The 122,157-nt window shown below is 31.7% G+C and overlaps 2 protein-coding genes and 1 non-coding gene across 9 annotated transcripts; 2 read left to right on the top strand and 1 right to left on the bottom strand.

Annotated features, from left to right (window-relative positions):
* Window positions 1-976: 976 nt before the first annotated feature.
* LOC148612597 (uncharacterized) lies at window positions 977-80,826 on the bottom strand. Of its 2 annotated transcripts, XM_088594136.1 has the most exons (31): window positions 80,596-80,826; window positions 68,425-69,006; window positions 58,029-58,157; window positions 56,482-56,577; window positions 52,037-52,150; window positions 50,630-50,769; window positions 48,502-48,715; window positions 47,661-47,838; window positions 46,747-46,879; window positions 45,618-45,771; window positions 43,904-44,242; window positions 40,395-40,709; window positions 39,261-39,398; window positions 38,635-38,830; window positions 36,579-36,696; window positions 36,175-36,358; window positions 34,324-35,376; window positions 33,191-33,875; window positions 31,958-32,070; window positions 29,895-30,720; window positions 24,376-24,478; window positions 22,563-22,625; window positions 21,969-22,116; window positions 20,150-20,263; window positions 19,046-19,168; window positions 17,844-18,065; window positions 11,031-11,147; window positions 8,129-8,359; window positions 7,146-7,288; window positions 6,514-6,607; window positions 977-5,017 (listed from the first exon to the last, which is right to left on the bottom strand). In XM_088594136.1, exons 1-31 carry the CDS (start codon window positions 80,654-80,656, stop codon window positions 4,878-4,880), a joined length of 7,266 nt encoding a protein of 2,421 aa, XP_088450262.1. In that variant the 5' UTR covers window positions 80,657-80,826; the 3' UTR covers window positions 977-4,877. The 2 variants fall into 2 exon arrangements, with proteins under 2 accessions (XP_088450262.1, XP_088450263.1); XM_088594137.1 differs by lacking the exons at window positions 68,425-69,006; window positions 80,596-80,826 and adding an exon at window positions 60,563-60,884.
* Window positions 80,827-83,125: 2,299 nt separating this feature from the next.
* On the top strand, window positions 83,126-120,986 carry LOC148612595 (mechanosensory protein 2-like). 6 transcript variants are annotated; one of them, XM_088594154.1, is made up of 8 exons: window positions 83,126-83,287; window positions 100,628-100,746; window positions 101,953-102,025; window positions 103,105-103,187; window positions 106,079-106,282; window positions 118,232-118,287; window positions 119,123-119,201; window positions 119,807-120,986. In XM_088594154.1, exons 1-8 carry the CDS (start codon window positions 83,224-83,226, stop codon window positions 120,029-120,031), a joined length of 903 nt encoding a protein of 300 aa, XP_088450280.1. In that variant the 5' UTR covers window positions 83,126-83,223; the 3' UTR covers window positions 120,032-120,986. The 6 variants fall into 6 exon arrangements, with proteins under 6 accessions (XP_088450280.1, XP_088450279.1, XP_088450281.1 ...); XM_088594153.1 differs by lacking the exon at window positions 83,126-83,287 and adding an exon at window positions 85,864-86,019; XM_088594155.1 differs by lacking the exon at window positions 83,126-83,287 and adding an exon at window positions 90,211-90,297.
* LOC148612596 (U6 spliceosomal RNA) lies at window positions 110,012-110,120 on the top strand. The gene has a single exon (XR_015924631.1). It is a non-coding gene; the product is annotated as a U6 spliceosomal RNA (small nuclear RNA).
* Window positions 120,987-122,157: the final 1,171 nt, after the last annotated feature.

Below are 122,157 nucleotides of genomic sequence, written 5' to 3'. Positions count from 1 at the left end.
AAAAATAATAACAAAACATAACAGACAGTAACAGATATCAGAAGACCTATGAGCAGTTCTTGATCCAAATTTTTATGCCTTGTTTACTTGTAACATTACATATAATGTGCATTCAATGCAAATTTAAATCTGAAAAAAAAATATGTCGTGATACAGTTTGTTAAAATATGTATAGGTCTTGCTTAAAATATTTGTCTACAAATAATACTGAACTGCTCCTTGTATCTTCAAGTTAGTCACAGAGATAGATCATTTGGTAATTTTCATCAGGATCCTATTGACAAGTAGGTCCAATTTCAAAAATGGTTAACACTTTAGAAATTTCATGAAATCAATGGAAAAACACTTATGGAGTAATGTAACCTATTTTGTGACGACTCAGATGGAGAAAAAATACAAAAGTAGAAACAATAATCATTGAAAACAAATAAAAAATACATTTTTATATAAGGGGTTTATATAGGTTTCGCCCTGTCTATCCATCTGTGAGTCGGAACTACTTTCTAAAATCAACTAATCAAATGAAACTATGGGATGTAATTTAACCACAAGGAGGTGTGCATACTGTCAGGAATGCTTTGGACAAAATCAAAATTGTAGAAGTGATAGTTTGTTGTTGAACCAAGGTGCTTTTCAGCAAAACTTGGTCTCATGTGTTATCCACAACTCCTCCTAAATGACTTCCAGGATTGTTATCAAACTTATAGGAGTGTTAGATTAATATGTTGGGATGTGCATATTGTCAGGAATATACGTTTGGGCAAATCTTGCAGAAATGACAGCTGTTTGAACATTTTTCAGCAAAACTTGGTCTGATGCATCTACTCAACGACTAGTAGGATTTAAATGAAACTTGATGGTATTTTAGATTACTGTCTAAATGGCTGTATCATTGGCTAATTTAGACAAAAATGCATGCACAAGCAATTAACCATTTCTATAAATAGCTCATTACCAGAGGATACAAATAACACTATTGTAGGTTGTTTCTTGTTTTATTTTTTCAATGACTAGGTCATTCAGTTAGCAGTACAAAAAAAAATAACAACTTTTCTGTATACATGGTAATATTACAATGATGTACTGATATGATAATATGATTCATAAATATTGCATAATTACTAAAAATAGACACAATAATATAAATACAGATGTCAATATCATGAATAAATTGGAAATATGACATCCCATTTCATTGAATAGTAGCAGCAATTTTTTTCAAAATGATGTATGCCCCTTAAATCTTTAATTTCTATTATTCATGCAAAAATTGTAAGAGACTGTGGTATATGCAGTGTTCCAGAAATAATTTTATTTAAATGGGCCATTTTCAGCATTATACTAGTATTAATATTCTAAGTAAAATCCTGTTACTTCAATGACCCATTTTCAGCTTCAATGTGGCATATTGCCCCTGCCTTTTCCTATCACAGATCTGTAGACTATACTTTTCTGTTTATTAATATGAGTGTAGATCCACATTAAATACGAGTACCATAAACATTTATGTACTTGTAAAGTCCGAAAACAACAGCTAGGTTACTGTCACAAAAGTTTTGCGTAGTTCAATGATATTTTGAAAAATTAATGATATTTCGAAAAAATATTCAACTACAAATATCAACAGGTAAGAAAAAGATGGATACTGAAATAAAAATTATTCCATCTGAGTACTTAAAAACGTAGCTGCTTTTAATTATCATCCTACACATAAATTTACATAAAAAAATTGATTTCCCCAAAATTTTGGGGACAATTTCTTTGACACTCTTATTGCATCACTGCATTACAATATTGACAAAACAAAAAAAGTGTATCTTTTAAGAAAATGTTCATGTAGAAACCAGGCAGATCCTATGACATGACTGTTAGAGTAATTTGTTTCCACCATCCTTATCTTTTCAATATTTAAAACTGATTATAAAAATGAATTTATTGCTGTACCGAAAGTGTATTACTTAGAATATATATTTTTTTAAAAGCTCCCTAACAAATCATCAAAATCGTAAGCAGATTAATCAGTTATTTCCATTAAATTTTTAATATTTTCTTAGTAATTTATTTCATTCTTACCATGTCAGTAACCTACAAAACAACAGTCATTTCCTTTTAGAAAACATGAATTTATGATAACTAATGCACAGATAAAACTTGGGAAATAAATTTTGCATGCACCATCTTCTGCCTGGGTCTTCCTTTTATATGCTCTTAATACTTCAAAATGTATGAAAAAATTGAAATGTTCTTTTGCTTCAGTTAATTTGTAGTAAAATGATTGTTAGAATAAAATGAATAAAAAAGTGATATGAAAAAAAGATCTTCTTAAATTGAAAAGAAAAATTCCAAATAAATGCGATAATATTCATATGGATGGAATTTACATGATATGATATGTATTTACAAACACTCAATAATATATAAAATATCTTTTCTATATACAATGCACAACCTTGTTGATGAGGAATGTTTGGCAAATTCTAGCCAACCAAATTCACTTATTCACAACTCACATAACCCAATCGACCAATCAAGCACTATACTTTTCAACCAATCAAACTTCACAATCATACATACAGTATTCATATACAACTAAAGTAATTACAATAAAAGTGTAAGAATTATTTTCAAAATCTATGATTTACTTAAACTTCTAATTAAAGAAAAAACAAAAAAAAAACAAAAAACAAAATCAGCATTTGAAATAACCAATCAGTTTCAACCATAATCACCACTATATAGCCTCCTTTTATATATATGTACTTCAAAATAAACATGTATGGTATTTTCTTTTTAAAAGAAACAGTATGTTCTGTGTTTTTAGGTAAATACCATCCAATGTGAAAAATCTAAGTTCATGTTATTAAAAATGTTGGCAACTTTCAAAGCTGTGTTTTTAACATATAAGTAATACAACTCCTCTTGTAAACAAGATTATGAGTATTTGATTGGAACATATTTTCTACGCTACAACTCTTTTATTATAAGGGCTTACGACCATCTTCTGGTAAGTTCGATTATATATATTTTTTAAATATAAAAAGAAATTCAAATAGTTCTTTTTTTTTTTAAACAAGTTGAACCTTATTTTTTAAAGATCCCTCCTATTCACAATTAACTTTAAAATGATAAAATTTCATTTTAATTGAACTTAAGCATATTTCAAAGCCTGTATTCAAAAATATTCCTTATTGCTAATATGACAGTAGCTTGATGGGTTCTTACAATGCATACTCACAAGTCTAAAAAATATCCCTGACTAAACATCAACAATTGCTGGAAACTACTCCTTATATGTATGTTGGTAATAACAAATCAATTAAAATTTTCAGAAAAAGAGGACAAGAATGATAATGTCTATGATTGACTAGCACTTAAGATTAGCTGCAATGCTGATTGGAGAGTTATCTCCCTTAGTGAAATATGTAAATATGCACATAAATTTGTTATCAGCTATTTTTAAACAAAAAGAAGATAATAATTTTCATTCATTTTCACAAATTGATTTTAAGAATAAGTCACTTTCATAAGTAGACAACAATTTTTTTTTTAATTGCAATATAAAAGAAAACCCATTTCTATAGCTGAGTTTTGTTTTCCACATTGAAATGTTAAAAAAGAGGTTATGAATATGTATAATAGATAATCAAGTAGATTAAAATCTTGGAATGTTGATCAATATTAGACATTTAAAATCAACCACCATTAAATAACAAAATCTCACGATTTCTATGATATGTTTTCTATTTTCAGAATGGAATGCATTTTGTCAACGCATATTAAATTCCTGTCAAACATATAGCCTTTAAATATTATTTTCCTCATTTTTTCTGTATGATCTGACAATGTAGACCACATGCATTAGAATATATGCCTCTAATGGCATGTAAAAAGACAATTTTGAATATCATACACAAAGTTCTGAATACGTAATAAAACTTATTTTTCACAACACCAGTAATTTGTTTTACATATCTCATTCAACTATGCAGTGGCTATATAAAAAAATGAAATGATTCCCTGTTACATTATTACATCCCATTTAAGTAGAATATTTAAGGACAAGCCAGAGATTTGACCCTCCATTGAAATTAAGAATATACATCTTCATTAGCTACTGATGAATACAAATGGCAAACATTATAAGTATTTAACAGACATAGGCACTGCTCATGTGAATGTAGCTTCAAGTGAAATTCATGTGAAAATCTCACATGAAATTAACATGGAGGCTCTAATCACATTAATTTCATGTGAAATCTGTCACAAATTTTATATGCTCAATGAGTTTGTCAAAATCATGTCAAAATCATATGAAATAGTTTTGTCTGTGTACACAATCTGAATTGATTATTCTCATACAATACTGAAATTGTTACCTTCAAAGGTTGAAGTACTATTAATTCACATCATTGCACTATTTTGCATAGAAAAATATATTTGTTAATAATTGATGTCTGACTGTACATATGGCACACATCAACATACTGAATCCTGATGCAGTGCTGTTCCAGGCTTTCAATAGTATCTGTTTTAACAATGTTCATCTGTTCTGGGATGTTTGAACAAGATTGTTATCAAATCTGCCATCCAAAGGAAGTTTCAGAAATGACTTAAACTCTTAGTGAAAATATGTGCTAACTATTGTAGGTTCACACGAATGATGGTTATCGAGAACCATAAACTGTTGTTCAGACTAATCTTCTTTATTAATTTTCTTGTCCATCCCAATAAGTGCCTGGAGAATTCACAGATAAGACTTTTCCATCTTATTTTATTATTTTTCAAACTCTATTTGGTATTTTGATCACAATTTTGATAACATATGCTATGTTTGATATTAAGACGAAGGCATAAGAACCAGTCTCTAAATATGTATTTCATATAAGCCTTTCCTCCGGTGGAGGCTTCAAAACTTGTCCAAGTTCTACCCGGGAACCAGTCACTTCCTGTCTACTGGGACTGTATGTTCCTCTTGTTGCACGCTTACTACGAGCACACATAACAAATACAATTATACCTGAAAAAACAAAACTTCAAATGTACACTTTTCTAATTAATCTAACTGTAAACTGGTCTTTTTGTCTAACAGAAATTGTTTACTGATTGAAAATATTTGATTTGACAATAAAGTATTCTTTACTTTTTCAAAAAGCTCATAGTGAAGATATATTTTCTTTTTCTTTTATTATCTTCAGATAAGTTTTTTGTCAGTTGTATTTTTTAAGTGAAATTCTATGTGGATAGTTTGTGTTCAAAGGGGAATAACTCAATTTAGAAGTAGAAACCACTCAGTTGATTGACTTACCAACTACTACTGCTATCAATATATAACTGTTACAACGGGACCATTAAGTGGATTGACTTACCAACTACTACTGTTATTAATATATAACTGTTACAATGGGACCATTAAGTGGATTGACTTACCAACTACTACTGTTATTAATATATAACTGTTACAATGGGACCATTAAGTGGATTGACTTACCAACTACTACTGCTGTTAATATAACTGTTACAACGGGACCATTAAGTGGATTGACTTACCAACTACTACTGTTATTAATATATAACTGTTACAATGGGACCATTAAGTGGATTGACTTACCAACTACTACTGTTATTAATATATAACTGTTACAATGGGACCATTAAGTGGATTGACTTACCAACTACTACTGTTATTAATATATAACTGTTACAATGGGATCATTAAGTGGATTGACTTACCAACTACTACTGTTATTAATATATAACTGTTACAATGGGACCATTAAGTGGATTGACTTACCAACTACTACTGTTATTAATATATAACTGTTACAATGGGACCATTAAGTGGATTGACTTACCAACTACTACTGCTGTTAATATAACTGCTACAATGGGACCATTAAGTGGATTGACTTACCAACTACTACTGCTATCAATATAACTGCTACAATGGGACCATTAAGTGGATTGACTTACCAACTACTACTGCTATTAGTATAACTGTTACAATGGGACCATTAAGTGGATTGACTTACCCACTACTACTGCTATTAGTATAACTGTTACAATGGGACCATTAAGTGGATTGACTTACCAACTACTACTGTTATTAATATATAACTGTTACAATGGGACCATTAAGTGGATTGACTTACCAACTACTACTGCTATCAATATAACTGTTACAACGGGACCATTAAGTGGATTGACTTACCAACTACTACTGTTATTAATATATAACTGTTACAATGGGACCATTAAGTGGATTGACTTACCCACTACTACTGTTATTAATATATAACTGTTACAATGGGACCATTAAGTGGATTGACTTACCAACTACTACTGTTATTAATATATAACTGTTACAATGGGACCATTAAGTGGATTGACTTACCCACTACTACTGCTATTAATATATAACTGTTACAATGGGACCATTAAGTGGATTGACTTACCAACTACTACTGTTATTAATATATAACTGTTACAATGGGACCATTAAGTGGATTGACTTACCCACTACTACTGCTATTAATATAACTGCTACAATGGGACCAACAATATACCACATAATGTCATCTTGATTATCTATCTTCGTGAAAAAAGGATCCTGGAAAAAAATAAAAATAAAACATAACCTTCTAGCAGTTTGATGATTAACTTCATGTATTTTACTATATTTACAGTTGACATTTAACAAAAATAATCTGACTTCAAAATTTTTTCATCTATTCAAATACAGTATACTAAAATAAGTAATGATGATAAATAATCCGACTTCAAAATTTTTTCATCTATTCAAATACAGTATACTAAAATAAGTAATGATGATAATGAACATCAATTAAGAATCAGATTGAATAAAAACCAACATGACAATAACGTGATATACAATTACTTAAAGCAACAGTAAAGCATAAACTATAGCCCTATAGCATTTTGTTCTACCCATCCCCCTTTTTTTTGAAAAGTCCAATTAATCTGAAACAAAAAATCAGAAATAGAGAAGAATCTAATCATAGTACAATGACAAACATTATGGTCAAAGATATTATTAAGACAATTAAATTGTTTTAAGTTATCATATGACAAATGGTCTAGATAGACAGACAGACAGACTTCAGAGGAGCATAATTAAGTGCTCTTACTTTTATATTACATTGCTTTCCTTCATACCCAGGGGTACAGATACATGTATAATCACCAGGTTTATTTATACAGCTTGTGAACTGTTGACAAATAGGAATGTCACATTCATTAATATCATCTGAACAAGTCTTGTTTGTGTAACCTGAAATACAAAGCAAAGCACATGTACAATTGTCAACTTTAAATTAGTACAGGGATAGCATTGGTTCAACTCCCTACACATTGTGATTCATAGTTCAACCTACTGGATATTGTGACTGATTCATAATCCAACCTAGTGGATATTATGACTGATTTTTAGTTCAACCTAGTGGATATTATGACTGATTCATAGTTCAACCTAGTGGATATTGTGACTGATTCATAGTTCAACCTAGTGGATATTGTGACTGATTATTGGTTAAACCTAGTGGATATTGTGACTGATTCATAGTTCAACCTACTGGATATTGTGACTGATTCATGGTTCAACCTAGTGGATATTGTGACTGATTCATAGTTCAACCTAGTGGATAATAACAACCCAATCAACAGAACTCTGTGTGCAATTCACAGTTTAACCAACTGAATACTGTGTCTGATCTAAGGGTGGCAGATAGGGTAAAAAAGACATCAAAATGAAATAAACAAGTTAATTAAGAAACATATTAAAATGCAAATCAAAGATCAATTACTCTAAATACAAACAATACTGGCATTAATTTTAAATTTTGTCCATTAATTTTGCAATGACGTGTTAATTTTGCATTTATGTCTGTTTGTTTTGTAAAAGAAACTAATGATCTTATTTTTAACTCTTTATCTTTAACTCAGTGTATATCATTATTGCTACAGTTATTCATACAATAAATTAAACCAAGATTATATGCTAATCATACACATATTCACTCATCTTGACTTCTTTATTTTAAAAAAACATAGCACCCAAAATATATTTACTGCACTATTATACTACAACGAATAAATTTCAGGCAAAGCCTACCTGTGGCATTACAATCACAGTAGAAATCGTTCACCTTGTCGCTACAAATACCCCCATTCTCACATGGATCTGGAGAACAGTCGTTGATATTAGTTGCACAATTTTTATCAGTATACCCTGCAGGACAGTTACAGATATAATCTCCTGGTATGTTTTTACAAGTACTAGAATGCTGACAATAATTCTGGAGACATTCATCTACATCTGTATCACAGATGTCTCCTGTCCAACCTATAAAAAAACGTTTTTTACACAGCCAAATGTGTTACACATGAAAATCATATGAAGTGCAATATCTGATTCCCATGTGATTGAAATATTTATCAGTTTACATATGAATTGTAAATGTTATGATTGAAATATGTATCATTTAACATGTGATTATCATGTGTGATATGATTTTATTCTCTATGATTTGGTTATTTTATCTCCTTTTCAGATGGCTATTTGTATTATCACACCATGGACAATATGATATAAACAAGTGATGAGAAAAAAAGCTCTTGCATTTGATTATCATTTATTGTGTATCATTTTCTATAAAACCTGATTGGTTTAAAGCAACACTGTGTCATTACTAATGTTGTTCTCCCGACGATATTGGTGGTGTCATAAACAGAGGATCGCTAGAATTTCTGCCATGACAAGTGCCCAATGTTAAGTGGCCAAAGTATTTTAAAAGAATAAAAGAGAATAAGGTTTAATAACTCATGAAAAGAATCCCCAAATATCAACTCTTTTTGTTTAATATCAACATCATAACAAATTTTCCGAGGCTCCTTTGTAACAATGTTGAAATGGTTATATTCAACTTTCACCTATTATGAAACCTATAAATATATGTCAGTTTACATATGACATAAGATAATCTTATTTTCACAAGCATTTGAAGATCATATGGTAGCAAGCCAATATACATATGAGAATCATAAATTATAATAATCATGTCACTATCACATGTTAACCATTGCATGATAATCATATGATTCTCATATAAATCAAAGAACATATATTTTTTTACTGTAAAGATCATCTTTTTTTTTGGTGATTTCAACATGATATATTAACTTCTTCAGGGTAGGAAACTCACTCAAATTCTAGCCAGTCCTGAATACAGTTTTTCAATATATTTACTATATGGCTATATAGATTTTTGCTAAAATTAGCCAGCCCTGCCAAAAAATAGCAAGTCTCCGGCTGGCGGGCAGGCTATTATTTCTAACTCTGCTTCTTTACTTTTCAATATAAATGCAAACATTTTAAGGTTACAATTTCCTTCAATAAACAATAGCAAATTCCAATAACAAGATTTTGTCTTTTTCTTTGTGATATAAACATTAAAAAATAAATTAAGGAGGTAGACCCGGTGTAAGGGATATTACTCTTGAAATCAGTGATATGTTTGTATCATATTCAATTTCACCAAAGCCTATCAAGCTTCCATTTGAAGCAGAATAAAATCAGTCCATGTTTCTTTGAAGCTTACATGGAATTGATGTAAATTGCTGAATACAAACGTTCCAATAATTTTTAAGAGTTGTGTCCCTTACCCTAGGTCTACCTCCTTAAACAAGGAAGGTCTTGGCAGGAATTATCTTGAGCATTAAATCATCCTTCTATGAATAAGGTTAGCTGGAATACTGGTGAAATATCAGTCTCAACTGTCATAACTCTTGTTCTGTGTAGATTATCTTGTCAAATTCATTAAACTTTTTGTCAGTCCGAATTTGGAAGAAAAGCACAAAATTTTGACACGCAAATAATAAACACTTATATCATAAGTAGATTGTCTCCATTCCTTGTTTTCATGTTTTGGCCATATATTTGTATTTTGATATCTCTGAATAGTCCTTCTATCTTAATGTGTTAGTACAATTTTCCAACATTGCCAATCAAAACTTTTTTTCATTTTACCTTAGAATTTAAAAAGAAAAACTAAATTGGGCATTTTAATGAAAACATTGTCTATAGCATTTCCTAACAAAAATGTTATTATTACTAAATCTTTGACTTTCTGGATAAAATTTCAATGTAATTCTAGTAAAACCAGAAATTTTTTGAAGTTTCACCGTGAAAGTATTATTCTTCGTGGGAAATCAATTTTTGTGGTTTTCTTGAATTTGATAAACCACGAAATTTGGTTCTCAACAAAACGGAAATTTCCAATACATTGTTAGATGGAGTTATCAAATCCACAAATTTAAGAATCTACGAAATAACATTTTTCCCTAAACCATGAAAATGTGTACCCATGAATAAAAGGACTTTCATAGTATCAATTTAATCTTATTTTAAATCTGGGTAAACCAAATACCTGTCTTAACCGTAAAAACAATCTACGGTGCAAAAGGGGTTTGGTTTAGACTAGTTTCAATGTTCTTAAGTAGCAGTCTCTGTGAGAATCATGCAAATTCTGTAATATGTGATACACCTCAAAAAGGCTACACATTTTTATCCTTGTTAATAAGTTGCCTTATAAGTTTATGTAATGAAACGTATAATTATCCATTCCAATCTACCTGCTCTTAGGAGATAACCCATATTGAAAATCCAATAGTTTCTATTGTGCTTTAGTGTCATTTACAGAGTTATCTCCCTTAATGTTGAATTCTACAGAACATTATATACAATTTTTATCTCCTAAGAGCATAGGTACATGAAAAGTCACAAATTAATTTCTGTTAGCTATAACATTTTAAACAAAATATAAAAAATAAAAATATGTAGGCTTTCCAACCATGAATTCCATTTTGCATGATTCTTACCTGGAGTACTATTTAAGTAATTTCAAAAGTTAAGAGGCCTTTAAAATTTTCAATGTCATGAAAATACAAAATAATTTCCTATCCCTCACTTCTTTTAAAATTGAAGGTCGTCAAAATACAGATAAAATGAAAATTACCAGTATGACATGAACAGTTATAATTGCCATTCACTTTATCCTCTTGGTAACATTGCTTAGTATTAGCTGGATTACAGGGTTTATCTGCACACGGTCCTTTCAACTCACACAGTTGCCCTGAAAAAAAGAAATATTCAAAATAAATAAAAGTAAAACTACAAAGAACAAGGCCCATTTTAAACAAAAATCATAGAAGCTGAACCAAATTTAGACCAATAAAGATGCACTCACACATCAAAAATGAGCTCAAACATGTGTCAATCAAAAAAAAAAGAAACGTGTGAAAGACTGATAGACAAACAAATTCAAATGCATAGTCCTTTTCAGTAAAGCTATAAGAGGAATTACAACAGAAGTGAAGAAATATGGACAAGGTGCACTGGTAGGGAAAAGAAGCATTATTGAATTTTAGAAGTTTCTGATAAACTCCACCACATTTCAACTGAGCATTATTTCCCGTTTTCTTTTTAGTACAAATCAAGGAAAGTTTCTTCTAAAAAAAAACAAGTTTAATAGCCATGTAAAACGATTCTTTATATTAGAGATTGTATCACACTAATGTGCACTGCTTTATATCAATCGTTTGACAGATCATCATACCATAGTCCTCCAGCTATGGTTATCTTTCAGTATAACAATTAGGTTTCTAACCAATTAGTCATCCCAATTAGTCTCTTTAGTTCATATTTCTCCAAGCTAAGCAATGACAGGTATTAATACAAATATCATGTGTGACCCTTACATGACAGGATGACTTTTTCCCTTATAACATACTGTTACAATAAGTTTACAAGGTGATCTTGTGTTTTTTGTTAGAATGTTCCATTATAATGAGTACTACATAAAAAGGTTAAGATATTCTCTGCCACACACTTTAATATCATGATACAGGATCATTAGAACTTTTTATGTGTGTGTATTTTTCAGTTTATGTAATTAAATTTTTGTTTAACTTGTAAATATCTTTGCAAGTACATGTAATTTTTTTAGTTCTAAGGCTTTAAAAACAAGAACTAGCTTTCTTAACTCACCAAGAATGCTTTGAGAGTAAAAAATAAAGATATATCTACCCTGTTTGACTAAAATTGCCAAGAAAATTTAAAATAAGAGCTAGCTATCCTGCTGAACCAAGAATGCCCAAAGAGTTTTAAAATAGGAGCTAGCTTTCCTGTTTAATGTTCCTTGAAGATACGGGGAGGGGGGCTGACAATAGTTATCTTTTTGTAAAACTAGAAGAACTTATTTAACTGTAGTACATAAGTACCTCATCTAAGATTCAAGGATCGAGGCACGTTTGGACCAAAAGCTTGGCTAAGATAAACTTATGGAAATGTAGTATTACTTACAGAACGGATTCTAAAACATAACAAATGGTTCAAACTGGATGTCAAAATCACAAAAATACTTGAAGTCTGATTTTTACTGCTCATTTATTCATGCATGGTCTCACTTTTATCAGTTAATTTATACTACAACTGTCAATGTTTAAACTTAAATCATGAAAAATGATACAGTAAAAAAATCATTAAAACTACCAACTCACATGTATGAAATTAATACAATCCTATATATATAATATTCCCAGAAACTACTAATGAAAATCTTGTTGTTTCACTTCCTCTATGTCACATTATGATTTATACCCCCAAGGACCAAAACACAGGTACAAACATGGTATATCTGTCCCCAATCAATACACAGTTAGGGGTCCTTTATCAATCACTTGTAACAAAATTGTTTGGACAAAAATCTAATGTCTTCTAGAACACTGTTAGGGGCCTGTATTCAATTTGTACCGGGTACCTACAGTACAACCCATTGTTTAGACAAACATTAACTGTGACTGAATTGTTCGGAGCTAGAAATCTAATTTTCCGAATAACAAATTCAATTTTGGAGTTACGTAACGGAAGCTGTGTTAAAGAAAAGAAGCTGATTTGAAATTTTATGGTTGTTTGAAACTGAAAACAAGTCCATCTATAAAATACCACAGATTATGACGATTAAAACCTGTTCAATTGTTCCAGGTAGATTAAAATCCTGTTTAAGAGACAATCAATTCAAAGATTTATATGATTTCGTGTCACAAAACAATGTCTTCAAATCTGCATTAGGTTTTACACCTTTTAGTCTTCAGAAAGTAGAGCACAAAGTATTACCGGTAAATGTTTATTTTGAGAAATATGATATTCCAGTGGTGGATCCAGAAATTTCTAAAGAAGGGAGGGGGAACGACTACATTGATTTTTAGTTTTTCCTACATGGCTTTTTTCTTTTATAATCAACCTTTTCTGACATAACCACTTCCTGGATTTGTTGAGTTATGAAAAATATAAACTCTATCTTCTTCATTATTTGATTTTGTACATCATTGGTTGCATTAATAGAAAAAAAGGAAAAAATTGAATTTTTGTAAGAAAAAAAAAAAATGAAAGGTAAACATAGGCATGAGTCATAGATAGGTAGTCAAAATATATGAAAATATGTTGATCCATTTTCTCCACCACAGGAGGTGCAAATCTTTAATATGCACATAGACAACTACGTAAAGTTTGAATAATATTGAATCAATGCTTTTTGAGTTACAGATTACAAAAATAAGTACCATCCAAAACATAAAGTTGCAAAAATGGCCAAGTACAACATGCTGAAAATGTAGGGAAAAATTGAACAAATTTCTCAATAATAGGTGCACATAGAAGACACGCATCTTGACAGATAGATAGACAGAATCCAAAGGCTACCAAACTTGCTTTTACTATTGGTGATACCAATAAAACAATTTAAAAAAGATAAGACCAAGTTTCTTCTTCTTATAAATTTCTTTATTTACAAAGAGCAGTAAAACATAATAGCCCTAATTTATTTTAGCAAATTAAAACATAAGATAAAAATCTCAACTGCTCAAAATCCAATAAAAATATTTAATTGTGTAAGAAGAGAAACTTTGAAAAAAAAACAATACTACACTTACCCCAAATAAGACAAAGTGTTTTGACTAACCCTGTTGCCATCCCCAGTCTAAGTAATCCCCATGACAAACATTCAAATTAGCTAGATGGTATGTATAGACAATGGCTGCGAGGGAAACATCTTTTGTTTTAGTCACCAGGATTTAGATACATTATCTATTACAATTATCTTGTACAAATATTTGGACTTTTATTTTGACAAATCTAGATTTATTTGAAGACTCGAAAACATTACAAACATCTGTTAGGAGTACAGGGGCTCGAGTTTCATGAGTCTGATCCATAAAATTGTCAAAAATTCGACTAAAATGCCATTTTAACAAATTTTTGCATTTTACTATTCATGGCCATACACTAAAACACCATGGTGGTTTTTTAGTGTATGGCCATGGATAGTAAAATGCAAAAAATCGTTTAAATGGCATTTTAGTTGACTTTTTGACAATTGTATGGAACTCAAACTCCTGTGGTTAGGTGAATTTGCTAGTCCTCGATCATTTCATCTGAAAATGAGAATTTTTTTTTACCAAAACCTAGTTTTTATCCATTATTGATATTGTTAATTGATATTTAATGTTCTGAAACTTTCTTTAGAAAGATCTTTAAAAAGAGGGGGTGGATGGAATTAGTTTGCACTCATAATGACACCAGAAATTTGACAAGTTCTAGATATTAAAGAAAACATTTCTGAAATGCTTTAAATTACAAAATAACAAGTTTCTGCTTTAAATACAAATAAACCTCATTGCCTTAAGGTGCAAAATTCTTGTTAAATAATGCTTAAAAAGGTGAAAAAGGTCTTACTTGACATAAGCCATCTACATGTAAATTATCACAATAATGCAGTCCCTTCAACTTTCTATTACAAATGATAACAATATTACTCATTACAATGCTAATATTTAGTTATCAAAACACACCTGTCCTTGGTGATCATCAAAGCACAGGTATGCACAGGTAAAAATGGTCAAATAAGAATCATAAGGAGATTTGTTTAACAATATAGTGATCTCTTTGTTAACTGACCTGTTGTAGGGTTCAAATTTCCAATTTAATGGATTTGTGGTTCCTTTTATGTAGAAAGTAACGGTACAAGGTTGACAAAGAAATTAATACTATTAGCCTATTAGGGTGACTTACTCACTTTCACCCTGTCAAATAATGTGAAACCTGCTATGACTTCACTATTTTCAGCTGCACTTAATAAGTGAAAAATCTAACTGAAGCAGTAAGTAATGATAGAACATAACAAACTATTAGCAAAGATTGTTTGGTGATAACTCCATAGAACCAAGTAGGAAATCCCAAAAGTTTTTAAGACGCAAAAAACAAAATAGAAGGTGCAAAATTGACTCACATAATGAAGAATAAGTAAAAGTTTCATTGAATTCCATTCAGCAGTTTCGAAAGGAAGAATCAGTCAGAAAGACAGAATCACAGACGCACAACATCTCATGTTTCATGGGGAATATTAATACATTTTAATATGTGTTGTTATGGGGTATGCCAGAGCCAATTACATCCTTGATCAAAGCACCATAACCACATGCAGTCAAAACTAATGTAATAAGGAAGATCTTAAAATATTCAATTCACAACTAAAAGAAAAATTATAACTAACAATCAATAAGATCTTTAAAACAAAAACAATGTTTAAAACAAATCTTACAATAAAAGGGCAAAAAAGAAATACAAAATTTCCCATAAAATTTCTTACCAGGAAATTTAATAAAAAGTACATCAACAAGTAAATACTGAACTACTTGTAACTCTGGTTAAAAAGGACTATCGCATATTCAATGATTCAAGATCAATACTGTAGTATTGTAGAGGAGTTTCAAATATTTACAAACAGCTGTTTGATGTAACATTTCAATACATTTTGTTCCGAAAAAACATCATACAAATAGACCAAGAGTAATTATTTCTCTATAAATCAATGCTAAATTCATTTTTATGTGTTGATTTATTTTTTATCAAATAGAAATTTAAGCTGTCACAAAACATTTGTGTTAAACAAATATAGCATTCTGAGTAGAGAAATATTGACAACTACAAAATACACTATAAGCCCTATAATTAAATATCCTAAAAATAGCTGTTTAAAGTGCAGATATGCCTGTCACTAAATCATTGCCCCAAAATCCAAAAGCGGTGTAAAACAAAAAGGAAGCTGGATAGGACTGCAGTCGTCAAGCTGTTGACACATGGTGCAATTATAGACAAGCTTGATACAGCATTGAATTTTGAATGCAAGAAGACATTTAACACATATGAGAATTTGACAAAAATATCCTATAACTTAATTCTTAAATTATTCCACTCACATACCCCATGCGTCCCCATGTTGGATACTCAAGTAAATTTGTTTGTAAGAGAAATACATGTAGAAGGACCCTGATAAAAAAGGAATAAGAGTGTTTTTTAGGCATTACACCTCTATCCTCTAACTAAATTCTGTTACTCAGAAAGGTAGTTTCAAACCCATAATTTGGGTAAAAATCATCGGAGCGGAACCAACTACAAACCTGTCCTGTTACATATCATGGTGAATTCATATACTAAAAATCATGTCAATGTCTGCAAGTGTTTAGAAAAAAAGTCCAGAAAACTGCTATTTTTGTGAATTTTGATAAGTTCAAGGCCCGTAATTTCGGTAAAATCCATTGAAGCAGAACGCAAGTTATACTTGACCTGTAACTTATCATGATGAACTTATATACTAAAAATCATGTCAATATCTGCAAGTGTTTAGAAAAAAAAGTCCGGAAAACTGTTATTTTTGTGAATTTTGATAAGTTCAAGGCTCATAATTTCGATAAAAATCAATGAAGCGGAACGAAAGTTACACTTGACCTGTAACATATCATGATGAACTTATATACCAAAAATCATGTCAATATCTGCAAGCTTTAGAAAAAAAGTGCGGAAAACTGTTATTTTTGTGAATTTTGATAAGTTCAAGGCCCGTAATTTCGGTAAAAATCATCGGAGTGGAACGAAAGTTAAAGATGATCTGTAACTTATCATGGTGAACTTACATACTAAAAATCATGTCAATATCTGCAAGCATTTAAAAAAAAAAAAGTCCAGAAAACTGATGATGGACTGACGGACGGGTCAAAAACATTATACCCTTCGCAACTTCGTTGCAGCCCCGTGCAGGTCTGGGTGTTGAAAGAATAAGCCTGCAGCAGCGCTAAGCTTGTCGTAAAAGGCAACTAAATAGTGCTCAGAACCCTAGCTGGGGGCTAGGGCGCTCTGCCCACAGAGCAACTGGGATGTGTGCCCCAGGTGGTGGAATAGGGTACCCCTGGCGTGTTACATGCTGGGGTTGTCAGGCTATAATACGGAAAATCTGACCACAAACCATAGTGGTGCACGGTGTTGGGAAAGATGCCACGTTCCTTGCACGTTAAAGAACCCTACTGTGGTATTCTCCCAGAGTAGGAACCATAGGGCTCCGCAACAGGAGGCTAAATTGCCCGACCCTACCCACCTCTCCCTATTTCCAGTGGCAATAAAAATTTGTCGACCCCATTGTCCTTGTGTCCCATCCCTTTTTCATTTCATCATCATTTCATGTTCATCGTCTGAATATAGCTGAAATATTGCTGCTCGGACGTTAAACCCCAACAAACAAATAAACAAAACTTCGTTGCATGGGGTATAATAACTACAAGGTGAAAACTGAAAATCTAATCTCCAAAATAATTGTACAGGTTACTACAACAGACATTTCACCATTTAATCAAAGGAAGACAAACTCTATTCTCTGAAGTTAACTATATCATTTGCTGTAAAATTACACCATTCCCAGTAATTTTCAGTAGTAACTTACCAAAGTAATATGTCTGACAGTTACACTTCCACTTATTAGAGTTATCTATGTTACAGGTCCCATTCTGGCATGTTACAAGGGAACAATTTGGATCACTGCAATTTTTGCCTTCATATCCAAGCGAGCATGAACAATTGTAGCCTCCTTCATAGTTAAAACATGAACCATTATTTTGACAAGGAGAAAAAAGGCACTCATCCAAATCTTCATCACAGTATTGTCCTGAAAATAGAATTTAAAAAAAGAAGTTTTTATTTAATTATATTTCAAATCTTATAAGAATATTAAGTTGCACATATTGTGCTAGGAAAATCAATGCTCAAACAGGAAGTTGATATCAGACAGCACCCAAAATTACTTACAAAATTGCCCCATCTGTATAAAGCCACTCACTAAATTTGAAATAAATCCATCTATTGGAGCTAACATACTTGCTATGAAATTCAGGTGGACACTGAATCATATTTTTTGCAAATAATGCACACACAATCATCTTGCATCTTATATTTAGAACTTAGCCCATGATTTTCTAAATTGCCTTTAAAACAATGACATTTGTAATACACTATACATCAATTTTCTTCTGGGTTATCTTTTGCTAATTTCAACAGCAAGAAAGAACTGTAAAAATTCATTGACACAAATAAGTTCCTTCATTTGTGTAGTATATGTATGAGATGGAGTTTGATACTAAATAAATTTTACATACTAAAACAAGAAACTAGGTTACCGCGAAAAATGAACTGATTTACAGTAAGGTCTACACATACAGGAAAATATTATTTGGAAATCAATTAATACTACCGGTAACAGAACCGCATGTTTTAGGGATGGAATGTCAGAAATGTCCTATATATGTAAGGGTCTTAAAAATCATGCTGTTGGAAAAAATGAATGTAATTCTGAAGTTATTGCTTTGAATTTTTAACACAAGTGCTGAGCAGGTGATTTATGATGTAACAATAACTCCTATTGGTCTAGACACCATTATAATTAGAAACAAAATTCTTTAATTATCTTTAATATTTTTTACGTTTTATTTATATTTATTTGTATGTAGTTCCTTTTTACCTTTTAAATGTAGCTATTGTTCACTTAATCATTATTCTTAATTAAAATTAGAGCTATCAATTGTTCCAGTCAATAATTCCATCCCTCATAGGCAAAACCTTAAATCATATTTCAATAATGGAGAAACATACCTTGGTAACCTGTGCCTTGACAATCACAAAGGAAAGAACCCTCATTGTTTTTACATACTCCTCTGACACAAGGCTGTGTTAGACATTCATCCACATCAACTTCACAAGTTTTACCATCCCATCCTGTAAGAAAACAAAAGAAAATTTAGGATACTGGTAATACTTTCTCAAAAAAAAAAAAAAAAAATCAACAATTCAACAAGTATCAAGGTATTGAGAATCAATATATCCAAGTTTTTGCCATCTGACATTTTCAGCATATTTGATACCTCCAACTTTCAAATGAATGCTGATTATCTCCCTTTACAACATACATAATTAAAGAAAGTAATGAGTTATTGCATGTTAAATATTAATTTATAAATTATGAATTGAGAAAAAACATTTGAAACTAAAAAATTTTGAATGTTAATTTCGATTTAAATGTAGACTTTAAGTTTTAATAATTTATTTTATACGTAAGAATGTTACAAGTAAAAAACTTAAAATTTTCTTCCAAGTTTAGACAACTCCAATAACAAATATGCACTCAAATGTAGTATAATCCGGTTTGGAGTTTAACATAAAATGTGTTTGGTTTAGACAGGTGTTTGGTTTAGGCATGTGTTTGGTATACCAAGGTTTAAAATACATTTAAATTTACGTCAGATTTCTGCTTGTTAAGTTTAGACAGATTTTACTGTTTGAGATAAGGCCAAGTAAACTTAAATAGAAGATTCTCATCAAAACCTTCCCAAAAAATATGGGGTTGGGGGGAGGATTTTAAATTTGTTTTTTTTTTTTCATTTCTTACCAGATATTTGCTAGCCTAGATATTTGAACTACTCCATAGCCATATCAGTTTCAGAAATATCCTTCTATTCACCAAGAAATGAAAGAGTTGTGTGTTATAATATCTCAATACAGGTACTGTGAAAAAAAATCCAGATTTTGAAATTCCTGCCCCAATTTTTCAAACTTAAGTCAATTTTTCAGGGGTGGGAGGGGATGAGAATCAACAAATTTATTTTATTTGGTCTAAAAAGAAACCCTTCACATTTACAAATCTAAGAAAAAAAACATCATTTGGTTATTCAGAATAGATGAGAAATGTAAATAATTTACCCTCAGTGCAGTTACAAATATATCCATTAACCATATCTTTACATGTCCCTCCATTCCGACATGGGGACACAGCACAATCATCTATGTCTGTAGAACAATTCTTCCCAGTAAAACCTGAAAAATAATTCCTTCCATGTCAAATCTCTAAAATAAATTTTATAATGCTTCTTGTTACCAGTCTCAGAGTTTAAGTGATATTTACACACATGTCATATGAAAACAGAAATGAGATGTTGGACTAAATAAAATGTCACAGTATTCATGGTACAATCCATCCTGCCATAGATTCCTATCCAAAATCAGTTATATTAGTTTTTCGCTTTTGTACAATTTTGACTTTGTCAACTTGACCTGTTTGTAAACAGACTTATGTAAATATAATTTCTGTATCCATTTTATCGAAGGAGGGCCTCAGGGAAGATTAGTAACGGGTTACTTGTAAACTGACTGTGTTATCCTCTCAAAATAAAGTATATTATCATTATCATTATCAAATTTATTTAATGAAGGGTTCTCCATTTTAAAATCTATTTGTTTGTTTGTTTGTTTGTTGGGATTTAATGCCTTAGCAGCAATATTTCAGCTATATTCAGGCAATGAACATGAAGTGGATTATAAAATGAACATGAAATGGTGATGAAATGAAAAATGGGACGAGACACAAGGACAATGGGGTCGAGAAATTTTGATTGCCACTGGAAATAGGGAGAGGTGGGTAGGGTCGGGCAATTTAGCCTCCTGTGGCGGAGGATATTTTAAACATCAAAAAGTTTATATACTCCTCAAAAAAAGTTGAGGGCCACTTTCAAATAAAAAAATGAATACAATGAAGTTTTATTTAAGTTAATAGTGTCAGATTTAAGTTTTGTTATGTTTATGTGTCTCAAGTTTGATACTATTATTTATTAATTCAAACATATCCATATTTTAATACCTCCACAAATGAAGTTTTATGGTGGGAGTATATAAGTTTCACCCTGTCATTTGTCTGCCTACACTATTTTCTTAGCATCTTGCAGCATTGTTATGTCGGATATTATATAATGATATGGAGATGTTCATACTGTCAGGAATTTATGGTTGGACAAATTTGAGAAATGATGGCTGTTGACATTAGGCTTTTTACGGCAAAACTTGGTCTCATGTGTTGTCTGCAACTCCTCCATAATGACTGGCAGGATTGTTATAAAACTATTTGGGGTGTCAGTTTACCATACCGGGATAGGCATGTTGTCAGGAATTTATGTTTTGGCAAAAATTGTAGAAGTGATGGCTGTTTGAACTTAGGTGTTTTTCAGCAAAACTTGTCTCATGTGTAGTCTGCAACTTCTTCTCAACAGCTTGAAACTTAGGGTGTTAAATTACCAAATTAGGACTTGCATATTGTCAGGAATTTACGTTTAAAGTAAATTTGAAGTCATATTCCATCATTGCATTGTCCAAAAAAAAAAAAAAAATGGCGCTGATGGTGGTTTGGAGTTGGGTATTGTAAAAATGGCAGCAAAACTGTGTGAAAAAAGTGCTTAGTTTATCATGAAAATTGTGTCTAATATGAACTTTGTGTCCACATTGATCCCCAAATGTACAAGGTTCAACAGGCTGCAGGGGTATTAGTCCCATTAGGGGCAATATCTAGTTTCATATTGAAAAAAATAATCTTTAAAAAGCAACCCTGAACTTTTTTTGTTAAGTATAGTCAAGCATCGTGTACAGAGTATCATGGGAATATTAGTTTACATTGATTGATTGACAAAAGTCGAGCAGTGAATACAATTAATACAATTACACCAACCTGAAAATATAAATTAATTTAACAAACCTTGTGGACATGTGCACTGGTAATCTCCAGAAAGTGAGGTGCAATTTCCTCCATTTTCACAAGGTAGATCCTCACAATAGTTCACAGGAATCTCACACAGATATCCAGTAAATCCAGTCTGACAGCTACAGTTAAACTGTGGTGTTGACTGAAAAAGGGGATATAAGAATACAAAAATTTATTTCTTATTTCTCTTACAAAATGAACAAAAAACAAAGAGAAGACAATACTGTTGACATCAATTACTTCTCTTAAAGACTGAACTAATACTTCTAGGATGCATGTTTTTGGTCATATGGCAGTATGTGAACTGATTGGTCACTTTTCTGTTACTACTTTCAAATATAACGTTGTGTTATTGTCAAAAGTATTAATTTAGTAAGATCATTCTAATATTGACCAGTATTCCAAACATTTTGTATTCAAAACAACCCATTAATTTGCCTGTAATAATCTTGACATCACTGTTCCTCCATAATTTATATATAGAGCTTACTATTCTAAATTTCAATCTTTATTTTACCAATAACATAGAATCCACAGCAGTAAACGCATCTGCATCCATAAAAATTTAGACAACTTGACAATACTTACTCCAGTAAGATCTGTACACTGTCCACTATTTCTGCATGGAGAAGTAGAGCAGGTCGCTGTTGCCTGAAAAAAAAAACATTTTACAAATTTATGATTGGTTGATAAGATCCTTACCTGTTGAACTATTTTCATTAATGTAGCCTGAGCAGTAATTTTCCTACTGTTAAAGAGATGGGACCAAGGGCCCACGAAAAAAGAACATTAAAATTTCAACTTTGGAAAATAATCTATTTATGTACGTGGGCAAAAGGATTTTTTTACAGTATCTTAAAAATAATTTTTAATTAGAATCTTTCATGAGGACAATTACAGTTTCCATTGTATTAAAGCCCATGAAGTGGTTGACTTCTGGTAGAAGTTAAATTCGATACAATAGCATAGATCCTCATTTTCATCATGTGCAAAACTTGAGACACTGTTTCATAACTTACAATGGGTAATTTAGGAAATTTTGATGTTATTTCACTTTGGGAATGGGGCTGAAATTCAGAGCCAAAACAAGGGTCAGAAAATCACTGACCTATATGGTAAAATGAACTAGTAATAAGTTCTTGTTTTAAGAAGAATGAATTCTTTTTTTTCTGTCTAGTCGGTTATATGAGACTTGTGGAATTCGTATAAATATAAATGGTTGAACATGCAATAATTCAAAGTAAATAAAGTAATTTTCAAAAATGATGAAGAACCTTTGAAGATTAATACTTCTATTACATTAACTATGACTGATAAATTTCATAGATGTTCACAAACAGTTCCAGAAAGACTGGACAAATCAAAGCAAAACATCTCTTAATCTTAAAACAGAATTGTAAGTGAAACAAGAGAATATGTGTCAAACATCAAATTCAAATGAATTAGATGCACAGCCATGCCTAAGTCACACACACTGTACCAACCATTATGCTGAAGCTGCATACTAAATTTTCAAATCATTTTACCATGGAGGGTTCTCAAGTTTCAGCTGATGGAAATTCATGGAACAGACAGTATATAAGTAGCTGTCTTTGTAAAAATCATGCAAAATCTGAAAAATGTGATACACCCCAAAAAAGGCTACATATTTTTATTTTTGTAATTAAGTCGTTTTATGGGTCTATATTATGGACTGTGTAATAATTCATTCAAATCTGCCTGCTCTTAGGAGTTAATTAACATTGAAAATCCAATAGATTCTATTGTGTTTGTGTGTCATTTACAGAGTTATCTCCCTTACTTTCGAATTCTACAGTGCATTCTATACAATTTTTATCCTCTATGAGCACTGGTTATATGAAAAACCAAATGTTAATTTCTTTTTACTAAAGCATTTTAAACAAAATATCAAAAATAAAAATATGTAGGCTTTCCAACCATGTATCACATTTTGCATGATTCTCAGCTGGAGTGCTACTAAAGTACATACTTATATACATATACTAAAGTAAATCTTTATGATCAATAAACCTTCAAATTTCTTTTGGTGGGAACATAAAAATCATATAAGTATCAACTATCCATAACAGCATACCCCTTGAAATTTTAATTTCTTTTTTACAGTGATGACAGTTGTTTTCAAATGTTTCATAACATTCCATATAGCAGGTAATTATCATGGTGTGCTATTTTTTTTTTGGCAAATTTTAGCAGTCTGTCAGAAACAACAAAATAAATTTTGTGAAATATCTACTTTGAGATAAAGTACTGTCTGCATCACTAAGTGAACACCAAGATCAAAAATTATTTAGAAATTAGAAATGCCAAAATTTTAGTACACCTTTTTTTAACCAATTTTACAAAATACAGTAATTCAAATAGGATCTATTGTTATACCTACCTCTATCTCACAAGCCTGTCCTACATGGGTACTACCACAGTAACACTTCCCATTCATACACTGCCCATTGGCACAAGGTGGTTTACAGACTGCAGTCTGGCATCTTGGAATAAAAAGTAAAGATAACCATAAGTAAAGGGTGCAAACACCTAACAGGTACGACGATCTGTAAGTCATTTTCTGGCTGAGTCAGTATGTTTTAAGAACACATTACATGTCAAGTGAAATCAAAATAAATAATGAACCGTACATAAATCCCTGTCTAATGTCTTCAAATCACACTCTCTTGAGTCTGTGATCAAGTCCATCATACAGAACAGTTATACACATGCAAAACTCCATATCCTCCAAGGTATATGCTATTTTAGGTACAACTGATACCAGGAATATTGAAACTCCATTTAGAACAAAATGAATTATAACAGTTATATTTGTGTTCCGTTCCAAAGATGTCTGTTATGAACAAAATCTCTCTCTATTTTTGGTACAAATATTTTAGTTGTATTTTCAAACTAATTTTCCATGAACTGGAAGTCAACAACCCTTTATTATTCCTCTGTTTATTTAAACTCTTGAATTTTTTAACTAATTTGCAAATACATGTATATCCCTCTACAAATCAGAACAAGAATGGCTAGAATTCATTCCATTGAAACAAAGCTTTAAGCTCCAAATCCAATATGTCTCCTTGAAGTCTCCCTAGAGGGAAACAAAAAACTAGGTTCATTCACCTGCTGATAACAATGCATGTGGACTTTTCCATAATGAGACAAACTAATCATTCAACCTTTTTGACAATTATTTCATAATAAATCAATCATAGTTCATTTAAGAAACTCCATTCTATAAAGAAGTATAACATCAATATGACATTTTAAAAGGTCATCAAGTTGTGACCTTGTTTGATAACATTTTACAAGATTCTCCCAACTAGAGTCAACATGACAGTTTGTCTACCACAATATTTAAATGTAAATACCAAGTTATGGAGTTATAACACTATCAGGACATTTATAGAATAATTTTTAAATGGTGAAGACATCAAGAAAACAATACAAGATTTCAACAGCCCTACAAACTTTCTCAGTCCTGTACTAGTAGCACAAACTGTTTTAAGAGTTGTGAGAATTTCTCATTCCAATATAGTAATCCAACTCATTCTTTCAATCTGAATTTTGTTCCACACATTGCCTTATAATGATAAATCACTTATAAAAGCACCTAATAAATAATACACTTAAATTTTATGACACTCTCTAGTTTTACAGCCTTTTCCTCTTTATACTATTTGCTTTATAATGGTAAATTTGCCAAGAATTTGTATATCCATTCCAAGTGTTTAACTTTCACTTTCAAAGTCAGTCCCCTTTTTTCAAATTCCTTGCCAAAGTCAGGAAAATATCATATTCTTCTTGACACCAGATTTGCAAGAGGCAAAAATGACAAACTTTAGTACTTAAATTATAATAAAAAATTAGGTAAATGTCACCCACTACATTAACACCACCTCTGCATGAGTCAAATCGTCTGAAAACACTACGTTTCTTTAATATTCCTATTGACTTATTCTATTATAAACAGTTATATTAATGCATAAATGGTGTAAATTGCACCTTTATTTACATTTCACAACCACATCCTTATACTGAAAACAGATCTCCAGCTGATTGTAAAAGGAAAACTATATAATCCTCATGCATGACTTTGAAGGTAAGTATATGCAGTATATTTAAAAGTATCAAGTCACAATATCCAAGGCTTTTTGAAACTTTGAATGTTTTCCTTTAACAGGAAATGGAGTCAAGCCATCAAACCCACCATGCAATGGCAGGGTGACCTTTTCAGCATTTCTTAGACATTGCTTCAATATACATTACTGTTGGCATGTACATTATACAGTATTTTGTAATGTTCATTTGATTAGTACATACTTAGTACTAGTGTACATTTTTTGCACAGTGTTTGTAGTTTATGTCCAAATTTAAGCCACTTGCACTAGATTTATAAAGTATCAATGCCTTAGATGATAAAAATATTGGCTGAAAACTTTCTCTTCCTGATTAATGCAGACATTTTTATGCAATGTATATCTCCCTAGTCCAACACCTACGAGACATTACAGTATTGATATTCCATCTATCACCAGGTGTTAACAAGTAACTTCAAAGATAATAATCAAGGTGTGTGATGAACATGTGATTCCACAATCCCACATTGTTAGAGACGTTCATAGGTATCCATGCTAGTAACTGGAAAAGGCAATAGCTTTACAAATTATGTAAATTACAGCAAGTAAAATAGATAACTTCAGTGGCTAAGTTGACTTTTTTTTCACTGAATGACCATTTATTATCTACTAAACTTCCTAGTCCACTATTATACCATAGGTATAAATCTATGTCTGATAGAGAGTTTAAAATCTTCTTATTGTTCATCAGGTAATAGTCATTTAATCAAGGTAAAACCATCTCGTTCTCCTGAAGTTAACTATTTTAATCGCTGTAAGAGAGAAGCTCCACTGAGAAATCATCCTTAAACGAATCTACATCTCCACATGCAATTCAGATCACTAAGATCATCCAAACAAAAAATTCCTTGAAGTCGATATATGCCAAGTGAAGCAATAAATTTCACTTCAAAAAGTCAGCAACATTTCTTGTTCGTAGTTCAAACAATTTTAGAAAGCTAAATAAAAGGCTCCTTTTAACAGTACATTGTAGTATGGAAAAGAACAAACAAGAACTTTAACTGGTATGCTGAGGGAGGAGTAACAGTGTTAACAAACGATAAAAATATTTATCTCTTCAAGCCTAGCCACAAACTGAAGTTGAACTTTCTTTCTTCATGCTTCAAATAACTTTTACTTTCATAAATAAAAATTCATCATGTACTAAATGTGGACATTTTGTCATATTAAGGTTATTTATAACAGTTTTTGGAAGTATAAAACCCCTTGAATCTGAATACATTAAATTACACAGGCTATTACATTATGAGATATAAAGACAGAATTAATATCACCGACAATTGAGAAAAAATGGTTTATTACGACTCATACCTTTCCTCAATAATGTATTTGTATGAAAACCACAAATGTTGATGCTTTTGTTACTTGTGAGTAAAGGTGCTCTCAATCTAAGTATTAGCCTCATCAAAGAGAAAGTATTTGTTCACTAACTTTTAAATGGGAGAACTGAGTAGCACTCTACATAAGAAGAATTGTGAGTAAGCATACACTGTGATTACCCCCTCCCTAACACCCATGCAGCATAAAGTTTGACTATTTCCCTTTACAAACTGTTTTGTGCATATCTACAAATAATGCTTAATCACAATATAGTTACAGTGAAAACCATTGAACATTTTTTGGGAGTTGGACTTACAATGTGAACAGACAGACAGACAAACAGAGCAGTTGACTCCTTTATACCTCCAAATTTTGTTTGTGAAGGGTATAAAAAAGCTAGTGATGATGATAAATATACAAAGCCATCTCTATGCAAATATGGGAACAAGCATCTTGCATGTATTCAAGTTTCTAATTACCAGCCAATGTAAGTTTACTTCAAGCTTTCCACATATGTCTAAATTATATTTTCACAAAAAGGCCAAGTTTACAAACCAATGTTAATTACTATTACCAAACAAACAACAGAAAGTTTTCATTTGTAGCTTAGATGTACTTCCCATGCCATGATACTTTAATGCAAAGACAAAATAACAATTCTTTTCAAGCTTATAAAAGGATCAAACATTATCAATCATGATAGAAAGTTTCCTCCTAATCAGCGACTGTTGGATAACTTTAATGACATGATTAAGTGCTCAAATAAGGGGGACATGAATATTTCACGATTATGGAATTAAATTTATCTTCTACACACACTGTCTTTGTTTGCATTTCTAATTTATTCCATTCAGATTTGTTTACATTGGGAGTTTGCAATTAAAATATTTGCTAGAGGGTGGAGAATATCAGAAATAAGGAAATTACTTCAAAAGGGGAATAACTCAAAATATTTGTCTGGAAGTGCTGAGTTACTGTGATAGTAGTTTTCTTTGCAGAGTATATAATTTTACTTTATTCATGGACCACAGAAAAAGGTCAATGTATCTGCAAAAATTATGTCGAATACTTTGAAGTAGATCATTCTTTAACAAACTGTAAAATTGAATTCCATTATTTATTCTATAGTAATTAGCTATTGTCAACAATTTGGTATCTTACCTTACAAGTTATAATTTTTTTCATTGTGCATGAATGATTTTCAGTAATTTGTTTTTAAATTTGACCCTTACTTCATGTCCCTGTTAAGGCATTTCATAAGAATATAAAATATCCCCAAAAAATTCTTCTTTATCTTCCCTTCAGCAATATCTACACAATCATGATACTCAATCTTCATAGTGAGATCAGAGAGCTTTACAGCAACATGCACAGGCAAGTTATTCCAGAATGATGACAACAAAAATTTGCAAAGTAGATTGGAAGTACATACAACGTTTGCTTAATGAGAACATCACATTGAAATCAATGTCTACACTTTTACTTTTGTCCCAAACTCAATTTTAAAGACAAAAAATATGAAAATGCCAGAAACAATGCATTTATGGTTCAAAATAGACATGAATATTCTATTTATTTTAATGCCAAATTTTACATTATATTTAAATTTAAAAATTCAACAATCTCTGCAGGCTAAGTAATGCTCATACATGTTCTGTTCTACATGAGCCAATGACAATAAAACTTAATACTGTAAAAGTACTATTGTTTGTGATGTACCAATATTTGTGGATTTTGTGGGTAAGTTAACCATGAAATTTGATTCCAAACGCGAAGGATTATTTACTTTAAATTGTGTGACAGGATCATCAAAACCACAAATTCAAGAATACATTAACTTGGGCTTTTTTCCCTAAACCACAAAAACTGATAACCATGAATGTAAGTGCTTCCACAGTGATTTTCAAAAAGATATGCTGCGCTCACTTTTAGGCAATGCCTACTCCATATTAACAGTTTCATAAAAATCAATTGAACAATAATGGGGTTGTGTATTTACTAGCTTTTGACATGAATAGATATATACACCTTACCTTTTCTGGTTATGTTTGACATTTATATCTGTATTTTCTATACGGAAAGATGTTTTACTTTATTATTTCATGTATGTGAATGGTAAGTTGGGACCCATTCTCGTGAAATCACACAATCATGTGACAAGACTTACATACCCTATTTATATTACCAGATCATTCATCAAAAAGCCATTAATTTAAGTACTGATGGCAACAATTATTTAAAATATTTATGATTTGTTCTTCTGACATTGTGAAAAAACACCCCCCAAAAATATCTTGGTATAAAGTGACAGACTCTAATTCTGATTGCATAAATGTGAGCTCTTAAAACCCAACAGTTTTTGAAAAAGAAAAAAAATATGCTTAAAAACTTAAGAAAGTGCATATTTATAGACCCTATCAGACCAGTTGAAATAATCACATATTTTGCTTACCTATTTCCAGAGAATCCAGGATGACATTTGCAGTAGAAATCATTCACTTTGTCAACACATTTTCCTTGGTTAAAGTGATCATAACAGACCCCTTCTTCACAGTCATTGATATTCATCTGGCACCAGTTGCCTTGGTACCCACTTCCTGTACAATTACACTGGTAACCATAGTAATCAGGTAAACAGGAAGTACCATGTTTACATTGATTGTAATTGCAGCCATTGCCACCAAGGCAGCCATCTTGAATTTTATACTTGCCAAAGACCTTAAAATACTGTGCCGTTGTAAAGTTCACAAATTTTGAATGTTTATAAAACGGTAATAAAATTCCACCTATCCTGACTTCCCGAAGACATCCACTATAGTAATGGTGAGCAAAAGAACCAAAAATTGAAGTATAACCCAAAGTAATGTTTGGAGAAGAATTTGGATAATTAATCAATGTATGAAGTGATATTGCTTTATTCGATAGCACTGTAGAGTTGGTTTTCATTTTCTCTGTGCCATTTTGCGACACAGTCACAGAGAGTGTTTTATCCATATCCTTGATAGTGACCATATACCAAGACTTATCAGCTACAAACAAATCCACCTCCACTTCCTGTGGCTCTGTATTGTCAAGTTTACATGTGACAATCACATTTCCACCGATAAGTTCTGTCTTGATGTATCTATCGTTTTCATTCTTGATAAACAAAATATGTCCATTTCGGACTATAGTCCGTAACTTTAGTGAGATTTCATGAACTTGGAGATTAGAATTTATGTGTTTTGTGAAGGTTATGATAGATTGTTCTTTTTCTGAGAAAGTTGCTGTGCTAATACCTGAAAAAAATTGTTTCATTCATTAAATTTAAAAATGATGCTGAAAAGTTTATGTTTTTCAAGTGTTCCTTGAAAAAAATTATATGTTGTTTGTATTTAAATCAGGACATTGAGAACACATATTTTCCTGTCTACAGTTCTTGGTATAACCCTCTTTTGTTTTTTATTCAATGAAAACTTATGTTTTTTTTACATCATTTGTTTTTATTTTACATTTGACCCAATAAAACAATTACCATGAAATTTTAATCAGTGAGACTTTTCTACTGGTAATTAAAGGAACACAACTCATATATTTCACCAATTTTATTCTCATTATTGTGATGCTACAAATATAGTTAAATAATCTATGATGTTAATCAAGTCTGACTATTGGACTGGTATACCCTTAGAGAACCTTTGGTACACCAGCAGTGGCATTGACACAGTGATTTCAAAATACAAAAGATAAGTGAGCTCAAATCCAAGTTCATTTTGATAGAAAAAAATCATAAATTTCTAAAATTTCCAAAATTTCTAGCAACATTTACTACAGATCTGCCATTGTTAGATCCATCTATGTTTGTTAAAACAAGTGATTAAACCCAGAAATAGTTTTGTTCAGAGAAAGTATATTATTTTGATACTTTAACTACTTTGAAGGTACTTATAATACAGTGAAATCTGTCCTTGGACCATGAAAGATCTTAAAACCTGTCTAAACCTGCCACACATGAAAGTTCCTTCAAATTAGTTCAAGGAGGTAGACCTGGGGTAAGGGACATAGCTTTTGAAATCAGTGATAAGTTTGCATCACTTTCGATTTCATCAATGCCTATCATGCTTTCCTTTGAAAAAGAATGAAATAAATCCAAGTTACTTTGATGCTTAGATGAGATTGATGCTAAATGCTGTACACAAACATTCCAAAGATTTGTAAGAGTTATGTCCTTTACCCTAGGTCTGCCTCCTTAAATGTATTTTGAACCTTGGTAAACAAATACACCTGCCTAAACTGAATTAATTTTGAAGTCCAAAAAATAAGTCCTGTTTTGACAGGTTTAACTGTAAATTAATGTTTGTTTGTCAAGTTCTGAATTTGTGGATTGGATGGAGTCTCTTTTAAAATTTGATGGGAGTTTCAATTTTTGGTTTGATCAATCAATGAACACCACAAAAATTGGTATGCCACAAACAATTATTATTCAGGAGTATTTCACATTAAAAAAAAGTAAATAAATCATTTTGATTGACTTACATTCGAATCCATCAGGAAGTGTATGACACTCGGCTGAAGCTGGACAAGAGTTATCCTTACAGAAATCCAATTCACTGCAGTTCTTGCCAATAAAACCATGTGGGCAAGTACATCTGAAAAATAAGATCATTAATGTGTACACAAGTTTTAACATAGTAGCTACAAATACATATGTATGTACACTTTCACAGAACTAGTGGTACATATTTTCTAAGAGATTTACGAATCTGAATAATCTTCTAAACCTGTGGTTCAATTTAAAAAAAAGTTGTGAATGTTCTATCAGCCATAAGTTATGATGTCACAATAATTTGATCTTTTATGATGTCATAACTTACAACTAATATTTTGATAAAAAGGACTGCAGAGCCTTGACAGATTTCTCTATAGTAAGTATGACAGTATATTGTCATACACAGGAAAATTGCAATATATGTTTATCATATGTTTCTGAAACATATGAAAAAGATGTTTTTCATGTGTTTACAAATATATAGGACCAACATGAAAAAACTCATGTTTTTAATTATAATGTAAATATATGTTAATCTTTCATTAAAAAATTAATAGGAAAACAAATGTTCCTCAGATAATATTCAACCATTAAAGGCATATATTTCCACTGGGATTGGGGAAAATATACAGTTATGTGCAAATATAGATACCTCTATAATAGTTCTAAAAATAGGATTCCACATGTTTTGAAACATATGAAAACATAAGTTGCAAGTTTTCATGTGTACTGTATTATCACATTGTACATGTTGTGTGAATGTATGTTTTGATCAACATGGCCTAGCTGTAAGGGCCAAATGTTTACGGTTAAATAAAATATTGTTATTCTTATATACAAGTTATATACATTTCTAAATGAAATTTGTCAAGAAACGTAATTAACTATCATGAATACTTACCCTAAATAAAATTTGTTTATACTACATGTAGTACATTCAGTAAATATTAAACATTGAACAATTTGACCATACTTGTTATTTAAAATGACTGTCTTTTTAAATGCCAATTGAAAATTTCAGAAACTTTCAAGCCATTTTTTTTAAATTGGGGTGGTCTTTTTTAAAGTTGCAGTTACTGCAACATGTTTTAAAAAGAAAAACTGCACCATGACATCCAATTTAACATAAGTTATCTGCAAACCTAACTATTTTTAACGGATTTTTTAAGATTTGAAGTGACAATAAAATGTTACAATTCTTAAATTATACATTTACTCACTGGAAATCATTGAAAAACACATTAGCACAAGTTGCATTATTTTCACAAGGGAGAAAACTACAGATGTCATCAGTTACTTCCCCTCTCTCCAAAGAGCTAGTATTATTGGCAACGTAGGTAGAGCCACCATCCTCTCCATACAATAAAAGCTTTTCTGAGTTTAACTCAATGTCTTGAATAGTTCCTTTATATTTTCCAACATTTGATAAATCAGAAATCTGGTTTATGTTAATCGTAAAGTCAGAAGACCTTTTTTTCCTTCCTGAAAGAAGAGTGTCGGGTATTTTTCCTCCTATATATAAGTGATCAGCTGTTAACTGACATGATGGGCTGAGGCTGACAGATTCACTGACCGTATATGAGTCAATGTTGAGGGTAAAAGTGCCACCTTCTAATTTAACTCTAGTTAAATGTTGATTGCCATCATCAAATCTAGTCTCATTTATAAAAAATGCCTGTTGATAGTCACAGAGAACAACACGACTTAAAATGTACCCCTGGTAAAGTTCTAATGTAATGAACGTTCTATTAACATCCCCAATGTACATCATTAGACCCTGCATCTCACGGGTGCGGAAAAAAAACGAAAGTTCTAATAAAGTCTGTAATGCCACCCTAAGGCCAGAAATGTCAAAACTGGTCCAACTATCAGCACCTCCTTTGGAAAATGTAGCTGCTGTATAGCCTGAAATTAAAAAAAAAACACCTGTTGTTACCTCTTGCATATTAATGTAAAAGAAGCATTATTATGTAGCTCCAAATTTTAATATTCGAGAGTAGTTTGTACTCTTAACCACTTAATTTAATTCAATATTAAGTGCTCAATATATATTTTAAAAAACTCTGACACAACTTTTCCAGTAAACAATAACAATGACACATTTCTAAAAAAAAAAAAAAACATTAAGATTTTGTAAAATCTTGGTGAAAAAATTAGTATTTATCAGTCATTTCTTCAGTGATTGTCTCACAAGGCTATAACCCCAGAAACTGTTAATGTTTTGAGGTTATTCTTTGACATGTATATTCAGGTTTTGCTGAGAGCTTGGTTTATGGGTCAATTTGGTTTTTCATTCAGACATGTTTGTTTTTGTTCAGTTTATGGTTTATATGGTTATGCTAGATAAACATACTTTTTTCACAATCATTTCCATAGTAAGGTCTGTAACAGACACATCTGTATTTATTCCACAAGTCTATACATGTCCCTTTGCGAGAACAGGAATCAGGTGTACACTGTACACTCCTAGGACAGTTATCTTCAACGTTAACTTGAGTCACATTAGTCTGAACAGTTCCTGGTACAATAACAAGTGAATTAATTTTTATATCCTCCATGCATCCAATCCATGAAGATTTGGAAACAGTTTTCAAGGCTTTGAAATTACTACCTGGTTTTCCAAATGAAATTGTTTTCAAAGGAGCTCCAATAGTGTAATTGACTTTCAACTTGCAATTTGATGAACATTTAGAACTGATGAGTTCAAAATGTAGTTCATTTGTTTGTACCACCTTAATTTCATGCCAGTTTGAATCATTGACACGGAATCCAAAATCATGACTTTCAGTCCTAGCATTACTTGTTTCTCCGGTTGGGTAAGTAACATACAATTTGCCATCAAAAAGTTCTACTGTAGAAAATAATTTAGAAGTCAAAAATTGACCATCCCAAGAAAATATAAGCCCCTTTGAAAGAGTAGTTCTAAATCTGAGAGAAATAGTGTTATTTTCAGCTTTTAGATATGTATATTTGATAAATGTACTGTTACTGAAGGTCATAGTTGTTGATGTCTGACACAGATCGCCCGTATATCCAGGTAAACAGGCACATGTATACGATTGGTTGTTTGTTGCCTCATCAACGAGATAGGGTTTACAGGTAGCACCATTTTCACACAAGTTATTTTCACAAACAGTGAGTTCTACAGTACAATTTTTCCCTCCATACTGCTTCCCTTGATAGAACTCAGGACAGACACAATCATAATCAGCAACCTTGTCATTGCAAATTGCACCATTTTGGCAAGGTAGGAGTTCTAGGCATTCATTGATTTCATTCTGACACATGTCACCACGGTAACCAGGTGCACATTTACAGGTGTAACCATTGATTCCATCAATGCACGTAGAGCCAAACTGACAAGTGTTGTTTACACACTCATCAATATTCACCTCACAGTTTACACCTATAAAACAATTGGACGTTTTAATGAACAAGGCAAAAAATATTTTTCATACTATTTGGTATAGCAGGGGGTTTTTAATTTGGCATATTATAACAGTCTGTCTATAAACGGCAGAATAAATTCCGGGAAAAATTTACTCTGATAATTAGAGCACAATTTAAGATGATTTTGTTAATCAACTGTATTAAAAAAGCTAAACATATTTGAAAAAGGACCCCCAAGAGTTATAATTAATTCAATTTGGATGTTTTAGTACTTATATTAGGACCATTGTTGTCCTTTCATTCCAATACTAAGTTATGTCAGGTAAATTCAAATAGGAAAATTTAAGTGTAAGTAATTGTAAGAATAAGACAAAATTTGAAAAATCAGAAACATTCATATGAATGTCAAAATCCCACTGATCTGACAATATTATTTCACTCAAGAAGTATTTCTTTATTTGAAAAGACCACTATTTGTTCTCTATCACTGGATTTGTTCTGAAATTTTTTAATAGAAGGAGATTTTTGACAAGAGTTATCTGCCCTTAAAATGTTCATTTTTTTTTTTAAGTGCATTTCAATTTACTAAAATGATATGGAAAATTTAGTCCTCTTTCTTTGATTCTGATGGTGCAAATAGTAAAATTACACTTTCAAAATGAGGGGATTTTTCATACCATACAATGTTTCACCCTCTGCCTGATTCCTACAGGGACTGATACTTAATTTTAAATTAGGACTTACTGGTACAATAGTACCATGCATTTCTCTGTCTCTGGAAGAAGTCATTATTGTATGGGCCTTAAAAACTTACCAGTAATTCCAGGAATGCAGGCACAATCATACCCAGCAGCTGTCTGGTAAGAGAAGTCAGGACGACTTTGAATTGACCTTTGAGTACAAGTTCCATTGAACTGACAAGGATTGGATACACATTCATCAATGTCAATCTGACAATCCTTCCCTGTGTAACCTAGGAAACAGTTACACTGGTAGTCCTGAAAAATAAAGGAAACTTAGAATTAAAAATTGACTCAAGAAAAAAAGGTATTTTTACCATGAATCCACAAGGCAAAGTTTAAAGCCTATAAAATCATATTATACTTGGCTATCAAATGTGAAAATGTCAACTCATTTAAATTGTTGCCACCTAATCAAAGGCATGAATTGTGTAAATAAAAAAAAGCAATCTGAACAATGCAGGAAAAGATAACTTACCTTAATAAGATCAGTACATGAAGCATTATTCTGACAAGGCTGTAGTATGGCACAATCATCGATGTTAAACTGACATTCTGTACCATTAAAACCAGTATCTGTACAGTTACACACATATCTAAAATAATAAGGGAGATAACTCTACATACACGTATGAAACTCTTGTGTGGGGATTCAGAAAGATGATTACTATGGATGATTCTGAAGGTTTAACAAGCATTGAAATTTTAAAACTGCCATAAAACAACTTTAAATACACTTATATACATAAAACGTTAACATAGTACCAATCAGAACTATTTGTTTGCAGAGTGACTGCATCATTACTGGTTTCCATGTAAGCAGCTTCAACTATTCTTTTACATTTTTCTGATCTTTGAAGTTTTAAACCATATATTTAATGTTTGAACCATATGATATTAATAAATTATTTTTCTTGACTGAAAGAATGTTCAATAAATTAAGTAAATATCATTATGTTTTATGCATTTATAAATGCGTCATTTATTTACCAGTTCCACATGGATAGTTAATATGTCATAGATGGAGATTATTATTGTATAAGTGGAATGTATTAAAACCTTTGAATCCAGAATGTGTAGTAAGAAAAATAAAATTTTAAGTGACTTCCAGTACATAATAAATAAAGTAGAATATTATATAACAGTTCAGTTTAGTAAAGTACATAATACTGTGCAATGCAGTTGAGCATAATACAATGCCAATCAATGCAGTACAGCATAGTACAATGCAGTTCAATGCAGTAAAGCACAGTACAATGCAGTCCAATGTAGTACAGCACAGTACAGTACAATACAGTCCAATGCAGTACAGCACAGTACAATGCAGTTCAATGCAGTAAAGTAACATACATGATCTCACAGTAAAATATAGAAGAGTAACATCTTACAATAAGGACAAATAATATTACTGTAATCAATAACAAAATCATATAAATTTTTATTATGCATCAACACCTCCCTTCTCCAAAATAAAAATTTAAAAAAAAACATTTATACTGTGGTTACCCTGAAGTATACTGTATCAGTACTTTTGGTTTGCCTGAAATCTCAAAACTAAAAAACAATGTATAATGTCCTTAAATCATGTGGCAATATGTGTCAAGAGGTCTAACCTGTTGTTACTGATACTTATACTAAAAATGCACACAAGTTTCTCACAGTTTGAATTTTATATTTCTAACATGTACTGTCTATTTTATGACTTCCCTTATATACAAAAGAATAATATGATAGTAACTGGAAAGAAAGAATAACCAATATCTGATAAAGTGCACCAGACAAAGCCTAAATTTTACAACTGTGTGCACGATTCTTGGCACAAGTAATTATATTTTGGTTATTCACAATAACCTATTGATTATCCTATTTATTATACAGATTTTCTCCATGATTTGTTGCTAAATTCAACATAAATTTGAAAATTTTTTTATCAGTGTATTGATATTCAAGTTGTGACATTTTTGTCGAAGAAAGGCTGAGAGTGAAATCACAGTGTAAATTATGGAAATTTTTTACACAGGGATCATTCAATAAATCACTGCTATCTATACAATAAAATTTAGTAACAACCTTCCATACAAAATATTTACAATCTTTGATAACCTTTAATAAGGAAATATTTTGAATTCAGGGGTTTTGCTTTCCAAAACCCTTCCTGAATGCCTTTATTTCTAATTACATACAACTCCATTCCAATTTCTAGACTGATCTATGGTATTCAAATTACCAGTTAGTCCTTCCTTCCTTACTATTGATAGGGTATACCCCTGGTAGGGCTTAATCTTAAACATTTATCTACTAAAGGCAGCAAAAATTCCCACATATCAAACTACAGAACTGAACCCTTCTTGGACTGTAGAATTTGTTTGGTTTAAACAGGTGTTCAGTTTACTCAGGTTCAATATACATTGACACTGATACATGTAAAGAGGGACTTCAAAAGTGTCTGGTTTAGACAGGTTTCAGAACAATTCATAATTTTGGTTTAGAATAGTTTTACTATCCTCTTATAATATCTTGCCATATTTCCTTACCCATTAATTTTATCTTTACACTGGCCGTGATTCAAACAAGGTGATGATGCACACTCATTAATGTCTGTCTCACAGTTCAGACCAGTGATACCAGGAATACAAGAACAAGTGTAGCCGTTTATACCATCATCACAAGTACCATTGTATTGGCAAGGGTTGGATTCACACTCATCGATATTTGTCTCACATCTTGGACCTGAAAAAAAAAGGCAAAATCACAACCTATACGTGATATTTGCACCACACAAAAGTTCTACAGATGGGAAAATATTCCTTAAATAACAAAAAACTAAATAAATTGATCATATAGTCTAAAGGCACATAATGCAAGCTTTATCATCTTTATAAGAAAAAATTGACAAAAAAGGCAGGGCACCTGGGCCTTTCCCAATCAACCTCAAGGGAACACTACATATATCATTAGAAATAATAATTTGTTATTTATTGACCAAATAGTACTAGTGCACATCTAAAAACTTGAACTGGCCAGTGGATTGATTTTGGTTAAGCACTGTACACATGGAAACAAGTATATCTATTTCAATTTAACTGCAAAATGATGTTAAAATCAAAACATTTTATAAATAAAAATACTTGCTTTTCCTCAATCAAAGGAGATAATTTACCTGTGAATCCTGGTACACATATACAAGAGAAAGTTCTGTCCCCTGATATACATGTTCCACCATTTTTACATGCTGGTGGGTCATCTTTTACAATATCTGATGATTCACAGTATGATGTTCGTAATTCACAGTTTTTACCTGAAATAATGAAAAGAAATAAACAGTAGTAAAGAACTGTCATTATGTAATTACTTGGGCAATACCAACATGTAAATGTTTAGCAATTATCTACTAAAATCTGTTGATGCGAGACAAATTTAAAAATAGTGCAAATCTTTGTGTTATCAATTGTATTTTAAGTATTCTTCTTGTAGCTATAGTTACATCAATTGTATTTAAAGTAACCCTTTTGTTGCTTTCTTTGGGAACAAGAATATATAAATGTATCACCAATAATCAAAACAAAACCTGTGTTTTAAAACATCACAACTTTCCATATTTTGAAATGTAATAGACAAAAAAGTAGAGAAAGATATATTAGTGACCATCAAACACTATGTAAGTACCATTCTGTGTAAGAATCTGGAACTTTTTTTGGGGGGGAGGGACTCATCTTTTTCCTCAATTTGGTCTTTTTGCCTTAAATATATTCAATACATCTAGAAAACAACTGAAAAGCTATTTAAATTTATCCTGAAGCATCAGATATTTTTGACTGCTTATATCAGAAAAAATTTCCCCACCATTTGTCCATAGTGCTTTGATTTATTACTACCATAAAAAGGCAAAGTTTACAAGCTCTATGATGGTTATTTTTTTGGAGGTTATGAAGTATAAATACTTGAACAAGCAATAAAATCTCTGTGTTTTTTTTTTTTCATGTTCCACACCTTATACACAATTTGCCTGATTCTTAGACTGAGAAATACTTACCGTAAATGTACATACTGTAAATCACCTTATTTCCATGTTTCAGAATATCATTTAAATTTCACAACTAGTTTCTATAATGAAGGGACATATTCACAACAATTTATCAACATTTAAAAAAAAATAATTGCTACAATAAATATAACAAAAGACTCCTTTTTTTCTTCTTTTGTTTTGTTTGATTTTTATCATTTCCCCCTTTTACTTTTTTTGTGCACTTTAATGAATAGTGATAACAAAAGATGTATACCTTAATGAACTTACCAGTAGTATAGATTCCATTTATATCAGGCCCACACTGACAAAAATAATCCCCCGTTGTGCCTCCTCTACATGTTCCATTGTTGAGACAAATCGATGGTCGCAAGGCACATTCATCAATATCAATTTCACAATTTCTGCCTTTGTATCCAGTCAAAAACTCAAGCTTTTGCCCTGTACCATATTTGGTCAGATTGACAAAGGCCTGATGACATTTGCAAGTGTAGTTTCCAATCAGATCTTCACAAGTTCCACCATTTTTGCAAGGATTGCTCTCACATTCCTTGATTTCAACGGAACAGTTGACACCTGTGTAACCTGTTTATACAATAACAGTTTAAACATTGCAGAACAAATTGAATAGGCAAAAAGATTGTCAAACTAACTTTCCACTTTACAAGCATCTATCTCTTAAAGCTCTTTTTATTCCTTTTTTCATGAAGTTAGTTTTTTATACATCTTTAAAGAATTTTTTTTCACTTGAAGGAGCATTTAAATTTCTGTAAAGCCTTTCATGTTCTTTGGGGTTTTTTTGGAACAAAAATGATCTACATTCATAACTTTTAAATCATTATTTCATAAATTGCAATGTTGTTGTGTACAACAAGACAACAAGCAAAGTAAAAAACAGACTAAACCAATAAACAAAATGTAATATATATAACAGTAAAAAAATGACTTAAAACAGAATTTTGAATTAAAGAATAGACAAAAATCTTTCTCTTTGGACAATTTTGAAATAGAAGTATGGACTACTAGTATACCAGTAAGTCTTTAAAACAAAATCATAGGACAATATCTAATACCAATTCACTTCAATATGATAGTTAGATTTCAATATTTCGATATTTATTTAGCAATATAACCACCTCAAAATCACCATGAATAGAACCTGCTATTTGTTTGCATTCAATGAAGCTCGAGAGTATATTGTTCTATTTTTACCAGCCTTTAGCCCCAAAAACCATTTCATTCTATGTGCTTATATTTCCTACTTTCAGTCTACAGGATTTATCTCCCTTTTGCAGAGTTGTTTCCTTTATCATCAGGTATCTTGTATAGAATTATGTAAGCAATTTATAATCATTCTTTTCAACATATTCCTTCTAAATCAGAGTGATCCTGGTTAAATGTAACATGAAGTTGCATGCTTTGTTGTGCTACCCCTAATTTTATGCCAATTCAATAAAACAGCAAATTGATAATACAGTACAACATATGCACCATTTATATAAAACCACATACTACATTTAAAATCAATCTGACCAGAGGCAGATTAGAATTTGTGACCAAACATTTACTTTATCATTCCATACAGTGAGAAATGGCAAAGTCCCATAAAACAGGAAGTTGATATAGAACAGCCATAATAATGTAAGCGCCATCTATACAAAGCCAAGTGCCAAATTTTAAATCAATCCATCCACTGGGAGTCAAGATACTTGTGACACATTTCTGACGGACAAAATGACAGACCACTAACTGAAATGATGATTCAGGTTTTTACATTAATTTTGTTCATCACAGAACAGTCTTTAAGAAAAAGAAAAAAACGTGGTTTCCAACCAAGATACCTGTACTTGAGAAAAACAACTAATGCTTATTAGATTGAACTTTGAATGCTGAAAATAGGGAATTATCATACCAAACATTGACATATTAGTATTCAAATGTTATTTTGATACTGTGAATCTGCTAAAGCTGAAAGCTTGATTGTATAGCTCTAAGTTTATTGTGCATCTTACCTTCAAATTTCTGGTTTCATTGCCCAACCTTTGACTTGTTTTTACATAAGATATAATTTTTTGGGGTGTGTGTGATTTATAGTAATGATGATTAGAAATTCAAAACTGTATCAATGATTGTGATTAGATGTTGTATGAATGAAATGTGAGGTTGTTTATGTCTCATACAGTACACGTTAAAGTCAAATTTCTTCATTTTTTCTTTCCTTCAAGAGAAGCTCTCCGTGGACCATTATGTACAACACTTATTAATATGATTAAAAGCCCCTGTAATTTTTTCCTCATAATTTAAAAACCAAAGCAATTGATATTACTAGAATAAGCAACTAACCATATTTTTAAGTGAAAGAGTTTTTTTAATAAGTCTAGGAAGACGAAAGGGTGATAACTCTATTATACATTTTACTTCGCCAAAGTTCCCTGTAAATATTGGTTACATTAATATGCATTGGATATGCCAAAAGAGAAATGTTCAAAAAATGAACATAATATGTGCAATACATTCAAAAAGGGATTGTTGCAATTAAGGAAGTTACATTAGACAGTGCATCTGTTAACAGACATAAAAATTTGTGAAAATATAACTATAATGAGCAGGCAATAATTCTTGGTAAAAATATTCATAATATAACTAAAGGGCAAAATCAATATTATTTGATAATTAAGACATGGGAAAAGAAATTGCTAAAAAGACGACTCAGGTAGTCTTCAGATTAGGTACTAACCCATATAAAATTCAGATACTGCCAATAGTAGTGGTGATACAAGATGCAGAGAAACCCACAAAACAAACGATAATTTTCAGTCTACATATGTCAAATTTTGATATAACTATAGTCCTTTTCATATATGGAGCTACAATTTAGAGAGGACCATACATTCATCGTCCTCTTTAGGTAGTAGACCTAGGGTAAGGGACACAACTCTTACAAATCATTGGAACGTTTGTATTCACCATTTTATACCAACATCATGTAAGCATCAAAGTAACCTAGACTGATATCATTCTGTTTCAAAGGGAATCTTAAAAGACTTTGATGAAATTGCATATGGTACAAACATATCACTGATATGAAGTGTTACATCCCTTACCCCAGGTCTACATCAACTAAATCGAGAACAATAACTTGCCAATTTCACATTCAATCTATTTAAAATTTTATCTCAAAAATGCATCAACCCACTGATTAACTAAGACCAAGTTATGTGTTCTGTAAGTGTTTGTGAATTAAAAATAAAGTTACGTTTGTGGATTTTTGATATGCACATAGATGCCAACCCCTTTTTTAAACAATAAAAAAAATCAGTAGTCTGCCATTTGACACCTTCATAAGTAATAATCATTGAAACTGAAATTGACATCTCAAATTTATCCTGAATGAAAATGTGTTTCGTTCACTGTTTACTATTCAATTAATAAGATTTATCTTAACCATATATATGAAATTCGTGAATTCTGAACACACTGCATGATATAACTCCCCATTTAGCTTATTTCAATGGTATCTGAGAAGATGATCAGAACATGTTTTCTAAACCAGAAACGGCTCAGACAGGAAATGATTAGAAATCTGTAAATATTTAACTGTTAACCGTAAGATGGTATGTATTCCAACTGAAATTTGTAAAATTACGGACATATCTTAAAGGTTGGCATCTATGCGTGCATGTATCACCTCCTGCCTGATATTTATAAAGGTTGCTTTAATAGAAAGAAATATTCAAGTGAAGGGCATGAGAGTTAAAGTGAATAATTAATAAACAAACCTATTGGACATGCACAGGTAAAGTTATTAACCAGGTCATAACATTGAAATGGAGGCGTGCACGAATCAGCTTGGCAGTCATTAATGTTGGTACTGCAGTTTTTATCCGTAAATCCCGAAACACATGCACAGCTATAGTTGTGCAATGGCGGACTGGTCAAACAAGTGGCTCCATTCTTGCATGGCTGGAACGAGCATGCATCATAGCGAAGAGAGCAGTTCTTACCCATCCAATTGGGACCACAGTCACAGGTATACCCATTGACTAAATCGTTACAAGTACCCCCGTTTAAACAAGGGTCTGGTGAACAATCATCAATATTGTTCTCACAATTTATTCCTGAAAAAAAAATTAATTTCTGTTCTAAAACACTAAAATTTGCCAATACTGTTCCTGAAAATAATATAAAATGTCTGTTTAAAAAATCTATTATTGCGAAAGGTTGAATACTGATTTCAGTTTTTTCCTGAAAATGAAAAAAAAATCCTTTTTGAAACTACCTTATAATTTTTATGTGAGATAAAGCACAGGTAATCCTGCTCCACACAACAAACAGCCCCTGATAATGTGAGAATTGTCACATATTCAAGTTGTATTTAGGCTTTGCTAATGGCCTCCAGTCATCAGAAAATAGGTGTAAAAGTACAAAAATATGGTAAGCTGACTGAAGAACCACTATTTTTATACATTTTTTTGTACTATTTTTAGATAATATCTTTCAACGTTCTTAAAATGTGGGAAAACATCTTCATTTTCTTACTTAGCAGCCATTAGACCTGTTTTTACCAATGGTGATGATGGTAATGAATGCAAAATGCATTTTAATTTCAATAAAATCATAAGAAATGACACTACTTATATCTTATGTGAGAAAAGAAACCAAATTACAGATAATAGGCCAATATATTATTATGAAAATTATATAAGAGTTGAGTCAAGGACCATCACACAGGTATTTTCAACTCAAAAGACACTTCTCATTTGTGATGTGACATCATCCGTAAGCCTTTCAAAACTACCATGCCCATCTGTTGAAATGGATAAATCCTTCTTTTTCAATCGTAAATATCTTTGAATATTAAAATTAATATTTAAAATGCTCTGGATTGTCTATTCAAAAGATTTTTTAAAAGAGGATTTTCCATTAATATTAGCAAAATAAGTGCAACAAATTTTGAATTAGCTTTCGGCTTTCTATGTAAGTTAACCAAAAGTACCTATGAAGCATTATATCACTACACCTCCTAAATCTGGTAGTACCCGCATGTTTGGAAAAGAGAATACAGACGTAAGAACACAAGTTGAGGATACTCCATGATAAAAGCTATTATAACATGAGGCAGGTGTCGTCTATATTGATATTTAAAAAAATAAAATATCATGTCTTTTACAGTTCTACATCAACTGAATTTATTTTTCTTCATAATTCAGACAAAACATTAGGATGTGAGCTACAAATAGATAAACAATTTGTTTTTTGTTAAAAATACGAAACCAACTGTAGTAAAGATCCTTACTCAGTATTACAGGTTAACTTCCTGTCAGACTGACATTGGGCTCTCATTCACATTGATTACTGTAATGAGGATTTGAAAATTGTTCATCAACGTACTGAGTTGGTTTTAATCTTCAAAATACAGATGCCTTATAAAAAAAACAGACTTATTCAACATTAAGAAAGGTGATAGAGTAGTGTTTAAGGAGATAATCTTACCATCATAGCCTGGTAAACAAGTACAATTATAATAATTTATATTGTTATGACAAGTAGCACCATTTTGACAGGGGTTTGGAGCACAATCATCTATGTCTTGTGAACAATGGCGTCCTGTCCATCCTGCAACGCAATCACATCTGTAGTCATTGACCTGAAAGGAATGAAAAATTAACAACATGAAAAACATCTTAAAGAAATAGAAAATTAGAACCATAAAAGTAACTCAAATGAATGGAAAATTGACAACACAAAAGTTACTCATGGTGAACATTAAATTTGTTTGCTTAAAACATTAATTAAACTATTAAATTTTATCTATACAATATAGCGACCAATTTAAACCAGAACCAAATATCAACATTATTGATATAATGTTCTACAAAATTAGCCAATCTGATAAAAAAATAATAATAATAATAATGATATTAGCAAAATTAAGGTAGTACAATACAATTAGGTCATCTCTGAATATTTGGTCTCATTTTGTTGAAATAAAGCTGTTTTCAGGTAGTCTGCACAGAAATTTCTACAGTTTTGTCATAAAAAAGTTCATATTTTTTAAATCCTTGGTGTGTGGAGGTTCAAGTAATTTATAAGTAATTTAGTGATTATTGTTATAAAATCCAGTAACCATGGTAACATACTGAAAAAAATATTACTGAGTTTTAGTACAAATCAGGGATGCCTTTCCAAATTACTGTTTTATAAAATATCAGGCACTAAGACACTACCACAGGATGAAAGCATGCATGGAGTAGTTAGAAAAAGGGTAAAAATAATAAGACCCTTTTCGATTCATTCTCTCACAATTTTAGTTCCAAAAGTTCATGCGAAATAAGGTACTTTGAAAATCAGCTATCTGATGCTGAGGAGAGAACCTAATATGGCAGGGGACTGAAACGTTCCAGATACCATTCTTCCTTTAAATTACACCTGTTTACCATTACATATATTACATCTGTCTATGTATAAATGCTTAACTACGTTTAAACAATACATCCACCAAATTTCAACTTTTAAGTTTTACAAAATTTGACCGGGGTAACTTGGTGTGCGAAACAGTGCGCCTTCATGTAACTGTATAGTGCACCCTAATCAAATACGGAAACATTTATGTAATATTTACCAGATTGACACACATAGCATTATTTTGACACGGTTGGTTGTTAGTGACACATTCATTTATGTCTGTCTCACAATCAGTACCAGTAAAACCAGCAACACATACACAACTATAACTATTCACAGAATCTAAACATCTGAAATATACAAACAACAATGACTTTCATTAAATATCAGAAAAATGTACATGAGAAGTTACTTAAAATTGTGTTTTTTAATACAGAACACACATTTTGTGATTAAAATTAGACAAAAAAACATAACATTGTACAAGGAATACACAGCCAAAACTGCCACATATGAGAATCATATTGTTTGCATCATCTGATTTACACATGAATCAAGCATGATCTGATAATCATATGTTTCTCACAAACATGTTTAATATATTTCCAAGCCAAAATGAACATATGGGAATCACATGGTAGTCATTAAACTATCATATCATATGACAATCATATGAATTGAGCACCATATGATTATCACATACTGTGGAAGTACTTTAATTGTGGATACCAATTTTTGTGGATTAGGGAAGAAACACAAGTACATGGATTCTTGAATTTGTGGTTTGGAGGTTTTCAGTTCACACATCAATGGAAATCTCTTTTTCTTTAGGAACCAAAATTTGTTGCTTGAAATCCACAAACCCCATAAACAATAGTATTTTCATAGTATGGCTTTTTTGGCTGTATAGTCAATTGTTTGATGGCTGTTTTGTCTTTAGTAGTATATAATATAAAATATAAAAGGTTGTCCATGCTAACACTGACTTGTCTGCGATGGCGGTGGCCTTCTATTGTATGCCAACTAATACTATAATTGGTATATGGACATTTCCCCAATATCTTTGTTTATCTTCTTTTGAAGCTAAAATTTGAAGAACATGATTTCATCTCCTAAATAATCCTGACTTACGTAGCACCATTTTTACATGGAGAAGATGAGCATTCATTAATATCAGACTGGCAAAGATGTCCACTGTATCCTGGAGCACAGGTACAATTAAAGGCATTCTCTAAATCATGGCATGTTCCCCTGTTACGGCAAGGAGAAGAATTACATTCATCTATGTCAACACAGCTACCAGGGGAACCTGTTAACATATAGAATATTGTCAGTTGGAGGATAGATATAAGCAATTTGAATGAAGAAAGATTAAAATCTCATTAACTATACTAGATTTATACAGAAATTTAATAATCAAAATGAATCACTTACTACATCAATAAGTTACAGTATACCTGAAACTTCATTTATCAGAAAATTGATAGATGACTGAGAAGATTGCAAAACACAGAACAGTTTGTCATGTTGTAGTTTCACACCAAATTTTAAGTCATTAAAAAAAAACCTGCATGAATATGGTGAATTCATAGCCTTACAAATCAGTTTTTTAATGTAAACCATTGTACAATTTACTGGCAATACAATTTATTTTAGTATGTCTTAGTATTGCATGGCCTGCACCCATGCTCTCAGTTGCAGGAAGGCAGATTCCTTGGTATAATTTCATTTTAAGAATCAATTTAGACACATTTCACTCAGGAAGGCAGATTCCTTGGTATTATTTCATTTTAAGATTCAATTTAAACACATTTCACTGTCATGTTTTCTCATCTTTTTAGCCTTTTCTCCATAGACTTGTGATCAAGACTCAAGAGAATGAAAGTTATTCCACAGCTGTTTTAAATTTGAAGTTGTTTCAAAAACTTGTGTTAATGTCTATTATTATAAAGCGATACCAGAATTATGTTACCTGTAAAGCCTGGTTTACATTCACAGCTGTGTGAGTTTATTCCATCCACACAAATGGTGTGGAGTTCAGAACATTGAACATTTTTACAATCATCTGTGTTGGTCTCACACCTTGAACCTTCATATCCTAAGGGACAAATACATTGATAGCTGGCTACTCCATCAGTACAAGTAGCACCGTGCAGGCACGGGGAAGAACTACAATCGTTTATGTCCTGAAAAATAAATTGAAGAATTACAGATAAATAAGATTGCTACACATAGCCATGTACATGTCTCAACCGCCATAAAAATTTTGAAGTGCAATTGCCCCATAACTTCTGTTTGTTTGTTTGTTTGTTGAGGTTTAACGTCCGAGCAGCAATATTTCAGCTATAGTCAGACGATGAACATGAAATTGATGATAAAATGAACATGAAATGATGATGAAATGAAAAAGGGATGGGACACAAGGACAATGGGATCGACAAATTTTGATTGCCACTGGAAATAGGGAGAGGTGGGTATGGTCGGGCAATTTAGCCTCCTGTGGCGGAGCCCTATGGTTTCTACTACGGGAGAATACCACAGTAGGGTTCTTTAACGTGCGAGGAACGTGGCATCTTTCCCAACACGATGCACCACTATGGTTTGCGGTCAGGTTTTCCGTATTATAGCCTGACAACCCCAGCATGTAACACACCAGGGGTACCCAATTCCACCACCTGGGGCACACATCCCAGTTGCTCTGTGGGCAGAGCGCCCTAGCCCCCGGCTAAGGTTCTGAGCACTATTTAGTCGCCTTTCACGACAAGCTTAGCGCTGCTGCAGGCCTATTCTTTCAACACCCGGACCTGCACAGGACCCATAACTTCTGAAAATGAGTCAAATCAAAATGGCAGTGCAATATAATCAACTATATATGGGGACTAACAATCCTACAAAATTTAAACAAAAATCAATTGAGGGGTTTCCAAGGAGTTGTGTCCACAAATTATGAGGGACAGACAGATAGACACAAAAAGCACAGACTGACACCTGTATATGCATTGCAATCGGGAACAAATATGGAAAATGAGGTATCAAAGGGAACAAATATGGAAAATGAAGTATCAAAAAATGAAGTATATTTTTATATGTATAACTATAGGTACTTTTTGTGGACTAATTTTATATCTGGAATTTATATGGATGAATTATTCATATTAGATTGGTATTTTCTTACTGTGGTACACCAGTGTCTCTGTCTATCCTCACCTTGTAGGATAATTCAGAACTGTCTGGATTGTTTTGGTACAGGTTGGTTTACTTTGTACCATGTGGGAAGGAATTTACCTTTTTTATGTGTCTGCCTCATGGGATTTTTTTCCTTTACAACCATTATTTCTGTCCGAGTCATTAATCTGATTTTATATAATAATTGTATTTTTTGTCAGTTTCTGAGCTCATTTATTTTTTTTTTGTAGTGATAGGGTAAAATCCTGACAAATAATTGCATGTATTGCATTAAGTTTTACTAACACTTATAATCAGTAAAGTTAAATTGAATCAAGTAATATTCCAAAAATGGTCCTAAGGGGCTTACAAAAACAGACTAGATCGCCTTTTGAATCAAAATTCCCTTACTGAAAAGTTCAAAGACAATGTACTGTTAAATTTGGTCCAGTCAAGTTACAGAATTGCAAATTCTTAAAATCATTTGTAGTAAAATGTGTAACACTGACCAATCACGAGGTATTTAGATATGTATTTCGACATTTTTTTTTTGGCTGGTGCAGAAAAATCTATTCAAAAGTTTCAGACAAAAGATTCTTTCACACTAGAAAAATTACATCAAGTATACTGACATGGGTTCCAATCCTCATATTATTGAGAAGCCAACCCTATGTACATGTATAAAATATTAAAGACCAGAGTTCTTGGATTTTAGAAAATTTTAGGATTCCACTGGAAAACTCTAAATGAAAATTAACTTGCCCAAAATGAAAATCTGCTTTCTGTATTTAACTAAAACCTTTACGAAATTTAAGTTTTCTACTTGCCAAAGAGAAAGTGAAACAGAATATATTATTTTGCACTTGTCCCAGATGACAGGAATAAGACATCCTAGAGCACACTAAGACAAAACACAGTATGACTTTACTACTTACATTTTGGCACTGATCCCCATCAAACCCAGTAGGACAAGAACAGCTGTAAGATCCTATGTTGTTAAAGCACGACCCTGTCCCACAGATAGATGTCACATTACATTCGTCTATGTCCTGTTCACATGTTGTCCCTGTAAAACCTGAATGCAAAAAAAAGACATAGTGTTTCAAAGTTATATTAAAACTAGAAATACTGTAAGCTGACAAAGAAAACAAGTAAATGTCACTCCATTTGAAATTTGAGCATGTTTTAAATTGTTTTCTCAATTGCCAAATAATTCTAAATGCATTTGGGTATAAATGACAAAATTGACAACATAAATGCATGTGTGTAACAATCTATGGATTTACAGTAAGTACTTGTAATTCTAACATTGAAGTCATGCTTTTCCTTACTTTTATCTACCAATTTTCTAGAAAATTACCAGTAGTCATTAATGTACTGTATAGTGGGTGATTTTTGGAGAATGCTAGTTGTATGGCATTTCAACAGTCTGTCTAAAAAGACCAAAATAAATTTTGCTTAATATTTACTCTGGGCTTACATACTTAGTGCACTATTTAGTATCCACAAAAATTAAAACACCAGAATATTTAGTACACCTTTTTTTCCTAAAAAATTGAAAAATTTTACACCCACCAAAACAATTAGTATCAGTCTCTGTAATAATCAGGTGAAATGGGAAAAATCAGAAACATTCATGTCAAAACCCCACTGATCTGACAATGTAATATCACTAAAGGAAACTTTCTCAATACGGGAAGACCATTATTTGATCTCTGCATCACTGGCTTTGCTCAGAAACAATTCGATAACATGTTAGAAAAGTGAGGCTTTTGACAGAGTTATTTGCCCTTGAAATGTTCATTTTCAGTGCATTTCAATGAATGAACTCAATGCACCAACATGATCTGGACATCTTGTCTTATTTCCTTGATCTGATAGTGCATATAGTCAAATTAAACTTTCAAAATGGTGGTTTTTTTCATACTATGTTTCACCCACTGCCTGATTCTTACAAGGAATGACACTTAAACTGCCATACAGTATGTGATAAATGTAAAATGAACAAGTGTCCCATTCAACTTGTAGTGGGAGATAGAGAAAATGATCTATAAGTATAACCATCAACAAACAACTATACATGTACTTAAAAAACTATCAAAATGTGTCTGAGTTTTTGTACATCCAGCATGAAAACAGTGAGTTCTCTATCAAGGGACTGGTTTTAAAAACTCAGATTCTTCCTGTGCTAGTACGGATACATGTTTGATAGTTGACTTGATCTACATGTTTATATAAGTATTATGAAGACAGGATTCTTAAAAATTCTGAATTAATACGGCTCCTTGAAGGCTTCTCTAAACAGTGCCCCTTCTGAACCCCTTTCTTACATGTACACTCACCTGTACCAGTACAGTTACATGTATAAGTGTTAACTCCGTCTATACATGTTCCATGGAGACAAGGACCTGAAGCACACTCATTGATACTGATCTCACAATTAATACCTTTAAAACCTGTAAAAGAGAAAAAAATATGAGGATTTCAAGTCTACCTGACAGGGTGATTAAATACGAAGACGACAAACTGACCAAAGTGTTACAATTGTTAAGTCATTGACTTGCATGGTTAAATATCAATAACAGTTTTTGAAAATGTCATTTTTTTATGTAACAGAAGTAATTAGGCAACATTAACAAGAGGAACTATGAATGGCAATCCCTTACCATCCTACTATCTGAAAAGACAACCGTGACCTTTGACCTATAACCTTGTAAATGAGTAGGGTTCTAGACTGAATATACAAGAATCTTGACTGGTCAAAATCCCTTTACAGATGTATTTAATATTTCACTGTTACCCTGACCTTTGACCATGAAAATCAAGAAAGTTCTAGATTTATTGAATATGAACTAAGTCTGGTGAAAACCCATTGAAAGATTTTGTTCTGGCATGTTCGAAAAGTGTTATAAACAAACTAACAAATAAACAAGAAGACTTGCAGTCAGAAGTGAGACATAATTATTATCTTTTACAACTTCATCTATGAAAATATAAATTACAGAAAAATCCATGAAAAAAATCCAAACAACAAGATGTGACTACATAAGTCTTGGTAACAAACAGTCCTTATATGTATTGTAATTGTGTCAACTAATTCATAGAGATAGTGTCAAATATGTCACTCATTTTGACAGGGTTATCAAAATTTATCACAATTTGTCCCAAACTTTAAACTTGTATTTCTTCCTTAACAGCGTTACAAGGGACAATGGGATGCATGATTAGGAACTTTTCAATTGTCATTTGCTTATCACTAGTTGCATTCCTGAAATTTTTTTTGGAATCACTTAATTATTTGACATATGAAGGCTCCTACAATTTTTTTGAATACACAAAATAAAAGTAATAACAAAATAACCAGTTATAATTATAAATCAGGAAGGGAGATTTTAAATAGGAATCAACAACCGAATGAACAGTCTCATACTAATACTAACAATGTATTAATGAAGCAATCATTTGATTTCTAAGGGGGCGGATTAAATTTTGTGCCCTGAATTTTCTTTTGACCTCACTTTTTATATTTTACTTTTTTACCATACATCATCATCCTGCCTTTTTATTTCAAATTATCTTAAAGCCCCCCACTCCTCCCCCATAAAATCAAATGGTTGTTCCCTAAAGCAATATAATTTGGTGTGACATTCTGTTGTTCACTAACAAACTAGGGTTAGAAAGGTTTGAAGACACCTTCATGCCTTATCCCCTTGTTTATTGGCCTTGTCCCCTTTGATACATCATAAAATGGCTAAAATTCAAAGATTGTGTTTTTCCACCTGAAGTTACCCCTTCTTCAAATAAAAACATGATTGGGGGAAGGTCTAACCAATTTTTGCTTTCTTTGTGAATTTGAGCAAAAATGACCACACCTCTAATTATTCACAGGGGATGTAAGTAATGTCTTGTGGTTAACAAATTAAGGGTTACAAAAATCATTACTATTTGTTACAGGGTCACCTTGTAAAAAAGGAGTAATTTATTTGGTAACTTTAATGTTTGTTGTATGTCGGAAACAATTTCTTATGGTTTTTGTGGGTTGCTAAAGATAATTATACCATGAATCAAAATTTTAAAAGACTTCAAGATTTAACATTTAAAACATTTTAAACAATAAAAGTGTGAAACATAATCACGAAGTTTTGCCTAATTAAAAAAACTAATAGAGGATAAAATCCACATAGTAATCAATACAAATTTAATCTTTGAGTTTAGAAGCACAGAGAGCTTGATATCAGTCTGACAGGAAGTTAACCTGTTATATCGAGTAAGGATCTTGACCATAATTTCCTGTCTTAATAAAAACAAAATGTTTACCTGTTTATAGCTCACATAGTAAAGTTTTGTGAAATCATGATGAAAAATCAAAACCCTAGTAAATGTTGAACTGCAAAAGGCAAAATTATTTATAAAATATCAAATGTTACTATTGTTCCTCATACAGCAATAGTTCTATACTTTTACAATTAATCAATCATTAAAAATGTGCCAAAAGGATAGAAATCATAAAAAAAATTCATATCTACAAAAAATGATCATATCATAAATGAACAATAATAATAAAAGTAAGAAAAAAAACTAAATTAAAGCAGATGATAATTTTAATAATGGAAACAAGCTTATGTTTTACATGTACTTAGTAATTAATTAGAAATCTTAGTTGTGTTTTATGCAATTAAATTAGTGACACTGACATTTTAATTGTGACATTGAACAAATATCTCCATCCTGGATAAATAGTCCTACTTGACTGTCATAGAATTTATAAAATCTGCTGATTTATTTTATGGAAAAACATCATGGCATTTTGTAATGTGAAATCTATGAATGCCATACAAAAAATGTCATTATCACTCTTGAAATGAAGATCTTGTTTTATTTGGAGGAACAGTTGTGAAGGATATTTGGGACAGCTAGTAGAGACAGTAAAGGGGAACAGAGAGAAATGGGAGAGGGGATGGAAGAAAGGGAGTAGGAAATAAGAAAAGGTATCCCCCTTCAAATGATGCCAAATATGACATGCTGTATCAATATTCATGTATGGTTAAGAAAATTGAGGTACATGGACAGACGAAGAAGTTCATTTATAACCCTCTATCTTTGGGACATGAACAGATAATCTTAGGGATCAGAAAACAAGAGCGTATTTCCTTTATACCATACGATGCATGCTACTAACTATATAAAACAAGCCTTAAGAGTTTCTATCTCCCCTTCCCAATGTCCTCATGAAAGTGTTCTCAAATACAAATGATAAATAATATATATGGTGGAAAGGTCAAAGTTGATCAGTACTATAGTGCTTATGAACAGATTCATGTAAGAATGAGGCAGATCCAAAAATAACAGTTGTACATTTATTTCTTTTTTGGCTGAACATTTTACTGCTGAATGAAACAATCAGCCTATAAATGTATAGGAAGTTCCTTTATCTTTATCATACTAATTAAATGCAAAACAAAGCAAGGCAAGAACATTTTTGTAGGTAGAATTTATGAAAAATCAAGATTTCATGCTAATTTTTTATTTTATCCTATTTTAGGCAGTGGGTGGAGGGCTATGCATGGTGTACCTCCAGTAAATCTGGGCCTGAGAACTACTGTTTGTATCAAGAAAGATTTTCTAGAAGTCTGACAAATCATGACCTGCCTGACATTAACATTTATCTATATTACAGTATCCATCATGATAAGTATAGGGGAGGTGTCCCAGAGAATGTGGTTATAACATGAGATCATACACATTCATCATACAACATTGTCAAAACTTCAAACTGATAATTAAATTTTAGCCACAAAACCCACAACTATGGTACCAGTAAACATTGGTACATGATTCGCTGAATGTTTTCAATTGATGTTTAGTATGTTAATACATGTACCATTCTCTGAAATGTGTCAGAGAACATGTAGTTGAAACTACATGTATGTGGGCAATAGTGAAACTGTCTTAATTAATAAACAAATAACTGATTTCAAATCGGAAAAATATTTGCCATAGGAGGTACATGCAAAAGTATCAAACTGACATATTTATATATATATATCAAAAATAAGAGAAATACCATTGCAGTAGCTCCTTAAAAACTATGCGACACTTGCTTGGATAGAACCTTCCTATTTTGATTCCAGGAAATCTGACTACTAACTAATGCACCTACTTTTTACATGTATTATGTCATACAAAGCAAAAAGTTAATGATGAGTGTATACACAGTGGTCTAAAGGACTAGTCCTTCTGGTTTTATAACAGTCCACAGGGAACAACTAAAGGGACCTCAAACAAAATTCATGCAACATACAGATGAATTTTTTTTTTGTATCACCATTGAAAATGTATGTTCAAACAATCATGCCTTGGCAACACAAAAAATATAATTTTTAGTCTGCAGAGGATATGCTTAATTTTAATGGAAACTGCAATCAAAGTCTTGGGGAAATAATGTCATAAACAATTAAGAATTAACATTCCAAGACAGAGGCGACAGAAAAGTACAGAAATGGCCTCAGACTTAAGATAAGTGACACAACTATTACAAATCATTGACACGTTTGTTTTCAGCATTTGACATCAATTTCATGTAAGCAGCAAAGTAATGTGGATTGATTTCATTCGGTTTCAAATGAAAGCTTGATAGGCTTTAGTAAAATTGAAAATGATACAAAATATCACTGATTTTAAGAGTTACGTCCTTTACCCTATGTCTACCTCCTTAAGTAAATTTTAAATTTTCATGACAATGAGCCCAGATATAGTGTCAAAATCAATCCTCCACAACAACACCTACCATCAGGACAAAAACACTTATAGTTCCTTGTACCATCTTGTTGATCTAGACAGGTTCCTTGGTGTAAACATGGTGATGCTGAACACCCATAAATACCTGAATATAAACACATCAAATGTTATTGACTCCTTAAACTTAACCACTCATATTAATACCTTAAAATAGAATTATCCATTATAGTTTATTATCCTTTAAGGAACCAATCTAAAGATGATCTGGAAATCTTTATTACTATCATTTTGTCTAAAAATCATGCAGGGGTAATTCATCAATAGAACCTTTTTCTATTATTCTGCCTAAAAATCATGCAGGGATGATTCATCAATAGAAACCTTTTTTTATTATTCTGTCTAAAAATCATGCAGGGTAATTCATCAATCTAGAGATGATCTGAGAACCCTTTTTAATTATTCTGTCTACAAATCATGCTGGAGTAATTTAACACATATTATTCAATTCTTAAATATATAATAGATTAGATGGGTTTCCTATTAACTTTTCCTGCACTGTGCATCTTCAAATTCAGCTGAAAACGAGATTCAGAGTAGGATTATTTGAACCAAAGTTTGTTGACTTTAGTAGTGTTTAACTAATTTTAAGCTACTTTTTAATAATGTTTAACGCTTCTTTGCGTCCAAAGAGGAGATCATAGTTACTGCCATGACTAATATGACAGGCCTAAACTCATGATTGCATGACTAACCATCTTTTATAAGATTTGTTTGATAAAAATTATATCTAATTGTTAGCTTAAAATATAAAATAATTCCATAATGAAGTAATAAAAATGTATATTAAAATACTTTTCAAAGGACATGCTAGCAACATCTGTCCTTGCATGATCCTCAGATTGAACCATATACTGGTATGAACCATTACTTATGCTGCCAATTGATAAAGTTTAGCCTACCTACTGGCAAAAGGAAATCAATTAACTTTATATTCCCTGATAAGTCCACTAAGCTCAAAATATTGGCTTTGCTACATACATTAAAGTATGCTAGATTGACTGGAGATCAGTTTGTTGATTCTTGAATTCATGGATTTCAACAAACAAATGGAAAATTTCCTTTTTGTTGGGAACCAAAATTCATGGTATACCAAACCCCCGAAAACCACAAAAATTGGTACCCCATGAACAATAATACTTCCACAGTACTTGTTTAAGTGCTGAAGGAGATTCTAATATTTATGTTGGATCTCTATACATGTATTAAGCCAAGCAGAAAAATTATACTTCATATTAATAAAAATGAGAATTAGAGTACTTTACATAGTGTTCTGTAACTAAAATACATGTACATCAAGATTGCAATGAATAAAGTTTTTACTCATTAAAATCTGATTTGATTTATTGTTGACATAAATTGTGTACCAGTATTTTTTCTAGTTATCCGTTCTATACAAATTGTCTCCCTTTAAAAATGTAAGTATTCTCTTTTTTTTTAGTTTCACTGCCAAATGCTCAAAAGTACAGCTGTTCTCTATATACAGTAATCTTAATAAAGCTGCATGACAATTTAAGATGTTACACAATCCATACATACTGAGGTCATTTTCACAATTGGTTCCATTGTACAGGTGGGTACATTTGCATGAATATGCATTAACTAGGTCATTGCAAGTCCCTCCATTCAGACAAGGAGAGTTCCAGCAATCATCAATATCTTGCACATCTATAAAAGACAATTTGATAAAAAATTAAGAAAATCATTTGTATTGTCAGAACAAAATGACAAAGTAATTAAATTCATTTGAGATTCAAATATAATATACATGTACATTTGTATATGTACAATAAATCACTAAGGGAAACTTTGTAATACTCCATTCCCGATGAGCAATGTAATAAACCCACACCTTTTTACAAAAGCTGGTTAAGGCCAATTGAAAAGAGTATCATGTCATTATTACAACATCCTATGGAAACTAAAATATAGCTATTTCGACATTACAATATAGTTATGTCAAAAGTATGACAAAGTATGTTGGAATTACAACATTGAATAACTATACTGTGAAAGTATTTTAATTTGTGGATACCAATTTTTGTGGATTAGGGAAGAATTCTTGAATTCTTGGTTTTGACATTTTCAGTATACACATCAATGGAAATCTCCTGTCTGATGGGAACCAAATTTTATGGATTGGTCTCCCCACAAAAACCACTAAAATTGGTACTCCACGAACAATAGTACTTTCACAGTTTTTAAATTCGACAAAATTATATTGCATATACATGTAATTATCATAATTCTGACATACATTTTCATAATTTGATATACAATATCAAAATTTCAACATAACTATATTGTAATTTTGACATAGGTACATATACATTGTATATCGTAATTTAAACATTGGATGTCGAAATTGAAACTTCATTTTTTTTTCTTATCAAGTGACCCTTAATTGCTACCATACCTTTTTGACCCTTAGGCTATGACTCAAATATCTGACAATGATTTCATACCATTTTTATATTTCCCTGATTGTGTACCAGTTTCATATTAAAAAAAAACCAGATTTTCCTTCAGCAAACACTTTAATCAAAATATTTCTCCACTCTTGGTAGTTAAATATAAATTGTAACATGCTCCCCAAAACTTGCATGTTGGAAATGTACATTTTATTATCTTACGAGGGAAAATAATTTAAACCACTCCTACAAGTATCTTAAAGGACAATTCTGCTAATTACGTGTAAAGCATTAGTATAAGATGACAGTTAGAGTCAAGACATTTCGTGGTAGAAACACAGTCATTAGGCATGTTAGAATAACACTAAGGTTTATGTACACTCATTAAGGTTGTCAGCTGTCAAAAACAGCAGTCTTTCTGGGACAAAACTGTCATTATAGAAGAATATAGCTAAAGCTGATCATAGGATCTGTCACAGAGTGACCACTTGATCATAAAATAAAGGTCTTAGTTTGAATTATGTGATAAGGGGTGACTTCCTACGAACATATTTAGACCAAAGAAGAAATAAACAGTAAAATAACTCCAAACTTGAATGTTAAGTTAATATTTACATGTTGGACCTGTATTACTTGTATATTTAAGAGCATTTGCATTAGGTTACTGATTCTCACAGCAGTATTGGTCCAACACAATTCCATGAGGCCCAATACAACTTCTGAGAACATTATACAGGACCAAAATGAAAAATATATATATATATATATATATATATATTTAGGAAACCTTTCATTAATATACTTTTTTTTAAATATGGTTAATGCATTTTATAGTCATGAAAGAATGGATATTTTCTTACATTTTGGACCTATATAATCAGTACACAGCCCCAACCTAGATAAGGACTGGTCTAATATGGGGCAGAAAATTAAAAGGTATACAGGGGTTCTTGGTAAAAAGACAGATACTGAACACTTATTCCACTATCTGCATGCAATATTTAAAAGTGATGTTTAATTTTGATGTTCGACTGAAGTTAAAGATCATTTTTATAGCAAGTACATGTATAATATACATGTACATCCCCTCTCCCAATATTCTGATCAAAACCATATCATGAGGAGCAAGACTAATTAAATATAATATATATGAAAATACAAATACATGTATCTTACTGGAAAAATTAAACTAGTATTTACAAGTATATTTGTAACTGTTAAAAAGATCTAGCAGTCAATGACAAAATGTGCATGAACTAGCAGGCAAGCATAAAATTGCTTTCAAATTTTATGAAGTCCCTTTAATTCTGAATGAATGTCTCTATATTTAGGAACAGAAATTAGTCATAAAAAAAACTTTCATGGAGTTATTTTTGACGGAACTGAAGTCTTACATTTTAAGAAATCAATGATATGGTATTTAAGGAACTGTCATGGACTGTTAAATAAAAGCAAACAAATTCTTTCAATACAATCTGGATCTGAAGGAAAAAGGAATTAAAAAAAAAATATTTAAACTGACTGAAAGCCCAAGAAAATGAAACAAGTTTCCAGTTTTCTCCTACATAAACATGGCTACCCCTAAAAATTGACAAACTTTCAAAACTACATGTAGTGGATAGGTCTAGTAAATTAAAGCCAGGTGTTTTATATGTGATTTACCTGTTGTCTGACTTTGTACATTTTCTAAAATCAGCACTATAAACAGTAGTTGTAAAATTCCACACATTCCATTCATAATTACAATCACAAATCAATCACATAGCTAATCAATTTCCAATAAAATTTCACATTTCTTTTTACACAGGTATTCCAATTAGAATCCAATTAAGGTGATTCTCTCAGGTAATTACATTCAATCTTCAAGATACCATGATTATTTGTAAATATCTTCAATTTTTAAATAATCCAAGTTAGGGATTGACACACATATTTTCCTCACTACTCAACTGCTATTGTTGTACACAGACAGGTAAAAATCCAGGTAGCAAGACACATGTCACATTATTTTTGTTGACAAAACACATGAATTATAGTGCGAAAATAAATCAGCTGGTTTTACTATTTTGATCAAAATTTATAAATATATGAGATAGCTAAAAATCATCTTTTAAGGCAGAAATCAACTCAATCCTTCTTAATTCAATATTAGTACAGGTAAAATCTCCATTCAGCTTTTTAATGTTTTATCAATAATTTATTCTGTTTGCTAGATAAAGTTCCCTTTCCTTTGTAGAGAAAAGCAATTAGTTCCTGACTTAAAAGTAATCCTGGCTTATAAGGTTAAAAATTCTCAAATATGACTCAGATCTAAAACTTAAAAAAAAAAATATATCACTATGCAACTACTTGCACCATCTAAAATGCAAATACCGTTTCACTCTCTAAATGGACACATGCAAACTTAAAAAATGTCGCTCAAGGAATTTAGTATGTGATTTATCTTAAAGAAAATCCTGTGTTGTAGCTGAACTTAATTGCTTTTTAAATCTTTAAATCATTTTATCCTAAGTCCCAAATGAATGCAGTATAATGACCTTTCCCTTTGTAAACTCCATGTACCTGTCCAGGTAAAAAATGGACATAACATTTCTACATGAGTTGATTATAGAGTAGTTTTTAACCACCATTCATAAAAGAGGTGTATATTATTTACATAATTATGTGCAATTTGTAAATTCCCCAAGGGTATACTAGATAACAATAACTATTTAAGGGGTCCCAATTAGAAACAAGTTCTTCAACTTCAAAGGGCATGTACAAAAACCTTGTCTATAAAATAAAACAGGATTGATGGATTGTTTTTAGAATTTTGATGAATTGTTAAGCACTTCTCCATCTAAGAATCAGGCAAAATGTGTGTAAGGTGTAGCACATTGAGCCTTTATTGCATAATCCAAGTATGTATACACCATAACCTCCAGAAATGTCCATGAAATAGTTATTAGGGCAAATTAATTGAAATGCACTATGGTAAACTGGTGGGAAAATTTTGTCACACTTTTTCTGTATATAAGCAGTCAAAAATGTCTATTTCACAAATTCTTCAAGAGAAATTTAAGTAACTTTTCACTTGTTTTCTAGATGTATTGAATATATTTGAGACAAAAAAGACTAAATTGAGAAAAATTATGTGCCATCATTGCCTGATTCTTGCACAGAAAGGTATTTTATTAAATTGAATTGAATTTTTCATAAACTGTCCTATGGATAAACATACAAAACATTCAAATTCAATATTTGATCAGTCTGTTGCATAATTGTTAGAATATCATAAATTATCATGGTCATATCAATCTATCAGTTTTTTTTTTACATCTGTTGTAATCCTAGTCTATAAATTCTATACAATCACAACCTGAATTATAAGACCATTAACATACTCATAAAACATAATAAAATGGGTGCAATAAAATGGCTTTTTGAAAAGTCGATTGACAAAAGTGTGAAACTAATTATAAAATTTATGGCCTTCAATTTAAGAATTAACTTGCACAGCATAGTGGTTTGTCAACAAAATCAGGATCATTTATATATTTTTCACTTTTAGAACACACATTGTATCATGATAAGTGTGAAATAAAATGAATGGTTTTATGTTAATTAACAAATGTGTGAACTAAACTGCATAGCATGGTGGTTTGTCAATATGAAATCAGATTTGAAATCTTTTTTTATTTGAAAAGTGATATGTAAATACATCTAGGTACATTTGTATTACATAATGCGATGGGTGCAATAAAATTGTTTTTATGTCAATTGACATAAGTGTAAAACTTAAATTTACAGATTTAATTTTAGGATTAAGTTGCATAGCATGATGGTTTGTCAACATGAAATCAGAATAAAAAAATCTTTTTACATTTAGAGTTTAAAAACATAAATTGCATAATGCTACAGATGCAATGAAGTAAATGGTTCTGTCCTTTACCTCGACTGTAACAAAAAAGGATGGTATTAATTTTTGGTCATGATGATGTGATTGGGTGTATGAATCCATCTGACTCATCCACATTCTTTCTGCAGTCAAAATCATGTATTGCACAATGGAAAGATAGGAAATGGGATCCAAAATCTTATAAGGTAGAGGCCCTAGAGAGCCTGTATCGCTCATCTAGTGAAAAATAGTCTTTTTACCCTTTTAAAGCAATAACTTAACATTGGACTCTTGACTCTTCTTAGTTGTCAAAAGAATCATTTAATCAATCAGCGAGTGTATATAAATATATTATATTTCATACAAAAATCTTTAATTCTGATTGGGTAATGGGTGATGAGTTATTTTAGTCTAATCCCTGAGCATCCTCAGTTGCTCTGCCCCCACTGCACAGTGATTGGTGGATCGATATATCACCCGACGTCAACAATATATCACATAATATATCACCCTCTTCTAGGATATATCACCCCCGACATCACAATATATCACCCTCCTCTAGGACATATCACCCAGACATCATGATATATCACCCTCTCTCCTCTCAATATATCACATTCTCGTATTCAGTATAATATAACACATACTGCCTGTAGTAGAGGGTGTTATGCCTCATATCACACTCTGTAAATATATCACCCTTGACTACGTCTCATGTGATATATTTACCTCGTGTGATACTCCAGCGTAACACCCTCTACTACAGGCAGTATGTGTATAATAATGTCCCTGAATCAATAGACAGCATTTTCGTTTTCCAACTGGTTTCAACCTATCTTAGTCATTTTTGGCCAAGTGAGCTAATAACAGAAAATATAAATGAAACATACAGAGAACCAAATTTTACTCCAGCAAAAGCGGATGGATCTTTCTGAAAATTTCAGCATAGGCCCATATCACCATGCTAATCAATTTTGCCTATTGCATGACTTTAATTACATCCAAACATTTTGGATTTATTTGCAAAAAAAATTTACTAGAACACTATGGTCTATTTTTAGTAACAGTGGCCATGATTTTCACCAGATCAAAAATCTAAACAAACAGATTGTAAAAGGCATTTTAAGGAACATTCATGCAAGTTTGATTAAATGAAATGCAATGGTTTTAGATGAGAAGATTTTCAAAGTTGGGAATGTAAAAATTGGCAAAATTCCATTTGAGGGGCAATAAATCCAAAATCAGTAAACAGAAGTTTATGAAAATGTCTATTTTATCTCCTCAGAATTTAGCTTAACCCCATGGATATTGTAAGGCACTTTCATGCCAAGTTTAGTTACAATTCAACCAGTATTTTCAGAAAGAAGACTTTCAAATCTGGAAATGTAAAATTCTGAAAAAAAATCCATTTCAGGACCCGTAACTCAAACATCCATTTATGGATCTTTCTGAAAATTTCAGCACTGCTCCATCCCATCATGCTGAACAATTTTACTCCCTGCCAGATTTTAGCTTTATACAACTGTTTTTGAGTTATTTGCAAAATTTTGAAATTTGGCCGATATGGTCTATTTTTAGTAACTATGGCCACATTTTTTGCCAGATAAATAATCCCAACCATCAGATTTTTAATGATTCCATGAGGAACATTTGTGCAAACTTTGGTTACAATGATATTGTAAAATTTGAAGTTAAAGATTATACCATGATGGTATGTCTGGGATTGCTTTTGGGGGTTATGACCATAACCACGAAGAAATTAAGGTCAATAGCTTTTAAATTAGATGCCCCTACATGATATTCAAGAGGCAAAAAGCAGCTGGTATGACAGATTGCCCTACCATTCCAAAACTCCGTTCCACACATTTCTGCATGCCATTCCAGAGACAAGAAGCAGCTGGCCTGAGAGACTAGATACACATTGTCCTTATGATAACCTGCACATTAGATACCATGTTATAAGATGGGTGTGTGCCTGCCACTTCAACCTGTTACATGTTACTTCCTCTCGTTATCATAAACAACAAAGTGACAAGAAACTCCTTTTACATAATTAAACTCAATTTCATAAATGTATGCATAGGCATGAACGGTCATGTCAAATACAAAACAAGATGAAACAAGTTTAGATTGGTATTGTTACAGAAGTTATTTATTGAGCTTTGTAATTGATTATGGCCTCTGAAACACACTTAAACACCCAAAACTAATAACATCAATATTGTTGCCTACAGCCAGTTTCTGGAGGGCTGATGCACTGCCATTAATTTGATGGGTTTTATAAGGGCCCTGATCTTTTCTGTCAATTTTCTCTCAAAAGATGTTATAGCTTTCATGATTCAGGATATTTCTATTGGCTTACTTACATCAGTCTTCAGTCCCTGACAAGTTTTTATGTGCTCTTTTACCTTAATTACTCAGCCCTTAAGCTTGTCAAAAGCAACTGGGAATACTGATCAACAGCAGACACAGGCCAATGCAAACTCCTTCTACAAGTATATTTCTGACAGAGGACAATAAACCATCAAACACCTCAATTAGTGGTAAATATTACATCAAACTTAAAGTGTTTAAGAGGTTATTCCACTGTCCTAAATACATGTACAATGTATACAGACAATATTACCTTAGATGGAGGTACATGTACATAATGACTTTTATAGGATAATAACACATATTGATAGAATCTTTATTCAAACTGTCATCTATGATAAATGATTATGTATAATTGATTTGATATTTGTTTGCTTATCCCATATTCTTAGCTATAAATTTCTTTTACAATCCATATTCTTATTCAGTTTTACTATTTTTCATCCCTTTGGAGAATTTGACATGAACATAAATGTATTATTACAAATGCATTTTCTGAATAATTGTTGTTAAACTTTTATCACCAGACCTAACATAATTGAAAGGAATTCTTGAAAATTCATGTAGTTGACACTTTATTTTATATGATTAAATTATGCTGGCTTCTGTAAAAAAGACTCCAAAATATCATTCTCTGACTTTAAAACAACCACTTTTTATTCTCAGTTTTATATAGGCTAAATAGTATCAGGATTCCAAACATGAAATTGTATCCTTTGTTGTGCTAGGTATACCCAAACACATATGGCAGTTAATATTAACAGCAACCAACATCACTTACAATTTATGCCACATTTATTTATCTAAAGCAACATACCACATTTGAAATCCATTTAGTGGATGCTGAAATTCCTGTGACTTTGTGATATTTTCTATATCATTATATATAGTAGAAATGGCAAAATTCCACAATACAGGAAGTTGATATCTGACAGAAACAAAAAACTGCTAACAACTTATACCATATACCACATTTGAAATCAATTCATTCTGACTTGCTCGAGAGAATTGGGACAAAATTTGGACAAATGGATGAAGTAATTTCAATCTACCACCCACTTGTTAAATGTAGGTATAGTAAGGTCAGTAAGAGTTGAGTAATGTGGGAAATAGCTAAAAACATGAAACATACACAATGTAGTTGCTGACTGGTGTATAAGTCTAAATAGCAGGAAAAATGAAGACATTTTTTTTTAACTCCATATGAAACTAAATTTAGCAATAATCCACAAACATGAATGATGTATAGCTTTGCTGCTTTCTTTTAAAAATTATTCTTACAACCTACTCCTTTAATGTGAAAGGTTGGATACCACACCCAGATCAACAATTTAGCATCTAAGCATCAATGTATGGGAGATAACTCTAATTCTCAGCATAATGTAGACTTGCTAAAGCCCCTCTCTCTAATCTTAAGGCATTGTGCGGGTCCAAATGTCACCAGGTGGTGGAATGGGATACCCCTGGCATGCTACATGCTGTAGTCCTCAGGCCATGATACGGTAGACTAGACCACAAACCATAGTGGTGAAATGTGTTAAGAAAGATGCCACATTCCTCGCAAGTTAAAGAATCCTGCTGTGATATTGAATTGGAGTAGGAACCTTTGTGCTCAACTGCAGGAGGCTAAATTGCCCAACTCCATCCCCCTCTCCCTGTTTCCAGTGGCAATCAAAATTTGTTGACCCTATTATCCTGGTGTCCCATCCCATTTTTCATCTCATATTCATTTTATCATCAATTTCATGTTTCTCACCTAGATATAGCTAAAATATTGCTGCTAAAGCCTTAAACACCAACAATCAATCAATCAATCAATCAATCAATCATTTAAATTAAAGAATAAATGGAAAAAGTTTATTGTTTGCATGCATCTCTCTGGTAGAAAACCTACTAATTGTTTGGAGAAAGAGTGGTGTTAACAGAGAGGTTGTATTTTCTGTGTCATATATAATAAAATAGTAGCAAGTCAAAGAATAATGCATTAGACAATTATTTTCAGAACCGGGTGGAAAAACATTTTTAACCCTACCCCAGCTTTAATGTTCCTGTCCACAGTCAGGAGATGTTGGTCATTAATGTGTCTTTGCATCGTTTTCAAGTTAGATTTTGAAGAAGTGTCATGGTCTGTCGGTTAACATGAATTTTAATACTTTTGTTGTTCTCCTTTCAGAACTTACTTTAACATAGGTTTACACTTGTTAAGACCTTTTGGTGATCTCTGAAATTACTTATAGGTTATATAGGCTGGTGTATTTGTTGCATATCACCATACTCATTCTTTTTCCTGTTAAACAGTTGACAGTTATTGTAAATTATATTAGGAATACACATTGTTAAAGGAGTTTTAATGTAAACCATTCTCATTAAAATAATGATTGGACATCAAAAGCACTTTATTGGTTTATATCAAAATATAAATTCAAGCAATTCAAGCATTCTTGACTTTTTACTTTCTACCAGCTAACAGTTATTGTTACCCATTTCCATAATATTATTGATTGGACATATTCTGGACTTAATTTTTCAATGCTTATTAAACTAGTATTTAATGTGTTGGACACCAACACTGATGTTTCCAAAACATTATCATTGTCACAAGAGTTTCCAAAATTAATTTCTACATCTCAAAGATTTTTTTTAATAGACAAGTGACTATCTTGGAATGTGGTGTTTTTTTTTTAAATTTTAATGACTTTGAATTGACCTATTCTTGAACTAAGTATCAAGTCTCTATATTTTTTTCCTCATTTTTATGATATTTTTGGGTCCTTAAATGGTTGCCATGTTTGAAAATTCAGATAGTGGTTGCGCATCTGCATTTGGTGTCCTGTTTCTGTGCCAAGTTTGGTTCAAATCAGTTAGGTCGTTTTTTTTCCTTAGAAGATACACTGGCAAAAGTTAATGGGAAAAAATATAAAACAATATGTTCCCCCACTACTTTTAGGGTACATCACAAGAAATCTTTGAGTAACGGCTCCCTAATGATACCCTCACTTCCCATCAAGACAAAAGAAAAATTCATGTTTTTTTAACAAACAGCAAATAGATGTCATATATATATGAAAATGCATCATACAAAACAGTATACCCATATAAAGATTTGTGTAAAATATCAACAGCTTATGATTTACAGAAGCTGAGATTTTTGTATAAAAAAAAAGCAGTTGTTCCGGAATGACATGACAGAATGACAGACACAGGTATAACAGTTAACCCCACTCTTCTATAGAGCAGAGAAATAAATATCAGTATAGATAACGATTAAACTTACTTGTGCAATCTTTTGAGCTCAAAGGACAAACTGAATTATTCCACACTACATTGAAATCTGTTACATGTGGATTATTATTGAATAAAATATAGGGTCCTTCCATGACACACCCTGTAAACTTTCTTCCACCAATCACAATGCCTGGATTTCCTGATAAATTAATTCTAAATACACTATTCCGTACAGTATTATTGGCAATAACAATATCTCTTAATACAATACCACTCACATCTAGTCTTAATCTCATATCACCCGTTCGCTCAAAAATATCCACAAAATGCCATGAATTTTTTACAAGATGTTTGGCAACAGTCAATGAAACCTCTGAAACTCCTGACTTCCATGAAATATAAATAGTACTATTTTGTAAAAACAAACTAAAAAAATCCCCTGAGGATCCCTTTTGGTATAAAATCTGACCTTCTTTGCATGATAAAAATGAAAATGCAATTCTAAAACTAATTCGACTAAAATCTAATGTCTGTTGCGTAAGAATTAACGATGAGTTCACATCATGGTCCATAAAAGCAATCCTCCCTGTGGCTGTCACTAGTGAACTGAGGTAGATTAAAAACACAAGACCTGTGAAAGAAAAAAAAGTTCAAACTTATATTCATTTATTGAACATTTGTGTGATAAAATGTAATTTAAGTTGGTTCCAGGCTATGTTCTAAGAATTTTAACTTCTACATTTTATCCACTTCAAGTGAGTGTATTTAAGAAGTAACCAGGGTTACTGAAAAACCTGTTTCTTGTTTCTTTTACTGTGATGAGGAAAAATATTTCAAACAGAACATTTGCCAGTAGCTTTATGATGAACAAAATCTAGATTATTGAAACAAGCTCCAATAAATATCTGGAGAAAAATTGTTGGTTAAAATAACTCCAGTTTGACTACCTGAATATCATTTTGACAAATGCTTATCAAAACTGAAATGGATATGGTAAAAGGGAGATAACTCAACTATATCATTAGTATTTCATTAGTATTTGTCACTATTTGCAATAATAGCACTGATTTATAATGAATTAGACGATTTTCATGAAGTTTAGAATAACATATTTAATAACAAGTAATTCATCAAGTTTCTATTTTCAATATTAATCTATACGATTACAGAGATTATTAGATGTTGAAAATATTGGTAGATTTTGTAATCCAACAAAATCTACCAATATTTTCAACATCTAATAATCTCTGCATGACAACCAGACAAGATAATACAATGGTATACTGTCTTGGTATCTCATTTCATCTGAAACTAAATCTTTTAATTTTTCCCTTATTCTTTACCATAGAACTACAATATCTTTATTTTGTCATATTAGTTTACATATTTTTATCATGTGTATACATGTTCTGACTTCCAGGCATAATGATCTTCCCATCTCTATGAAATTACATTACAAAGTATCCTCTTGTCTTAATGGACTTGTTCAGTGCTAGATTTCACAATAAGTTACAAGTGTAAAATTGGTCATAAGTTCTAACGAAACAATGGACAATATAGCGTCATAACTTATATAAGATTTTACACCATCCACCCTTTGTGAGACTAGATTGCAACATCCTAGTTCTTTAACAGGGTTCAAATTAGTGATGGTCCAAGGATCAGGACCCCCCATTGACCAAAGACCTTTAAATCTCATCTATAAGGGCCCTGGACCTTCAACTCTTTCAGCAGACTTTTGATTTTCTTCAAATGGACCATTAAATTAAAACTAGGAACCTTCCAGGATCTTCGACTGTTGATAGTAAAGGAGATCGGCTATTAAGTGGTCTTATTGGCCTAAATTACAATTGAAAATTCATCCAAAGTGTTGACAGTATCAATTGTGAATTTGGAGACCTGAATCCATAACAACTGAGAAAGTGTAAAGATTTTTGAAATTCTTGGATTAGAGACAAAACAATTGTCTAAAGTGTGCTAAATCTAAGAAATTCAGTCAATTTCATATTTTTTTGCTTGGAAATAGTATCCACACCCATAGTTTATCATAAGTGAAGATGTATAGTTGTTTCTTGTGTGTGGACACAGTTTTCTGGATGTAAATTTGTCAGAAAAACAAAAAAATTTAAAATTTTAAGCAGTTTTTGTTAAATGATGTATGATATTGACATCATTACAATAAACTAAAGCCACAAAAGATTTGTTTTCCTAATACTTATATAAATCACTACATTTTGAATAATTTTTATGATATTTAAACAGACAATGACCCATTAGCAACAAATCTGAATTAAGGTATGGTACAAATAGCCTTTAACATGGATTAGGGCATACTTAACTATACAACATCATAGTTCAATATCAATTTACAGGATACATGTACATAAGATCTCAACATGTATCAAATTACCTATTACAATAAGATAATACTGCTTATGTATGTAAAAATAATTTGTTTTTATCTGACAAAAATGTACCATGTGCATGTATTATGTTAAATATTTATGAGAGATGGATTTAATATGGTGAATAAAACTGGTACATCCCCCTTAAAATGGCGTTTGATGTCCCATTACTCTAGAAAAAGAAAACAATGGAAAACGAAAAGGTACATGAACCATCCATGTAAACATGTGTTATACTAAACAATTGTTGTCATCCAGAAGCATTCCTTTAAGCATATTTACTTCTTGTATATACATCATTTCCTACAAAGTTTCATCAAAATACAATGGGCTGTGCAAACCCTGACATTAGATCATCTACCCTTGCAGTTATCCAACTATCTTTCTTCATGCACTTTAATATATGAAATTAAACATTCAAAACTTCATCAAAATCAATGGAGTCCTTTAGAATGGAGTAACCATTTTGAAAAGTAAATGTTAAAAATATGAAGTTGTAGTTCCAGTGTATGTGCCCTCATAAAATGCTTAAAATTCCTATAAATTTTTTTAACAGAATCCATTAAGACATATACAAATGTAGGATAAAGTTGCACTCACGTAAGATATATAGACAGACTATAGTTTTAATCAAATGTTAGGTGTTATGCTCACTGCCAAAATGAACAAAATTAGTGTGTCATTAAAATTGGTATCTATATAGTAACTTAGGTTTTCTTATGGAGTTCAGACTTGAATATCAGTTCTATATGAAATGTAAACTTCTACCTCAGTTTGGGAAATATGCATTACACTCTCAAATTTCAAATTTAAGTTCTCAGGTCAGTGAAAACTTTCTAAGACTGATGTCTGGGAAATAAGATCTAGGCAGACCAAACTATTATATTTTATAGATTGACCTCTCAGATACAGGCGTTATTTTTACACATCATTGACATACTCCTGGCAAAATTTTCGCAAGGACATACTGTATGTATAAGATATACCCCGGTATTTGAAACTAATACAAATCAAAATTCCACCCTCAAGGAACATCTTTAAATACCAATACTTATACAAGTAGGTATTAAACCTAACATTTACATGATCTAACCTATGACGGAGATGTGATTAATTTTATAACACATCATATTTACCCATGTTTATCTGAATGATTCAATTGATCTTTGATCTGTAATCGATTTTTGTGATTGATTGGGTCAATATTGACTTAGGTTATATTGATAATAAGTGTTAAAGGCCACACAGTTTATGGGCTTGGTATGCTAAGAATCCCACTCCTTTAAAAAAGGGCATGTCACATATATAGGTCAAACAGCAGGAAAATACCGTTCAGGGTTGAAAAAAAAAATCAGTTGTAGTACAGTATCAAAAATTTGCCTCTCACTTTATAGAAAGCCTTGCCTGCTGTACATGTATATGTCATTAAACAATTTAATCATACTAGAAGCAACTGGATGGGTGTTTCTAGAAAAGCAGTGGACACTTATGCTACCAGTGCGTCTGGTCCAAGCTACATGTTTTTGTACCAAATTTAAGCGACCAAAGTTGCTCATTTACTTTTGTCTCTTGCAGTGTTATTTTGGTTATTTCATGTCTTGTCTTTATGCTAGGAATATATTCTTTTGACTTCCACTCAAATCTTGCCCCCCCTTGATTACTATTGTACACATCTAATTACCTTCCTAATATGATTTTAAGCTTTGCTTATGAAGAATGGGGTTACTTGTATTTAAAAACAGCTTTCTTTTTATTATGGCTTGAGCAACAGGAATATGTTTGACTTCCTAAAACAACCACCCTGCACTCACATTAAAAGGTAAAACAATCACTTCCGAATTCCATATGTCATTTTCAGCAGATTAATTTTGAGTCATTCATGGTTCAGAACTCCTAGCCTATACCGATAAATGTGAAGGATCATGACAGCAACAGTACACATAAAAAGATATTCTCATCTTGAACCTTTTAGATCCATCTTGTCTTAGGCTTCGAAAAAAAATACGTCTGCATGGATGAAAAGATAGGTAGAGAGGTAAAATAATTTGATTTTTTTAAAAAATGGTTTATATAAACACTTATGGGAGGAATTCTTGACTTCAGTAGTGCTGAACGAAAATGATAGTAAAGTTGCATTTCATAAAAATACACCAATAAAATGTGCTATGGTAGACAGAAAAAAATGGTTGGTAGGGTAACTTGTCTCTCTAGCATTACAGATACACCTCCACCATGGATCAAGTCTATAGCCTCCTAAATTTAAGACAAACGAGCTTTCACTACATCATACCGAACACTAGGGCTTTATTCTGTTTTTTTTTGTATAATCTGGTGATTGGAGCATAAAACAAACTTTATTTAGGTATATTTGACTGTGCTTATATAGTATGAACTAAAATCAATCATAATCATCATAAAACTGGAATAATTCTCAGGTGGTTGATTGTTGTACCATGCAATAAACTGGTATTATTGCAATAAACTGGTATTGCTGTTATTACTGCAACAACTGTATTTTATATTCTTTGAATCAATTACACTGTATGTTTCCTTAATGATATGGCACCATCTGTATTTCAAGCATCACGGCTTTCCTAATTAAGGGAAAGACAATTTTTTTTCATTTTTGTTTTCATTCAATTGCAAAGTGCCTGCAAAAGGACTATTGATGGGCTTAGAGCCTATACAACAAATCTGAGTGATGTGGCAGACCAAGGACATTGTTTGGGTGAGCTGGCATATTATCTCAATAAGTGGATCTGGAGACATCTGCTGAATTTTATCAGAATTTTAAAACGTTTTCCCCCTAAACTTCATAAAATATCTTACAGGATGATTTTTCTAAAAGAGAATTCATACAGGGTACATTAAAAGACTGATAAGTTTTTATACATGTCCAATTTGAAGACCTGTGACTTTAAAAATACATGAGTGTTAGAAATTTTGTTGTTTGCATAAGTGAAGTAAATATGAACATTTCATTACGAAAAAGTGCAAGATCCAACTTTGTATATCTTCGAAGGCTCTCTACCTATAGTAAAGGCCCCATGCAGGTCCGGGTGTTAAAAGAATAGGCCTGCAGCAGCGCTAAGCTTGTCGTAAAAGGCGACTAAATAGTGCTCAGAACCCTAACTGGGGGCTAGGGTGCTCTGCCCACAGAGAAACTGGGATGTGTGCCCCAGGTGGTGGAATGGGGTACCCCTGGCGTGTTACATGCTGGGGTTGTCAGGCTATAATACGGAAAACCTGACCGCAAACCATAGTGGTGTACCGTGTTGGGAAAGATGCCACATTCCTCGCACGTTAAAGAACCCTACTGTGGCATTCTCCGGGAGTAGGAACCATAGGGCTCCGCCACAGGAGGCTAAATTGCCTGACCCTACCCACCTCTCCCTATTTCCAGTGGCAATCAAAATTTGTCGACCCCACTGTCCTTGTGTCCCATCCCTTTTTCATATCATTATTATTTCATGTTCATTTTATCATCAATTTCATGTTCATCGTCTGAATATAGCTGAAATATTGCTGCTCGGACATTAAACCCCAACAAACAAACAAACAAACAAACCTATAGTAAAGGAACACTTATTATTTCCCACAACTAACATTGTGATCTTATGTTGTAATGTCTTTGTTTAGATTGAATTACTAGAAAATTACCTTAAGTAAAATGAGAGTGAGTGATTTTGTCTGAAAATGTATGCTCTTAAATGTTACCAGAAAATTTTTTTATGGAAGAATACATGTAGGTATGGCTGACAAAATATCATAAAAAAAATACATGTACCAAAATTTTGAACAATGGAACAAATCAAATACATCAAAATCGAGATACATGACCTGAACATGAAAACAGGAGACAAAGACAAACCTGCATAGAGCCTTTTATTTTTTCATCTACTTTTTTTAATAAAAAAAGATTGTTAATATATGTAACACCTACAATAACCATGAACTAACTATTTATTTGCACCAGTACTAAGTTGACAAGTATGCTATCCAACACGTGCAAGTAGAATTATTGCAAAATATGCAAAGGGCATGTACAAGGTTTGCAGCTAGGTGATTTGAGGACAAATCTGACAGATCTGATGTTCCTATGACATGATTTAGAAGTATTTCATGCATTTTTTTACTACAGGTTACATTGACATACATCATATATTGACTTAATTTTATACCAATATTGTCAGTTAGATATGTTTTTAGACTTCTTGTCAAGAAACGGTAATGAACCTACTCATGACACAAGTACATGTTAATATTACATTGTTAACATCACCACAACAGGACTGTATTTGTTGCTGAAGCATGATAATGCAGCAGTCATTGACAATATGTGGATCAAAATGGCTTGATCAATTATGACTAGGTAACATTTTTACAACGCAGTCGGTATAGTTTCGCTTTTTACCCTTTGACCTTAGGGATGCTCTTCTATGGAAATGTAAGTCACCTGATACCAAATCTGTTTCCCAATTGGCCAAACACTGATAACTTAGTGGCATTAAAAAAAAAGGTATAGAAAATTTCAAATTGCTTTAGAAAAAACTGTATCGAAAATTTGAAAATGCATGCCAAGTGCTATTTTCTTGACAGAAATGTAGAAACTTAGTAGTAAAATCTAACTGTGTTGGCTATCTTTTTTTAAAGATAGTACTTGTTTTAAAGTAAAATACTATTCAGTAACAGTAATGGGCCTAGTTCCAGCACAAGTAAAACACTTCTTCCTTTTACTGACAAAATTAGACTAATATAACGAGAATGGATACGGTAAATATGTCAAAGAAACAACAACCCACCAGGATGAAGAAGTCGGCTAAATCCACTCAGTGACAAAATCAACACCCAAGCATAAGTAAACAATAGTGAACATTTTTTTTTGTATTTTTTTTTTTTTTTTATATAAAGTTAGGGTCCAACAAACATTTTAGTAGCATTACCCAACTTATTTCCTGATACTCCTAAGCTAATAAATTCCTCTGAACCAATTAATGACAAAATAAAATATCCAAAAAATATCCATACCTAAAAATACATGTACGTTGAGGTAGCTCACAAAAAGAATATCCTAAGGTTGTCATGAACTCCTTTACGTTTGGTTATTTCCCCTACCATCCATCCAAAATTAATATTTATCATCCTACTTGCACATCTACATGATGCCTAACCTTTATATAAAATTTCATCAAAATCCAAAGATTGGTTTCGGAGGAATTTCACTAACCAGTTACAGAAATAGACTTGTATGTGTATAATGGGACAGACAGTGGAATTTCTACATACCACCAATCTCTGTTTGCATGGCTTTATAATCCAAAGAAACGCTTCTTAAGATATGGAGGCCATTAAATTTAATTCTGAGTGAATTGTTCAATTATTATTACAATAAACTAATACATAAAACAAAAGCCTGACAAGGAAAGAAGGGTCTAAATTTTTTGTCATTTAAGTTCTAATAAAAGAAAACTGACATGTAAATTGGAAAACAATGAAAAACAAACGGTAATATTTTCATAGGACGACAAGCATTGTACCAAATTACATTAAAATTCCTCACACTTTTTTTTATTTCTAGATTTACCATAATGTGTGGATGGATGGATAGATGTACATAATAATGAGTCAATCAAGAGACATTAAAAATAAAGCATTTAAGTAGCTCTCCAGCTAAGAATCGTGCAAAATGTGATACATGGTTGGAAAGCCTACATATTTTCATTTTTGATATTTAGTAAACAGAAATTAGCATTTGGTTTTTCAAATAACCCGTGCTCATAGGAGATAAAAATTGTATAGAATGCAATGTAGAATTCAAAATTAAGGGAGATAACTCTGTAAATGACACTCAAACACAATAGAATCTATTGGATTTTCAATGTTGATTATCTCCTAAGAGCAGGCAGGTTTGAATGAATAATTGCACATTTCATAGTTTAGACCCATAAAACAACTTAATTACAAAAATAAAAATATGTAGCCTTTTTTGGGGTGTATCACATTTTTCAGATTTTGCATGATTCTTACAAAGACAGCTACATGTACTTAATAACAGAGGGAATAAAGAAATGAGAATTGATATTGAGGTTATGACATAGATTTCCAAAAGAGGCTTTTACAAGTTTATAACCATATAAGTTGATTGTCAGTTTCATGATTTTGGGGTATATGTGAACCCTGGTTTACATTCTACTTGAGAATTATAGGCTCCTTGTTCTCTGTCAAGTGGGCAAATAATGCAGTGCTTGTTTGTGCTGACTTACATACATTACTCCATTTAAATTTTTAAAATTGCTTCTTAAAAATTCTCAAGTAAAGACATTTAGCCTTTGAGAAGTATCTCATAAACCACACAAGGGTTTTCATGGTCAAAATATTCATATTTTATCTATTTAAATAACAATCTTGGAGATTAAACTTGAATAGATAAATATGAAATATAAGCATTGTTTAATTCAAGATATGAACAATACTAAGAGGTGCAGTTGAGGGTCATCACACAAGATCTCCTCTCAACCTAATTTTAAATGAAGATAAATGTGGTTTACCCCAAACTGACTGATGCACAGTTTTGGGCAAGGTAATATCCAACTTTAAGCTGTTGTCTCTGTATGTACCATTATGTTAGTAAACAATAGAGTCTGCTAAATTGATGAATTATCTGTACGAATTTAACCTATGGTGACGGTCTGATTTCAGTCTGACAGGAAGTGATTTCCTGAGTAAATACCAATCAGAACTACTCATCCAGTCTTTCTCATAAAAGTGTAGCAAAAACAGCTCAGTAGTTCTGATGATGCATATTTGGGAACACTAACAAGTTGGTCCTAAGTCTACTGGACATAGGACAACTTCCAACTTGAGATCCATCTACAAGTCCTCCCTTGATTGTAAAAAAAAAACATAAAACATCTGCAAATATGTATGTTTTAAACATGCAATCAATAAACAGATTGCATGTTCTTTTTCATGGGTTGTAAGATCTACTAACTGATGATCTTGAAGGTAGACAAGTTTTAAATTTTGCTGTGTAAAAAATGCAGAAGAGAATACTTATTGCATTGAAAGTTTGGATATAACTTTAATATCCCTCCTTGGTTTTAAGACAAGAATGATTGACCAATTAAACAGATCCTGCTTTGTACCAGTCTACCCAACTTGGACCCATTATTTTGAGTCTGAGTCAACCAATCCTCACTCCATTCCCTTACATGTAGATAGTATGTGCTCGGGGGAGAAGCGGTGACTGCCAATTTTAAAGTTTTTAGTGTGGTTTGGATGGGGATTGAACCAACTCGATACCACACTCAAGGCAAGCATGCTACCCAAAGTCAACTGAGGTGACTAGGAACCAGTGGACAAAATCTTTCAAACTTTAACATAACTGTTGTGGACCATTATTTGTATGTTATGGTTAATCAATCTGCTTTTCCCATTAAAGAGTTAGGCCCCTTAATCACTAAGAAAATTTGAAATGAAGGTTTATCTTTGATTACCAGTCCAACTTTCTCATAACTTTGTTCAGTCCTTGTTAATTTACCACCTGATAATGGGTATAATTATGTTGTTACACTGAAAGTTATATACATGTACATGAATTGAATTTAAAAATCAATTACTCACTTATTCATGCAATTCATTGTGCATTCTCTTTTCAAATTATGAATGTTTGACACAAGTTGCTTGCCATGTTTTTATTCAAGTAGACAAGGCTATATCTAAAATTTGTAATATAAATTCACTCAAATTGTATGTAAATTAATAGAGTTAGTTCACCTTTTGATTAAAGATACTTCTGCATCCAAAATTTTCAAAGTGACAAGAGTCATAACTCCTGATTAATAAATGCAATGTACACCATAATCTAACTTTATCTGCATTTCATAGTCAAAAGTTTGTAAAGATTAGGATAGTGATTCTTCGTAGTTACTAACCAGAACAAGGACTATTAGATGACAGACAAACAGACATAAGTTTCAATATTTATCACTAATCACAAAAAAATATGTTAAAAATCTTGAATAGAATATTGACAAAAAAGAGTATAAAACTTGGGAAATATTCCCTGATCCTTATAGGCTTTACTAAAAACTTTAATTAAAATAAAATGATATCAAATGCAGACATTTTGTTTTTTGCAAATACCTATACTTCTGCTAACATTGCTCTAAAAACAAGGGTTGGTTGGTACATGTAGGAAAAACTTTTTTTTTTCCAAAACTTTTAAACTGGTTTGTTTTGGAGACACATTCAGTACAGTGGTAAAAAAAAAATTAAGGTATAGGCACAAGACATTAGGATTGGTAAGGTTAGATGAAACACATGTACAAGTGATTTTTTTAACGTCTAGCCATACTTTACACTATTTTTGTTTATTTTCCCACAAGTGTTATTTCATTCCCCAATCGTGCCTCCTCTATTATTACAAATTATCTTATCATATTTTCCAAACATAGTTAGAAAGCATCAAATAAGTCAAACATTATCATAATTATACTAAAATATTTGACCATGAATATCATATTTTCACGCAATTAAAATACAAAGTTCATGCATATGCAAGATCACTTTTTGTACATCATGAAATGAAATATGAAAAATTCATGTGAATGCACAAAAAAGCCATGCTATGCATTACAGTACAACCATATCAGACTCCAATTTCTTTTTAAAGGATGATCCAAAATTAAACAAAAGGACTATAAACATTTAACCAAAGTTTCTTTAACTATGATGGGTCAGATGTAAATCATTAAGGAAATTGTATAGAACTGAATGTACATGTACCATGATTTGTTTATACAATCTTTCAAAGGCACTTGGCAGTTTTTTTTCTCAATTTTAAGGCAAAATTTTAAACCTTTTAAAGATCTTTCTTTCCTGCATCCTGTTAGAAAATCCTAGATCTGCCCTTGCAAACCCTTAACTCTCAATAAAATTGTTTGTTTCTGGCCCTGGTCATTTATAATACCATGAAAGTATTAATTTTATCACTTAAATAAAAATTGCAATTCAAATATTCCTCTATGAAATACGAAAATGTATGTATGAGTACTTTCTTTGGTTTTTATTTGTAAATTCAATTTTATTTTTCCTCACACTACAAGCATTTTTATGGATACAAAAATATATTTATGGCTGTTGATTTATCAAGCATTCTTAACATTAGATAAATTCACTGTTACAATTCCAAAATGACTCAATCTGAGTCAATCAGTAGCATGTTGAATCATATATCAATCATATTCCAAATTAGTAAATATAGTAAATTCTTATAAGTACTGTTGGATCCCCTACATGTAATTGTGCCACCACCCTACAATTTGAAAACCTACACATAATAGTACCACCACAATAATTTTGGAAAGGATGTTGTTAAAGATTCTGTAAACTAAAAAGAACACTATTCCCCTAAGATGTTATACAATCATCTCATATTTCATTATACTCTAAATTTGGCAGAACCCAACCTATCCCCAGTTAAATAAACAAATTAATACAGGTCAAAGACTTCTTTCTTCAAACAATATTAAAGACCTTTTTTTCTTACTCAAAGACTTAACAAATAAAATGTCAAAAAATCAATTTTGGTGGTCAACACCATGACTTTATACCTTTGCAATTTAATTTACTTATTGAGCAAATATGTACTGATAAAATTCTAAACCTTCAGGTGTAAACATGTAAGGATGTGTATTAAAAATTCCTTTCTATTGTTATAAAGTTATATAAACGATATCAGATACTTTGTTTACAAACAGTGATACATTAAAGGTTTGAAATCGGTCAAATAAATAAAAAATACATGTCCTTACCTAATACGCATCCCGGGGGAGGCGTGGCCCGTCCCCCTCTCCATAACTCTCCCGAGGGCATATCTGTTTACCCCTTTCGAAATTTATTTGTCGATCATGTTACGAAAAATCCAGGATGATATGTCCCCCATCAAAGCTGTCTGCTATGCGTGAAACGTACAAAAATAGGAGATGTCACATATCACGTGACCAATCAGCTATAGGTATCCCAAACTTTGATCTTTTAATCGTTTGTAAAAGTTTTGAATAATTGTTTAAAACTGGGGTTGGATCAACATTTTAAAACGCTTATCAATAATCTATTTGTTCGAAATTAGACATCAAAAAGTAGATCACGCACAAAACGTCGTCTGCTTTTGAACAGGTGCGTTAATTGGATGAAGGGAGATAATTGGATTTTACCTGGCTGAAAGTAATGCTGGGCATTCCAACAAATCATCGACCCGAGACGACTTTACATACGTAGTTTGATTTTCGTTCTAAACTGATACATTAAAACATTAAAAGTAGACCCACAAACATGTATGACCTTTCCGTACACGTAAATATAATATGTAGAAAAACACGCACGTTAATGAGGTATTCAGGTATATTTCATACTTTTATTTCTGCATCTTTTCAAAACATATTTTAAAGACATTAAAAAGAATGTGTTGAAAAAAAAAGAAAATTTGAGGAAATAGCTTTACGTACCATGGTTGGTGCGTTGGAATACGTAACATTGTACATAAAGTGGATGACAAACGTTTTCCTGAATTAAACTTTCCCTTTCAATAAATCAGGAGTCTAATTCGAATTCGTAAAGCCGCACCCGTAAAAACAAATGATTGCTACCTTAATTCATTAAAGTCTTTTTAAAACTATCATGATGCTTAAAATGTGAACGTGTCATTTTTTTACGGAACAAAATTAATTTTATAGAAGATGCCGTACCCGTCGGAAACCTGCATGCGCATTGATGTTGACAACTTAAACTTTATAAAGGCCAGAAGTCAAATTTGAAATGGAAACTTCATTTTTTTTTGGGGGGGGGAAACTGCGATATTAAAAACACAATATTCTATACTGTGAGATTCATCAACAAACCGTGTAGAGCTTTGAATAATTATAAGAAAATGTATTGAAATAAACACATTTATAAATACATACTCTAACATGGTCGTCATGAAAAATAAAATAATAATTAAACGTGAAATTAATTTGGAGCAAGTGCAGTTGATATTGCCTCCGATATATTTTCCAGACAATACGTCTGTAATTATGCACAATCAGTTATCAGGAGCATTATTCGATGTTAAGAAGTGCATGATAATTATCATCTCGGCTATAAAAGGAGCATCAAAGGGTGTCTTAGCGGCGGATCCAGAGGGTGGTACAGGGAGTTGGCACCCCTCCCCCATTTATTGGAAAATTTGTCATTTTCATGTGTAAAATTAAAAAAAATGCCAATCAATGATCTAGCACCCATCCTTTTTAAGTGCCTGGATCCGCCCCTTTATGTACCTGCACAGTTTTTACTACAAAGGTCTTCTTTTTTTGCAATCTACAATTACAACAGCTCAATGCATGCGAAGTCATGGAACACACACCCAAAAAAAGAGAGATATTGACCGAGTCCAAAGACCTATATGGGTATATATATTTTAAGCGTTTCTCCCTACAATCAATCTTTTTCTTGTAAGTTGGTATATAATTAATGTGGTGAGTCTGATAGACAGCCATACAATATCAGTTGTAGCATCCTCCCAAGTCAGGGTTTTAAAAAAACCCTGACTTGGGAGGATGCAGTTGCACTCCAGCAATGCTAGAGATTGTCTGGCAGCTATTTTCTGAATTGATGCCAATTGTAGTAAAAACGCACGAGTCCATCAGCACCATGAAAACTGATTTATTCAACGGGTCATAGTTTTCCTTTCCTCGTTTGTCTACCCCGGACTTGACTTTTTATGAGCAACTCGGTGGGTGTTTCTAGAAAAGCAGAGGACGCTTACCCTACCGGTGCACCTGGTCCTTGCTCCCAGTTTTTAGTGGAGTCCGAGTTGCTCATTTACTTTTGTTACTTTGTATGTATAATTTTAGTTACTTTATGTTCTTTGTTGTGTATGTCTGTTTTCCATGTCTGGTCTTTGTCCCTGGATTACATTCTTTTGATTACCGCTATAACCTTGGTTCCCTTGATTACTCTTCCAGGGACCAATATTGGTATATATCTTTAAATGTTTCTCCCAGCAATTAATCTTTTTCTTGTAAGTTGGACATGATATATATTAATATTGCGATTCTGATAGACAGCCGTACAATATCAGTTGTAGCGTCGAAAAAACAAACGCAATTTAAATGCAATATCACAAATTACGGATGTGTCCGAAATTTTACTAACACAGTTTGAAAACTATATACAACCAGTTATTGCTTCACTGTTTCGACCTATGCTTAATGTTTATCCTAAAGAGGATGTACATCTGTCAAATCCCTTTGGATATATTAATATTAGTATCACAAATTGTCATACAAAAAAATTCGTTTCTTTGTTTGAAATCTATAAAATGGTATTACAACCTCACTTAATCAGTAAAAACATTACCATCCTATATCACATATATACACGGATTTTCATTTTTGAAAGTGATGTCGGCCAAAGAAGACATTAAACTTGTAACCGCAAATGGTGACAGACCGGCGGACAATGTTGGTAAGAATTAATTGCGTTTACAATATCATTAAAACATTTAAAAAAATGAAAAATGGTTTATATAAGCTTCTTCTCTTCTGTAACAAAGTATAAAAGAACATACAGATTCTAAGAGATCCATTGTTTCAAATTCTATGGCAGTTTGAATATGATCAAGTCAGAAGAGCAACAAAACGTAATCCTTGGTCTGAACCAAGTTGACCGTGGCCCGTGTGTAAGAAAATAAGTGTGGAACGGAAGACAACTCTAGCATTAAATGGTGGAAGATTTTCGATAATTTTCAAATTTTGCTTGCTCACATATTGCTTACTACTAGTGAATTATATTAATTAAAAAGTAAGCAAAAAAAAAAAAAAAATGAGACAATTTATGAAATAAGAAGACAATATTTTTTCTTTTAAAATTTGGGTGTGTCCCAGAAAATAAATTTAGATATGGTATATGAAAAATAAATTTTGTCCAATCAACTTGCAGTATCTTATCAGAATTTATTTTGTATCTATTGATGACTATCTATTAAACTTATCTCCCTTTAATACTTTGCTGAGCTGAGGAAGGGAGTGGATACATATGATATATGCAACATTTTTTTCTGGCAAGAGAGCATCCTCCCAAGAGAGTGTCGGTAGATACTTGAACCATTGATTTTAAAATGACACTTTAGTGGGGACTTTTGATTTTTCCTAAATGGACCATTAATTTGAAGATTTTAAATAAATCCAGGATTCCACTTTAGAAAGTAAATTTCTATATCCAGTGGCAGATCCAGAAGGCAAGATGCAAGGGGTTGGCATCCCCCATTTTTATTGGAAAATTTGTCAAAGATGATTTTGATTTACTGTCTATGTACTGGATTCCTAAATTCTACAAGAATCCATACAAACAACTTTACATAGCTGGATCTGCAAAATGTACCACCAAACCTCTTTCAAAACTTTTAACTTCTATACTTACAGCTGTCAAAGAGGGTCTCCAGTCTTACCACAACACTTGTTACTCCCATAGTGGTATTAATTCATTGTCGATAATGAAAAATTAGAAAGATCTTTTGGAGACCGGCAATTCAAGATTATTTTCAGTATATAATATCATTAAAACCTGTGATTTTTCAACACTGTATACTTATATATAGTTCTTCATACTTAGTAAAAATAATTTCAAATATACAGAAGAGGATGTTTTCAAAATGCTGGAATTTTTTATCAACAAAATATTTGTCCAGTGTGGTAGTCGCATTTTTCAACAAACGGTCAGCATTCCAATGGGAACAAATTGTGCTCAGAAAGAACATCCTTTAGCTAGATCTTTTAATCTCAGTTTCCGCTATATAGACGATGTATTATTTTTAAACTATCCTAGTTTTGGGGATTTGATACATTGCATCTACCCCAAAGGTACTTGCGATAAAGGATGCTACAGACACTGTGAAGTCAACCTCATATCTTGATCCACACTTAGAGATCGATGGTGAAGGAAAACTATTGACCAAACTTTATGACAAACATAATGATTTTTCATACAGAATTGACAACTTTCCTTTCATCTTTGGCAACATCCCTTCAGCACTTGTGTATTGAGTTTTCATATCACAACTCGTACGTTATGCCAGAGCTTGCCGTAACTATGCAGACTTTTTGTATCCCCCTAGACTCCTTACAATTAGGCTGACAAGTACATGATCATATATACCATAGTTACATGTAGGTTTATGGCATGTTTCAGATTATTCACTTAATGTAATGTGCTTTAGAGATCAAGGGCAATAACTCCAGGAAATGATGAGCATATCCTGTAGTGGCCATTCCTATCATGTGTCTGTGCATCAAGTCAGAATAATATGCTTTCTAAACAAAGTTTGTCGAGCCTGTAAATTTTGTCTTCCATGGTAGGGTATTGAACTTCACCATGGAGGTATATTAACAAATAAAGATATATGGTGTACATGTGTTGTTTGGTGCTCTTTGATCTTGTTGATTCTTTTTTTTATATAACAAACTGTGTCCAGGCTGTAACTTCCTGGTCTTTTATTACTGGATTTTGATTTTTTTATTTGGCATTTACCATGACATCAGTCAAACTAACCACAAGTTGTTCATGGAGGGGGTCCTCAGATTGAATTCCATTTCTGTCTCATGATATATAGATTTCAGGTTATCAGTTAGTGAAGGATTAGGAGGCTGAGGAACTGGGTCATTTGCCTTCAGTAAAATTGAAATCAATGTAACTTTTTTGCATGAAATCTGATTTGACAGAAATATTTCCCCCCTCCCCCCCCCCAGTAAAAAAATAAAAATCAATTGGAAACATGTTCATTTAATATTTGCTAATATTTAATATAAAGTTTTGTTTTTCCTGAAAAAAGTGTAAGGTGTACAGTGCTCTGCTCAGCAATTAGTTACATGTGCATCCCACAATTTGAAATCCTGGATCTGCTCCTGATAAATTTCAAAAGATAAACCTCAAGTATTTATTTTCTATTATAAACACCCAGTGATATTTCAACAACACAAGCAGCCAAGCTGATAATACATTATCACATGACTTAATGTGACCGTATGGTATTTCTAAATACTTGATAAAATGTATCCATTTATAGTCCAGCCAAAATTGTCTTCAATCAGTATAAAACAGTTATCATTTTAGTGTATTAATGACGACAAGTATAGAAAACTCTGTCCATATGGCTGAATTTTCAACTTCAACACGGCAAAAAGTTGATAGTTATGATGCATGTAAGTATCATAAATTTGGTTTAAGTTTGTCAAAGTTATCAAAGTTTGTTTATAATTTACTTAACTAATAGGTTGAAAATGGGGGACAAATTTTGGTATGTTTTGTAAAATGTTGGTCCATTTTATATTTAGAGGGAATATACCTTGTTGTTTGAACTTAACTATAGGGAACTATTTTCTATACCATAAATGACTTTAGTAGTGTACCCATTTTACAATCTCCTGTCCAGAGAATATATATGCTACTTTAAAGCTTCCACACTTCTGCTACACTTCACACTAAACCCATTTTTATGCAAATCTGTAAATAGCTTTGTGGATTTGTGATGAATACTACTGAGGGTATCACCCAACTTTTTTGACTTGGGATTTTGGTCATTTTTAGAGTGTACTTTAGACTTAGGCACACAAGTCCATGGACTTAACATTTCAAAACAGTTGTACTTTGTACTTCAAATTTCATGGCATTTGGACTTTACCAAAAAGTAAAATTGTACTTGGAACTTCACCCAAAACATAGAGTGTACTTTGGACATGAAGGTGAGGGGGAGGGGGTGATACCCCCATAGTGCTCATGCCTTTTGAATTTTTTCTCTTCATGTATAGTAGAGTCTTAACGTTTGCAGAGTGATTAAGTAGCTGTCTTTGTAAGAATCATGCAAAATCTGAAAAATGTGATACACCCCAAAAAAGGCTACATATTTTTATTTTTGTAATTAAGTTCTTTTATGGGTCTATACTATGAAATGTGTAATTATTCATTCAAATCTGCCTGCTCTTAGGAGATAATCGACATTGAAAATCCAATAGATTCTATCGTATTTTAGCGCCATTTACAGGGTTACCTAACGTTAAACCCCAACAAACAAACAAACAAACAAACAGAGTTACCTCCCTTAATTTTGAAATCTTCAGTGCATTCGATATAATTTTTATCTCTTAAGAGCATGCGTTATATGAAAAACCACATGTTTATTTCTGTTCACTATTACATTTCAAACAAAATATCAAAAATAAAAATATGTAGGCTTTTCACCCATGAATCATATTTTGCATGTTTCTTATCTGGAGTGTTACTTAATCAGTTTATTTGATATTGCTGATTTTATTGGTTTTTGTAGTTTATTGATTGTAGAGTAAAACCTGTCTTATTTGACCTTCCAAAGGAGAACAAAATCATGGTCACATAAGACAGGTGGTCTTTCTATACAGGTTGTTTTTACATAGAATACACAACATAGATATTTTAGTCATTGTCTTTTAAGACAGGTTATTGCTGAATACAGGTGGTCCCTATCTTGAAAAATTTTCTTGCCTCACTTGGCTCAGCATTAATCTCTGTTTTTGAAAGCCCCCTAACCTGAAGTCCTGGATCAGCCCATACATGTTAAGAACACCTCTACTTTCATTAGTTATATTAAAGCATATGAAAAAACGAACTAGTAGCTGTGTACTGTGAATTCCATGGATTGGTGTTGGATATTGTCAGTATGGTATTATTTAGTTTAATTTAGCTTATAAGGTGACGGAGGATAGTGGCATCTTAACCGTTCTCAAGAAGTATGTTACACCCCATTTAGCTTTGAATGGTGGAGTACCGGTACACTTTTAGATGAGTTGGTAGAGTGTAGGTGTACCTGAGACTGGTATCGTTAATTTATTCAGATGCATTGAATTTGATTGTTATCAATGTATTTACTGTAATGTAGGTACATTGTAATTTCTGTATCAACCAGATCTTAATTTATTTTTTGTTGCAATAATTAAAAAACTGAAATTTGATTAAGGTTAAAATTTGGCAGACTTTTTGTGTGATGTAAACCTTCAAAAACAGCACAAAACCCACACTAAAAATTTACTGGTTGACTAACATTTTCATGAACAAATATTCAGTGTCAGTCTCTGTAAGAATCAGGCAGTGGGTGAAAGATGGTATGAAATACCCACTACTTTAACAGTGAAATTTCACTATTTGTACCATCAGGATAAAGAAATAAAGACAAGACCTTTCATATCATTTTGGTAAAAATGAGTAATTTTCGTTGAAAGGCACTGCAAATGAACATGAATTTCAAGGGCAGATAACTCTGTCAAATACCATATTTTTCTATCATTCCAATGAAAATTTTTTAAACTTTTAGATAAGTTGGTAGAGTGTAGGTGTACCTGAGGCTGGTATTGTTGTGAATTTTTCAGATGCATTGAATTTGATTGTTCCCAATGTATTGACTGTAATGTAGGTACATTGTAATTTCTTGATCATCCAGATCTTATATTATTTTTGGATATTTCAAATAAAAAGACTTATCTAAGTGAAATTATATTGTCAGATCAGTGGGTTTTAGACGTGCATGTCCAAGATTTTCCCAGTTTGCCCAAATTTTACAAATACTTGTACCGGGTACTTTTTTATGTTCATACATTTTCCTGGATGAAATACTTACACGACCAATGATTTGTTATGGTACAAGTGTAATATGTCCATGATAAATATACCATAGTCAATATCTGTTAATTAGATCTGAACTCTGATTCCATTTCAAAGGGGCACCTGTTTAATATTGATTATTAATGTAAGCAAAAACCTTAGACATTATATTACAAGTCAATTACTTATCTTTATTGAGTTTTTTTTTGTCATTTCTATTTATTGAGATTTATTGTTGTTTTAGACAGCTTTACATTATTTTTTGTTAAATATCTAAGTAGGAACTGTTTTGTTTAACTATGATAGAATTAGCAGGAACTATAAAAGCAGTTGAACACAGGGAACAGATTAGATCAGTTGAAATTCCAGGTAAAAAATTGTTAAGATTTTTTGTTTTGTTTTTTTTTGTCTTTAGTGTTGTCTTTCAATTCAGGATTCCCTTTTTTGCATATCACTTTGATATTGTAGATGTATTTTTGAATTTTATTGGTACATATTTATCGTTTTGATTGAGCTAAACTTTTGAGTTTCTTGTATGAGTTTAGATAATTTGTTCTATGACTATTTTTAATACTTCAAGCTAAATTACTTAGTAAACTTATTTTCCCAAGTGATTGATTTTAGCTTACTTTGGAAGAAAGATGAAAAATACTAAATTGCTGCAAATAGACCCAACAGAATATGTACCGGGGAGAGAGAGGAAGGCTGCAAAATTGGTTTAAAAAAATTAGTATTCTCAAAAATAAATTGGTTTAAACTACAATAGTAATAAATGATCTATTACTTACCCTACCGGTGCACCTGGTCCATGCTCCCAGTTTTTAGTGGAGTCTGGGTTGCTCATTTGCTTTTGTTACTTTGTATGTATGGTTTCAGTTACTTTATGTTATTTGTTGTGTTTGTCTGTTTTCCATGTCTGGTCTTTGTCCCTGGATTACATTCTTTTGATTTCCACTAGAATCTTGGTTCCCTTGATTACTCTTACTTATTACCCTTTGTATTTGACTGCTTAAGTGCATTGATCAACTTGACAGGTGCTGATTGAGAAACAGAAGTAATACCTGCAGTCAGTGGTACTTGATATTTTTCTTGTTTAACTCTAGGCCAAAGACAAAATAATATGCTTATTTCCTGCTACCCTACCTATCCTACTTATTTGCATCTACCCTAAACATTTTATGGCCATTTTGGCTCAAGCACTGTTTAAGTCCAGATTTTTTTCCCATTAACTAAATGAAAAATGTTTTTGAAAAATAAGATAATTTCCCTACCTACCTATCCTATTTTGTCTTGATGGTAGCAGAAAACAAGACCACTATTTGTTTTGCCCTATCCCTTATAAAATCATTTTTGTGCTTTTTTGTTTTTAAAGTAGATTATTTAACCTCTTTTATGATCCAATGTGATTATAAACTTTTTATTCCAAATTATTAGTTTAATTCTTGCATACGTTTAATTTTTGTTGATTTATTGTAAATTTGAATTCATACAAATAGAACTGAAATACACTCTTCTTTTGAAGAAGAAAGTTTCCAAGGAAACATATTGCAAAGTCATATTTTCTATATATCAATAGATGCTAATAGATGTGCTTTGTCAACAATAGTGAAAATGAAACTTCGATCTCTTATGTATACTATTTATCCTCTTATAACATAAGTACTGGTGTACTTGACCTTGTTAGCACACACTGAAAATGAAAGTGGGTTTTTTGAGTTTATATTTAGACTACTGGTTATCACATGTAAAAAGATCACAAGACTAAGTAAAAAATAAGAAAAAAATAAAAATGGCTGAGATTACATCTTCACAACAGACTATCATAAAAGAAGAGGTTTTGCCTATCCACAGTAAGTTATAGAATAAAATCCTACTTTAAGTTATAACTATATTTTAACACTATTTCAGTATTTCTATAAAAACAATAAACAGATGTTTCCTGTAAATAAACAAGGCTATTGTATGTACAATGCAAATTGCCTTTGCTTTATGTAGTGGCAATTTAAATTGCCTTTGCTTTATATTGTGACAATTAGGTACAATGATTCAGTGCATGCATTTCTTTGTCTGAATGTCTCGTATCCATTTGTTTGTCTTAGCTCAGGGTTAAGTTGGCTTTGAATTTTTTTATGCCTTTGTGGTCTATAATGCTTTGAACACATGTAGTTTTCAAAAATATGTTCCATTCTATAGTTAGTATAAAACTTGCTCGATGTATCTCTTTACTATCATCAATGTGTTGTTGACAAGTTGTCTGAATGTTGTCTTAAACTTTTCTGAAGAATGTCTTAATCACTGTCTGAATTATGTCTGAAGGTAACATATAACTTATTTCTGAATTTTTACTGAAATTCAGACTGTTTCAGACATTATTCAAAATTCAGAAATATTCAGCCTCAGAATTAATTAGCCAATATTCAGCCTCTGTTCAGAAATATTCAGAAAACATTCAGAAATATTAAGTCAGTATTCAGCCAGTATTCAGAAATATTCAGCCAATATTCAACCTGTGTGTAGAAATATTGAGCCTTCTGAAGTTTGTCTTTCTAGAAAAGCAGAGAATGTTTACCATACTAGCACACCATGCTTAAAGTTTTTGATTGCTATTCATCAAAATAAATCAATTTTTAGTTGTTCTTTCGTAGCAAAGTGGTGTTTATGGAAGTCAGTGACTTTCTAGAAATAGGCATATTTCCGATGATGATATTGTGATTATGATTGAAACTATGTTTTGTACAATTTCTGAAGTATTCCGATACTTTCAGACAAATATCAGATCTATGTGGTGTTTATTTTCAATATCTTAGGTATTCTGGTGTTCTGAATGTTTTCTCGGATATTATTTCTGAATGATTCAGAAAAAGTCTGACAATATTCAGATTTAAAGTTTGTACTTTAAATATTGTTTTTTTTCTTAATCTTTCTGACACAATTTCTAACCCATTCAAACAAGGTAAGACACTATTCAGAAGATTTGAATATTTCTTACCCCTATATCTTACTAATTCAGACAAACTCAGACATTATTCAGAAGATCTGAATATTTCTTACCCCTATAGCTTACTTATTCAGACAAATTCAGACATTAGTCAGAAGATCCAAATATTTCTTACCCCTATAGCTTACTTATTCAGACAAATTCAGACATTATTCAGAAGTTCTGAATAATTCTTAACCCCTCTTATGGATTCAGGGTTCAGATACATTCAGACAAAATTTAGAACCGTAAAATAGTCTTCAGGCAGCATACAAAAGTAGATCAGACAAGATTCTTACATCCATTTAGTTGTCTGACACTTTTCAGCTAAACCTCACCTCAGCTATATTCAGCCAAACTTCAGCCTTGTTCAGTCAGTATTCAGAAATCTTGGTTCATGAGCGTGTACACACATAATTTTGTATTTCCAAGAACAAACTGAATCACTTTGCAGGTCTTGTAAATAACCAAAGTACTTCAACTTTTTATATTTTTAATTTTTTTTTTTTGGGGTGGGGGGGGGGGAAGATTGTATATTTTTATTTCAATATTGGAATACTGTTCTAGGGTCAAAATATGTGTATTGATTGTTAAATTTTCCTTTTCATGCCCACTTTGCTTTATTTAAAGAGGGTTTGCCATTCATTGTTATTGATAATAGTACTAATAAAATATACTGGATTACTATTTGAAACCTTGCTCTGAATCTGCCGTAATTTTAAATTGAGTAGTCCTAAAAGTAATCTATAGATAGATTCATGTATGTATTGAAGTCAGCCACCCATGGCAATACTTTCTCTTTTCAAGCCAATCAACAATATTCATTAACAATTGATTGCAAAATGGTTCCCATACTATGTGTATATGCAAGATCTTTAAAACCAGTATATTGAGTTAGCGGTAAGGAATTTTGTGTAAATTTGGATCACAACACAGTAAATGGAAAATTTTGCACTTTAATGTGGCTTTTTAATTTAAATATCTACATGTAATATATTGACAAAAGAAAGATGATCAAGTGGATTTAAATGTATTTAAAAAGTTCAGTATTGAGAACTGTTGAGTGTTATGTGAACTGATTTTGGTGTTTGAGTGGACTCACTTGTTTAGGGTTAGAGTGTACAGTGGGCATCTTAACTGAACAACAACATTCTTATTTGTTTTTTTTATTCTTGGAAAGAATTTGAGCAACGGACTAAGAGCACTAAGGATGTATTGCCTAATATGTTTACAATTTTTGTTTACAAACAAATATAATGATGGATAATGGATATTTCGTATTATCATTGTGCAACATGTGTTTATTGTGTTGGTTTTCTGTAAAATGACACGTACGAAGGATGTGCCTGGTTTGTGACTGACAAATTCAACTTAATGCCACACGTGTTAGTTTGAATGTGAGTTTGTTACATCATGGCTCTAAACTTCAAGCAGAGTTTTGGTAACAAAGGCACCTTGCCTGAATTCCGTGGAGGGAGTGAGATGGTGCAGGGGTTACAGAGTGTAGGGGCAGAAATTTCTGTGCAGAAAAACCCTGGGCAAGGGTCAGATTATTCGTACATGGATGTAAATAAGTTTGAAAATAATTGGGATGACTTAGATGATGATTTTTCAAAACAGGATGTTTTAGATATAGAATATCAGGTTCCCTCAAAGGATGATGATGTTAGGTATCGTTCTTCCTTTGGAACAAAGCCTTCAATTAAGAGTTCTGGTCTTCAGAGAACCTTATTTGATGAAGAACTAGCTGTCATTCGCCATGAACCGTTTGACAAGAAACATAGGTCAACAATTGAAATTAGACAGTCCTCCAAAAAGAATGATAAAACTGAAATAACTTCTAGTAATGACAACTTTATACTTAAGCCTCAACCTTCACATGAAGGTCAAGGTCATTCATCTGTCGCTGAACTTTCACCTGTTGATACAAATGATGTACCAGTAAAAGTTGAAAACACTGGATTAAGAAAAAGGTCACATGAGAAAACAGAGGCTGCTCAAACTTTTGATCAATTATTTGGTAGGTTGCATCATAAAAATGTGCTTTTTAAGTGGGTGGGAGTTCTTTTGATGAAGGGAAACTAATCAGCAGATCCAAATCAATGGAGAACTGAAATCTTTTTACTATTTTTAAAGAGCATATTGATAAGAATTTTGAATAAAGATTTTTCAAGTACCATTCTTAATATACACATGTACACTGAAACATGTCTAAATTAAACCTTATTTTGACTAATATTTTTATTTAGTAAAGGCAAACCTGTGGTTTACACAGGTTTATAACATGTTAGAATTGATTTGAAGGGGTTTCATCTGTGTTTGGACAGATTTTACTGAAGAACACTAACCACAAGAGAATGGTATAATGTATGTACTTCATTAGGAAAGAAAGACAGATTTTAACATTGAAAAAAATTCAGATTTTGTGAATAGTTCAGTTTTGAAAGAATTAAGTCCAGCATTAAGAATACCTGCCCTAAGAACTTGGCCAAAGTATGTTGCAGGAGTTGTTGGATTGCTGCATTGGCATTCTGGCCAACTCACAGGCATCATTGTCATAGGCATAGTTTAATAAACTAAAGTGCATGTGACCTTGATCCACTTATTTAATTGACCTTGAACTCATGAGACTTTTGATAAATATGTTTGAATTGCATTTTCCCCATGACTGAACAGTTGTAGAAAATGAATAATTGGATTGGCTATTGTAATCATAATGAAAGTAACCTTGATGGGTTGTTTTATGCATGAATGAATGTAGTTATATGAATGATACATCTTGACCATATGGTAACTAATTATGGGTTATATTGTCTGTGGCTGGTTTGGCATCAGCAGAAATAAACTTCAATGGTTTGGTTAGAACAAGATATCATTTTGACAGCTAGATATTAAGTAGTAGTCTTTTTAAGAATCATGCGAATTCTGTAATATGTGATACACCCCTAAAAAGGTTACACATTTTTATTTTTGTTATTAAGTTGCTTTATAAGTCTATATGATGAAATGTATAATTATTCATTCCGATCTGTCTGTTCTTGGGAGATAAACCACATTGAAAATCTAACAGTTTCTATTGTATTTTAGTGTCATTTACAGAGTTATCTCCCTTAATTTGGAATTCTACAGTACATTATATATAATTTTTATCTCCTAAGAACAAGGGTTATATGAAAAGCAACATGTTATTTTATTTGTTTACTATAACATTTTAAACTAAATATCAAAAATGAAACTATGAAGGCTTTCCAACCATGAATCATATGAAGTGCTGTTCAAACATAAAGTTCAAAAAAGAACATTTTTCTATAATCTTCTTATAACTTACATTATCATTTTGAAGTAAACAAGAAATGCCAAAAATACTAGGTCTATAAAATTCCAGGCAATTTTTGGAAGACTGAAGCAATTTGAAGCTATATATATCCTTTGAGTTGTTCTTTGTTAATATTTGAAAAAATTGGCAAACCTCACACACATATAGCTTCACAGATTTTGACCCTTGACAAAGGCACTACATGTATTCACAAATATCTTTTTTTTTTGCCTCTCTTAACTTAGTAAAAATTGGTAATGCATGTATGTTCATTTAAAAGCTAGTTAACTCACAATAATTTGACTCACAAAAATTGAAGAAAAGGTAATAACTAAAGTACAATTTTTCAGTTCAGCCTATAATATACAGGTAAGTTAATTTTAAAAAATGTTTGAATATGATTTTCCTTCTGATGAAAACATACAAGTAAGCATACCCCCATGTGGAGCCCCAATAATCTTGTCTTGCTCTGATATCTACCATCCAAACCCTCAATAATCTTATCCATCAGTTGATCCCCTATCTAGACCCTCACAATGGTGAGAAATAATTGATCCCTGTAGCTTCCACTATCTCTAATGTTAGTTAATAGCAATTGATTCCTGATGATGTGTGTTTGATGCTGGGAGGACTAGTTATTTAGAAGAATGAGCCAGGAAAGTAAGTTATTTTGTTTTTAGCCTAAATTTGTGATTTGTTTTTCCAGTATAGCATTTGGTTAAATTGAATTTTTGCATTTCTTGATGTGTGGAAGGAAGTTTAGCAGTATAAATGTTTGTCTAGTGATAGATTTGTAATTTTAAGCTATTTTTACAATTTTTGTTGTTTATTTGATGCATTAATTTTTTTTTTTCAATGTTGGTTGTTTATAGAATATATTCAAAGTAAGTGAAGTTCACGTTGAGATATTTTGTGAAGGAATATTCAATTGCATTGCCAAAGATTTTTACCACCTAGCTTTCCTAATTTCTTGGATACAGTAAGTGTCGTTTTTTACATAAATTTAAATGTATTTTTCAAAAGTTTGCTAATGCTATCTAAACAAATTTGCCATTTTTATATATTTATCTTCATATTTCAAAAAGTTTGCTGTTATGAAGAAGTACCCCTTCCCTGTTTAATGATGAATAACAAACATTTATATATATATGTTTATATTTATATTCGCATTAACAGTCACTATTAGTACTTCAGCATTTTTTGTAATTATATATATCTCCTAATATGTTATAAATATATATCCCTCATTATTGAATGTGATAACATGTGACCCATACATATATAAAGTGTTATTAAATGCCATTAGTCCTTGGAGTATTTTTATTATTTATATATTCAGCTTGAACATAATCAATTGACACAAACTCTCCAAAAACACTTCCCAATTACCGTCAAATGACTGGATTGAAAGGATCTAATTGGTTTTCATGTGACAATTGTCTCTATCCCCTGTTATTCTTTGAGAGGGATGACACACTTAGAAGTTGGAAGAACAATCAATTTTTAAGGTTACGAAAATTTAGGGAAATTGTGGATATGAGTAAATGATCATGAAAACTGCTGAAATAGGTACTGTATCTTCCTTTTATTGTGTGCCACTACTAAATCTTGCTGAAATAGGTACTGTATCTTCCTTTTATTGTGTACCACTACTAAATCTTGCTGAAATAGGTACTGTATCTTCCTTTTATTGTGTACCACTACTAAATCACTTCTTACCATATTTCCTGATTTTCCTCTCAGTTTGTCTTGTACTTCTTTTGCAGTTATTGACTTGTTTAATTTTGTTTGGTGTTTAGAGGAGTTGAGATCAAATTTGCATTTCATTCAGATCTGATGATTTTTGTCAGTATTGCTGCCCTTAAATTTAATTAGGTTTACCATGATTTTTTCCGTAATTTTGGCCAGGTTGCATTTGTGCTACATAAGTGAAAGTTTTTTTAATCAATTAACATATTTTTTTTAAGCTCCTAAAAATATGCATTCATTACACAAGACTATGGGAATATTAATGCAAGACTGAGACCAGAATAGTACCTCAGAAGAAAAATTTTACTATTTTGATCTGCTCCAAGATTTACCTCCCTTTAATTTTGTTAACTTACTACATTCAGTTTTTAATGCTAATAGTAGTTTTTTGTACCACTCATTAGACAAACTGAATAAGCTGTCACAGATTGTCATCATCTTTTTCTTATGATGACAGGCCTTTAATCTACTAAAATGATTCTAGTTGAAGTTTGAAAAAAAAATAATTTGTGTTAAATAAAAACAGATGTACATTTTTGAGTGTGTTTCTGTAGAAATAAGATTATCAGGAAGTTGTTTAAAAAAAAATTGGCAGCTCATTTCAAATAAAATGAAGATTTTCTGTTTTTTTTTCTTCTGTTTCATATGTTGCCAGAACTCAAAAGAATGTTAATAAGTTCAAAACTTAACATCAGAAACATCTTATTGAGTAATTAAATTATATAGTTTGTAACAATTTGTGCATGAGCATTTGAGCCTTAAGTTTATCAGGGAAGATAAATCAATGTAATTGTAAATTAATTTGAGTCAGTACAATTTATTAAAAAGACTAAAGAAATATCAGCTGATGTTTGTAGGACAAATACATTTTTTTCCTCCCACTGGATACTTAAAGAGGTAGACCTAGAGTAAGGAACACAACTCTTACAAATCATTGGAACATTTGTATTTACCATTTTAAATCAATCTAATGTAAGCATGAAAGTAACTTAGACTGATTTCATTCTGTTTCAAAGGAAAGCTTGAAAGGCTTTGGTGAAATTGAATATGATACAAACATATCACTGATTTAAAGAGGTATGTTCCTTACCCTAGGTCTACCTTCCTTAAGAAGGATATATCAATCAGGTCTGCTTCTGTTGAATGATCTATCTGTCCTTGGAAGGAACTCCTCTAAGACAGCTTACTAGTATTGGATTTTAGTGTGATTCAACAAATTTTAGGGAGTATGGGACATTTATATAAATTTGAAGTTTTTTGTATACCATTGCATTGGAACATTTTTGGCTTGTGTTTTTCTTAATTGTTTCATCTCCTGCTTTGTGGGAGGTACATTGTGATCATGGTGTCTGTTTGTCAGTCCAAAACCTTTTTGTAACAGTTTTCTCTGCGACTTCTTATCACAGCCACTTTATATTTTTGACAGAAGGTTATGTAGGCATGCCATATCATAGCTAGGAGTTGTTTTCAGACTAAGGGACTGTAACTTTCTTTTTGAAGACTTTATTTATAGTTTGACCATATGTTTAGAGGTGTGGGGAGTTGGGGATACCCTATCCCTTAGTGAGCTTTGTCTAAAGTTTCTCTAGTTTTTTTACACTTTTGATTCAATGTGAAATTATTTCATTATAATATCTTGACAAAAAACAATTTCATGGATTCTTGAATTCATGGTTTTGAGGTTTTCAGTACACACATCAATGGAAATCTCCTATTCCATGGAAACCAAATTTCATGGATTGGCCTTCCTATGAAAACCACGAAAATTGGTACCCTACGAACAGTAGTACTTTCACAATAGTATTGAAAAGAAATTTCAAGGCAAATTATAGACCTTTAAGACTTTACACATATTTTAACTTAAATAAATTCTTTTTTAGTCTATTTAAGAGTGTTAATGAACCTGATCAGTGTCATTAATCTGTCTTCAATTAAGAAATTCCCATGTTATCAACAATAATGGCATCATATTGCTGTAATTCTTTGATCCATTATAATAAGAATACAGATGCTTTATAATGTTTATCAATAAGATCCTGTACAACACAGTATTTATGGCACATTGTTAAGCAAATATTTATATTTATATTGAAAGCCGCCAGAAATCCTGTGCTACTTGATAATCTGATACACTTCAGTTTTTGTCCTCAGAACAATGAAAAAGTTGTGTAGGAGTATATTGAGGGGTGTTGATCTACTTGTAATACTAAGTAATTTGTAACTAAAAAAGTATGGTGTTGGTATATTAAACTGAATTATTCAAACTTTGTAAGTTTATGGAGAAATTTGACTTTTTTCCCCTTACACTTTAGCAATATGAATTAAGTCATTTTTGTTACTCTTTAACTCTAGCTTAAAGCCTTTTGCAAGAGGTTTTCAGATTCATGTATATGTCAAGGAGATTTTAAAACATTTCTCGTTTGACTGAGATCAGAGACCATTGATTGAAAGTTCATAGGTCAAATTCACATAAATATGCATAAATATTATTTTTATGAGAATTTAGACCTCTATTACATATAATACCTTAGGTAGCATGCATGATTCATAATTGTAATGAGAATGGATATGGTGAAAATGTATACTGTCAGTTAAAAAAAACACCAAGCATCAATTAATAATGTATGGAAATGCTTCTGTGGAATTCTTCACTTCATGAATTGCTTTGATGTCTTCAGAATTTGTAAGAATGATGAGGAAAAAAACTTATTTTGAACAAATTATTCAATTATCATCTCTTAGACTATTAGAAAAGAATGTTTTTTTCATCAACATCATTTTGGTTGTAACGATAAAAGGGAGGTCACTCAATAAAAATAAGGTTACATTTTGATTGAACTGTGAAACTCATTATCAAGGAGGTAGACCTAAGGTAAGGGACACAACTCTTCCAAATCATTGGAATGTTTGTATTCAACATTTTACATCAATCTCATATAAACTTCAAAGTAATTTGGATTTATTTCATTCAGTTTCAAATGAAAGCTGGAAAGTATATCACTGATTTCAAGAGTTATGTCCCTTACCCTAGGTCTACCTCCTTAAGTGATCTCACTCTGAGCTCAACTCTGAACCTAAATTGTAAAAAGAACCAAACATTTCAGTAAATTGTGATGTACATATTGTTTTTCTGTTTTAATAACAAGTCAACAAATTTGTCATAATTATAAAGAATTAGGATGCAATTGTCATTTACCAACCACACAGGATTTTGTTCATATCCTGACAGGTATATAGTGTTATTCTCTGTATGAGTCAGGCAGTGGATGAATCATGATAGAAAAAAAAACACACAATCTTACTTAATTCGTTACATGAAATGCAGAAATGGCATTCATTACTTTCAGGAATAATAAATATTGTATGCATTGCAATTTCATCTTCAAAGGGAGATAACTCACTTTTCCCCTGTTATTCTATTGTAACTTGGAACTTGTTTTCTGTATCCTCTGACAAATCTTAGACTAACAAACTCTCAATTTGTCTTCAACAAACTATAAACTATGTGCCCACATCAAAAATTTGTAGATTTTTTTTTCTGAGCATGGTTTAATGTTTTTCAATTTTGCCTGATTCTTACATATTCAAGCATTTTAATAAATGATCCTTATGTTAACTTGTTACACTTTTGGTTTTAGCAGATAACTAAAGGACCTTTCTACTAAGTTTATGATTAAACTTCTGACCATAAAAATATGAAGAATTTCAAATCGATCCTGCAGAATTCATGGAATTAGTGGTTCACTGATTTAGAAAATCTTTATGATTTGGAGTATATATGTGACCACAAGAGACTTCTCTAGTTTGTATTTTTCTGCTCCTTTCACAAATCCAGGAACAGGTCCTGAAATTAAAAGATAAAAGGAAGGGAGGTTCCAGCCAGACTAACATGTGCTCATTTTTGGACAAATTTAGCACAAAACTACCAAAGTAAAAAGGGTGAAAGGGTTTAACTTGAAGAACAATTCCCCTGGATCTGCAACTGAAAATAATGGTTGGGGAAAAACTTTTGGTCTTCTTTATTCCTGAATTAAACATAACCCAAGTTTCCCTCTACAGATTTTGTTAGACTCTCTCTGAAAGTAGTATGGCAGAGAATGACTGTTGTGGATTTATTTTTGTTCTTTTTATCTTACAGTACGTTCTGACCAATCAGATGCGGGAGGGAGCATTGGTTGTTGTGGATATATCTTGTGGTTCTTGTCCATCCTCCTTATCATCATTACATTTCCATTCTCACTATGCCTGAGTATAAAGGTAAGGATGCACTGAGGGTCAAAGGTTAAGTGATACACTGATACTCCAATTAAAGGTAAAGATGTAAGAGTAAAAGAATATTCAATTTAAAGGTTAGGATATAAGGGTTAAAAGTTATGGGATATAATTATTATACCCCATGCTATTATGTTTCTGACCATCTGTCTGTCCACCTCAACTTCTTGTCGCCTAGATAGCCCCTCCATTTTTTACCAATTTCCTTCAAAAGTTGATGAATGGTTAGTACCTATAAATCTTGGATGGGATTTATTTTCCACTGAAATCAGTCAAGAGGGACAGCTTTTCTGGGAGGGGGACTTAGTGGAATTTCTTGCCTGGAAAGACTGATTTCATTCATAATTTAGTGTATGATTTGTACCTGTAAAATCTTGGATGTGATTGATTTCACTGAAATTATTTAAAAGCGGATCACTTTCTTTGGGGTATAAGGAATAACATTTTTCAAAGTGATTGTTGGCATGGGGTCTTTTAATTTTTCAATTAAATGCGAGTATGTATTGATTGAAGGTTATAGGATACATTAATTGAAGTTGAATTGTTATGCAGACATTTGCTTTATGTTTGAAGATACTCTGTGACTATTCATAACTTTTAAATAATTTTTAAAAAGTATTCAAAACAAATGTGTTTTTTTTTGTTTTTGTTTTTGTTTTTGGAAAGGGGCTGTCTGCAACCTGAAGAGAGAATCATGGATGTTTGTTTGAAACTTTAAGGTCCCTGCAAAAAATTCTATTATTTAATTTGCACATTTGAAATGTGTTTTTGCAGTATACATAGACCTGCCAACCACTCTGATTTTGGCGTGATTTCTAAGATTTGAAGGTTAAAATTATGATTGTACCAAAATTATCCAAAAGAAAACATCCAATGTCCGTAATTATGAAACTTCTTATTTGCCAGTTTCAGTTTTTGTAAATTTGACAATTTCAAATCATATTAATTGTAAAAGAAGCCATCTAATGCCTTATAATTTCCTCAATACAATTTTTAATCATCTAGCATAAAATGACCATTTTGCGACAAAACCATCACTTTCCCATTTCAATAACATTATTGGTAATAAGATAAAAGGAATCACTTAATCTCGTTATTAGTCTTCATCAATTGTTCTCTTCAATACAGAATGCTTTTGTTATAAATCATCGTGAGGAATAAAATTGATTTAAAATCTCTTATATAATTCAGGTAGTACAAGAATATGAGCGAGCTGTAATATTCCGGCTTGGTAGACTGGTATCTGGTGGTGCTAAGGGACCAGGTAAATATGTGATGAACACTTTGAATATGGTTCCTTTTAAAAAAGAGGCAGGGGATGTACCTCGGTTGTTTTCCTATTAATCTGGTCAGTAGTTTGAGTAGTTTTACCCAGATTCCCTTACCTTCTCATGTTCTTAGAGAGCATTTGATTATGGGAGGGGTGTTGCAGTTTTTGGAAAAAAATAATCTGGTCTACACCTCCTAAAAAATAAATAAATTTTCTCATGTCCATCCAGGAACTTCATACATCAAATGGAAGTGAATAATCTTGCCCTGATGTGCTTGAAAATAATTTTTTCTAATCCAAAAAGTTTGCCAGCCCCCCCCCCCCCCACCCTTTCTCCCCGTCAGAATCAAATGGTTATCCTCTTGGTAGCTTACATTTCTGTTAATGTTTGGACGATAAGTTAAGTACTTTTTGGTTGATTCAATAACAAAAACGTGGATTGGAAAGTTTTCCGCTTCACATTTATATCACCATTTCCTAGACTTTATCATGTGTAGCCTGCATGGTCACCATAGGAACAACTTAAAATGTAAGTAAGGTCCAGACTGACAATACAAGCAATGTGTCATATACTGTAAACGGGAATAAGTTCCCACCATCTTTTTTTTCGCAGTCTCTGCTTTGAATCTGCTTTCAAAGTTTTAAATTCATGACTGTTCATCAAATTGTATTGTAATGATTTTCAAAGAAGATATTTGCAACAGTTTAATTATAGTGGTATAGATTTTGGCGCAAAAATAGTGGAAATAAAACTGCCATGAAAATTAACTGTTTACAGTATGACAAAAGACTTACAGGGACAAAGTGTCAGTGGCAGATTATTAATTTGCTGGGTCACAGAAGCGACAACCAACAGGAAGCCCTAGTGCTCATTTCAGACATATTTTTTTTCACTCTGAGCCATTCAGACATCACTCTTTCTTCAGTATGCTGTTTGCTTAAAATACCAGTCTTTGAAATACATGTATGACAGGCATTTAATATTTTGTCACAACATGTGTAAATGAAGAACTTCTTATTGGGGTCTTAAAAGTTTCAAATGCTGAGTGAATGATTTTCCTTTATATTTTTAGGTTTATTTTTCATCATTCCATGTATTGATTCATACACCAAGGTAGATCTGAGAACTGTGTCATTTGATGTTCCCCCACAAGAGGTAAGATGACAGGGGTAAAAAAGGGGGGGGTGGTGATCCATAAAAAGAAAAAAATTGACCCAGGTTATAGAACTCCAAGATAGAGAAGATGCTGGTCACAAATAAATCAATATTGGCATAGAGAGTATGAGTTGATATATTTGATAATGACATGCAATTATACATTGATTGTGAAAAAATCTTGATAAAATAGCTATGAATGTTAAACACATGTTATTGATTCATCATTTCTCTGTTATCTTTGGGTCAATATGACATGACTGTCTATGCAGTACAATGCTCTTAACTGAACTTTGTGTCAATATGACAGGACTGTCTATGTAGTACATTAATGCTCTGAACTTTATTTTGTGTCAACATGACAAGACAATGATGACTTTTCTATGCAGTACAGCCACACTAAACTGAATGTGTGTCAACATGACATGACAGTGATGACTTTTCTATGCATTACAGCCACCCTAAACTGAACAATGAATTTATTTGACAATGATGACTATGCAGTTCAGCCACTCTAAACTGAAATTTGTGTCAACATGACATGACAGTGATGACTTTTCTATGCAGTACAGCCACACTAAACTGAATGTGTGTCAACATGACATGACAGTGATGACTTTTCTATGCATTACAGCCACCCTAAACTGAACAATGAATTTATTTGACAATGATGACTATGCAGTTCAGCCACTCTAAACTGAAATTTGTGTCAACATGACATGACAGTGATGACTTTTCTATGCAGTACAGCCACACTAAACTGAATGTGTGTCAACATGACATGACAGTGATGACTTTTCTATGCATTACAGCCACCCTAAACTGAACAATGAATATATGTAACAATGATGACTGTCTGTGCAGTTGAGCCACTCTAAACTGAACTTTGAGTCAATATGACATGACATGACATGACTGCTTTAAACTGAACTAAATTTTAGTAAAGTGATTGAAACTCATGAAGTGGTAATTTTCAATTTTGGCTGTGGAATTGCTCAAGTTGAACAAATTGTGTTTTAGGAAACCACCCTGTCTCAGAAAGACTATTAAAACAAAGTGAACTTTTTTAACACTGTATTGCAATTTTAAAGTTAATTTCTTCTTAAATCATATTAGAACACATACTTACATGCTACATATTCTATTTCATTTTGTAATGGGAAAGCTTCAGGCACTGACCTATTTTGTTATCAAGTTAGCCTGGGTAATAAATGTTCTAAATTTTGGGGAAAATATTTTTTTACTCATCTATTAAAAAAAAATAATAATGGTTTAAAATTTTCCATATTACTTAACAAGGCAGATTATCAAAAAAAAATATTGATTTCGGATTTGTTGAAATTTAAATAATTTTTTTTTTTTGGCAGACTTTAAATCCTAGCCTCCCCCCCTCCTCCATACGGATAAAAAAGATCGGTGCCTAAGCTAGTTTCAATACATTTGAATTATGAAATGTCCTATCTGCAATCTCCTGCATATTATGGCAGATGAGTTTTACTTACTTATCTAAAATGAAATTTACCAATGCATGACGTCCTATTCATTAGGGACTTAAAACATGATGCAGAATCTAGGTTATCTTGGAGATCCTTAAGTGAAGGTTGTTCTGTTTGTTTTATGGAAAAACATTTCATATTATTTTTACTTTAGCCAAGGATATGTTTAAAATTAGACACACTGCATTTGAGTTAAATTTCCCAGAGGAAATTAAATTGAATTGTGAGTTGATAGATCTATGTTTTTACACATTACATGATGATATATTTTTTTTTCAAAATGACTGTAATATAATAGAAAATTATTTGTTTAGGTTGTTCTTTGGTGGTTTGGTTTGTCGTCATACAGCTATAAACGTATCAAACAGTACACTTTTGTCAACCATTTCAGCAGATACTGAACTCTCATTTAACATTAATATTAATTAAATCACCTTTTGAAACCACTGCAATTGTACTTATTTTCATGGATACCAGGATACTTAAATTTCCTAATTATTGGTGTGTGAACATATTCACAAGTACTTTTTTTTTCGCAAAAATTGTAGTTTTTGCATTGAGAATAGTGGTTTAAGGAGGTAGACCTAGGGTAAGAGACATAACTCATGGAATCAGTGATATGTTTGTATTAAATTCAATTTCACCAAAGGCTCTCAAGCATTCATTTGCAGCAGAATAAAATGAATCCAAGTTAATTAGATACTTACATAAGATTGATGTAAAATGCTGCATACAAAGGTTGCAATGATTTTTAAGAGTTGTGTCCCTTAACCAAGGTCTACCTCCTTAAATTCTCTTTCGTATGTTCTTATTTTTGCAGATAAATTCGTGAAAATGAGTATCATGTAAAATAAAATACAATTGTGAAAGTATTAGTGTTCCTGAGGTACCAATTTTCATGTATTCCATGGGAAGGCAAACCATGAAATTTGGTTCCCAACAAAATGAGATTTTCCTTAATGTGTATACTGAAAACTTCAAAACCACAAATTCATGAATCCAAGAACTTGTATTTCATCCCTAATCCATGCAAATTGGTATCCATAAATTAGAGTGCAGAGTTTATCTTTACTACATTAAAGGACTGGTAGTCACTGCTTCTTTACTAAGCACATGGCATACACATGATAAGAGTGACATCTCATTGGCTGGGAATCGGACTGAAATGTTGTAGAGGTATGCTATCTACAGCCTGCAGCTTCTGTGAGCTATGTATACCACATTAAAAATCTAGTTCAACAATAGTACAAATCCTGGTGTATTCGATTGATCAAGTGTTCTACTGGTAGTTCTGAAATGTATGAAATATTTGCAATAAAACCACAATCAATCAATCACAATTACCTTCCATAAAACTTATATCTGTGATTGTGTGTTTTTTTGTCTTTTTACAAGGTTCTTACAAAAGACTCTGTGACAGTAGCAGTTGATGCTGTTGTTTACTATAGAATTCAGAATGCGACGATGTCAATCACTAATGTGGAGGATTCCAACAGATCAACTAGATTACTTGCGGCTACAACCCTCAGAAATGTCCTTGGAACGAAGAACCTGAGTGAGATTTTGTCTGACAGGGAATCTATAAGTCATGTGATGCAGGTACATGTAATTTTAATAATTTGTTAAACCTTAAGTAACCTTGAAAATTCATATTTCTTTGATGAATGACCTTGTGTGTATGGTCACTTATCGTGATTGTTTTTTATGATGTTTTGTTTTTTTGCAAAATTTAACTCAGGTGTAGTTAAAATCAATCTTCTAATGACTGATAATTAGCAAATCAGTCTTCTCCCCTACAGAGTGACCATCTGCAAATTAGTGTTCTCTCCTTAAAGAGTGGCCATTTGCAAATCATTGTTCTCCCCTAAATATTGACTATCAGTGACCCATTGCTCTTCTCCTAAATAGTGATATCTTCAAATCAGTGCTTTCCCCTAAAGACTAACCATCTGCAATTCAGTGTTCTCTCCTAAAGACTGACAAAGGCAAATCAGTTTATTCCTTAAAGAAATTATTGTTTTCCACTAAAGACTGACTTCTGCAAATCAGTATTCTCCTACATAAAGTGACCATCTACAAATCAGTGATTTCCCCTAAATAGTAACCATCTGAAAATCATGATCTGACCTAACGACTGACACCAGCAAATCAGTAATCTCCCCTAGTATCCATCTGAAAATCATGATCTGACCTAACGACTGACACCAGCAAATCAGTAATCTCCCCTGAATAGTATCCATCTGAAAATCATGATCTGACCTAACAACTGACACCAGCAAATCAGTAATCTCCCCTGAATAGTATCCATCTGCAGTACAATTGTTCTCCTTTTTTGCTTCACAACACTGTCATTTTCAGCAGTGTTCTATCTTAGTAAAAGATGTTGGAACTTTTCGTCTATGATAACACTTTTTTTAAATTTTATGGGAAATTTATCTTCAAATAGAGGTAATAAAAAGATTGGTGCTCAGTCACTTTCAAACAATTTAGATATGGAATTTATAGCCTGTAGTCTGTGGCTTTTAGTTTAGTTCCCAATATGTGAAAATATAATGAACATATACACTTTATGTCTAAAAGCTTTGAAAACTGCCCAAAAGCATGATCATAAATATTGAAAGTCAATTCCCAAAAGCCAAAATATGTCAGGTTATTTTCCTGTTTTATTTTGATGATGGAATTCAATATCTGAATGACCGATTATGATCTTACTGATAGCAGAGTTATAATGATTTTTTATTGGTACTGCTATTAGTTGCCAAGTTTATGTCTACAAGATATTTTTTCTTAAGTAACAATTGATAGCACTTAGGAGATAACAAGTGCAGATGAGCTTTTTGAAAATTCTTTTAAACTTTTCCTCTTGGTTATAAAATCAGTTCTACTTGTTCAGCAGTATTGTGCTGGTTTGTCAGCTTTAAAAGATAAATGTACATGCACTTTTTTGGACATTGATTTTAAATCCCCTCTCAACAAGTGGGCGGTACTGTTAAAGTACTTTTATTTGTAGAAATCAATTTTCATGGATTGCAAACAAAGCGTTTGATTTGTGGATTCTTAAATTTGTGATTTGACATTTCCTACAGTACAAATAAATGGAAAGTATGTATTTTGTATCACGAAATCTACAAAAATTGTTACTCCATGAAAATAAGTACTTGTACTTTTACAGTATATTGGAATCACCTTGTCGGTCCATCCATTATTTTGTCTGTCTGTCCATCTGAGTTTCATCGCAATTGACACCTCTCAACTGGTGGATTAATTTTAAATTTGGTACTTGGCTTTATATATAGATGAGGCATATGTTGTATTAAAGTGAAATAAATGGTCTCCATTATTAAGTTCCTGCTTTTTTGGGACTGATTTTTGGGAATGATATAGAAATCTTGTTAACTTATAATTTTTGAAGTTTTTCCTTAACCAAGCTCTTATGAAAGGAAATTTGAGTTACGGTGTTACATGGGATATTGAAAAAGTCTTTATCTTTATCTTGTCGCAAGACAAGCCATATCAGTCTCCTTTAAAGAGGTCAAAATCATACACCATGACAGTGACCTTGGGCCCCTATATAAAACCTGTTCCACGCGTTATCTTCACTTTTTAATTGAGACGCAAGGCAAGCTATTGTTAGTGAACGCCGTTCACATTTGATAATTGTTTTTCTTTTTAAAAATTTTACATTTACTGTATTTTGTATTGAAATTTAGCATGTTAACTTAATGAACGTTCACTTTTTCTAGACATAGTCTAGGACTTTTTATATTATTTTATTACATTAATTTGATTTTATGTTTACAGTTGTCTAGACGTAGTCTAGAAGTTAAGAATTTTTTATAACGAAATATAATTGTAGTTTTAATACATCCATCTATTGCTACACGTAGTGTAGCTTTTGCAATGACTTTGTAGTGAGGTCTATAAATAGAATACACAATTTGTTCTAGTTTTTGAACTGTTAAAGGCCGATAGAATAACCTTTCCAAATTGTTCGATGGGAATGATTAATAAGAAGCTGTTAGCATAAAACATGTATATATTTTACTTTGGATTTTTACTGAGATTAATCCTAACACAAGTTTTGTTAGGACTTAACAAATTTAACAAGCGTGTAACACGTGATTGCCACGTGGTTTGTGGATAGTTGTTGAAACTAAAATAAAGAAGAATTAGCCATTTTGAATTCATCGATTTTGCAGTAATTATATGTTCGAAACCCAGTATATAGAACAGTTTTCCTTTTATGCAATCTCTTTCTCCATTTTTTGGTTTCTTGTCCCATTTCTGTTTATTTATTTTTTGGTTTTTGTTTTGACCCCCTGTACTAGTCCCCTGTTATTGACCCATGGCCAGTATGACAAAATTTGGTTATGAATCTTTTAGAATTAATTATTCAGTACTTTGACTGAGGTATTTTTACTTCTTAAGACCTTTTTATAAGGTGTCATTTACACTGACAACTGCAACTTTATTATAATACCTTAATGGTTGAGTTCAGGGGCGCATTTCTTTTACCCGAATCTGAAAAATGTTTCAGTACAATGTTTCAAAAAACAGAAACATGATTCGGTGATTAAAAATACAACATTTGAGAAACTGTAACATGTTTCAGTTTCTATCAAAACAAACATGTTTCAAAAGTAACAAAATGGCTTGGTAGCGAAGCAAAATAATATCGGGACTGGTTTCGGTTTGTGTTTCAGTTTGAAACATCAATCACTTATGTTTCAAATGTTTCGATATCATGTTTCTGTTTCAAGTAAAAGAAACAGTGAAACATGAAAATGATTCAGAATCATGTTTCAGATTCGGGTAAAAGAAATGCGCCCCAGATCAATCATGATAATAATTATATGATGATAAATATGTTTGGGTATACTCAAACTCTAAATATTAACATGTGATATGTTAGTGAGTTATAGATTTTACCAACTTTTTCGGTTATTTTCTATACTGCTGGAGCAACTGATATCTGATAGCTCTTTTGAACAGGATATTTTACAGATGTATATCCCATCATTTTACATTATGTCAGTAATATTTTTGTGACATTGTTCCATTAAATGAGTTCAAACATAATGTGTTAATTAACAAATTCACTTTCTGATTTTTAGTGGCTGGAGGATGTATTATTTTCCATTTGATATTAGAATCAGACATTCAAATTTGAGAAACAAAGTATAAACCATAACTTCCTTCAGTTTTGGCATTCACTAAATCAACTGGTACAGTTTGACTGAGGTTTCAACTATTTGATTTCTTATTTAATCCAGAAAGCCGAATCCAACATGTTGATGGATTCTATTTTAAATTTTCAACCATCAAGTAGTACTTGCTTCGGCTGCGTACATATACTAAAATTTGAATGATACAGAGAAGATTAACATGGCCCCTGCGCAAGGATGACATGCAAATTCGTGAAGCGTTTCTTATTTTTGCTTCACCAAGAGAGGTCTACAGTTAGATCTCTTGCAATCAGATCTAGATTATTTGTAATTATACTGATTTTCATTATCTTAACCTAGAATTTGGTTATTTGCATGAATTATATTATACATATTTACATATGCAATTGTAGGATCAATAGTGAAAAAATTCAAATTTCAATTACTATTAAATAATTTGTGCCTTTTACAGTAATATTTTGTATTATACATATATCACTTAAGTTATGATTATTCTATGTATATTTCAGCTGTTCTGACAAAACTAGATATGGGTAGACATTAATTCCATATAAATCTTTGAGAGTTTTTATATCTCATTTAAATAAATGCCAAAGTTCGAGTGTGTGAGTGTTCGTTTCTGAGCACTCTGTATTTTGACATTATAAAAAATCTTATTTTTGAATAAGTTGGAAGTGTTGATTTTAGTGGAAATATATCTATCTCTTTTTAGCTTTTCTAGTGTGTTTATTTTTATATGTTATGTTTGTAGAAGCAGCTTCAATGAATATAGGCTAAAAACCACTAATTCCACTTCCCATAGGCTTCTATGCTAATTTCACAATATTCAATGGCTTCTCTGGACTTTACCTTAACTTTAACCTGCAGAGGACTATATATCAGCATGATTCTACATATGTCAGCTCACAATCCTCAGAATGGCATGTGGGGTTAGCAGACTTGCAGTGCAGTACTGGTCACCGGAAGTGAAGTGTCTATAAATAGCATGGAAAATCCCAGTGTTTTCACAAGATAGGGGTATATTTAGAAATCATTATGGAGATTAGGCTTCACATCACAAGAAGCAAAATGCACCTATAAAATGTACAGAAATATTTTTCCTTTCAGAAACTGTTTAAATTTTTTAAATGAGCTGAGAACTTTTTTCACAGCACTATGAGGAACAGGGGTAATTTCTGCGTAGGACTATTTTTGCGTACGTTCCAAATGCTCATTGGTTGAATTGGTGGTCTGTAACCTAAAGAGTCACTTTCTGTCTTAGAAAAAATAAATAACTATACAAGTATCTTCTTATACACATACTGAATGCATTTGCAAAGTTTCAGTGAAATGTGACAAGCACTTTTTTAAATATTTGATTTTTAAATATAGGGTAACCAAGTTGCGCGAGCAAAAAAGTGACAATATTCTACCATACTTAAATGCATTAAATATTTGCAAAGAACTTTTTCTGACTTTTCAAATAAAAAAAATCAATCACAACTTGTTTTTTAACAATATTAATAAAGAGATAGCCTTTAAAAGTAGTCATTTTCTGAAAAATTGGTCTATTTTTAAAAATTTATGTCTGACATGCCTTCCCCTTTTTCTTGATCACATGTCAAAAACCCTAAATCTTTAAATTTTCGCAAAAGGTGATATCTTTGGCTTTAAATTTGTAAATACAGTGTTTTTGCAATAAAACATGACAAGTAAAGGGCACCTAAAGCAAAAAAAGTACTCAAAAATGCATTTTCCATGTTGCCATAGGGAAATGCTTATATGTCCTTAACCTCAGTAATGAAAGTGAGTTTTTCCTCATTTCTAATCAAATTTTTGCTCAAATTTACACAAAACTTGATTTCAAGTGCTGATTACCACCATATTTAAGTAAATATAGCCCTCAAAGTTAAATATTTGATATTTTTACTAAATTTTCTACACTTTTCACAAGATAGGACATAAAATTCAGCCAAAAAGACCAATTTTCCATAATTTGGACCTATAACTTAAAAAAATGCATATTTTGAAGGATTTTTGTAATGTATTCCTCTCATAGCAAAGTTTACAAGATCTTCAAGTAGTTTAAAGCTATTCCAAGAAACTTGTCATTTTGCCATGGCCTCAACTTAAGGCTAAAAACCACTAATTCCACTTCCCATAGGCTTCTATGCTAATTTCACAATATTCAATGGCTTCTCTGGACTTTACCTTAACTTTAACCTGCAGAGGACTATATATCAGCATGATTCTACATATGTCAGCTCACAATCCTCAGAATGGCATGTGGGGTTAGCAGACTTGCAGTGCAGTACTGGTCACCGGAAGTGAAGTGTCTATAAATAGCATGGAAAATCCCAGTGTTTTCACAAGATAGGGGTATATTTAGAAATCATTATGGAGATTAGGCTTCACATCACAAGAAGCAAAATGCACCTATAAAATGTACAGAAATATTTTTCCTTTCAGAAACTGTTTAAATTTTTTAAATGAGCTGAGAACTTTTTTCACAGCACTATGAGGAACAGGGGTAATTTCTGCGTAGGACTATTTTTGCGTACGTTCCAAATGCTCATTGGTTGAATTGGTGGTCTGTAACCTATAAGTCTGTACAGTATTTGTATAGAACAATCATATGAATGAAACTGCTGTGGGTGTTTAACTAAAGTTTCAAGTTTGGAAAATGTTCAATTTGAAGATTTCTTTTAGAAATTAGTCATCATAGCTATATTTACAAGCATCATCAATGGGCCTTTTGGCACTAATTTTTGCTTGTGCATGTCCCTTGACCTAATTAACTGTAATTTGTAGTATGTGATAAGTTATGGTTTAGCTCTTCAGAGTTAATAGTACATGTGCATTTATCGAACATCTTTTCATAGAGACGCTTTACTAAACCCCAAATACAGTTAACCATATTCAATCAATCAATGAATTTTAACAAACCAATCTAGGTTTATCTGTTGTACAATATATTTTGAAGAATGTTGTTATAGGGTAAGTCAATGGTTTTTTATAGGATCAGTTTGAAACTGTTTCAGGCTATGTTATGTACTTGTGAAAGTTTGAATTCATCTCAGTTTGTGCTTAAAGCCAGTAACCTTACATGCCTGAGTTTAGTAAGATTGGTTCAGGCTAGTAGATTTTAACTTATTTGAAAAAGTAAATTGTTGGAATTTATAATTCTGACTAGTACGAGCAATGTTTTTTTTGGTTCAGATTTGAACTTCTAGAAATATTGTAAGGACTTTGGTTTATCCTAGAATGTTGATTTTGTTTTCTTGATTCATTTAGATTTGATTTCTGCAGATGTCTAATTCATGCTTATATTTTACAAAATGGATATTTTTTCCATATCCATAAATACACAATTCGTATTGTCAACATGCAAGCTAAGAGAAGAAACAATTCACACATACTTATCTATTAAGTTCTTCATTAGTATTTTTGTCAGTAAGTTTTGGATGATTCTGTATATTACCTTTTGATTAATATTTCACTTATTTGTGTTTTTGAATAAGTTTAAAGATCTCACTTGGATGAGTCTTTTAAAACTTCTGGTAATCTCCAATGCAATTTATCAGGAAAATTGCTTAAATAATTTGATTTTTTACATATGGACATCTGGTTTAAAGTTAAATCCTCATTAAGAAAGATATCTGTCGTCGAAAGAGACTGTCTAAATGACATGTTTGTCAGAATTGATATGTAATCTTTTTACTTTCTACTATGTAATGGATAGTTCATAGTTTTCTGGTCAGCTTGATAAGCAAGACTGGTCTTTACTACAATGATTTCTATTACTTTAGGTTTTGAATTGTGTTTTTAGACTTAATATCAGTCCTTACACAAGCAGGTAGAAGAAATTGCTCCTACTTTTTAAATTATTGTTATTGTACTGCTTACTAGTACATCTTTTTATGTATGACAGTTGTTTACAGACCTTTATTTTGATTCTTGGTATTGCCTCCTACACATTTGCCACAAGTCATACTTAACATATTTTCTGGCATTTATTGTTACTTTTGATTCAGCATTTATAAGAATCTTACAACCAGAATACTACAATGGGATCTTGTGTCTCATATTCATGGCATTTTGAGATGTGAACTATGGAGTATATTCACTTCATTTTATTTGCTTGATGTCTGTGGATTTAAGGTTATTTTAGATTCAATCTGTTCTACCAAACTCTTGCTGCATTTTTGTGCAGCATTATTTTTGCTAGTTTCTATTTCATAAATAGTTATCACCACTCTGATTATGATGTATAAAATAAACTAAGGTTTCTTTTCTAGCCTTCAATTATTAAAGTGGTATTTGTGTTTTCCTGTTTCTGCAAAGATGAAAACACATTTGTTTGCAAGGAAAATGGAACCATGACTTTAATTCTAACTGTATCCACATGAATATTTGCTTCTTGGTTTGATGCTTCAGTTACATTTTGTTTTATTATATGTAATTCATAATGTATGTATCATATACTTCTTTAACCCATTATGTAGTGGAGAATAAGATATGAAGACAGTTGAAATATTTTTTGTCTTCAGAAGTCACCCTAAATAAAATGATTGTGGTTGGTGACTGTTATATAGTGATTTGAGGTATAGTAACTGCTCATTGTAACATTTATAAAATCCTCATGGTTTGATTGATATAACATAGATTATTAATGGGATCTGACCTTTTTTGTATTTGATGGTGTATGTTTATAAACATGTGTAATTGTTACTAAACACCATTAGTACTGATCATACTCTTTCATCAATTTCTATTTCCTTGGCCACACATTTTTGTGAAATATGTTTGGTTACTATCATATAAATTATGTTATACAATCAAGTTTTTATTTCTTAGTAATGTGTTGATAGGGTGAAGTAATTGCCTTAGGTCATGATATGAAGAATATTTTAGTTGATGTTGGTCTAAAAACTGTAAACTGTTTTTGATTTTAACTTTGTTTAGACTTGTAATTTTCATCTTCGGCTCTATTATGGTGCCTTTTTTAAGTCTGATATATATATATATATATGTATACATGTGCCATATTAACAAACAAGCAATACAACAGGTTGATTAGTTAAAATGTTTTACTTTATGAGCTCAGAAACAATTTTATGATGGTTCACCTGTTTAAATTACTGAGAAAATAATTTAATATTTTCTATTTTGATTTTATCAGTATTGTACTAAACTTTATTTGGTGTAAAGCAGCAAAGTTATCTATATGGTATTCTTGCTACGGTCTTTGCACTCATTACATTAATTCTCATACAATAAATAAGGTTATATGTTCAACATCTTTAATAATATTAATTTCAAATTTTTATGTTTGAGTATATATGGATCTTTTGATTATAATGTTGCATTATATACTTGTACATTGTAATCTTTTATTTTGTGACATTTTTCTGAGAAGGTTCCTTATTGGTCAGTAAAAGGTTTGTTTACTGGCAGCAAACTCATTTTATGTATTACTTAGTTTGTTCCAACTCTTTGAACATGCTATATTATACCCTTCTTTAACGAAGGCGAATGTAAGATAATGTTCCCTCATCCAAGCATATCGTAGAGATGTAAAGGATGAGGGGCATTATCATAATGAGCCTGAGGATCAAGAAGGGTATAATATACCCTCCTCATGAGTTTGTCATATTTATTGTGACTGTCTGGTATCTCGCAATGTGATTGCTACTAATATCAGTACACTATATTTAAATATCTATTAAGTTGTTTCTTCTTGTTTCATTAATTCCCACCCTGTCTTTGCACTGTTGGAACAAACTCTCTTTAAAAAGTGAAGATAACACGTGGAACAGGTCTTATATACGGGCCTAAGGTCACTGTCATGGTATAAGATTTTGACCTCTTTAAACTAGACTGATATGGCTTGTCTTGCGACACAGCTCAATTAATATGCTATATTATACCCTTCTTGAGCCTCAGGCTCATTATGATAATGCCCCTCATCCTTTACATCTCTACGATATGCTTGGATGAGGGAACAATATACTTGTTTTTTTCATACTTGATTTCTAAGGGATGGGTGATTTTGAACTCAAAACAATATTTTTACAGGGAAATTTAGATGAATGTACGGATCCTTGGGGTATTCGTGTGGAAAGGGTTGAAATGTAAGTCATTCAAAAAGTGTGTGCAACTTTGTTTTTTCTGCATAGAGATGTGTTGTCTGTATAAACAAGGTTTGAAGAGTGTCATCATAATACTTTGATTTTTGTATGGCATGACAAATGTTTTTTTCAAGTGTTTTTTTTTTTTAGTAAATTAAGTATGCCTGCAAAATATAGAAAAAAAGCATTTATTAAAATTTTATACAGTTGAGCAATTTTTTAAGCATCAAATCCTAATTATACATTTAACCTCATTGTGTCCAATTACACAGTCTATTGTGCCATATATGATAATCATATTACATGTATAGTCATATGATATTTAAATATGATAGTCATATGATATTTTAAATATGATAGTCATATGATATTTTAAATATGATAGTCATATGATTATCACATGTTAATTCTGGCTTAGACACATATAATCATATGTTTGTGAAAAACATATTATCTTATGAAATATATGATTATCATTTCATGTTCACTTCATATGATAATCATATGTTGCACTTCATTTGATTCTCATATGTAAATATTGGCTTGCCATATAACTGAAATATGTTAATTGTATGTAAACTGAAACATATGTTAATCATACCATGGTTAATTCATTTGATAATCATGTTACAACTGATATAATTCTCATGTGTGGCACTTTTACCTGTGTAATTACAAAAATATATGACCACAAATGAGACTTTAAGGGACATCTTATGTCTATTTAGATCCATTACAGGTAAAACAAACAATTTTGGAAGAGATTTTGTCATACAACTAGATGTATTACATACATTTTCTATTTATTTTTGCATTTGGGAAATTCTGGGTTTCAGGAAAAAAAATGGGGAATCATAGGCAATATGAATTTCTTCAGAAGCCATTATTGAGCTTGCGATTTGCATGCTGTTTGTTTAAGCTTTGTTTTTTTCATTTGATGCTAATTCTTTCTTCCTTTTAAGTACCAGTCCACATAAAATTCAGACACTGCCAATGGTAAAGTGATTCAAATTGAAGAAAAACCCACCAAACAAATGATGCTTTTTAAGACAACATATGCTATATTTTCACAGAATGATAATCATTTCTCTATTGAGAGATCTGCATTATTGAGAAAATCATACAATATTTCCCACTGAAATCAACCAAAGCAGATAAAATCAAGAATGATAACTCTTGCAAAGTGCCAATTTCATGTACAATCTATATAATTTTTATCTCAAAAGCACAACAACCAAACTAAAAACTAAGACTGGTTATGTGATCTATAACTGTTTCTTACCAAGAAATAAAACTGACTTTGGTGAGTTTTTGACATGCATGAATCACCTCCTGTCTACTTTTTATAAAGGCTGCTACTTAATTACTGATTTTTTTGCAGAATTGTCTACCTTTGTCATTGAAATATTATAAGCTCTGTGTACAATATATGAATTTGGTTCTTGTGAAAAAAGGAAATGTATTGTTGTTTAATACAATCTCATTGAAAACTGATAGCTTATTAACACTCCTCTCATATTTTCATGGATAAAGATTCATAGTGTGCTCAGTTAGAAAATTGATCTTTGAACAGTCTTTATCAAATACTTTCTAAATTAAGGATTCATGGCATAAAAAACTATAAAAAGTTTAGAAGTAAATAATTTTCAATATTTTCAAAGTTTTAGCAGTATTAAAATAACAAAGTGATTGATTAAAGTGAGATAGATTAAAAATTACAAATATTATCAATGTTTTTTTTTCAAAAAATTATTTAGTCTGAAACTTGTTTTTTTTTTCTAGTTAATATTTGCTAAATTTTGACACTTCCTGACTAGTGTTACAAAAATTTTTCTCCTATATAAAGAGTTTTTGTCCTTCAGTAAAAAGTGTTTCAGATTATTTCTCCATTTCAGATGGTAAAATTAAGATTTTCAACATGTGTGCTTTATTAAACACGTCGAAGTCTTTTAACCATAGACAGTGGGGAATTTGGTGGAATGAGAATTGGGTTTTCCCATGAAATCTATAAAAAAATAGGAAAATGTAAAATGGCAAGAAATCTCTCGTAGACATTTTTTTTGACTGTAGTGGTTAAAAAGTCATGCACATTTTAATCAATGGCATAGAATGGGAGGAGTGTTATTTAAAACTGGATGCATAGGATAGAAGTCTGTAGATGTTTTTTTCCTGTATTGTACACACTGCTTTACTTTTGTTTGTCATTTTGCATGTTTGTGTGTTGTGTTTTATTTCTGTTTGTTTTGTTTTAGACCTCATTGGATGATGCAACAGATCCCTGGGGTGTGAAAGTAGAACGAGTTGAAGTGTGAGTACTATATGTCTAGTGGTCAATCTGAAGTTTTTAAAGATGTCATCAGGGTTAAGTGACATTTTCTTCAGGAGGTATCCATTAAAGAAAATTGTATATTTGCACTGTTCTTATGCCATTGTTTTTCACAAAAGGGGTCTTTATGAATAAACTTATTTTTCCAGTTCATACCTATATTAGGCTTTAGGATCTTCTCTGTATCTCTGATTGATTTTGCTTTGGAGGTGGATTTATGTGTATGACTTGTTTAATTGTCAGATTTTATTTGTGTGTGGGTACATTTATTATTTTTAACTTGTTTAATTGGTACATTTTATTTGTGAGTGGGTGCGTTTTATCATTGTTTATAAAACTGGATTCTTCTACAATATTTTTAATTTATTAAGGGAGATAACTCAAAATTTCATTAACTACTAGTTTGAAAGTGTTGATCATAATGCCACTAATTTTTATTGTGAGAATTTTTAATTATTTGTTAATAAATTAATTGGTTAAAATAATTTTGTTATATATCAATGGATAAAAAAAATATTGACCCTATTCAGTAAAATTCAGAGATACTTTTCTCATGTTTAAAGATAAAAATATGTTTAAAATTAATTTAGAAGAATTGGCTATGATAAACATTTTGTCTGTTGAAAAATAACATAAATTTTCCATGTGCATTTCGCACAATAAACAGTATGCACATGGAAAATTTATGTTATTTTTCAATAGACAAAGTTTTTATTACTGCCAATTCTTAATTATCTTGAAAGTATTCTGATTCTTTTGGTATGTATAATCTTAAACAAATACTGCACAGGTGAATTTTCGAACTTTGTAATTACAGTAAGGATGTACGGTTACCAGTACAGCTACAGAGAGCCATGGCAGCTGAGGCAGAGGCAGCCAGGGAAGCCAGAGCTAAGGTAGGGTATTATGGAAAGTACTAGCCTATACTGCATGCAGAGTTAATACATGATAAAATAATTAAGCTAGCCAAATAAATATATGATTTTGATGATTCTGTTGTCAATGTGTTCCTTTGAAATTCTGTTTCAAAAGTTTTTAAGAATAGACTAATAATCTTTAACTGTTTTTGAGTTACAGGGATGTGAAATCATGCCACACCCCTCCCACAAAACATTCTTTATTTTTGTTTCAATTTTGAAATATTTTTTATTCAATTCCTCATGAATTTTTCAAAAAGATTTCATATTTCTGTTATAGTTTTTGAGTGAAAGGGATTGAAGGGAAAAGGTCTTAGATGACTACCCTTTAGAGGGAACTTCTTTCAACTTTAACTGAATTTCAGATTGTGAGAACGTGTCAATAATGACCTGTAAGTCTTGGTGTTGAAGTGTCTTAAAAACTAATTTGCACCAAGTGAACACGGTATGGTTGTTTCATGCTGCAGTTGGCAAAGCTGTATATTGCAATATACTGTGTATTTATTTTAACATAATAGCTGTGTATACAGGTTCATAGAAATGATTTCATATGAACAAAGCATCATATCACTCTTACCTTTTAGGTAATTGCTGCCGAAGGTGAACAAAAAGCTTCACGTGCCTTGAAGGAAGCTGCCGATGTGATGGCTGAATCTCCAGCAGCTATCCAGCTCAGATATTTACAGACCTTAAACACAATATCAGCTGAAAAGAACTCTACAATTATTTTCCCATTACCTGTTGATTTGATGCAGGCATTTATGCGGAAATCTGGAGTGGCAGGAGAAAGTGCTCAATCTCATTTTTAAAAATCAAAGTGCTGAGAGTGCTGAAAAACCAAACCTAAGGTGTTCAATATTTGTTTGTATATATATATATAATACTGTCAGTGTATCCAGTGTTTACATGGTGTACAATATTAAATCATATAATATGATATTATTCAGTGTTATTGTATTCTTGTTAAAGATTGATTTATTGTATGGATAGTTTAAGTAAGTTTATAGATTACACACAATCAAATCTTTCTACCCATGCTTGTTTTCAGGGGTATAAAAAGTTGTCTGTCTGTCCATCATATATTTTGTCTCTTGATAATAATTGAAGACCACTGAACAACTCTTTGGACCCTGAAATAAAGGTCAAGTTTGTTTATGAGGTGTACTGTATTTACCGTTCAGACGTTCAGGAGGTATTGCTTATTTAAGTAGCACTCCAGCTAAGAATCATGCGAAATGTGATTCATGGGTAAAAAGTGTTCATATTTCTATTTTTGATATTTTGTTTGAATTACCATAGGAAATAGAAAGTAACTTTCGGTTTTTCATATAATCTGTGTTCTAAGGAGATAAAAATTGTATAGAATGCACTGTAAATTTCAAAATTAAGGGATATAACTCGGTAAACAATACTTAAATACAATGGAATCTATTAGATTTTTAATGATGATTATCTCCTAAGAGCAGGCAGATTTGAATGAATAATTACACATGCCATAATATAGACCCATTAAACAACTTAGTTACAAAAATAAAAATATGTGGCCTTTTTTGGGGTGTATAACATTTTTCAGATTTTGCATGATTCTTACAAAGACAGCTACTTGATGTGTAAAAAGAAATAAAATATCCAAGGATATCTGTGGTCACTAGATCAATTTATTTTTGTTTTTTGTTTCATTGGTAAAGATGGTTTATAACAACCAGGAAAGTCCAATAGTTTATTTGTATTTCCTGTTTTTTGTTTTTTTGTTTTGTTTTTTTTTTTTAAAAAAACCATCCTTTCATGACCTATAGATTTTGGGAAAATATAATGAATTTTTATCATCCAGTGAGAATTTGTCTCATTACAAATTTTAACATTTAATGCCACTTTGTTATTAAATCCATATTATGAATAATTTTTTGTCAGATCTGAAGCATTAAACTGCAGCATTCAAATAGCAGAAAAAAAACAAAAGGAGAACAAGCTTTTCTTCTCATTTTGTTCAGCAACTGATCAAATAAGTCTTGCAATTGTGTATTTCTGTGGCTCAGTTTATCAGATGTGACTGATTTTATATATTTTTCTAGGGTTTTGGATCAGGAGTATTAAAATACTAAGAAACGGAATACTGTAAATTGGAATATTTGGGTGTGGGGTTAATTTAGCAGTTTTCTGACAAAGTGTGCATGTTTAAATTTGGTGTGTTTTATTTTGGCCTTTTTATCAGAATAAAACAATCCATTTAATTCTAATGCTACAAGATACAGAATAATTGTTCAAGTTTTTCTGGATAAAATAAAAGTGATAATAATAATAAATACACTTGTAAGTTATTTTTATAAAGGTTAGCAGGGTCACTGTAGGTAAGCTAACAGAGCATTTATTCCTATATCGTATGCCATTCACTCACAATGATAATACATCAATTATATTGGCAGTCTAAATATTTGCATACATTATATTTTGGTGTGTTTAATTTTCACACTTTTAAATGAGGTGCCAAATAAACCAAAATTAAACTACAACCAAAGTATCCCAATTTACAGTATTCATATTTTTTTTTTAAATATTTCTTTGAATAGCTTGAAATTCAAGGAGACAAGTTTAGGCATAAGATTGTAAAATTTGACAATTTTGAAGCAAAAAGGTATATGAAAAATGCTAAATTTGGCGGATGATGGTGCACTGTGTACGTATGCCCAGAGAGAAAATATTTTTTTCATTTGTGCTTTACTGTTATTGCTGTGTAGTGTATTTAAAATTATACTTCTTTTTTACAAATACATGTAAATGCCTTATTGATATTTGTTACATTTTGTATTGTGATATTCTGAATAAAAAAAACTATTGAAAATTATTATTTCTTACAAGCCAGGGTTATTGATTCCAGATGCAAAAATATCATATTAGTATAAAATTTCGATGTGCTGTACAAGTGTGTCAAGAAATA

The sequence above is a fragment of the Perna viridis genome, chromosome 7 (genome assembly GCF_037379345.1).
Source record: "Perna viridis isolate PV_CMFRI_1.1 ecotype Kerala chromosome 7, ASM3737934v1, whole genome shotgun sequence".
In the NCBI taxonomy this organism is placed as follows: domain Eukaryota; kingdom Metazoa; phylum Mollusca; class Bivalvia; order Mytilida; family Mytilidae; genus Perna; species Perna viridis.
Note: the sequence above shows the minus strand (reverse complement) of the source record. Positions and strands in the feature narration are given on the sequence as shown.

Excerpts from the sequence above, each read along its gene's own strand:
- LOC148612597 (XM_088594136.1), bottom strand. The coding sequence starts at position 80,656 with ATGCCCTCGGGAGAGTTATGGAGAGGGGGACGGGCCACGCCTCCCCCG. Across the intron at positions 33,876-34,323 it reads TGGAAATGATTGTGAAAAAA|GCTATACAGCAGCTACATTT; the intron begins GTATGTTTATCT and ends TTTTAATTTCAG. Across the intron at positions 18,066-19,045 it reads TCAAGGCACAGGTTACCAAG|GACAATACTGTGATGAAGAT; the intron begins GTATGTTTCTCC and ends TTCTATTTTCAG.
- LOC148612595 (XM_088594152.1), top strand. The coding sequence starts at position 92,838 with ATGGCTCTAAACTTCAAGCAGAGTTTTGGTAACAAAGGCACCTTGCCT. Across the intron at positions 102,026-103,104 it reads TGGTGGTGCTAAGGGACCAG|GTTTATTTTTCATCATTCCA; the intron begins GTAAATATGTGA and ends TTATATTTTTAG. Across the intron at positions 103,188-106,078 it reads TTGATGTTCCCCCACAAGAG|GTTCTTACAAAAGACTCTGT; the intron begins GTAAGATGACAG and ends TCTTTTTACAAG.